This window comes from Astatotilapia calliptera, chromosome 13 (genome assembly GCF_900246225.1).
Source record: "Astatotilapia calliptera chromosome 13, fAstCal1.2, whole genome shotgun sequence".
Classification (NCBI taxonomy): Eukaryota; Metazoa; Chordata; class Actinopteri; order Cichliformes; family Cichlidae; genus Astatotilapia; species Astatotilapia calliptera.
The window spans coordinates 32928735-33072913 of NC_039314.1; the positions used below are offsets into that span (position 1 = coordinate 32928735).

Below are 144179 nucleotides of genomic sequence, written 5' to 3' on the forward strand. Positions count from 1 at the left end.
ATTCATACAACACAAAGTCATGAAGCCATAAACCATTAAATGACAGAATAGTTTCTGTTTTTCACTTCCTGCAATAATCATAAAGAGCACAAGTCTGTATAGTTAGAAAAAAAAATCTGAACAGTGTGCGCAATGAGCTAGCAGACCTTTTTCTGTAATTTCACTCATTTATTTCTTATAGTTTAAAGAGTTGTGCTGACAGATTTCCTTCTTTATCACAGCAATTTTTCTTCATCCATCCACTTCTTCTTCATTCACTTATTCGGGGCATGGGTAGCGGGGGCAGCCTAAGCAGAGAAGCCCAGATTCAAGATTCAATTCAAGATTCAAGAGCTTTATTGTCAATACAACAGTATACACAGTATACTGTTTCACCCCAAGCCTCCCATGGTGCATTTATAAGTATATTAAAGATATATCTCCAAGAGATATAAAACTGGGATTTACAAATAAATAACGTGCTAAATTTCGGTAAAATTAAGGTAAGGCAATTAAGGTACTAATCACTAACTACACAATACTAGCTGTATGATAAAGAAAGACAGGACAGAGACAATACAAAGTGGATTGTGCAGCGGTATTGAATACCAGGTTCAAGTTATTGTCAGGATTTTACAGACGAGACATGACAAAGACACGTGCAAAATGTGCAAATGTAGTATAATTTAGATGTGTGCAAACAGGCATATTAAGCAGGTGGATTGTGTAAGTTTAAGTCTTTTGATGAGTATTGTAAGGTATTTATAAGGGTGTTTGTGTTTATCAGTCCTTTTGTGGTAGTGAGATGAGAGCTTTCCCTGCTTGGGGGAAGAAGCTCTTGCAGTGTCTGGTCGTTAAGTTTTGATACTGCGAAACCGTCTGCCAGATGGAAGGAGGGAGAACAGTGCATGTGAGGGGTGGAAAGTGTCCTTCACTATGCTGTTCACACATTGGATAATGTGTTTGTGGTTGAGTTGGGAGATGGGTGGGAGAGGGCCTCCAATGATCCTCTCTGCTGTCCTCACTATCCACTGCAGAGACTTCTTTTCAGCGAGGGTGCAGATCCCGTACCAGATAGTGATGTAGCAGCAGAGGACGCTCTCAATGGTTCCCTGGTAAAATGCTGTGAGAATGCGAGGAGGGTAGGGATGGGCATGGATAAGATTTTTACAATTCCGATTCCATTTTCGATTCTGTTTAACGATTTGATTCTTTATCGATTCTCTTATCGATTCTTATTTTTAAAAAAGGAGAACACTAAGGTCGATTAGCTTAGAACTTTGTTTTATATCTTCTCTTTGAACAAGATAGAAAATTAGGAGTAACGTGGCCTTACAAACCCAACAGTGAGATCTTAAGAGATCCACAGTGATAGGTTTGTAGCTTGAACCTATTCGCTGGAACGTTGAAGACAATATAATTACACAGCAAGCAAGACACAAAGTAGGCAAAGTTCTTCTTGTTACTCATGCATGAGGGAGACCTGCCTGGAGCCAAGTGTTGTCCCACCACTTGACCTCCGTCAGACTCTCAGCCAGCCCACAGCACTCCTTTTATTGTGGTTACATGAATATGCATAGGGTCATTAACATATAACATCTTACATAGGTATACATGTGAACAAAGAATACTGTGTGTGTGTGTGTGTGGGGGGGGGGGGGGGGGGGATCAGAGTGTGACCCCATAAATGACTTCCCTAAACCTGCTGGTCTGGAAGTCCAACAGTTCATCTAAACAAAAGGCACTTAGCCTAAAACAGATACAGCCACGTTTATCCTGCCATAAAACAATAAAACAGGGTATGACCTCTTCTCATGCTCCCAGGATGTAGGTGTGCATTCCAGTGTGGAATACACACCAAGCCTTTGCAGCCTGCTAAAGATCACACATCCTATCACTACACAATTGATTATACACCTCTAAGCATATATGGTTAAATATTTCTAAGCATAAATGACAATCAACAATACAAAACCTAACACACAGCCTCTTCAATGGGGTGTCACAGGGTCCCCAGGAAAAAACATTGTAAATGTAAAATAATAAAATAAATATTCTTCTGTAGCAATAACAAAGTATAACATAAATTATTCTGTAGCAATTACACAAGAATATCCAGTAATGTCCCTGCCTACAATTAAACACATTCACTTACTGAAAACCATCTGCTGTGGCAAACGGCTGCAAGCCTTTGACCACAAACTGAGTCTCTGCTCGGTGACATTCGTCTATCCTGCCTGAAAGGAGACGCTACCGGTAGACTGCAGCGAGAACTGCCAGCATCTGAGCCAGACTCTGTCTCTCTCATCATGGTCACTAAATGCACAGTAATGGCAGGTTTGTAATAAGGCAGATCGCGCTAACATAATATGCACTGTTGTTGATTATTTACCTGCCGCATTAACGGGAGAGGACGTGCAAACGTTACCGCTGCTGCTGGGTTGAGATTCACGAGTCGAGCGGAATTAAAAACACGACATTCATTTAAGGTCATCGCGTGTTTTGTGAGCAAATGCTTTTGCATATTCGTAGTGTTTCCTCCCTTAAATGAAATATCTACTTTGCAAGTATTGCAAGTTGCCCTGTTGTCATCCGTTCTCGTAAAGTATGACCAAATTTTTGAGCGTTTGAGCCGCCGTGTTTCCTGCCAGGTAAATGACGCTCCGCAACGTGCTGACGTCATTCGGGGCGACTGGAATCGATAAGGGAATCGTTTGCAAAAATGACAAACAATCCCAAGGAATTGAAACAGTGGGAACCGGTTCTCAACAAGAACCGGGTTTCGATACCCATCCCTAGAGGAGGTAGACTGGCCTTCTTCAGTTTCCTAAGAAAGTGAAGACGTTGTTGGGCTTTCTTCATGATGGTGGTGGTGTTCAGGTTCCAGGAGAGGTCAGCTGATATGTGCACTCCCAGGAACTTCACACTGTTGACCATCTCAGCAGCAGACCCGTTGATGTGCAGTGGGGTGTGGATCATTGAGCTCTTCCTGAAGTTAGCAACCATCTCTTTAGTCTTCTGAGCATTTAGAGACAGGTTGTTATTCTGATACCAGTCCACCAGGTGTTGTACCTCCTCTCTGTATTCAGACTCATCGTTGTTGATGAGACCCACCACTGTTGTGTCATCTGCAAACTTGATAATGTGATTTGAGCTGTACTGTGCAGTACAGGCATGTGTTAGCAGGGTGAACAGCAGTGCACTAAGCACACAGCCCTGTGGCGATCCTCTTCTCAGTCTTCTGCACTAAGGGACACCCTTCGAACATGGTATTTGTTATGGACAAACTGTTTGCACAGAAATCCAACAACAAAACACTGCTCTGAAGTCTTCCAGTAGGACAATAGAGTCCCCAGGTGGAGCACTCAGGGACACCAATAAGGCTAAACCATCATTTGTCGCATAAGCACAGACAACAGTCAGGACCCGTTCCCCAACCCAAAGGCACAGGGAAGAAATCCTCTCATCCACTGGGAGAAACCCCAACATACATACCTGGTCCCTCACCAGGCAAAGAAGGACTAAGTGGGACAAATAAGTCTCACTCAATAAATTTATAATGATAATAAATTTTATTTATGAAGCACCTTTCAAATGGTAAATGGCCTGCATTTGTATAGCGCTTTTCTAGTCCCTAAGGACCCCAAAGCGCTTCACACTACATCCAGTCATCCACCCATTCACACACTGGTGATGGCAGCTACATTGTAGCCACAGCTGCCCTGGGGCGCACTGACGGAGGCGAGGCTGCTGGACACTGGCGCCACCGGGCCCTCTGACCACCACCAGTAGGCAAACACGGGGTTAGTATCTTGCCCAAGGATATTTGGCATGCAGCCAGGAGGCAGCCTGGGATCGAACCACCGACCTTCTGATTAGTGGCTGACCTGCTCTGCCACCTGAGCTACAGCCACCCGACAAGACACCCAAGGAAAATTAACAATAGAATAAAACACATAATAGAACAAAGACAAAATGAAGAACAATAGAACAAAAGCACAAGATAAAATTAACAAACATTGGGTTCACAGTGAACTTGCAGATTTGAACAGATGGGTTTTGAGTTGAGATTTAAACTGGAGGAGAGAAGCAATGTTTCTTATATGTGGGGTCAGAGAGTTCCACCGCCTGAGAGCAGAGCAGCTCTGGTGATGAGGCGGAAGGAAGGCACAGTAAGCTGGATAGAAGAAGAAGATCGAAGTGAGCGGGCAGAAAAGGTAGTGCATAACAGGTCAGAAAGGTAAGGAGGTGCGAGGTTATGAATGGCCTTGAAGGTGAGCAGAAGAAGTCTGAAAATTATCCAGAATTTCACTGTGAGCCAGTGAAGTTCCTGAAGAACAGGTGATGTGCTGGTAGGAGGGGTTCTGGTGAGAATGCGAGCAGCAGAGTTCTGAACCAGTTGAAGCTGATGGAGGGATTTTTGGGGGAGACCATGAAAGAGAGAATTACAACAGTCAAGGCAGGAGGACAAGAATGGACATAGGCTGTCTCCCAATTCAGGGTCTGCAGCCTTAAAGGCCGCATTTCAAGGCCGATTACGTCACAGCGGCGCGCCGAAGGCTGTCCCAATTCAAAGGCTGCTCGAAATGCGGCCCTGAAATGCCTCCTTCATTTCCCTGAATTTTAAGGCTGTGGCAGAGTAGACTTCGTGGTCCCATATATCCCACAATTCATAGCGCGGCAGTCGGTGTGGAGAATTCTGCCGCAGACGGCAGAAGCGGAGCGGCCGAAGAGTAAACTGTGAAAAGTAAGTACTGAATATTATGTCACTTATTTATGTGCAAATGTTTAATACCATTAAACATTACTGTTGCCCACATGTCGGCAAAGTCATGTGACATTAGTGACGTTTGTACTAACTTGGTTTTAAAGCCTTTACTTTAAAATATACGCCGTTCAATAGCTGAGCTTAATCTCACAGAGAATGATCAAAGCTCATGTAGAAACAAACAAATGAACAAAAGATTTTCTCCTTCATTTCTGTCAAACAAAGCTGTACGACACATTTCCAGCTGTTAGTATCATGGTTGCTAGGAAACCTGGGCAGCGCAACGGAGGCTTTTTTTTTAAAACTTTATTGACAAACAACAGTATCAGCGCAACGGAGGCTAGACCGTCCCATTTCACAAGCCTCGCACTTCCGGCCTTAGCGGTCTTAGAGTACACGGCCCTTGAGGATCGTTGAGGCTGCGTACTTTAAGGCTGCAGACCCTGAATTGGGAGACAGCCATAGACTGGGTGGAAAGAGAAGGACGTAACCTGTTAATGTTGTGTAGATGGAAACAGGCAGAACGGGTGAGATTACTGATGGGAGAGTTAAAGGATAGTGAACTGTCTAGGATGACACCAAGGCTCTTAACCTGAGGAGAAGGGAAAACTGTGGAGTTATCGATAGTGAGAGAGAAATGATTAGCCTTCACTAGGTTGGATTCAGTGCCAATAAGGAGGATTTCAGTTTTATCCTCATTGAGCTTAAGAAAATTAGAGCTGAACCAGGATTTTAGTTCAGATAGGCATTCTGTAGGGAAAGAAGGTGGGAGGGAGGAATCAGGCCTGATTCACCTCAGCAAAAAAGTGAAGATCAAATTTGTGGAAAATGGTACCTAGAGGGAGGATGTAAATTATGAAGAGAAGAGGGCCTAAGACTGAGGCTTGGGGTACACCAGAAGTGACCAGGAATAGATGAGAGCGGAATGATTTCAGCTGAATAAACTGGGACAAGGAGATATGATTGGAAACAGGCTAGGGGTGTGTCAGAAATGCCGAGAGAGAAAAGTCTGTTTAGAAGGATGGAGTGAGAGATGGTGTCGAAGGCTGAGCTCAGATCCAAAAGGACGAGAATGTTGAGAAGACCAGAGTCAGCTCCGAGAGGAAGATCATTAGTAACTTCACGTAAAGCAGTTTCTGTACTGTGACATGAACGAAAACCAGAAATCTCTTGTAAATGTTATTATTAAGCAGGTGTGAATGAAGTTGAGCTGCAACCGTTTTTTCAAGTGTTTTAGAAATGAAAGTTAGGTTAGAAATCAGACGGAGGTTGTTAAAGGGCTAATTTGGACTAATCAGGACTAATTTGTCATGGGAGACCATACCAGGGGCCAAAAGCCCCTTGACAACATAGCCCCTAGGATCCTTGGGACACACAAACCCCTCTGTGACTTCTTTACACCAACAGGAAGTTTCACTACACCCACGGCACCCCAGCTCCACTTGTGCCCATGTTGTTCTCTCCAGGTATCTGTCTGCTCGTCAGTGTTCTCACCCATTTGGCTGCTGTGTGCTTCATTTTACATTTTGAGTCCTTGTCTTTTCGTTTGTTTTTCTCTTCATTAGATTAACTAGATTTTCACAACTGACTTTTGTAAAGTTTCTTTATTCTTTCCCAAATTTTAAAGAAACCTCAACTCTCTGTTGTATTAATTCATTTTTTAATATCTGAAGATGTCGTCTTGTTGGATCATGCTGATGGGTTTGTGTGATTTTTCTGAAGTTTTTACAGATGCATATTTGCTTTTTCAGAGGTTATATTCATGAAATCTTTATTTAAAACTTTTTTAAATCACAAAGCAACACTCTGACTTCAGGAATGTCTTTGACTGGCTGGTGTACTTTCTGCTGACTGCATCGTTCAGTGTCCATGTGGCCGATGTGATTGGACCGTCCACCATTCTTAACACCATGAGTTTGCGTATGTTCTCCATCACCATTGTCTTCCTGTGGTTGCGACTCATGAAACACGTCAGAGGCTTCAGGTACTGAAAAGCTACAGTCTACTGCAGAACCGTATGGCTATTGCACAGATAAAGTTTAGTGTGTACTTGCAGGCTGATGGGGCCGTTCATCGTCATGTTGGGGAAGATTGTTGGGGATGTGATGCGTTTCCTGTTCCTCTACGCGGAGATCTTCATCCCGTATGCCTGCAGCTTCTGGATCATGTTCGGAGGTCTGTGTGTGGGAGTAGGTTGGTGTGTTGGTAGTTGATGACATCATGATAACAGTAAGTTAACCCTGCCCCCAGGGATGGCTTCAGTTCCCAGCATGCAGTCTGTCCTGGGCCTGCTGTACAGTCTGTATCGGATCACTCTGGTGGACGAGTACGAGTACGCTGCCATGGTGGCTGTGGATGATGTCATGGCTCCTGTGCTGTGTGGGACGTTTCTGGCAGCGTCTTCAATCCTGTGTGTTAACCTGCTGATTGCCCTGCTGACTGATACCTTCCAGAGGTCAGAGGTCACACCTGCATTTGATAAAACTTTATGTTGGGGGGCAGAAACTGGGACTGCTGCACCAACAAGCTGAAGTCAATAATCATTTCAGCTTGTTATAAACAGCCGCTGTGAGAGTAGCAGGGGCGGATCTACGGGGGTGGCATGATCCTAGAGCCACCCTAGTTTGCTTAGCAAAATGCTGTTTATTTAAAATAATAAGCTAGCATTTGGACTTTGAGCCTGGCTGCAATTAACACTCAATATAAATTCTAAAACTAAATATATTGCATAGTGTTACCTCCCCTCCTCCACACACACACACACACACACACACACACACACACACACACACACACACACCACTAAAAAGTGGTTTAGCCCATAGCACGGACTGGCTTTATTTCTTGTTGTCAGTAGCAACCGATGCTGACAATTGTCCCACACAATCATTTTGAATCAATACGTGGACATTTTCAGATTTCAGCACAGGCGGTTGGTTGTTACACTCTGGAAATGGAATGAATATGAGTGTTATTAACCCGCTGGGGTCGACACGCGCCGCACCCCCGAATCACGTGACCGATTTAAGCGGACATAGCTACGAGCTGCAGACATGCTGAGTCTCCATTTCAGCTTGTGTTCAAGACTTCAAACTATATGCCAGTTTTCCATTTTATTTTATTTTATTTATTTATTTATTTTTTTAACCTTTATTTAACCAGGAAGATCCCATTGAGAGTTAAAAAATCTTTTTCAAGGGAGACCTGGCCAAGATTGGCTGCAGCAAGTGTCTCACAGTTACAGAAATTACTAAATCAAACACATGCAGCAACAACACACATGCAATACAACTTTCTAAATACTATCTTACGTTTTGTGCGGGAAGAAATGGTGAAAACCACATTTTCTAAGGACAGTGCTTGGATCATCATGTGTGCACCACCAGCTGACAGCTGCTATGAGGTAAACATGCTGCTGTGCATTTTGGACACACATCTACACTTTGGTCTCATCTGTCTGAAGGACATTGTTCCAGAAGTCTTTGTGTTTCTTGATAATGTAACTGCTGATAGAAGCAGCAGGATGATCTGTGAGGTGTACACGTCAACACTCTCTGCTCACATTCAGACTAATGCAGCACTTCCAAGTGCAGAGGGATAATGAGCCAAAGCAACAACGCCACATTTTAGGAAGATACATTTGATTTCTCTGCTTTATGTCTCAGTAAAATCCACTAATTCCAAACATTCTGTCGCCTCATTTCATGTTAAAAATGTCACAATGCCCCAGTCATTCTTAAGAGGATTATGTACAAAAATATATTTTAAAAAATCACATCTTGACTTTATTTAAAATGAGAGAACAAGTGTGTGTGTCTATGTGTTTTAGGGTTCACAATAACTCACAGGCCAATGCTATGATGCAGCAGGCCGCTGTCATCCTGCAGGTGGAGGAATCCATGCCCCTCCTGCGTCATTTCTACGACAACCAGTACATCTCCAGCCACTGCTCGCCATTGGTCGAACCCTCTGATGATGGCATCACAACAAACTTGCATTACCATGATGAGATGGGACGAATTACAGTGCAGATCAAAGTGCGTTTCTGAAGAACAAATTCTGATCTAAAGTCATGTGCTTCAGGTTCTCATGGTATCTGTGTGTCTGCAGGAGGTTCTAGACCAGTTCTTGGTCCTGCAGCGGGAGGCGGAGACCACAGAAGGTCCACGGTTAGCAGAACTCCATCACTACTGACACACAATTCTTCTTCATTCAGCTTCTCTAATGTGGATTCTCATTCAGAGTCCAGATGGACCAGGACCAGCAGAACCAGCAGGAGACCCAGAGGAATAAGTGCCAGCAGAGCCAGGAGCTTCAAGAGGACCATGATAAACAGAATCAGAACCAGGACAACAAAGACAAATGTCGCCAAATCCTACAGAGGCAGACCCAGGAGCTTCAGGCCTTGCGAGCAGAGCTGAAGGAGCTCCAGACTCTGGTCTTGCAGCTGGTTAAAACCAAGACCAACTCTGTATAAGAGCTGTGGGTTAGACTGGGAGGAATGTCAGAACCATTGTTTCATGTTTCTGTTTCTCCAGAATCTCCTCTGGTCCAGGACTTCCTGTTTAATTGTTATTTACAAACTCTCATAAATGAAAATACCAGTAAGAAGTTTGCTAAAGGTTCAGTGTCATTCATCTTTAGCTGGTATTTTGGTAGCCATCTTGGAATGAATGTGGACTGTTATTTGAAAATAAAGTCCCCCCCCGAAAAAATAACATCACAGCTTCATTAATGGTTCAGTCCAGAGACATTAGCTGTGTCCCAATTCAGAGGCCCCATCCTCCTCAGGACCCGGCCTTCACAGTCTACGTGGGCCGGGTTCTCCGAAGACTGAGAAGGCCGGAAGTGTGAGGCTGTGAAATGTGATGGTCTAGCCTTCAGATCTGCGTCACCGCTGTCTCGGTGGAATTTAATAAACTCAGCCGTCTGCTCCTTGCTATCTAAAATATAACAGGACACTGGCGTAAACTCTCGACCATCTCACACTTCTGTTTAATCAGTTTTCTGTTTGACGTTTATTCAGCTGTGTGAAAACTAGAACTTTAATTTCAGCCAAACTGATTTACTCAGAAACAAATAAAACACTGAAAGAAGCCAAACAATAACATTTTTAAGTTATCTAAGTGACTTATATATCATGTTTAACCTGAGTAGTGAAGACTGCAGGGGATTGAAACAGGGGCGGATCTAGAGAAATTTTCTTAGGGTGGCAAAATCAAAGCCTTTTTTTTTTCAAACACATATGCAGGTGGTTACATATGGTTAAAATTATTCAAATGCAGTAAGTATACACGTTTTTCATATAAACAAAATTACATAACTTAATTATTGTCTGTAACCCACATAATTAAACACTTTAGTTACATAAAACATGTGAGTTTTGATGTTATGTACTGTATAGCCTGTATGATAAATAAATATGTAGCCCAATAAGTATCCAGAAAAGCTACACAACATCGGGCGGTTCATTTACAAACACAGGTCTAACTCCAGTTAGAAAATAATCAAAGTGTTACATGCTTAAATTACACAAAATGTCAGAAATCTGCACTGTCAAGAACAAAAATGTAAACCTAATTCTTCATGATTTGTTGGAGTCACCCTCCGAGGTCCAAAATATAACTGGTCATTTTGGACATTTGTATTTCACCTTCAAATTCTTTCATTTTATTTTTTTCCTGCCTTGCTTGGTATTGTGGAGGTATGTAATAACGACAGGAGAGGTCTCAGTGTCTCACTCCAACTTTATTAACTGACTCTCAGAACTTCACATATAGTGAGCGCCAAAATCTCCACCCCAACACTTCCCTTCAACTTGGGTGTGAGTGGAGCCACCTGGTGGTCCGCCACACATACCCCTCCCGAACACACAGTTAGGTCTCTATTCAGTCCAGGACCCTGGGTCTAAGCAAACGACCCGAACGACTGAACCTGGGAGGGAGAGAACAGGCAGAGGAAGGTCCATCCTGTGAACGAGGCTGGTGAAGGCGAGCAGGAAAGGCAGGAGGAGGCTCAAACGCCGGTGGTCCGGGGGTAGTCCTGGGGGGAAAACCAGAGTTTGTCAACCCCATCGAAGGAGGGCGGCCACGGCGAGGGGCCTGGGCCGGCACTACATTACCGTCCGGAAAAACGTGCAGGTTTAAGTCTGTCAACACACACAGTCTCCCTTCGACCCCCAAAATCCAAAACAAAATGTTTCTGGCCCGGTTCATTAACCCTGAATGGGCCGTCATACAGCGGCCGCAGCGGTGTCCTGTGGGCATCGTGCCTGACAAAAACAAACTTAGCAGTCTCTAAAGTCTTTGGAACAAAGGTGTCAGGCACGCAATGGTGCACCGGACCAGGAACCCTAAGCGAGTGCAAAAGCGGGTTGAGAGATAGCACCGATGGATCGAAGCAGGGAGGAGGATTTTCGGACAAGAATTCTCCAGGCACGCAGAGGGGCTGACCAAACACTAGCTCAGCTGGGGAAGCGCTGAGATCCTCCTTAACCGCAGAGCGCAGCCCAAGCAAAACCCACGGGAGGCGGTCAACCCAATTGCCATCCTTTAAGGAGGCGCGAAAAGCAGCCTTAAGCGACCGTGGGAACCGTTCACACATCCCATTAGCTTGCGGGTTGTATGCAGTTGTGCGGTGGACTTTAGCCCCCAGTCCATCAGCCATGGCTGACCAAAGCTCGGAAATGAACTGGAAGCCTCTGTCTGACGTAATGTCCGCGGGTGGGCCGAAACGTGAGACCCAGCTTGACAAAAACGCCTTGGCCACAACTGCTGCGGTAGCGGACGCCAGGGGGACCGCCTCCGGCCACCTGGTGGTCCGCTCAACAACAGTCAAAAGGTGCGTAAAACCTTGTGACTGCGGCAGAGGACCCACCAGATCGACATGCACATGATCGAAACGTTTGCCGGGTATGAAGAACGGCTCCAGGGGCGCCTTGGTGTGTTTATGAACCTTCGCACGCTGGCAGGGAATGCACGCCAACGCCCATTCCTTAACAGATTTGCGAAGGCCTGGCCAAACAAATTTAGAGCTGACCAGTTTAACAGAGGCCCGGACCCCTGGATGAGAGAGAGCATGTACCGAGTCAAAAACTTGACGACGCCAGGAAGCGGGAACCACTGGGCGAGGGCAGCCGGTGGAAACGTCACAGACGAGGAGGGGGCCACCGTCCTGCACGGGTCTGTCCTCTAGTATGAGGCCCGTCTGGGTGGATTTAAGCGTGAGGATGTCCGGGTCACCGCTCTGATCGGCAGCCATGGCGGAGTAGTCTATGCCGAGAAAGACGGGAGAAACCAGCGCACGGGACAAACAGTCAGCCACATGATTGGATTTACCAGCCACGTGCCGAATGTGCGTGGTAAACTCAGAAATGGCTGCCAACTGGCGCTGCTGGCGTGCACTCCATGGATCAGAAACCTTGGACATGGCAAACGTCAAGGGTTTGTGGTCCACGTATGCGGTAAAGTGACGACCCTCGAGAAAAAAACGGAAATGACGAGTCGCCAGGTGGAGCGCCAGTAGCTCCCTGTCAAAAATGCTGTAATTGCGTTCGCTGTCACGTAGCGTACGGCTGAAAAAGGCGAGCGGTTGCCAGACACCCGAGATTCGCTGTTCCAGCACCGCACCCACCGCTATGTCCGATGCATCGGTGGTCAACGCAATCGGCGCTGAGGGGGATGGGTGGGCCAGAAGGGCAGCATTAGCTAACACTGACTTAGCATCAGAAAACACTTGGATGCTTTCCGGAAACCAGTCAACGGAGTCATTAGCTTTCTTACCTTTTAACGCCCCATAAAGGGGCTTCAGCAGATGTGCCGCTCTGGGGAGAAAACGGTTGTAAAAATTCACCATCCCCAAAAATTCCTGCAGTGCCTTAACAGTCGTGGGACGCGGAAATTCCGAAACAGCTCGGACTTTGTCAGGCAACGGAACCGCGCCCTCGGCGGAAATACGGTGCCCAAGAAAATTGAGAACGGGCAACCCAAACTGGCATTTAGACGGATTAATAATCAGTCCATGCTCCGCCAAACGCTGAAAAACCTGCCGCAGATGGAACATGTGCTGCTCCTTCGAGCTGCTGGCCACCAGTATATCATCAAGATATACAAAAACAAAGGGCAGCCCGCGCAAGACCGAGTCCATCAACCACTGGAAGGTTTGGGCGGCACCTTTCAGGCCAAACGGCATGCGCAGAAACTCGAAAAGGCCGAAAGGTGTAATCACGGCGGTTTTGGGGACATCCTCCGCGCGCACGGGAACCTGGTGATATCCCCGTACCAAATCGATCTTCGAAAAAACCGAAGTCCCCGCAAGATGGGCGGAAAAATCTTGGATGTGGGGAATGGGATAATGATCGTTCTCTGTGACATTATTACGACGACGGAAATCCCCACAAGGTCGCCACCGACCATCAGATTTAGGCACCATGTGTAACGGAGAAGCCCAGGCACTGTTCGAACGCTGCACAATGCCCAGACGCTCCATGGTGGCAAATTCTTCCCGAGCGACAGCCAGTTTGGCAGGGTCGAGGCGGCACGCGCGCACGAACACCGGGGGCCCTACTGTAGTTATGTAATGCTCCACCCCGTGCTTCGTCACCGTGCTTGAGAAAGTGGGGACAGAGAGTGAGGGAAACTCAGAAAGCAAACACTGAAAAACGTCACCCGAATCTACTGAGTTAGCATGCACCACAGGCTGAGCACCCCGAGTCAAACAGGGTAATGAGGAAAATGACACAGCATCAATTAAACGTCTGTTAGCAACATCAACCAGCAGTCCGTGAGCACAAAGAAAATCAGCGCCTATTATAGGCACAGAGCTAGCAGCAACAACAAAGTTCCACTGAAAGTCACGGTCGTGAAAGCAAACAGTCACCAACCTTTCACCGAAGGTTTTGATGGGAGAGCCATTAGCCGCTGTTAGCAATGGCCCGCAGCCCTTAGCTAGCCTGTCCGAGCCAGCCGGGGGAAGAAGGCTCTTCTGTGAGCCGGAGTCCACCAGGAAACGCCTCCCCGAGCGTGAGTCCTCTAAGAAAAGCAGCCTTTCCTTGTTGCCAGCGGTCGCGGCTGCTACAGAGCGCTGACATGCCCATTTCCCTGGGTCTGGAAACTGCAAGGCGGGAGACAGCGCCGTGCCTTCGCTCCAAAACGCTGGTGATTAAAACAAAGCCCCTTTCCGCGGTGCCGCCGTGCAGCGATTCCGGCCACCGTGGACGAGTCAGAGGGCCCCTGGAGCATCGGTGAGGGGGCGGGGGAAAACGCTGGTGAGTCCTGAACAATCGCCTGGACGCCGAAAGTCCTGGTAGCCAGGAGGATGCGATCCGCCTCTTCCGCAAGGGAGCGGTAATCCTTCATGGCCAATAGCGGGGAGTTGGCAAGGCCAGCGCGCACTGGAGCCGGCAGCTGTCGGAGAAAGAGGTGGGTGAAGAGAAATCCTCCGTCATCCGCGCCCAGCAAGGACAGCATGCTCTCCATGAGCTCAAGAGCGGTGCCGTCGCCCAGGCCCGCGAGGGAAAGGAGTTTCTCGGCTCGCTCAGCATCAGAGAGGGAGTAACGCCGCAGCAGCAGCGCCTTGAGGGCGGCGTACTTGCCTTGGGCTGGGGGGTCCCGGAGGAGAGTCATCACGCGGCGGGTTGACGGCGGGTCAAGTGAGGCCACCACATGGTGGTATTTAGTATCGTCGGCTGAAACTCCACGAAGAGCAAACTGAGCACGAACGTGCACGAACCATGAAGGAGGATCGTGAAGCCAAAAATCCGGCAATTTAAGCGCCACAGCAAACGCAGCCATTGGCGGAGGTGAAAGTCCGGCGGCAGCCGATGCTTCCAGGCCGGAGCTGGCTTCGTCGTCGAGCCTTAGCATGTTCGCTACAGGGGTCACCAATGTGGAGGTATGTAATAACGACAGGAGAGGTCTCAGTGTCTCACTCCAACTTTATTAACTGACTCTCAGAACTTCACATATAGTGAGCGCCAAAATCTCCACCCCAACACTTCCCTTCAAGTGTGAGTGGAGCCACCTGGTGGTCCGGCACAGTATCATTATTTTCAGCTCAACCTCACGTGTTTGAATTTAGTTGTTTTTTCATTGACATACTGTGTTAACACAACTGATATGAAATCACACAAAGAACTTAAAATCCTAGAAGTTTGTTTTTTTTACTGCAAAAACCACAGACATGTTGACTAAATTATTTTTATAACTTAAAATGCTAAATAAATAAATAAATAAATAAATAAATAAATTGTACATTTTGAAAACTTATGCACACATTTTGTAAACACAATTTGTAAACACATTTGACCACAACTATTTAAAAATATTACTAAAACTAACACGAGAGAACAATCAGGTTTTGCAATAAGATGCCCCACAAATTATGTGTGCCAGTAAAAAAAAATAAAAATTTGTCCACCACAAGACAGGAGAACAGCACAGGGATAAACATGCAGGCCTGACAGCAGGAGGTGTATCACTCCGCTGGGTTTCTACCTGCACACTACAAAGTGCCTTTGTGAATTCATTAGTGCCCTCACTGACACACAAAACAAATCAACTGTTGCGGAGTATAGCATGGTGGAAAAGAATGGAGAGAATCCCCCACTAAACTTTTGGGTTGGCATTACTTTAGTTTTTTTGTATTAATTGCATGCTTTGGTGTTTTTGTGTGTGTTTGGTGTGAGGTGGGAGTGGAGATTCTACTCTAGTCCAGCTGCCAGTTATTTGGAGTCGAGTACAGGGAGCAGCTGATTGGGAAGGATTGAAGCCCTTCTCTATAAAGGGGAGAGGAAACGGGAAGGGGGGTTGTTGTTTTTTTAGTAGGACACTGGTGCAGCAGGGAAGCCTCTGAGACTCCAGGATGAAGTGTGCACATTTTAAGGGAATGGATTTTTAACCTGGCCTGGTTTTGCTTTTAAAATAATCCAAGGATGTTGGGGGGAGGACTCATTTTAATTAGGATTTGTGTGGCTCTGCTGGGATTAAAAACACTGGATTGGAGACTCTCTGTGCCCATGGAAAGGAAACTGGCCAAGTTTTTTTTCCTCTTTATTTATAGAGTTTTTACATGTAAGTTGACATATCAGGCCCAACAAAGCAAGTACCAACCAATACAAAGACATATCTCAATACAGATTAGCCCATTAAAATTTGGATGATAACAATAAAACAAATAAAATAAAAATAAAGAAAAAAAAAAGGAAAAAGGGAAAAAAACAAACGATGTCAAATATTAATGCCAGACTCGACCGTGAGAACTTAACATTTCCTCTGAGTCTGAATTTTATTTTCTCCATTTTTAAAAAGAACATAACATCTTCCAGCCAACATGATCGGGCTGGAGGGTGAGGAGCTTTCCAAGACAGCAAAATTCTACGGTGTGCCAGCAGTGAAGTGAAAGCGATAACATCCAGCTGCTTACAACTAAGGTTTAGGCTGGCATCTTCAGAAACACCAAAAATGGCAACTAATGGGCATGGTTTGAGCGTAACGCTCAAACCATGAGAAAGCACTTCAAAAAAAATAGTCCAGGAGTGAGCCGGTGTGTACCTGGACGCCCACCCCCAGACACAAAGAACCACCACCAACGCACCGATGTCTGAGGGAGTCCGCCACTGGCAGGGGAAAAACCAAAATAACCACCGGGTTGAGTCAAACGATGATTTCAATGATCACACGCGTGGGAGATGGACACCGTACGCAGACAGCATTAGATCTCAAAATGGTGGAGCATTGATCAAACTCTTATAGCCTCTAGTGGCCCCCACCTAATCATAAAAGCCTAAACATTCACATGCTTTCTCTCACACGGCGCCTAAGCTACGACCTTGGCTCCCTGTTTATCTGCTCCTGCTGAGATGGGGCAGAAAACTCCAGTATATTCTGTTCTCTTCTAATCAGACAAATAAGGCGATGACTTTCTGCGAACAGTATTTCTTATAACTCAGCAGTATAATGCATCATAAAACAATATCATTCATTCACAATAAATCAGCAGTCTAATGTAATGCAAATCAGTTTAACAGATGCAATAGTTACACTGTTAGACATTTTATTGTATTTTTACATTAACTTACTGGCAATAGTGTTGCCAGTAAGTTACTGTAATTACTGATCTACAGTATCTTTACTGTTGTGATGTTTTACAGTTCAACCACTTTACTGTAAACATATATTACAGTATAACAGTTTTACTGTAAACGTGGTTTACAGTTAGAAAGACTTACCGTGATTACGTTTTATAGTATCACTGTACTGCAAATGTGGTTTATGGTATAACACTGTAATTGTGTACAGTATAATTTGTTTAGACTGTAATTGTGTTTTACAGCATATAAAATAATATTAACATTCATATTCAATATAAGAACATTTACAAAAAACAATATAATTCAATAAAGTAGTCGCAGAATAGTGAATTAAACCAACATTTATTGTTGATATTTTTTTTAACAAGAAAAACATTTTTCAACTGAATAAAAACAATGTCAATAACCAAAATAAATAGAAGCGTACATGAAAACTACACAGTCCTTCACCTTTCTGTGTCTGATTTTTTTAAGGAAAACAGTTTTTCATTCCACTAAAAACAGGACAAACCCACCAGCATGAACATTAAATAAACTATTACGGACTTCCGGTTGAGCTTTGATGGAGTAGGACGCGAGTCTGGGAGCTCCCGCCGATTTCGATTAAATTGTTATTTATTCGCGCGTTTTGGCTGTATTTTCAGTCCTGTTTTGGTTTGTGGATTGTCTTGTTGAGAAGTTTTACTCGGGCCGGCGTAAAATGGCAGCAAAAAATGTTAAAACCCGCAGTACTATTCAGACACAACTGAGGCCTAGTTTGCAAACCGCGACCACACCCTCGAGTGAGCCGTCGTCTCCTGCAAAGCCCCCCACATGTCAAGCTAATCCTGATATTGAGGCTCTCAAGGTCGAGTTGCTGGCTTCGCTGAGGAAAGATATCGCCGACATCTTTAAAAAGGAACTTCAGGATACTCTGGGTGATGCTTTGTCTACCATTAAGTTCGACCTGCAGGCGGTGAAGACGCAGCTGGCGATCGATAAAGCTGCAAATGACGCTACCATGTCTGAGCTAAAAGGTACGGTGAAGGAGATGGAGCACGCACTTACTGTCTGCTCTGATGATATAGCTGAGATGAAAAACACTATCAAGGGTCTCACAGCTCATGTAGCCAAGCTGGAAAGTAAGTGTGAAGATTTGGAGTCCAGATCGCGGCGCAACAATGTTAGGATAGTGGGAGTACCGGAGGGCCCTGACACGTGCACCACTGCCGCCGTAGCTTCCTTGCTAAAAGAAGCATTTGATCTGGGGAAGGAGCCGCTTTTGGATCGTTCGCACAGGACCCTCCAACCCGCACCTAAGCCTGGCGACCGTCCACGAGCCATTGTATGCAGGTTTCATTACCACACTGACTGTGTCGACATTTTACGACGTGCTAGAGAACGCCGACAGATTAAAGTTGGAGATCGGACCATCTCAGTCTTCCCCGACTACACCGCCAGGGTGGCACGGGCTCGTGCTGCATTCAACACGGTCAGGCAGCAACTCCGTGGCATTGACGGTGTTCGGTATGGCCTGCTTCATCCAGCGCGACTCCGCATCACATATAAGGGTGTCGAGAAGGACTTTGTTTCGGCAGAGGAGGCCAGTGATTATGTCAAAACTTTGATTTCTGGGTGAGCCTCGTTAGCTCCTCAGTTTGATGCTGTAATGCTGCTAAGGGTTCACGGTCTCCTTAGGTTTAACGCCACCTGTGCATTGTTTTCTTAGGCCATTTTGCTGGTTATTGTACTGTTGGTGTGCTGGTTCCTTTTATTTTCATTGTTATTTATTGAAACTGGATCATATAATATACTCTTGAACTTCGGACCAGTCCGGCACAATCTTCTCCAAGCTTGCTGCATTGATTTGCATAGGACTGAGTTGTTTTTCGTTTCTGTTAAATTTTTATTTATTTATTTTTTTGTTTGGTTGTTTTTGTTTTAATTGTTTATCTATTTATGTATGTTGTTTTTGTTTTTTGTTTTTTTAAATTTTATGCACTTTCGGTGATTTGTTGGAAAGTTCTCCTTCTGAGGAAGTCATATTTTGTACTGTGAGATCTTTTTTTGGTTGGTTGGTTTCCTTTTTATTTTTTCCCTTTTTAAAAAAAACATGTTTACTGTTACGCGCACACTGTTATGCTGTAGAGAAGTTGGTGAGAGGTTATTTTTCCCTCTCTCGCTTTTATTTTTATTTAGACAACAATTAGTCCAGTCACTTCGGTGAATCATTTTTGCTACTTTGGGGGTACACTGCTGTCTCCTTTGTTCTGTTCTGTGGAGACTTGGGGGTGTATTTGTGTTCAGGGTTGGGTTGGGGGGGGGCTGTCCCATTTCGGCTCTTCATGGCCACTGGCATTTTGGTTTGGTCTTTTTCCTCTTCCTTTTTGTAAATGGTTAATGGAAATATAGACCCCAGCATTGCTGGGTCAGGTATGCCTCTTAGATTCATTAGTTGGAATATCAGAGGTATGGGTAACCCTGTTAAGAGATCTAAGGTTTTTACTCACTTGAAACGTCTAAATTCTGACATAGCATTTTTACAGGAGACTCATCTTCGCATTAAGGATCATTATAGGTTATATTGCCCTTGGGTAGGTCAGGTCTTTCACTCAAATTTTAATTCGAAGGCTAGAGGAGTGGCCATTCTCATTAATAAGAAAGTTCAATTCACTTTGACCAATGTTGTCGCTGATAGGAACGGTAGATACATCATTGTTGCTGGTACCCTAATGCAGAAAAAGGTTTTGTTGGTAAATGTATATGCCCCGAATTTTGATGATGCTGAATTCGCTAATAGATTGCTGAGTAACATCCCCTTTCTGAATACACATTTGCTTATCCTTGGTGGTGATCTGAATTGTGTTTTTGATCCAATTTTGGATCGATCTAGTCCTCGTAATTTGACTCAATCATCTATGTCTAAAACATTCTCAGATTTTATGAAACAGAATGATCTTGTTGATCCATGGAGATTTCGCAACCCTTCAATCAAAAAATTTTCATTCTTCTCTCAGGTCCACCAGTCTTATTCCAGGATTGATTATTTTTTCATCGACAGAACTCTTAATTCATGTGTTAATTCTTCCGACTATTCTGGTATTGTAATATCTGATCATTCTCCTCTGCTATTGGATGTTCATCTTTCTACCCATAAACGTAGCCCTCCACTTTGGAGATTTAACTCTCTCCTTCTGGCGGATAAAGAATTTTGTGAATTTATTTCAGGCTCTATTGAGGAGTTCTTGTCCTTCAATCAGGATGATTCTGTCTCATATTCTCTGCTATGGGAGACTCTTAAATGCTACCTGAGAGGTCAAGTTATTTCTTACTCTGTCCGTGCTAATAAAAAGATTAATGCCAGGCTTAAAGAACTTATAGCTGCAATTAGTAACCTTGATCAAAGTTATACACTGAACCCTTCTCCAGAATTACTGAAGCAGCGCCTTGATTTGCAAGCAGAATTTGATCTTATGTCAACCAAAGAGGCTGAGCACTTATTACTACGCAGTCGTGGCTCATATTACGAATATGGTGACAAGGCTAGTCGCTTGTTGGCACATCAGTTACGACGTCAGGCCTCCTCGCGTGTGATCCCCATTATTAAACACTCTGATGACAATATTACTACAGATCCCTTGGAAATTAATTCTACCTTTAAAACATTTTACTCTTTGTTGTACAGGTCCGAATTTCCCATGGATAAAGCTAAAATGAATGCATTTCTTCATAATCTTTCAAACCCTGTTATTGGTGCTAATGATGCGGGGCAATTGGACTCCCCATTATCTGTTGAAGAAGTATTAAAAGCTATTACAGCTATGCAGTCTAATAAAGCCCCAGGCCCGGATGGGTTTCCAATTGAATTCTATAAAACATTTATTGGTAAATTGGCACCATTGCTTTTGTCTGTGTTTAACGAATCCTTGGAAACCGGTTCATTACCACCTACTTTCACACAAGCAACCATAGCGCTCCTTCTCAAAAATGACAAGGACCCAACCTCCTGTGGTTCCTACAGGCCATTATCTCTGCTTAATGCCGATGCAAAGGTATTGGCTAAAGTAATTTCATCTCGCCTTGAGGATGTGCTTCCTCGAATTATATCTGAAGAGCAGAATGGCTTTATAAAGGGACGGCAATTGTTTTTTAATACCCGTACACTCTTTAATGTTATTTACTCAAAGCGTCTATCTGAACTTCCTGAACTTGTGATTTCTTTAGATGCTGAAAAGGCTTTCGATAGGGTGGAGTGGGAGTACTTGTTTGCAGTTTTAGAGAAATTTGGTTTTGGTGATAAATTTATTTCCTGGATTCGGCTTCTTTATTCGTCCCCTAAAGCCAGTGTTCATACTAATGATGTTTACTCTGATTATTTTGCGCTGGGTCGTGGTTGTCGTCAAGGTTGCCCTTTGTCTCCCTTACTCTTTGCCATTGCCATCGAGCCTCTGTCTATTACATTGCGATCTTCTTCTGTATTTAGGGGAATCATCCGTAATGGAATTACACATAAAGTATCATTGTATGCGGATGACTTGTTATTATATATGACTGACCCCGCATGCTCCATCCCTGCTGTTTTAAGTATTCTGGAGAACTTCAGTTCGTTTTCAGGTTATAAATTGAATTTGGGGAAAAGTGAGTGTTTTCCTGTTAATACGGCAGCACGTCAACTTCAACAGTCCGATCTACCCTTTCGTCTCAGTCCGTCTGGGTTTAAGTACTTAGGGATTAACGTGACTCGCTCTCTAGCTGGCCTTAAATCAGCAAATTTGTCTCCTCTTATATCTAGGGTCACATCTGATATTCAAAGATGGGGTAATCTCCCCCTTTCTTTAATCGGTAAGATTAACGTTGTTAAAATGAACATCTTACCAAAATTTTTATTTTTATTTCAGTCAATTCCCTTATTTTTGCCGAAACATTTTTTTGTTTCACTGGACAAGATTATTGGTTCTTTCATTTGGGGAGGGAAGCCACCTAGGGTCTCTAAAACTTTGCTGCAGCGATGCAGATTTAGTGGAGGACTTGCATTACCTAATTTTTTAGTCTATTACTGGGCCGCTCACATCCATAAACTTTGCTACTGGCTAAAATCTTCTGGTTCCTCGTGGTGTAAATTGGAGCTATCATCATGTAAGGGCTCTTCTTTACCGGCTTTGCTCTATTCCTCTTTACCCGTGAGACCCTCTCTGTACACTGATAATCAGGTGGTTCTTAACACACTCAAAATCTGGTTTCAGTTTAGACGTCACTTTAATTTTGTAATGCCGTCTTCCTCGGGTCCTCTAAGCGAAAACCATTTGTTTCCCCCTTCACTTTTGGACTCGACATTTTCAGTGTGGTGTGACAAGGGTATAAAACAGTTCAAACATTTATATGTGGATGGTGTTTTCGATAGTTTTCCCAACTTGTCTTCTCGTTACAATCTCCCTGTTACCCATTTGTTTCACTATTTTCAAATTCGAAATTTTGTTGCTAAGTGTTTCCCAATTTCCCCTCTTTACCTCCAGAACAGCAGTGGGAAACTACGTTATCATTTGTTCCTCATCACAGAGGAACCATTTCGAAACTCTATGATGCTATTCTGTCTTTTAGTAACCACTCTAATGTTAAGCTTAAGCGTACATGGGAAGAAGAACTGGGATTTCGAATACATGAGGAGTCTTGGGAACGGGCTATAACGAGGATACGATCTTCCACCTCCTGTGCTCGTCTTGGACTTATTCAATTTAAGGTCATACACAGGGTGCATTTCTCTAAGTCTAGACTTTCTGAATTGTATCCAGAAGTGGAAAATAAATGTGATAAATGCCATGGTTCTCCTTGTCACCTTAGCCACATGTTTTTTCTGTGCCCTGAGCTACAAGGTTTCTGGACAAGGTATTTTGCTATTATGTCAACTGTTCTTGGGGTAACTCTTCATCCTTGTCCTCTGATTGCTGTGTTTGGGATTCCTGCTCGCTCACTTACACTTGATTCCACACAAAGGGATATTATAGCCTTCACATCCCTATTAGCGAGACGTCTAATATTGTTGCATTGGAAGTCTGCTAAGTATCCTACTATTTCCCGGTGGCTTAAAGATGTCATGTTTTTTTTAAAACTTGAAAAAATTTAATATACGTTGAGAGGTTGCACAGCCAAATTTTTTCACAAGTGGCAACCCTTTATCTCTTATTTTGCTAGTCTAGAGGTATTGCCTGTTTAAATCTACTTTTGTTACTGTTATATTCCTCTAATATGTTTGATGGTTGTGTTGATCTGTGTGGGACTGGGGGGGGGGGGGGGGGGGGGGGGGGCGTTGTGTTTTGTTTTTTTGTTTTTTTTGTTGTTTTTTTCATATATATATATGTTAATTTACTTAGGAAAATTAAGAAAGGTTGATTGTATTTCGGTAACTGCAAGTACTGTTTTCTTTTTTCAATAAAAATATTTTCAAAAAAAAAAAAAAATAAACTATTACAATTGTAAAACAAAAATCATTTACAAAATGTAATAATTATCAGTGGGTCCCAGGAAATAGAATGTGACATGGGATTTAGATTTCCGTTACCAGGATGGTCGGGTTCAGCGTAGTCTTTATCACCACCTGTCAAAGACACATCATCAATATTCATGTTTGCTCAGGTTATTCACTTGTTCACATCTGTCTGAGATCATTCATACTGTTGTATGGATGTGTGTACAGTATGTATATAATTATCAGCTATGTAAAAGATATTATCATCTCTGTATTCTTACCTAGTTGGAAGTCCTCCATTCAAACTCAGAGAGCCGCTGGAGGAAGGTGGTGATCCAAGGGCTGATGCTTGTAACCTTCCTCTTTACGACACGACCTGTCTTGCGGCTTGTACCAAGTTTTGCAGGGCATTTTGTTCCCATGTCTGGATTGATCCTCACAAAGAACCTTTTAACGGAAAAAAGGCTGCTTTAATTTCAAAATTAAAACATACATTACAGCAATCACCTATATGTTTCTGCAACTGTAGTCAAGCTAGAGCTGGGCGATATGAGATTTCTTCATATCACGATATGTTTTTTTCATTTCAGGCGATAACGATATCTATCACGATATAAGCCAAATAACTATATTTGTAAGATTTAAATGTGCCGTTGCTCACAAGTAAAATGTGAAATAATCAGCAGCTTGTTTTTATTTAAATATTTATTTCCCATAATAAGTTCAACAGGGTAGATGTACTTAAGGAACATGAGACTTTTTCAGATAAATAAAGGCAAATATTGCAAACTACACAAAAGGCAGCCGCTAAAGCGTTTAAGTTTCAAAATAGAACAAACGAAACAGACTAAATTGTCAATTCCACTTAGAAACAAAATATTAATTCTAAAAATAAATCTTAGTTTGTTTTACAGAAGAACAGACAAAACTAACTTTTGTCAATATCAAATAAACTGAGAACTAAAAGGAAATTCTCAATCTCTCCTTGTTGTATAGCTGAGCTTTTCAAACAGTTTTAACAGTTACTTTAGTCTGACAAAAGCCGAATGATGAATTAGCGCTTCCAGTCAGAGACTGAGGCTACGTCCACACGTACACGGGTATTTTTGAAAACGGAGATTTTCCGTTTTCGTTTTAAAAAATAATCCCGTCCACACATAAAGGCAGAAATGAAGGAAAACGCTGCTATGAACATGCCAAAGCAGCAGGTGGCGCTAGATTCCTAACCGTGCAGAAATGTTGGCCAATCAGAAGTCTAGAAGCCTCGGTGGGAAAAAGTAAACAAAGCTGGGGCATAGAAGCAGAACAGAGTCGTATGTGTGGACGGACAGTAACTGTGTGTATATGTAAGCATTTAAACACTGCAGAGAGTAGAATTAACAGTAACAGTATTGTAGAAATTCATTTCACCGAAACAATAACGTGGCGCACAGTGTGACGCATGCACCAGTTTATTGTATTTCCAGACTTGCTTTCGGCACAATTTACAGTGCACGCTACTCTGTTTTTTGTCAGACTTGAAATAGCCGAAATACCTTCACACTACGGAATCTCTCCGACGCTGCGGCTGTGATTGGTTCGGCTCTGCGCTACTTAATTTGGATTGGCTGACCTTTTTTTTTTTTTTTAAGAGGACAAGAGCGGCGAGGTCTATCGCGATAGTTTAATTTCTCTATCGAGTAACAGTTATATCGCGATACATATCGTTATCGTTCTATCGCCCAGCTCTAAGTCAAGCTATCACATATATTTCATTCTTAAATGGTGTAAGCTTTAATGGTGTAAAGTATTTACCTCTGTATCATCTCCAGTGTGATGGACGCTGACTCCTGATACTCAAGGTTGAAAACGTAGTATGACGTAAAGAATACAGCAAGGGTGCTGGCAAAGTCATGCATCTGCTCAGGCTCATAAAATGCCTTGCCCTCCAAACTGATCATCCAGCGGCTTGCAGACATGAAATTATTCCCTAAAAACAGACAAGAGTCCAATAAGACAATGTGCTCACCCTTACAAATAAGGTTTCCACAAGAATGCTGGATAGCAGGCCTCACACTGTACAAAAATAGAATCCACACGGTTTGCTGCTATTTCTCTTATTATTTATTATGTAATGAAAATTATGATCAATTACAGGAAAAAACTGCCTAATGTTTTGGCATTTTGGCCTGTGCTGAAATGTTAGGCTGTTTTTTCCTGTTGGTCATTGTGTATAATAAATAATAAGAGAAACAGCAGCAAACTGTGTGTATTCTATTTTTATACAATATAAAACAGACAAACCCCTGTTAAGTAAGTTGTTGTGGGTACAAATACCACAATAATTACATAGATTTTTTACAAAAATATTACAAGAGGATTGAAACTATTTACTTACCAAGCGCTATTACCCTTGGTGTGATGGGTAAGGTCATCTCTCTCTCAACAGACATCTTGGTGGAAAAAGCCTTTAAAACACAAAAGGAACTGATTTGAATGATGATACCCAAAATCATTGAAATATTTTTCCTTTGTTTATGTTGACAGTATTGAGAGTTCATGTGTAAAATTTTAAATATAATTACATCAGCCAAGATGAAGATTGAGTCCTCTTTTTCTTGGAAGTACTTCATCAGAAGAAGGATGGCTGCTGTGGCGATCTGGTTGTGGTTCAGCTTTGCACTGTGCACTCAAGTAGCAGATGTTCAATCTCCTTGTTCCACTGAAGTCTCTGGCTTGCAATGCACCACACTGGGCGGGAAAAGACAGAGAGACAATTGTTAATTTAATGTTGTATTTATTTAACCCTTGAAAAATATATTTACATAAGTAAATAAAAGGGAAAAAAACACACAACCCATCTTTTCCAGAATAATTCAGCTAATGAGCTATTTCGACCAAGCTAACACCGATTTTAAGCCCCCCCTCCCCCCCACACACAAAAAATATATATGCTCTTAAAAATTAATAAACGAGTATGTTAGGTAGGAGAGTCCTTTGTATTACCTTATGACGTCCCGTTTGCAGTTTCCATACAGAGGTCCAACAATAACGAGGTGCAAAATCTTTTGTCCTCTCGAGCATATCGTAACGAAGAGTTAACAAAGTTGGCCTGTCTTTCCTCTCCTGTCAATCACTGGATCACAGGTCATGTCAGTCAGGATATGGAGTGGTGGTTGGTAGAGGTAGGTGGGTGGGCGGGGCCAGCATGCATTCAGTGTGTGTTTCACTAAGTTGGGTTGACTAGTTCCCAGAAGAGTTCTGTACATGTTGCATGTTCAGTAAATGAGCAATTCAGTTACTGCTCGACTGAGAAGCCTCCGCCAAATTATTACAATATTCTCCACTGAATGAAGTTCGCCTTTCTGCGTCTTTTTAAAATAACTTTATTCACTACTTGTCACGAGTACAAAATTACACAAAAACAGACAGCAGCAACAACCTAAGTGAAATCCAACAACAGAATAGTGGCAAGTAAAAAAATTAACAAAAGGAAGTGTGAATGTTGTTCAGGGTTAATCAGAGATAAGTGATGGAGATGCAGCAATGTGAATTCTGCTTTTTTTATTTGTAGTTAACCTTATAGTCTTTACATATGAATGGAAGTCAATTAAGAAAACACAGAATTTTGGGAGAGATTTGGAGAACCTTGCTTTATAAAATTTCCCTACAAGGAGGCCTTTCTGCATTCTTTTCCCTCTCCCCAGGAGCAGCTGTCACTTGAATTGATCTCTATGGCAACGCAGTGGCAAGCACACATTTGCAGCAGCTGTGCATGTGCATACAACTGCATGCAGCAGATTAGATGATCAGAATTATTGAACCTTACACACAGGCAAGTCCCCTAAAAAGTCAAAACCATAATACTTTCACTGGTATCATACTGACAAATGGCATAGGTTGGAGGAAAATCTGGAAATGGTTGGCAGTGAAAGAGTTAAAATGTAATGCACTATTGCAACCAACCACTGAAAGAGTAAAAATACACAAACAGTATGATGAACCATTCAAATCACATAATACAGTAGCACTACTGCTAATGTGTTAACGGTAGGTATAACTACTACCGCAATTTTAAAAAATACAGTAAGTAACCTTAATATACCCATAATGCAAAGCAAATTACAGTAATTAACTGTAGAAACGTTTTCAGGTAAGTTACTGGGCATTTTGTGGTATTTTACTGTGAAAAATACAGCAAAGGTTAACAGTGTATCACCTTCTTCTAATTCAGGAGAATAATGCAAACTAAAACTACATAATAATTCACAATCTTTAATTAGGGGTATAACATGGCATAAAATAATATTCTAATCTCACACTCCCCCTGATGAGCTCTTTAGAATAAAGGCGTGCGGCCTTCAGTGCTCGAAGTCACTCCAGTCTATAGATCAGCCAAACATCGCGCTGACTGTAGCTTTTAACCCTTATTAACTTGAACACAACTCTATAATGAGCAACAAACTGCAATATGTATAAAAATGATCATGGTTACACCTGCAATGAAAGATCATATGATTATCCTGACACCTGTAAATAGAAGATTAACCTGAGGTTATAACAATCACTGTAATACAAATGTTAATGTAATGTCAATAGCTTCAAGCAATGTTTAATGCAATGCTTGTTATATGATTCTGATGTAACGATAATGCTGATGCTGAAATAACAGTAAAACACCCCCTTTTCATTCATGGGAACTGTGTGGAGAGGGTATGCTCCATGAGGTTTCTGGGCGTGCAGATCTCTGATGACCTCTCCTGGACTGCAAATACTACGTCGGTGGTTAAAAAGGCCCAGCACCGTCTCCACTTTCTGAGAGTGCTCAGGAGGAACAACCTGGAGGAGAGGCTGCTGGTGACATTTTACAGAGCCACCATAGAGAGCATCCTAACGTACGGCATAACAACATGGTATGCAGGGTGCTCAGCTGCGGACAGGAAAGTACTGCAGAGGGTCATCAACACAGCCCAGAAGATCACTGGCTGCTCTCTGCCCAGCCTGGAGGTCACTGCAAACTCTCGGTACCTCAGCAGAGCTGGCAATATCATCAAGGACCACTCTCACCCCAGCAACCAACTGTTTGAACTATTACCGTCAGGCCGACGGTACAGGTCACATAAAACCAGGACAAACAGATTCAGGGATAGCTTCTTTCCCAGAGCTATCACCGTAGTAAATAAGCACAAAAACAATTGAACCTATTCCATACCGTCACTGTCATTATATTATGCTGCTATTCATACTGTCATTATATTAATGCTGCTATCCTGTATATATTGTACATACTATTGTTTGAGTACTTACGATTGTTTTTTTGTACTTTTTATATTTTACATTTATATTTATTATTGAAACTTGCACCAAGGGAGTGGCACTCCAATTTCGTTGTACTCTGTACAATGACAATAAAGGCTATTCTATTCTATTCTATTCTATCCCGTTCATAAACTTCACACATAAACGTTTATAAATGCCTCTTTTAAATTATATTTCCCCCTGTTTTTCCCTTACTGACCACAGCAGGGGAAGCTTTGTTTTGATTCAGCCATGAATCCAGCTCACCTGATTCATCACTGAGCCCCACCGTCACTGGCAACTGACAGAGTGGCGCTGCATACTCGTCCTTTAATGTCACTATTTCCAATCTGTTAATTAGAGTGCTTAAACATGAAGTAGACTACGTCCACAACAAGTCAATACAGTTGTAAATGTGGCCAATTATCAATCTATTACCAATCAATAATGAAAAATAGCTTTTATTTTATGCATGCTTTTAGTCAACCACTCACCCAGAGGATCTCCAATCCCAGAAATTTCCTTCTCCTTAATTAATGAGTCCGTCCTCCTTCCATGCCCTGGTAACTGGTCCATCCAGAGCCATATCATCTTGAAATATACATACAACAAGCCAAACCACACCTTGGTCACACCAACCCTTTTCCGCCCTGAAGATGTCCAACGCCATCTTAGTCTGGACCAAGGTTTTAATAGTTTTGCAATTTTCATTAGTTTTTATTTTTATTTAGTTTCGACTTTGGATTTTCAATTTTATGTCAGTTGTAATTAGTTTTTACCAATTGTTTGCTAGTTTAGTTTAGTTTCTATTTTCTTTTTGAAAATCCTTAGTTTCAGTTTAGTTTTGATTAGTTTCAGTTATATTTTTAGTTGTGTTTGCAAAAATTAAGTGTAACAAAATCCCAGTTTCATCATATCAGTCATGCTCTTCTGCTTATCCTTGGGTATTGAGACTAACTATTAACTTTTGCAGCACCAGGTGTTCGTAATTTTGGTTCAAGTGAATTGATAAACCTTTTGAAGGCAATTGACTCACACAGTTATGTAGATGTCCCCGTCCTGTTGTCTCGGGATGCATCACGCTGCCTTGCATGGGGTTAGCTTCTGTTTCTGGGGATGAGGGTTGAGTGGGGACAGCTCTTTAAGGAGGGGGAGTGTGCTCCCCCTTACCTTTTCAAGGTAAGCTAGGTTAGCCTTCTTGTGTGAGCTTTTCAAGTGCACTTTAAGGTTTGTGGGATTTTTTCCCTTTAGAAATGTCCCTTATAATTTGTCTCTTTCCACTACAAGACACTTGCTTTATCCAAAACACAGTCATATTCAAAGTAATCCCAAATTGGACTCTGGCGCTTTCTCCCGACTTTTCCTGACATGATTCTGCGCGTGGATGGAGCAGCAACACAGACGACTCGACTAACGTACTGGCCACCTGCTGGCATAATGAGACAGCAAGAAAAAATCCGGAAACTAAACTTCATTTTCACCCTTGACTATTGTAGGACACGCACACATCAATGAAACTAAACACATTTTTGCTATAAATTCAGTTAATTTTAGTTAGTTTTGTGAACACTCATTATAGTTTTAGTTAGTTTTCCTTTTTTTTTATTTTATTTTTATTTTCGTTAACGAAAATGTTTTTTCACTTCTAGTTTTCGTTATTTCGTTAGTTTTCGTTAACGATAATAACCTTGCTCTGCACACTGGAATAAACATAATCAACATGAGCAACATTTTACTGCGTGTTATTTCACCATCTTATCGATTCCAATGCTCCATCCTTATTTGGTTTGCGACATTATGTTTATCTAGAACTCCACTCTGTCTCTAAATGTTTGAAGAATTTTTCATGTTTGGGGTCAAATTTTGAGAATTTGACCATAAGTAAAATTTATGGTGTCATCACCCCCTTCGGGGCTTACCTTTCCCAATGTTGATGATATTCCTCCCTATTCTTTGCAAGTACCCCCTTTTGGTGGCGAGAAACTGTTGGTGTGGTCAAGTGGGTGCTGTAAAAACAAAAGCTCAGGACAGAACAGTTATCAGTCATGTACTTCATACAAAATTAGCATATATTTGATTTCATATTGATCCTCTGAGTGTAATGGTACATTTTAATTTTAATTTATCGAAGCTAAACACAATAATTTTTCTTTATTTGGTCTTGTTCTTGTGCAGCACCACCTCTCAGCACATGCCCCTGTCGGTTCTATCCTACTTTTAAATTGCTGACTATTTCAAGAAAGCACCTAAAAAACGGAGACCAGTGTTTGTTATTACATATCTCCATTTTGAATGTGACAAGCCTACCATTTCCCTGTTATTCCGAGCGAGCCCTTCCGAGATGTATCCAGTCTGCAGTCAGAGATCTTATTCTGAGTATTCACAGCAGCCAAGATCTTATCCGTGCTGACTCAATGAGCCCATTTTGAGAAACTCATGCCTCTCCCATTGTTCCAATCCCAGTGGGCAGCCTTGTGGGGGTTTGAACAGCCGGTTCCGCTTTCTTAATTCTTCGATAAGTCAGGGCCAAGCCAGCTCCGATCATCCAGAACCCTGTTACCATGGTTCCGAATAGGTAGATATCTTCAGTACTCAGGCTCACCCAACCCAAACTTCTTGTTGAGAAAGGGGTGTCAATTGCATTTAGGGACCAGTTGATCCAATCCATAATTCCTCTTTTAGGTTTTAGAGAACAGACTGTGAGAGAATGTTCCAAGGAAAAGTAATACAAAAAACATGAGACAAGACAAGGACATAAGAGGCTAAGCAGGGAAGCTAAGGGAGAGGAGGAGGAGGAGAAAAGTGCGACCGCCTTCGTCAAGAGCAAAAGCAGAAAGAAAAAAAAAAGAGGGGTCTGTTAAGAGGGGTCTGAGGAAGAGGTTAGCATAAGCCTGCAAAGGTTTTTATCTGGCTCCAAGACCATTATCAGTCCTTCCTTTCTTCTTGCCTCTTTTTTGGCCATTTTGCAAGCTTATCCCATGGCTATTAGCTAAATGTTTCTATACAAGCTAACACTTCACCGTGTTGGAATTCGGCAGGGAAAAAAAAGAAACTGAGTTCGGCCTGATTTTATGTTATAAAGATGTCCTGTACGTGCGCAAAATACAAGTGCAATGAGTCACTTCTAATAATCTGAGTCCGTTTAGATCTTTTTTTTTTTTTTTTTTTGCCTGTCCCGTTTGGCTCTTTTGCCATCAGAATTGTTGTCTAAAGGCAAAGAAAGATGCCCAACGGATTTACTTTACCAAATTGACCATCCCAGCCTTGCCGTAATGGTCTATTTGATTCACCTTTTATTGTTCATTTTATTTTCATTTACTGAATACGGGACAGACTTGACTGGGGGAAAGAAGGGGAGAAAGAAAGAGGGAAAGAGAAACAGCTGAGAAGAGGGACGGGGGAGAAGGGCAAAAGACAAAAACCAACAGAATGAGCAGAAAAAAAAAAGAAGAAAAAAAATGCATATATCAATCACCTGGGTCACCTGCTGAGAAAGTTTAGATCATTTAAAACGTTAGGTACTCATCAGAAATTCACGAGCTTACAGAGAAGTGTCCACACAGGTCGCCATCTTGGCTCCTCCAGCAACTGATATAAGATGCCATAAGCTGAACACAGCTTCAACCGTCTGTTTGTTGAAAAATAGTAACGGACTGCATTTTCTTGTTAGTAACTTTAACGGCGTTGTAACAATAGGAATAGTACTTAGTTAGATTACTCGTTACTGAAAAAAGTAACGCTGTTTGTAACGCCGTTAATTGTAATGCAGTTATTCCCATCACTGATTATTAGAGAGGCACTGGGTTTTTACATTTGTATTGATCCGTATTTGATCTGTTGATTGTCATCACAATAATCGGCCTGTCTGGATCCATTTTCATTCACTTGTGATGAAAATGGACCAAAACAGAATAACTGACACACCACACTAACGATACTATGAGGTGACGTTATAATACACTAAAACAATCATAAAATGTTGTATTATTACTGTTAACCATTCCTCGCCGTCAGTCCCTTGACCGTGGTCGGGAGACGCGAGGGGAGATGCTTCCTCCAGGGCCGAAGTTTGTCCTCCTTCGGGGTTAACTCCCTTCACTTTTGTGGAGTAGTGAGGCAGACAGAAATCAGCCGAGGCACCGGAGAGTACTGAAGAGATGAGGCTTTAATAACAGTACTGCACACTTCGAAAACACACTGCATAGCCTGTAGCCCGTTAGAATGCTGCTCCCGGCCGCCCTCTCTACCCATGACACACTCTCTCCATTTTTATTTTTAGATAAAAGTGTTAGCCATTACCGCATATAAGGTGAGGTATAGTATCAACGAGTGCACTTCAGTGACAAAGAGGTTGGCTCAACTAAGGTGTACATACATGTGCAAAATAAAGCATTTCAAGTGCTGTTAAGTAGAAAAGAAATTACACAACTGTAACTATTACATGGCGACCGGGAATAACTAACTTATCCTAGCATCTAGGAAGGCACAAATACAAATGGATAAGTGCATGTAGATAACCCCGTAGGTCCTTCAGATACTTTACTCATCTTTTTTTTTAAATGTAAACACTGGAACAATGAAAAATACAGCTCTTTTAAACCATTGTAGCTAACATTGTAGGAGGCTGAAACTATTTAAACTTGAACTGAATCTTCAGTCCTACTTGGAACTGTCCATGGTAGGTAAACCAAGCTAAGTGATCCACGCTCCATACCGGTCTGGAGCTCTGCGCCGATGAGTTGGTCGCTGAAACTGCTGGCTCGGGTGGTCTGGCTCACCCACCACACCCCCACCATTCTCATGGTCTACATGGGAAGGGGACAATGGGACAACCACAACCATAGCGGGATCAGCTGCAACTGAGACAGAAGGCTGAGAGGAGCTGGGGCCATTGCCAGTTGCAGTAGAGAACAGACTGTCCAGACCCAGATCACGGTCTGCTTGGTCATCCTCTAAAGCTGGTGGTGGGACCTCTGTAGGGGACCACTGATGAGCTTGATCAAGGACCCAGGTATTGTCCAGTGGCTCGCGGCAGCGATAATGCTTTAGCTGGTCATGGTGGACAACTTTCACTTTAGACCTTGGGTTCTTCTGGATCCGATAAACTAGGTCATCCAATTGCCCCAGGACAAAGAATGGTCCTTCATACGATGGGAGGAACTTTCTGACGTGACGTGTTCCTTTGATGAGATACCACACAGGATCTCCAGTCTTATACTGTGTGTGGCAACAGTTCTTGTCGTATTGCCTTTTTGCACGCTTGACTGACTCACCCAGGGCTTCCCTGGCAATGAGGTGGGCCAGCTCCAGCCGCTCACGCATTTGCTGCACATACTCTGGAGCTGAGGGTTGGTTGTCTGGATCAGGAGGTAGACCTGCGACAAGGTCCACTGGCTCACTCAGTTCGCGGCCAAACATCATGAAGTTCGGGGTGAAACCTGTAGCACTGTGTTTGGTCACCCTGTAGGCCATAACAGCGTACGGGATCATCAGGTCCCAGTCCCAATGGCAACGCTCTGCTGTGGAGGCCAGGATCTTCTGGAGAGTGGCATTGAAACGTTCAACCTGGCCATCTGACTGGGGTCGGAATGGCGTTGTATGAGTCTTATCTATGCCAAACAAACTGCACACCCCCTGGTACACATTAGATTCAAAATTGCGTCCCTGGTCACTGTGCAGTGCTTGAGGTATCCCGTAGCGGCACACCCACTCAGATGCAACGACCTCGGCAACGGTTGCAGCCCGTTCATCTGGGATAGGAAAGGCTTCGGTCCACTTTGTAAAGTAGTCACAAGCACATATCGGCTTCTGCGCTCCGTCTCATTCAGTGGTCCCATAATGTCCAGCGCAACGCGCTCCATTGGGGCTCCTACCCGGACAGTTCCCATCGGAGCTTGCGGTGACATGTCTGTTCTAGTGTGCATTGTCTGTTCTGAGATGTCTGTGTTGGTAGGAGTGTTTTGACATAAAATGTCTGACTTTGTAAGAGCAGTTTGGTCTAAAGTCTTTGTTTCTGGTGTAGTGGTGTTATGACTTACCCCCACTAGACACACCGCTGTAGTAGCCGGTTGTCCCTCCACCCTCACCGGACTCAGCAACAGGGAGCTGGTGTCAGAGTCCAACTCGCATTGGACTGCCTGATGACTGGTCCCCCCGAGATGCTTGGGGGGGGGTCCTGCACTCTGCATGGACAGGACTGGCGACAGGGTCTTCTGGAGAGGCTATCAGCATTGGTGTGCACTCGACCTGGACGGTGGATGATCTCAAAGTTGTACTCAGCAAGCTTCTCGAGCCATCGAGCTAATTGTCCCTCTGGCTCTTTCATTTTTGTTAGCCACCGTAGACTGCTGTGGTCTTTGCGCACTTTGAAAGGCCATCCAAGGAGGTACTGGCGAAAATGGGACGTGAAATCCACGACGGCTAGTAGTTCACATCGTGTGGTGCAGTAGTTTTGTTCAGTTCTTGATAGCTTACGACTGTCATATGCCAGCACACGTTCCACGCCCTGTTGCATCTGTGACAGCACCGCGCCGATGCCAGTGTCGCTGGCATCAGTGTCTAGTGTCATTTCTCCCTGGTCAAGTGGATAGCCAAGAACAGGGGCAGAGGTGAGTCAACACTTCAGCTTGTCAAAAGCTGCTTGGTGCTCAGCATGCCACTGAAAATGTGCATTCTTCTTGGTCAGGTTGTGCAGGGGTTCGGCTATAGAGGCAAAATCTTTCACGAACCGGCGATAATATGAGGCCAGGCCGATGAAGCGTCTGACCTCCTGGATGGACGTAGGTGTGGGCCACATCTGAACTTTTTGAACTTTGCTGGGGTCGGTAGCCACACCATGCTCGGATACCACATGGCCAAGATAAGCAACTTCGCGGCGAAAGAGGCAGCATTTGGCAGGTTTCAGTTTCAAGTTAGCTTGTTGAAGTCTATAGAATACCTGGCCAAGCCGTTGCAGCATCCCCGACACATCCTTAGCCAGCACGATGATGTCGTCCAAGTAGACCAGGCAGGTCTCCCACTGCATGCCAGCCAGGACGCGGTCCATCAGCCACTGGAACGTTGCCGGGGCATTGCATAGTCCAAATGGCATGACGTTCCACTCAAAGAGGCCTGTCCTAGTGCAGAAAGCGGCGGCCCTGCGTGCTCTAGGTGTCAGCTCAACCTGCCAGTAGCCTGATGCGAGGTCTAATGTGCTGAACCATCTGGCAGTTGAGAGTGTCCAGCGTGTCCTGGATGCGGGGCAGCCGGTAGGCGTCTGTTATAGTGTGGTCGTTGAGAGCCCTGTAGTCAATGCAGAGACGGTATGTCCCATCTTTCTTACGCACCATAACGATGGGCAAGGCCCAGCTGCTGCAGCTGCGTTGGGCAAAACCGCTCTGTAGACTGTCGTAGATCTGCTGATTAGCATTTTGCTGCTTTTCCCCTGCCATTCTTCGTGGATTTTGTTTGACTGGGGCACCAGGACGGGTTATGATGTCATGCTGCACAAGGCTGGTTCGGCCCAGGTCAGCAGGCCCTGTAGAAAACACATGTCCATAAGTGCAAAGCAAGCGTTTCAGTTGGAGCTGTTCATAGTCATTGAGGTCTGTGGAGCTCTGGGCATAGAGCTCCTGCAGGTGCAGAGGAACCACAGGAGGGCTGGTCAGAGAGTCTGCAGCTGGGGAGACCATGGAGGGTTCCACAGTCTCAGCTGGCTGGAGGAGCCCGGCAATGGATCCCGCCTTAATTGTTACTGCTTTATTGCCAAGGTTAAAAAGGCGAAGTGGGACAGCTTTAGAAGGCTGTGCGTTGACTAGGACTCTGGCGATAAGTACTTTGTGCTTCTCAACAAAACCTTTGGTGGGACTAAGCATCATGTCACCTCGAGCTGCTGCACCAGGATGCACATTGCCTTTCACCATATACTCTTGCCCCGGTTCCACCACCACAGTACTAGCTATTCTCACTGCGTGTGACTTTGTACTGGCTTCGGTTTGGTAGTCGAGCACCTCTTCACCGAACAGAATGATGCGGCGTTTGCCGAAATCAAGACGTGCTTCAGCTTGAGTGAGGAAGGGATGCCCAAGCAGCACCTCATTTCCTGCTATATCTGCCACCAGGAAATCAACATCCACCTGTCGATTGTTGATATTGACAGGTATCTGGGCTTCACCTAGCACCGGCACGTCCCCAGGTCCCACACCAAGCAAGGTCTCAACAACTGAGGGCTGTAGTGGTGGTCTCACGTCTGGGTGGATGGAGTTGTAGTAGGGCAGCAGCAGCACGCTCCTCCGGGCTCCACTGTCCAAAACAGCACATACCTCCACTTCGTAGAGGCGCATGGGGATACTCATTTCTTGGCTTTGGCACTTAAGGTGGAGCACAGTGGGTTTTGGGCTACTACTGTTCAATGTTAAGGCCTTGGTGGTTTTGTGAAGGGAAGGGCACTGCTTTTGGACATGGCCCCAACCTTGACAGTTATGGCAGCAAACCCCACTCCTTTTAAAATTTCTGTGATTGTTCGGTGTTGTCGAGGGTGTGTGTGGGACAAAACGATTCGGTGAGGGGCTAGCTGCAGGTGCATGCTCAGCAACAGTCTCATCTTTGTCTTTTTCTCTGACGACAGCAGCTCGGGGCCGGCGTTCAGCTGCGTTACGGGCTCCTTGCTGCATGGCACTGGTTACATAAGATGCAGCCCTTTTAGTGGTTTCGTGTCGGTGGGCTATTTTGTATGCACAGGCAAGTGTGGCTGGGTGCCTCTCTAGCAACTTCTGTACTATTTCTGCATCACCCAGCCCATTGGTGAAAACTTCAACAGCTATAGAGTCTTGTTCAATCTCTGCTCTATTACCATATGCAACAGCCACTTTCCCATAAATGTCATCTCTGAAAACATGCAGGGCCTCACCAGGTTTACGCACTCGCTGCCTCAGTTCTACAGCAACAGCAGCTGCATGGTCAGAAGAAGGGCCATATGCAGTTTCCAGTTCGTCCACCAGGCGGCGGTAATCCCATTTGGATGAGCGGGGATTTCTGTGGATAATGGCCCCTGCTGCTCCAACTAGGCAGAATTTAAGCTGAGTTGTCATTGGTTTTTCTGACCAATAGTTGGCTTCAGCGCAGCTCTTAAACCTGTGCAGAAATTCCTTCCACGGTGTGGTGCCGTCATATTGGCCCGGACGTAGGGTGGGGACTCTCTAGTGTCACCGTCCTCTTCACTGTCAGGTGGGGGCTGACGGGGCACACAGCGGGTCTTGCCTGGTTTCGAGCGGGGTTTATGCTGTGCAGTGGTTTCCCCATAGCTTATGGCTTCATTAAGGCTACTGGAAGGCATACATTGCATGGGTGTATTTAACATTGCGTTAAACTGAGCCAGTGTGCTGTGTACAAAACTGTCCATGTGAGCGGAGGAAAATGGGTTTGAGTCTGGATAGTGGATTTTCATTTGGGGAGTAGGAGCTGGATAATAGTTCATGCTGCTGCCCGTGTTTCCCTCACGGCCGTAGCTGCGGCATTCAGCTTCAACGAAGGGATTCGTGCGGGAAAACTGCGGCCGGGCAGGACCATCGGGCGGCGCGAATACACCCTCTCCATTAGCATGTGTGTTAGCACAACTTTCGGCACACAGGAATGGGTTCATATGTTCACATTTAGTCACAGCCCTGTCTCTGTTAGCTTCCCTAATGCTCGCGGCACCCTCGGAGACACTGGTCAGCGATATGAACGGGTTGGAGTAATTGGTCTCAAGTCCGTACTTTTCACGAGAATGGCGAGCAGCGGCCATCGCGAGTTAGCTTAGCTACGGGCTAATACACTTGTAATTACGGTCACTCGGCTTTATCGTTAGCCGCTTTAGCCTGTCGGTTTTTCTCAGTGCTCACCACTCCTTTGACAACGTGAGAGGGTCCCTTCGTGGTCGCCAGTGTTAACCATTCCTCGCCGTCAGTCCCCTGACCGTGGTCGGGAGACGCGAGGGGAGATGCTTCCTCCAGGGCCGAAGTTTGTCCTCCTTCGGGGTTAACTCCCTTCACTTTTGTGGAGTAGTGAGGCAGACAGAAATCAGCCGAGGCACCGGAGAGTACTGAAGAGATGAGGCTTTAATAACAGTACTGCACACTTCGAAAACACACTGCATAGCCTGTAGCCCGTTAGAACGCTGCTCCCGGTCGCCCTCTCTACCCATGACACACTCTCTCCATTTTTCTCTTTCGCTCCCCGCGTTTCCTTCACGCGCATGCTCACACACACATCACATACACTCCTTACTGCACCCAGTCACACACAAGACGGCAATTCCCGCAACATTACTATTGTTATTAATACATTTTGTTCTTATTAAACTGAACTCGTGCCCAGGAGCTAAACGTTTGTGTTCTTTTAATCTGCGAGTTAAAACCAGTGCAGGTGGTGGAAGACAGAAGGACTCTGGCCAAAATAACATCACTGATGGACAGAGTCTCCCACCCTATGCATGTAAATGTTGTTGAACTGCAGAGCTCCTTCAGTGACAGACTGCTGCATCCTAGATGCATGAAGGAGCGTTTCCGCAGGTCCTTCCTCCCTGCAGCTGTCAGACTGTACAATCAGAATTGCTCCCAACAAACATAGATGTTTACATCAATGCTGTAACTGCAATAATTTAATCAACCGATTCGCACTACAACCTGGTTTTCCTCTTACCTGTAGTTATTTTTATTTAATTTTATAACTGTACAGTACTCTGTTTATAGTAACCATTGTCCATGTGTAAATATGTAAGAAAAATTGTGTATGTTTCTGTTCTGTGTACTGTTTGTTTGTATATGTGTCTTTCTGGCTGCTGTTACAACCAAATTTCCCCTTGTGGGACAATTAAAGGATTATTCTATTCTATTCTACTCACATATGTATACATATACACTGTTTTTTATTTTATTCTATTTATTTGATTATTTATTTATTTTCCGCCTTCGTTGTATTGGTTTCTCTTCTTACTTTAGCACCTTTGTGGTTCAGCTACCCAATTTCGCTGTCCAAGAAACTGCACAATGACAATAAAAAGCTCTAAGTCTCTATTCTAAAAACAAACACCGGAAAAAACAACATTGGCCACGCCCCCCATTCTGGTCATTTCCAGTTCCAGGTTCTTCCTGCTCCAGCACCGAGCAGAGGGAGGAAAGATGGCGGCGACCGAGGCTGACAGAGATCCGTCCGCTTTATGCTCGGAGTTCCTGGATTTCTCCGCCAAAGACACCGCGTCGGTAAGTGGCTCCAGGAGCCTTGAGCCCCGCGGACGCTGCGCAGCGTGTCCCGGTGTGTGGCCGAGCTCCGGCCGCTGCTGTCCGCGCGGGTCAGCGATCCGTGGTTGTTTTCATGCTAATGCTAATGGTAACCCTAAAGCGCTACAACTGTGTGTTCACGCCTGTTAGTAACGCTGATTAAGCTGTTAACCCTTTAATGAGACGGTCCTGAGCGCCTGTTTAACGTCAGAATCACCTGGTTGCAGAAGGTCACCTGACCTGAGTACACACAGGTGAACTTGCCTGTGCAATTGTGAGAGAACAGCTGGAGCAGGTGAGCATCTCGGGTGTGTTTGACAGCTGATGGATAGATACATGAGGTTCAGGTAACGGGGTGGAACAGGTCCTGAGAACGATTAGACCGCTGCACAGGTACGTCTCACATTTAAGTATGTTTCTTTTTCCTACCTACAGCAGGTTGTTTACCTGACTGATCACCTGATTGATCAGGCCTTACAAAGTGTACCCTGACAAATTCTCCTGATGGAGGATCGTTACCTTTACCGCTGATTCTGAGACTCACCTTTATTTTGTCCTGCTGGCTGAACATAGTTGTGCCGCTCTATAAGAACACTACACCTGTGTGTACCTGCTGACCTCATCAACCCAGCAGGTAGTGTAATCACCAGGTGGGCTAAAACTTTGCAGAGGCTGGAGCGGAAATACAAATTTTAATCTAATGAAACACTCAGAAGATCATCAGGTTCTCTGATCGATCAGGCTGCTCACACAGCTCTCAGGACACGGACAGTTTCCAGTCTGACGCAGCAAAGTGTTTGAAATGTGCGCACCTACACACACACACACACACACACACACACACACACAGCCTCACTGCTGCTCTGTCAGCAGCAGCTGTGTTACAGTCAGTCTGAGTTTAACTCTTCATGTTGCTCTAATATTTCAGCCTTAGGCTCTGTTCACACTGCAGGCGAAGGTGCATCAAATACAGCTTTTTTGACCCTATGTGACCCATCTATCCGATCATGGTGTGACAGTGTGAACGGCACAAATCCAATATTTTCAAATCCGATCTGGGTCACTTTCGTATGTGGTACTGAATCCGATACATATCTGATGTTTTAGAAAGCGACTGCTATTTGAATGGTCATGTTGCATTAAATCCGTCTTTTAGAATAGAATAGAATAGAATAGAATTCAACTTTATTGTCATTGCACATGCACAGGTACAGGGCAACGAAATACTTGTGTCAAGCCAGCCTCCAATTCGAGACTTGCAGTCAAGCCAGCCTCCAGTTTGTTTTACGTTCCCTGTGTATTCAAAGTATTACGGGAATGGATGTGGAAACCGGATTTCAAAATAAAAGCCAACTTCGAGTGAATTAACAGATATGTTAAGAACATAATAACATATAATTTAGGCTTTTTTTTTTTTTTTTTTTTTTTACAAACTCTAATGTTAGATCTATATGACACAGCCTTGTACCCTAATTGTGCCCTGTCACTATCAAGGCCATCTTATTTTGGATTTCAAAGTAAAAGCCCTGTGAATCTTCATTTTTGAACTACTCTTTCGATGACTTAATAATGCTCTTAAAAGCAAAAGTCGTATTTCCAAATACTATTTGAACTTTATATCAACGCTTTCCAACCACAGTCTTTTTCACAGTGATACCATATCAATATCAAGTCATTCTGATTTTGCTCTCAAAAATAAAAGCCTTTTCAAATTGTCCATAATTGACCTAACTTTCAGTGATTTCAAAATGCTCTAAAAATGAAAATTCCTGTTTCCACAGGGTAATTCCACTTTAGAGCAACCGTATACAACCTCACGATGTTACCATGTCAATTTCAAGTCAGTCTGATTTTGCCTTTCAAAATAAAAGCTTTTTCAATTTGCCCATATATGACTTACTCTTGGAGCGAATTCAAAATGCTCTAAGATGGAAAATTGCTGTTTCCACAGCATAATTCCACTTTAGATCAATAGTATCCAACCCCACAGTGATACCATATCAATATCAAATCAGTCTGATGTTGCCTTCCAAAATAAGACTTTTCAAATTGCCGATATACGACCTACTCTTTTAAAGAATTCAGAACGCTCTAAAAATGAAAATTGCTCTTTCCACAGGATAATTCCACTTTAGATCAACAGTATCCAACCCGACAGTAAAACCATGTAAATTTCATGTTGGTCTGATTTCGCCTTTCAAATTAATGGCCCGTCGAATTTGTCCATATGTGATATACTCTTTCAATTATTTCAGAATGTTTTAAAAATGAAAATTGCTGTTTCCACGGGATAATTTCACTCAAGATCAACAGTGCACACTATCACGGTGATATCAAGTCAATTTGCCTTTCAAAGTAATGGTCCATTGAAATTGTCCATGTATGACCCACTCTTTCACTGACTTCAGAATCCCATTAAAAGCAAAGTTGCTGTTTCCACAAGATCATTTCACTCTACATTGACAGTGTACAACCCCACAGTTTTATCACGTCAGTATCGGAATTATAATTGTTCATTTGGTACTTTTAATAATTAAACGCGGATGCTGTTAACAGGAAAATTACTGTTTCCACTAAGTAATTGGAGTTCATGCAAACCATACACAACCTCTACAGTGGTAACATCTCAATCTCGTTTTGCATTTCAGAGTACAAGCCTTTTGACTTTGTTTATAGGAGCTTCTCTTTCCACAACTTCAGAATGGCATTAAATGGAAAGTTCCAGCTTCTATGAATTAATACCAGTTTGTGCCAACACATATCATTGTATATAATCTAACAGTGGAGTTGGTGACCATACTTTTCGGTGACATTAGAATGCTGTTAAATAGGAAAATCCCTGTTCCCATGCAATAATTTTTCCTCTAAATCAATAATATACTCCCTCAAAGTTGTACACTGTGAAAATCAAGTCTTTCTTGTTTTGGATTTAAAAATAATCGCCCTGGAAATGGTTTGCAAGTTGTTTTGTAATTTCTTTATATAGAATGACATCTTTCCACAGACTTGAAATATGAACGTACCATCAATTACAACTTACTGGCAATTTCAGCTTCCTTTTACATCTTCATGATTCGAATTCTGTCATAATCAATTGAGTCTGATTTTGCTTTTCAAAATGAAAACCCAATATGTGTTGAAACAGCAATTTTCATTTTTAAAACATTCTGAAATAATTGAAAGAGTATATCACATATGGACAAATTCGACGGGCCATTAATTTGAAAGGCGAAATCAGATCAACATGAAATTTACATGGTTTTACTGTCGGGTTGGATACTGTTGATCTGGAATGGAATTATGCTGTGGAAACAGCAATTTTCCATCTTAGAGCATTTTGAATTCACTCCAAGAGTAAGTCATATATGGGCAAATTGAAAAAGCTTTTATTTTGAAAAGCAAAATCAGACTGACTTGAAATTGACATGGTAACATCGTGAGGTTGTATACGGTTGACCTAAAGTGGAATTACCCTGTGGAAACAGGAATTTTCCATTTTAGAGCATTTTGAAATCACTGAAAGTTAGGTAAATTATGGGCATTTTCAACAGGCCTTTATTTTGGAAGGCATAATCAGAATTACTTGAAATTAATATGGTAACATCGTGAGGTTGTATACGGTTGACCTAAAGTGAAATTATCCTGTGGAAACAGCAATTTTCATTTTTAGAGCATTTTGAAATCTTTAAAATAGTAGGTCGTATCTTGGCAATTTGAAAAGTCTTTTATTTTGGAAGGCAAAATCAGAATGACTTGATATTGATATGGTATCACTGTGGGGTTGTATACTGTTGATCTAACATGGATTCATCCTGTGGAAATAGCAAAATTCTGTTTAAGACCATTTTGAAATCGTTAAAAAAGTAGGTCGTATATGCTCAATTTGAAAGGGCTTTTATTTTTGAGAGCATAATCAGAATGACTTGATATTGATATGGTATCACTGTGGGGCTGTATACTGTTGATCTAAGGTGGAATTACCCTGTGGAAACAGGAATTTTCCTTTTTAGAGCATTTTGAAATCACTGAAAGTTAGGTCAATTATGGACAATATGAAAAGGGTTTTATTTTTGAGAGCAAAATCAGAATGACTTGATATTGATATGGTATCACTGTGAAAAAGACTGTGGTTGGAAAGTGTTGATATAAAGTTCAAATAGTATTTGGAAATACGATTTTTGCTTTTAAGAGCATTATTAAGTCATTGAAAGAGTAGTTCAAAAATGAAGATTCACAGGGCTTTTACTTTGAAATCCAAAATAAGATGGCCTTGATAGTGACAGGGCACAATTAGGGTACAAGGCTGTGTCATATAGATCTAACATTAGAGTTTGTGTAAAAAAAAAAAAAAAAAGCCTAAATTATATGTTATTATGTTCTTAACATATCTGTTAATTCACTCGAAGTTGGCTTTTATTTTGAAATCCGGTTTCCACATCCATTCCCGTAATACTTTGAATACACAGGGAACGTAAAACAAACTGGAGGCTGGCTTGACTGCGAGTCTCGAATTGGAGGCTGGCTTGACACCAGTACCACAATGCAGTTTGCATCCATCCAGAAGTGCTTTAGTGATATAGATATATTACAATATATATTAGCAATAGTATAGATATGTAGGTATATTACAGAAATGGGTCTATTATGGTATGTTATAATGTACACGGTATGAAGTATGTTGTGAATATTCGTACTGTAATGTACAGGCTGTAGTGAGTACAAGCTATGTACAGGCTATGAACAGGATATAACTATGAAAAACTATACAGAATATGAAATAAATAACTTTACAGAAATCTGAGATATACAGCTATACAGAAGTGGGAACTATGCAAGTTGTAAACAGTTGTAGGGTTAAAGATTATCGAATGTACAGAATGATTATTTACACAGAGCTATACAGTAGTGCAGTTAAGATAAGTGAGGGTGTGGATAGTTTCTACAGAGGCTATATAAAGTGCTAGTGGTTGTGAGTGGTGGTTCAGTCCATGTTATTATTGTGTGTTTGAGGGTACAGTTGTCCATTGTGGGTGTGTGTGTGTATGTTCAGTCCAGTTCAGGAGTCTGACAGCTGTGGGGAAGAAGCTGTTCCGGTACCTGGTGGTCTTAGTCCGGAGGCTCCTGTAGCGCCTCCCAGAGGGCAGGAGGGTGAAGAGTCCATGTGATGGGTGACTGGGGTCTTTGATGATTTTCCCAGCCCTTTTCAGACACCGCTTCCTATAGATGTCTTTTATGGCAGGAAGTTGTGCTCCGGCGATGCGCTGGGCAGTTTTCACGACCCTCTGCAACGCCTTCCGGTCCGAGGCAGAGCAGTTCCCGTACCAGACTGTTATACAGTTGGTCAGGATGCTCTCGATGGTGCAACGATAGAAGTTCACCAGGATGTCTGAGGACAGGTGGTTCTTCCTCAGAGTCCTCAAGAAGAAGAGGCGCTGGTGAGCCTTCTTGACCAGCTTGGAGCAGTTGGTCGTCCAGGTGAGATCCTCGGAGATGTGGACTCCCAGGAACTTGAAGCTGCTCACACGCTCCACAGCCGTCCCCTTAATGTGGATGGGTGGATGTGGGTCAGCATTCCTCCTGTAGTCTACGATGAGCTCCTTGGTCTTCTCGGTGTTAAGCAGCAGGTTGTTTCTGTCGCACCACTCAGCCAGACGATCCACCTCCTCCCTGTAGGCGGCCTCATCGTTGTCACTGATGAGGCCAATCACCGTGGTGTCATCTGCAAACTTAATGATGGTGTTGGAACCATCAGCAGGTCTGCAGTCGTGGGTGAAGAGGGAGTAGAGGAAAGGGCTCATCACACAGCCTTGTGGTACACCGGTGTTCATCGTGATGGTAGATGAGCAGCGGTTATCCAGCCGGACATGTTGGGGGCGGTTGGTCAGGAAGTCCAGTAACCATTTGCAGATGAGGGAACTGATGCCCAGGTCTGTCAGTTTCCTGATGAGTTGTGAGGGGTGGATTGTATTGAACGCTGAACTGAAGTCTATAAACAGCATTCTGGCGTAGGTGTTGTTGTTGTCCAGGTGTGAGAGGACAGAGTGCAGTGCGATGGAGACTGCATCCTCTGTGCTCCTGTTCTGGCGGTATGTGAATTGGTGGGGGTCCAGGGTGGGGGGGAGACAGGATTTGAAGTGTGCTAGGACCAGCTGCTCTAAGCACTTAGTGATGATGGGGGTGAGTGCTACTGGGCGGTAGTCATTGAGGCAAGATGGGTTGGAGTTTTTGGGTATCGGGACGATGGAGGTGGATTTGAGCAGGCCGGTACCACAGCGTGGGCCAAGGACAGGTTGAATATGTCTGTGAGCACTCCTGCAAGCTCCCCAGAACACGCTCTGAGAACACGCCCGGGGATGCCATCAGGGCCTGCAGCCTTGTGGACATTGATCCTGCTCAGCACCGCTCCTACATCGGTGGGGGAGAGAGTCAGAGGTTGGTGGTCTGGCGTCGTGTCTGCTGTGGTTGTGGGGTTCCCTCGCTCAAAACGAACATAAAAGTTGTTGAGCTCGTTGAGGAAGGAGACATCAGAGGATGCGGGGGAGGGTTTGGTGGTCCTGTAGTCTGTAATGGTCTGGAGTCCTTGCCACATGCGTCGGGGGTTGGAGTTGGAGAAGTGTTCTTCTACCTTTTTTTTGTAATGGTGTTTGGCTTTTTTTGATGCCCTTCTTTAGATTAGCCCTGGCTGTGCTGTAGGCGTGTGCATCTCCTGACCTAAAGGCGGTGTTGTGGGCCTTCAGGAGGAGACGAACATCCCAGTTCATCCAAGGCTTCTGGTTGGGGTACATGGTGATCCGTTTCTGGGTGGTGACACTATCTGTGGTTTCGGAGATGTAATCCAGTACAGATGTACTGGTCCAGGTCTGTGTGGGTGAACATATTCCAGTCTGTGTTTTTAAATCTGTCCTGGAGCACTGCGTCTGTCCCCTCTGGCCACACTTTAATTGTCCTCACAGCAGGTTTCACACGTTGGATGAGTGGTGAATACCTAGGTGTGAGGAACAGGGAGAGATGGTTACGTCGCTGACACAAGACAGACGCCAATTATCAGCGCCGGAGAAGACATCGTGAACGCTTCCTGGGCATCCAGTGAAACTGTTGGGAAGACAATGTTGGAGAAACGTGAACATTTTATTTGTACTGTATATTCTGCAGATTCTGACAGAAATCTGCAGCTATCCTTTGAAGCACCGCTCCTCTAAAACAGCAATAAGGATCATTATTAGGCCAAATGTAGATAACAAAATAACTTTATAACTTAAAGCAAAATTGGGAAACGTAAAGCCCGAAACAGTCAAACAACACTGGTTGCTCTGGGTCTAAACAGAGCGCGTTGTGTGTGACGTCTTCTGTTGCGCATGCGGGCCACTTTGAGGATTCACACTAGATCGGAATTGAGCATTAAGACCTGCAGTGTGAACGTAGCCTTAGTTTCTGAAGTCAGCTGTTTTGCTGTCACTACACTTGAATCCAGGTTTGATTGGTTCAATGCTGAGAGCCCCGCCCCTTTCATATGAACACATAAAGCACTTTGAGTAGAAAAGCACTATGTAAGAACCAGTCCATTTACAATTTACCAAACTAGTCACAATCGTTGACGGCTAATTCAATAGTCGACGCGTCGTTTGAATCTTTGTAAAATCCTGAAAGACGCAGGCATAAGTAGGTTTTAAGAGTGTAATAACGAACTGAAACAGAAGATGGCAGCAATGAATCTACGAGAATGCCAGCTGCCGTTAAACCCGAAGAAGAAGAAGGAACCTCCGGTCCAAATTCAGGGGCCACATCCTTCGGAGGCCGCATTTGTAGGCTGATTACGTTACAGCGACGTGACGAAGACTGTCCAAATTCAAAGACTGCTGCAAATGCATCCTCCTTTTCCCCAGGATCCCAGGATTCATAGCGCGGCTCAGACAATTCAAGTTTCCAACAATGGCGGCCGCTGCTTAGCTTTAATAGTACACTTATTATTCTTTCTGGGTCACAAAATAAACTTTTAACTCCTGGCACATCATTTTCAGATCACCACAGTCTTTCGCTACTTAGTTAAACATGATATATAAGTCACTTAGATAACCTAAAAATGTTATTGTTTGACTTTTTTCAGTGTTTTGTTTGTGAGTAAATCGGTTTGCCTGAGATTAAAGTTATTAGATTAGATAAAATAAAACGTTATTAATCCATCGAGTGGGTTCCTCCTTTGTTTTCACACAGCTGAATAAATGTCAAACGGAAAACTGATTAAACAGTAGTGTGAGACGGCCGAGAGTTTACTCCAGTGTCCTGTTATATTTTAGATAGCAAGGAGCAGACGGCCGAGTTTATTAAACTCCACCGAGACAATCTGGAAATTTTATTAAAAGTTTAATAAACTATCATCTGCTCTTTATTGTTAGTTAGCACCTTAAACACTTCACGCTGTCAGCTAATGATAGTTATATAAGAGCAGATGCATGCTGGTTGTAATCAGCTGTACAATTTATGTCTAATGGATGCATGATCTGACCAGTCGACTATTAAAATAATCGTTTGTGGCAGCCCTAATGTCAGCGTTTACTGGTTGTTTGCTGGTTTGTAGCTCAGTGTTTACTGGTTGTTTGCTGGTTTGTAGCTCAGTGTTTACTGGTTGTTAGCTGGTTTGGAGCTCAGTGTTTACTGGTTGTTAGCTGGTTTGGAGCTCAGTGTTTACTGGTTGTTCGCTGGTTTGCAGCTCAGTGTTTACTGGTTGTTCGCTGGTTTGCAGCTCAGTGTTTACTGGTTGTTCGCTGGTTTGTACAGGCAGTGCAGAATTATTAGGCAAGTTGTATTTTTGAGGAATAATGTTATTATTGAACAACAACCATGTTCTCAATGAACCCAAAAAACTCATTAATATCAAAGCTGAATGTTTTTGGAAGTAGTTCTTAGTTTGTTTTTAGTTTTAGCTATTTTAGGGGGATATCTGTGTGTGCAGGTGACTATTACTGTGCATAATTATTAGGCAACTTAACAAAAAACAAATATATACCCATTTCAATTATTTATTTTTACCAGTGAAACCAATATAACATCTCCACATTCACAAATATACATTTCTGACATTCAAAAACAAAACAAAAACAAATCAGCCACCAATATAGCCACCTGTCTTTGCAAGGACACTCAAAAGCCTGCCATCCATGGATTCTGTCAGTGTTTTGATCTGTTCACCATCAACATTGCGTGCAGCAGCAACCACAGCCTCCCAGACACTGTTCAGAGAGGTGTACTGTTTTCCCTCCTTGTAAATCTCACATTTGATGATGGACCACAGGTTCTCAATGGGGTTCAGATCAGGTGAACAAGGAGGCCATGTCATTAGTTTTTCTTCTTTTATACCCTTTCTTGCAGCCACGCTGTGGAGTACTTGGACGCGTGTGATGGAGCATTGTCCTGCATGAAAATCATGTTTTTCTTGAAGGATGCAGACTTCTTCCTGTACCACTGCTTGAAGAAGGTGTCTTCCAGAAACTGGCAGTAGGACTGGGAGTTGAGCTTGACTCCATCCTCAACCCGAAAAGGCCCCACAAGCTCATCTTTGACGATACCAGCCCAAACCAGTACTCCACCTCCACCTTGCTGGCGTCTGAGTGGGACTGGAGCTCTCTGCCCTTTACCAATCCAGCCACGGGCCCATCCATCTGGCCCATCAAGACTCACTCTCATTTCATCAGTCCATAAAACCTTAGAAAAACCAGTCTTGAGATATTTCTTGGCCCAGTCTTGACGTTTCAGCTTGTGTGTCTTGTTCAGTGGTGGTCATCTTTCAGCCTTTCTTACCTTGGCCATGTCTCTGAGTATTGCACACCTTGTGCTCTTGGGCACTCCAGTGATGTTGCAGCTCTGAAATATGGCCAAACTGGTGGCAAGTGGCATCTTGGCAGCTGCACGCTTGACTTTTCTCAGTTCATGGGCAGTTATTTTGCGCCTTGGTTTTTCCACACGCTTCTTGCGACCCTGTTGACTATTTTGAATGAAACGCTTGATTGTTCGATGATCACGCTTCAGAAGCTTTGCAATTTTGAGACTGCTGCATCCCTCTGCAAGATATCTCACTACTTTTGACTTTTCTGAGCCTGTCAAGTCCTTCTTTTGACCCATTTTGCCAAAGGAAAGGACGTTGCCTAATAATTATGCACACCTGATATAGGGTGTTGATGTCATTAGACCACACCCCTTCTCATTACAGAGATGCACATCACCTAATATGCTTAATTGGTAGTAGGCTTTCGAGCCTATACAGCTTGGAGTAGGACAACATGCATGGAGAGGATGAAGTGGACAAAATACTCATTTGCCTAATAATTCTGCACTCCCTGTATGTCAGTGTTTACTGGTTGTTAGATGGTTTGTATGTCAGCGTTTACTGGTCCTTAGCTGGTTTGTAGCTCAGTGTCTACTGGTTGTTTGCTGCTTTGTAGGTCTGTGTCGGCCTTTTGTCTGTATGCTGTCCCCTGGTAACCAGGTCAGTGTGTTATTCTGACTGAGTGGCTGTGACAGTCTGAGCTGATTATCAGTGACCTGCAGCTCCTATTTCCTGTCAGCGAGCAGAGCCACCGATCTCCATCTGTCACTCTGTTTTTGTTACTTGTATTACATTTAAGCAACACTTCAAAAACCTTCACCATTACTCACCTGTCAGTGCACGCCACAGTGCCACAATTTGAAATTGTTGCACACAGGTGTGAATTTGTACACACCTGTGTGCTGCAGGTGTCTGTTGTGAACAATGAGCTCGAGTTTATTAAAGAATAACTGAAGCTGATGTTTTTTCGTGCTTTGTTTGCCAGAGCACTCACAGTTGTACTGTTTAACCACTGTTCATTAAAGCATGTGTGAGCCGTCACTGATCTCCACCTCTTCCTCCATCTCAGCGGTGGCTCGCAGCTGCCGACCTGCAGCAGGAAGTGTGCCGTCACCTGGCCATATACGTACCCAGAATCTTTTGCTTGGGGCTGAGCAGCAGTGACAGAGAGGAGCAGAGGGAGGAGCTCGCTTGTCAGCTCCTCCTCCTTGCACCACTGGAGTGGCTCCTTCTGGGGGAGGAGCCAGCAGGTGGCCTGGCGCTGCTGCAGGAGAACAACCAACCATCAGCGCTTTGCGGGCACGTGTTTAAGGTGGGAGAGCCCACCTACTCCTGCAGGTAGGAGACGCACGTCCACAGGTGACACATGCAACACAGGTGACTCATTTTAAGTGATGATCTGTGTGTGTGCAGGGAATGTGCGGCCGACCCGACATGTGTCCTCTGCATGAAGTGTTTCTTAGGCAGCGTTCATAAAGAGCATCGATACAGGGTAAGCGCGCGCGCGCACACACACACACACACACACACAGAGAGTTTGGTCATCATGGGTATATGGCGTCCTCTGTTATTCAGTGGACATCACAGTCTATGTGTTGGAAGACAGCGGTTAAGGTTTTTAAGAAGTTACTGATATTTACAAAGTTTTAAAAGGATAAAATAGTTAAAGAGGTTTAAAATAAAGGAGGAGGTCAGTTTAAGAGAACACGCCGAGCAATAATCCAGTAACTCAGGTGTTCTTGCTCAAGTGCTGCAGATGGAACAGAGAAGAGGAGGAAGACCATCTCGGACTTGATCATCATCAGCTGGATGTGTCTGACCTCAGATCTACAGAAAATAAACTGCTTAAATACGTGAAAGGGACACTTTAAAAGAAACAAAGGTCAGATCTCAGATGTAAAACAAAATCCTTATCCTGGATAGCTGTACTGATATTACTTGGGTAATGTGTTGGGAAAGAAAAGAAGCCACATCGTTTGATAGACAGAAAAATGACCAACCCTCCCGATATGCCCGATGGGGATTTTTCGTTTTTATGGGCCAATGTCTTTTTTTTTTTTTTTTTCTTTTTTTTCTTTTTTTTTTGTTCGTTTTTGTAACTGTATAAACAATGAAAGGGGGTGGATTGGCCAACTGGTCATGATCGACTCTGGGCTGGACTAATTACAGCCGAGGAGGTCGGCTGCGCCCTCCCTCTGAAAGCAGTCTTATTACCGAATATTACTGAGGTGAAAAGGAAGCGATTTGTCCTGGACTTCAGCTAGAATGAAACAAAGACACAAAGCTGGACTTATTCCTCCCACTCCTGTTGCTACTTCAATCATGAAACTGATCAAATTGGCTTTGGTGTTGCAAGTCCCCTCTCTCTTGTTTGTTTATTGCCCATAAAGCATAAAGATTTTGACTCAGTCTGCACTCCAGATGGGTTAATTGTTAATCGCGTTAGTCGTGATGACTGTGCATTAACGCTGACAGCACTAAAAAAAATATAAAGTCGGGATGAAAGAGGTAAATTTGGGATGAAAGAGGTAAACCTAAGGATGTAACCAAAGCGGTGTGCCACTTGTGCAGACGTAAAGTGCGAGCAGAGTACTCAAACACGACTAACTTGTATGAGCATCTCCGTGTCCACCGTCCGGCTGAGTATGCGGCTATCACCAGCTTCTGCAGCTCCATCATTTGGGCATACTCTGAGGAGGGGGCATTTGCTCTCAGATGAAAGAGGGTGCTGTTAAAACAGCGGTATTAATTTTTATTTTCCTGTAATACCCGGTGGGCCGGTCTCTAGTCAAAATGCCTGGGCTGATTTTTTTTTTTTTTTTTTTTTTTTTTTTGTCCCAGTCCAGCCCTGCCTTGCGAACGGCTGAATTCAAAGAAACCCCCAAAAATCTAAATGAAAAAATGATCCTAGGCTAGTCCATTTTGCTGAAATTTAATTGGAGCAACTAAAAATGATACTCAGTTATTTGTAGGTCTGATTCTGACTGTTTGGTTTAAGACAATCAGACCACCAGCAGATGTGCTGGTGGTCTGATTGTAGCTCTGGCAGCTCTCATCCTGTTCGTCCCTAAACAAATGAGCAGAGAACTTTTCTGGGTTTTTTGTGTGTGTGTGTGTGTGTGTGTGCGCACGCGTGCAGATGACAACGTCCGGAGGAGGTGGTTTCTGTGACTGTGGAGACTCTGAAGCCTGGAAGACCGGCCCTTACTGCCAGAAACACACACCGGGAGATGGCAACCAGGACACCGAAGAGGTCAGACTGATGTCTCTCTGTGACTCTCTATTCAATTCAATTCAATTTTATTTATATAGTGCCAAATCACAACAACAATCACCTCAAGGTGCTTTATATTGTAAGGTAGACCCTACAATAATACATTCAGAGAAAAACCCAACAATCATATGACCCCCTATGAGCAAGCACTTTGGCGACAGTGAGTCCAGCCTGGAAGTAATAAATGCATGAACTAGTTTTTCAGCATCACTCTGAGACAGGATATTTCTAACTTTAGAGATGTTGCGCAAATGGAAGAACGCAGTCTTACATATTTGTTTAATATGTGCGTTGAAGGACATGTCCTGGTCAAAAATGACTCCAAGGTTCCTCACAGTGTTACTGGAGGCCAAGGTAATGCCATCCAGAGTAAGAATCTGGTTAGATACCATATTTCTAAGATTTTCAGGGCCGAGTACAATAACCTCAGTTTGATCTGAATGAAGAAGCAGAAAGTTAGCGGCCATCCAGGTCTTTATGTCTTTAAGACATTCCTGCAGTTTAACTAATTGGTGTGTGTTATCTGGCTTCATGGACAGATAGAGCTGGGTGTCATCTGCATAGCAGTGTAAATGTATGCTATGTCTTCTAATGATGCTGCCTAAGGGAAGCATGTATAATGTAAACAGAATTGGTCCTAGCACTGAACCCTGTGGAACTCCATAATTAACCTCAGTGTGTGAAGAGGACTCTCCATTTACATGCACAAACTGGAGTCTATTAGATAGATATGATACAAACCACTGCAGCACAGTACCTGTAATACCTACAGCATGTTCTAATTGCTCTAATAGGATATTATGGTCGACAGTATCGAACGCTGCACTGAGGTCTAGCAGGACAAGCACAGAGATGAGTCCACTGTCAGAGGCCATAAGAAGATCATTTGTAACTAGGGCTGTGCGATATGACTAAAATCTCATATCCTGATATAAGACATCTATTGTCCGAAAACGATATAAATCACAAAAATGTAACATTTTCTGTAAATTCTGTGAATCTCGGGCAGCTCGTCTTGCGTGAAGTGTTTCCAGCTGCGCGTCATGTTGCTGGAGTCGAGTGTTTTATCCGATGCATGAAACGATACATTTTTAGACATAAGTTGTAACGGCCGCCGTTTTCTTTGTAAGTATTTATTACATGGCGTGCTATGGGGAAAAGCCTGTTCTAACGTTTGAGTCTAAGGTTTAATTTTAGCATCTGGCGGCTCTTTTTTTAATTCTCATCCGTAAACAATCTGCTCTTTCACGTGATTCAGTTTATTTTGAAAAGTCTCAACAAGATCTTGAGCTTTATTGTGAAAGGTTTATGTGGAACATAAACAAACGGACACGGATGCTGTTACCGTCGTTGTTGTTAACCACAACGCATAAAAACAGGCACTTGTCCGTCCGTAGTGTGGTTATATTAAATATAAGAGAAAGAGAGAACTTTAAGAAATTAATATAGTGACCATCAAAATGGTGAAAAAATATTGCCGTAAACAGTTTATTTTGCGACACCGCGAAACAAATGATAGCATAAAATGAAACGATAGATGTTTTTATATCGTCATCCGATATATATCGTTATATCGAACAGCCCTATTTGTAACCTTCACTAAAGCTGTTTCTGTGCTGTGATGAGCTCTGAAACCTGACTGAAACTCTTCAAATAAACCATTCCTCTGCAGATGATCTGTTAGCTGTTTGACAACCACTCTTTCAAGGATGTTTGATATAAAGGAAGGTTGGAGATTGGCCTATAATTAGCTAAGACTGCTGGGTCTAGAGATGCTTTTTGAGTAAAGGTTTAACTACAGCCAGCTTGAAGGCCTGTGGTACATAGCCGATCATTAGAGATAGGTTGATCATATTTAAGATCGAAGAATTAATTAATGGCAGGACTTCTTTGAGCAGTTTTGTAGGAATGGGGTCTAAAAGACACGTTGATGGTTTGGAGGAAGTAATTATTGAAGTTAACTCAGAAAGATCAATTGGAGAAAAAGAGTCTAACTTAACATCAATGGTACTAAGAGTAGCTGTAGATAATATTACATCTGTGGGATGATTATTGGTAATTTTTTCTCTAATGATAAAAATTTTATTTGTGGGGGACTTCTGGTGAGCGCTCCAAGATGGCGGATTAACTTTTTGTCCGCTCCTAATCATAAGTGAGGAAAACTCCACAAACTCGATACAATAAACGTATTCATACTGACGATGATATACAATGCGTGGAGGCAGATGTAAAAAGACACAGGTAGCTCCAAAAGTTACGGAGAGGCAAAAGACACCTTACGCGACGGCGACGGAGCTAGCATGAAGAGGAGCACGGAGCAAAGTGAGGAAAACGAGCTAACAATGGCTAAAGCAATGCAAAATTTGAGCGATAACATCCGAGAGATGAGGAAAGAAATCAAAGAAGATCTGAATAACCTAAAGGCTGAGATGAATCAGAAGCTACAAGATGCCATCGTGGATATTCTTAATCACGCCACTAGGCTAACTGAAGCAGAACAACATGTGAACGAATTTGAGACAGTGAATGTGGACCTGAGAGATGCGCTAATTCACTGTCTGGACCAGCAGAAAACTCTCCAGACCAAAGTCACGGACCTGGAAGGAAGATCGCGCCGCAACAACCTCCGTATATACGGAATTAAGGAAGGTGCTGAGGAGAATGATATGATGGCATTCATTAACAACTTCATAAAGAAAGAACTTGCCCTTTCCGAAGATGAGGAGTTGCAGATTCAGCGTGCTCACCGATCACTGGGACCAAAGCCGCAAGACATAGCGATTGCAAGGTCTATTGTGGTTAATTTCCAGAGGTATGACATAAAAGACAAAATCCTGAGAGCAGCTTGGGCTAAGAAAATTTCTTATGAGGGCAAAACTATCACTTTTACACACGACTTACCGACTGAGATTAACAACAAGCTCAAAGAATAGAAGGACATTAAGAAGATCCTCAAAGAACAAAAAATTTGTTTCCAGACACCATACCCAGCTAAAATGAGAATTCATATGAAGAAGCGGGGTTACGCTGTGGAGATGCCACGCTGCGGGGACGTCAACTGGGAACAGGTTCTCACCCGAAGCGCACACTGGGAGAAAATGGATAGCTCACACTCCGAACGTGTCCGCGGAAGGCTTCGTGGATTTCTCAGACAATAAGTATTAACTATCTTGTGTTAAGCCTCACTGGACTAAGCGGCTAAAATACGTGTTTTGGCTCTGTAAGTACTGTTTCCTAATCTTAGTTTAATATAATAGAGGAAGAGGTGTTTACCTTTCTATTACATCTTATTTAAGATTTATAAAGAAATACCTCTACCATATGCTGGCATTGTACGTATTGCTCCAGTAACATTTTTACTTTATACCATTTTTTGCGTTAGACCTGTGTCGTGTAAAACAGACTATGTTGATCAGGACCGAGAGAGATATACTTAAAATGCGCAGAGACAAGAGAAAGCTGCTGGATGCAGCGATGGAGCTCCTATATATGGTAGGATTTTTTTTCTCCAATATTGTAAGAATGGACACTATAGAATGACAGGGCACTATAAAGCCCCAGGAGTGGAAGTCAAGGTAACATATGTTCAGTTTTTGTGGTTAATCTGTTCTTATAGTTCTAACTATGTTCAGAGCGTCGACATAAGTGGTTGGAAATACCTGTATGAGTAACTGTGACTTTAGAGCAGCTTCATGGAATGTAAATGGACTTAACAACCCTGTTAAGAGGAGTAGAGTCATGTCTAAGATAAAGCGGGGAAAAATACAGATTGTGTTTCTCCAAGAAACTCATTTATCTCAAACAGAGCATGAGAAGTTAAAGAAGTTTGGATTCACAAATACATTTTACAGCTCTTTTAAAACAGGTAACAAAAGAGGAGTTGCGGTATTGATACACAACTCCCTACATTTTGAACTTACCAGACAAGTAAAGGATAATGAAGGCAGATATGTGTTAATTCAAGGTAAAATAGAGGGCAAAATGGTAACTCTTCTTTCAGTCTACCTACAACCAAATTATGATTTGAAACTTCTTAAGAAAATCCTTGAATTGATCTCCTCGGAGTCTCAGGGTGTGTTAATATGCGCAGGGGACTTTAATACAATCATGCATAAGGATGATACCTCTAATAATAAGAGGATAGTGACTTCACAGAGTAAATTGCTAAGAAAGGGCCTGGATGACTTGGGCTTATTGGATATTTGGCGAGAAATGCATCCAAAGCATAGAGATTTTACTTACTTTTCACCCCCCCATGCCATATATTCAAGAATAGATCTTTTCTTTGTCTTTAGAAATGATAGACATAGGGTAAAAAGTTGTGACATAGGCACTAGGAATATGTCAGACCATTCACCAATTTATCTAACAATTAACCTAGAGACTAGACCAAAAAAAACTGTATGGAGGCTAAATACAGGTCTACTTAACAATAAGGCTATTATAAAAGAGATAAAAGCTGAAATAAAATATTTTCTAGAAATAAATGATAATGGCCAGGTAAATCCTAACATTTTATGGGACACCTTAAAGGCAGTTGTTAGGGGCAAATTTATATCACTAAGTGCAGCTCTGAAGAAAGCTAAAGAGAATCAGCTGAATGGACTTGAAAATACACTAAAAGATTTAGAAAATACACTAAAAGATTTAGAAAACAGACACAAAAATACTCAATCTGACCAGACCTTGAAACAAATTCAGAAAATTAAAAAACAAATTCTTGATATATATCAGGAAGAAGAAGAGAAAAAATACAAATTTATGAGGCAATCATATTATGAAACTGGGCCAAGGGCAACAAAATTACTTGCTAGAAAACTTCGTAAAAGGCAAATGACGCATTCTATGTGCTCAGTCCTTGGTCCCCAAACTGGGAAATTACAAAGTGACCTGGAAGGAATTGACTTGGCATTCCAAACCTATTACAAAATGTTATACGCACAACCTGCACAAGCCAATACAGAAGATATGAAAATGTTTCTTAATTCATTAGATTTGCCATCAATTGGCGAGTGTCAAAATGAATGCCTAACCAAACAGATTCAGAAAGAAGAACTGGAAATGGCCTTAAAGAAACTAAAAAATAACAAAACACCAGGTACAGACGGCCTGCCGGCTGAGTGGTATAAAGCATTTGAGGTGGAGGTGCTTCCAGTTTTGCTAAGGTCATTGAACTGGACATTAGAGAATATGTCCACCCCCCCGCCCCCCCCCCATCATGGTTTGAGGCAATCATAACAATTATACCTAAAGACGGTAAGAATAAAATGCTGTGCAGCTCATATAGGCCGATATCAGTCCTAAACCAAGATTATAAGCTTTATGCCTCAATTATATCTAATAGGCTAAACTCGTTCATCCCAGATTTGATTGATGAAGATCAAACTGGATTTGTTGGGGGCCGGCAAATCCAAGACAACATAAGACGCTCTCTCCACATAATCAATAATGTAAGAGAAAATAATCATAAAGCGGTACTAATTAGTCTGGATGCCGAAAAGGCCTTTGATTGTGTCAGCTGGTCGTATTTGTTCTTGGTCTTAGAAAGGTTTGGTTTTGCTGAAAACTCCATTAACAGTATTAAGACATTATATTTAATGCCTACCGCGAGAATCAAGATAAATGGACGAGTCACGGACCGTGTAAAGTTGGAAAGATCTACTCGTCAAGGTTGTCCCTTGTCTCCGACTCTTTTCGCTCTTTACATTGAACCTTTAGCACAAGCAATAAGAGAAAATAATAGTGTTCATGGGGTCGTAGTTAATTCAAGAGAACATAAAATAGCACTATATGCTGATGATGTCCTCTTGTACTTGTCGAATCCAGACCAGTCCATCCGGACCCTTTTAGATTTGCTGGGAAGGTTTGGGATGTATTCTGGTTAAAAACTCAACATAGGAAAAACACAAATTTTGAGTTTTAACTATAGCCTGTTGAATGAGGTTAAATTATTATTTTTTTCTGTTGATTGGTCTCTGAAAGCAATTAGATATTTAGGAGTATGGCTGACTAAATCGTTAGTAGACTTGTATAAAAAAAAAAACTTTGAACCCGTGAGCCAAAAGATTAAAGAGGACCTCACTCAATGGTCAACACTTGTTTTTGATTTTAGCGCGAGAATGGAGGTCATTAAAATGTCAGTCCTACCCAGACTACTGTATCTGTTTATGTCTCTGCCTATCAAAATCCCCAAATCTCAGTTCCATGTCTGGGACAAACAAATATCTTGATTTATTTGGAGGGGGCGGAAACCTAGAATTAAATATAGCACATTATTATTCCATAAAGATAAAGGCGGCTTCTCCCTCCCAAGTCTCAGGGATTACTACCTTGCTGCTCAACTCAAAATAATTATACAATGGTATGTTGACACTTATGGGGCCCGATGGAAAGACATTGAGAATATGCGTGGGGTCATTCCAATACAAGCCTTGATAGGAGATCGGAAGCTGGCAAGAGCCCACCAGAAAGAACTGAACCCTTTCACATCTTTTACATTGCTTATCTGGTTTGAGATAGTGAAGGAACTAAATCTAAGGAACCACATTCAAGTACTTAAGTGGGTGGCTTATGACTCTGAGTTTAAACCAAACCAATTGGATTTACAATTTAAGAATTGGTCGCATAAAGGCATTAATGTATACTGTAAAATACTGGATAAGAATGGCCTGCAAAGTTTCCAAACATTACAAGAAAAATATGAACTAGGAAAAAGGGATTTTTTTTTCAGATACCTACAATTACGGCAGTATTTATCCTCAAAAGTGACTAAAGAAATTAATACACAACCCAATGAAATAATTAATCTGATTTCACAAACATATTATAAGGGCTGCAAGTCAGTTATCTCTAAACTCTACCAGGGCATATTGAAAAGTAGGGGAACCTCAACAGCTTACTGTATATAAAGGAAAGATGGGAGAGAGAGTTGTCCTCAGTTATAACTTCTGAGCAATGGGACAATATGTGTGAGACTGCCAGTTCAACCTCATCCTCTGCATACTGGCGAGAATTTAGTTGGAAAAATCTGGTACGATTTTTCATAACACCAAAACAACAAACACGGTGAAATTCTTCATGCTGGAGGAGCTGTGGGGAAACTGTTGCAAACCATACCCACATATTCTGGTCGTGTCGAAAAATTTTGGGAAGATGTTATATCAAAGATAGAACAGACTATAGGCTTTAAATCAAAACAACGGCCTGTCATAACATTTTATTTAGGAGACCTACCCGAAGAATTAACAAGCAATGACAAATATCTCCTGAAGATTCTTACTGCTGCAGCAAAAAAAGCAATTACTCGTAAGTGGCTCTGTACTGACCCCCCTGTTCTGGACGACTGGTTGAGCGTTGTTGAGGAGATTCATAAAATGGAAAAACGTACCTTTTTGTTAAGACTGCAGGCTAATATTTATACCACAAGATGGTACAAGTGGTTGAAATATATCCGAAATTAGAATGTTGTTTGTTTTGTTTTTTGTTTTTAAATTTAATTTATTTTTTCTTTCTCCTGTTTGTGCCTACTCTATATAAATACACACACACATATACATCTATATAAACCTCTGTATGCCTCTCCTAGGCTGCTCTTACATCTGTAGATCTGCTGTCAATTCATGAATATAAAGTCATGTTCTCACTGCCAGAATTGCTTTGTGGGAAAAAGCTGTGCTTTTCAGTCAACTGCTTGTTTTGTTATTGTTGTTTTCGGTTGTTTGTTGTTTTCCTTTTCTGTTGTAAAAATATGTAAAACCTTTATTAAAAGCTAAGTAATAAAAAAAAAAAACATTTTATTTGTGAAGAAGTTCATGAAGTCATTACTAGTTAATGTTAAAGGGATGGTTGGCTCAACAGAGCTCTGACTTTTTGTCAGACTGGCTACAGTGCTGAAGAGAAACCTGGGGTTGTTCTTATTTTCTTCAATCAGTGATGAATAGTAAGATGTTCTGGCTTTGCGGAGGGCTTTCTTATAAAGCAGCAAACTATTTCTCCAGGCTAAATGATGATCCTCTGAATTTGGGACACGCCATTTCCTCTCCAGCTTACGAGTCATCTGCTTTAGGGTACGTGTTTGAGAATTATACCACAGAGTCAGGTACTTCTGATTTGAGACCTTAGTTTTCACAGGAGCTACAGCAGGGGTGCCCAATCCCGGTCCTCGAGAGCTACCGTCCTGCAGCTTTTAGATGCATCCTTGTTCCCACACACCTGAATCAAATGAATGGCTCGTTATCAGGCCTTTGCCAAACATGATGGCATGCTGAAGAGGTAATCAAACCATTTGATTCAGCTGTGTTGGAGTAGGGATGCATCTAAAAGGGTTAGGGTTAGGGTTAACCTAACCCTAACCCTAACCCACAAGATCAGAGAGGCTAAGGACAATTACAGGAGGAAGCTGGAGTGGAAACTCCAGCAGAACAGCATGAGAGAGGTGTGGAGGGGCATGAAGACCATCACTGGATTCAGGCCAACCAACAGCAGGGGAGCTGAGGGAGGTGAGAATAGAGCCGACGAGTTGAATCTGTTTTTCAATAGATTCGACACCACAGTGTCTGCTCCCACCCCCACAACCTCACCTGTAGTCAGCCTGGAACCCAGAGCCACACCACTGTGCCAGCCTCTCTCTTCACATGTTGCCTCCTGTGAGATTCCTGACACCCCACCCATCACCTTCACTCAATAGGGCTTTGGAGTTGACGTCACGCCGCAATGCATTATGGGAGCGCAGCGCCATTTTCGGGGTCTACGAATCAACACAAACACACTGTGTTGGAACGACGACTACAAGAAAGATGCTTAAAAGCAGCTCAAAAGAGAATGAACTGTATAGAGACCGATTGCGTCCAGAGGCGAAGCAGCGGTACTTGCAGAAAAGAGCGTGCATTGGAAATGTGGACCCGTATGAAATACGGCCGTGGAGTAGAAACCCTGAAGACCAACCGCTACTGACGTAGCCTGACCTTGTCTGTGGAGTCAGCGCGTACAAGTCGTCATTCAAACAAAGGTAAGTCAGCTTGAGTACTGCGAGTGAAATGCGTTTGATTTCCCTGCAAACATTCACATTAGTGCAGCACAAATTCATTCATGAGGGGAAATTACAGTGAGAACATGTGGAGGCTGTTAGATGGATAACATAGTGAGTTCAGTGCATTGATGTGACATTGTCCTGAAGGATTGTTGTTCTTTATGGTTAAAGAAATTGCACTAATTTATTCATATTTATTATAAATAATCCTAATTATACATCTTGCTTCCATGTTTGTGTCCTGTGTCACTAAAAATACATTTTATTTTAGTTTTATACATTGATTAATGACCTGCAGAATCTCCTTATCATATTAAGTGATTCATAATTGTCACTTTATGCTTTCTCCATCTCTAAAGTGATGACATCCTTGCATTACATACTTTAGGTTCATTTTCTGCAGGCAGATTTACACTATAACCTGCAGCGTTCTATAGATGGACACATAAAGAAATGAAAAATGACATGTATGTGCTAACTTTCTAAACACTTTGTTACATTTATGATAAAGTAGATAAAACACATTTACGTCGGCCTTGGCTCATAGTTCTTGTCTTTAAATGAACTTTGTCTGTGTGTGTTTCAGGTCCTGCACTCTCAAAGACTGAATGAACCAGCATTGCAGCCATGGGTCACTGTGAGCATCACAGGGAAGGTTGAAGCCGCCCACTGCACCTGTAAGGCTGGAGTCGCGGAGACCTGCACCCACGTCACTGCTCTTCTGTTTAATGTAGAAGCAACAGTGCTGATCCATGGCACCAGGACTGTTACAGATGAACCTGCATACTGGGTTTTGCTGGGTAATGTGACCAAGATACAGCCAGAGGTTGGCCATAAGATAGACGTCTCCTCTTCAGCTGCCCAAAAAAGGCTCTTGATCAAAACATACACAGACCATCTGTAGTGACAGGTAAAAGGAGCCGTCCTCAAAACAGAAAAATCCCACCTGCTACTTTGGAGGAGTCGTCACTGCTATTGGATACTTTGCTGGAACACAGTAAAGCTGTGGGTTGTGGGAATGACCCATAATGTTTTATCTAGGGGTCTAGATTTATGCCTGTAGTGCACTGCTGTGTAAATAATTTGCATTTACTGAATATGTACTATATATGTATATGTACATTTACTGAATATGTACTGACTGAGTCCCACTGTTCAAAAGTTGAATAAAGAAACAAACTAATTTTTGCCTTTTTTTTTTTTTTTTTTTTTTTTTTATTAAAACCACCTTATAGAACATCACATCAGTTACAGTGTAGAATCCATGTCATTTATAGTTTACAAATGACAAAATGTTTACACAAAATCATGAGTGTTTACATGATATCACCCACTACTAACATTACTTTATTTACTGTATCTTTTGAAAAAATACAGCAATTTTAACAGCACAATACTTAAGAACGTTTAACAGGAGCAGGTTTCATTCTTCCCTGGTTTTATTATCACACTGTTCACCAAAACGCAGCAAACCTTCACCATCTTATCCAGGAGGGTCACCTCTTCACCCTCACATGGAAGAAGTAATCTGATTGGCATGGTGGTATGTTTGAAGCAGGTCCCTTGTGTAGCGCTGGAACCCAGTCACGATGTTTCATCCATTTCATAGGTTGGTTTGCTGCAATAATGCCAAATAATTAGCAACTCTATAAATAGAAGGTAGTTCTGCAAAATCACTCAGTAGGATGTTTGTTCTAATTTGCTATGAGCTCAGAGCGCATTGAAAATAAAACTAATAGGCTATAAAGAGTGAACATATTTAGAACTTACCGGAATGAAAATGTATGGAGCACCAACAGATATTTGGAGATGGAAGAGAACTGGATATCAGCTCGTCTCACAGCTGCTATCCAGGCTAGATGCCTTCGTTTGGTAACATCGATACACGAGCTGCCTCATGTTGCTTCCAGGTTGGGAAAGAATGAAAAGATAAACCATTTTCAACCTTATTCTCTTGCCGGTCGTGTGATCGTACATTGCAGCCGACCACACAGCAAATACGAACCATGGCTGTTGTGTGTGCCTTCGCTCCCTTTTCACTTGCGCTAGACCCCCAAAATGGCGGATCGGGCCAAAATCCTTTCCACGCCCACCCCTGTGACATCACGCTCCAAAGCCCTATACCAGGTTGAGATGCAAATGAGGAGACTTCACTCAGGCAAGTCTGCTGGACCAGACGGAGTGAGTCCCCTCGTCCTCAAGACCTGTGCCCCCCAGCTGTGTGGAGTCTTTCATAAACTGTTTATGCTGAGTCTGAGTCTGCAGAGGGTCCCGGTGATGTGGAAGACATCATGCCTCGTCCCTGTACCAAAGACGCCACGTCCCAGTGGCCCCCAGGATTACAGGCCCGTGGCACTGACCTCTCACATCATGAAGACCCTGGAAAGGCTCATCCTGGACCAGCTGCGACCCATAGTAAGACCACATCTGGATCCCCTTCAGTTCGCTTATCAGCCTCGTCTCGGAACTGAGGACGCCATCATCTACCTGCTCAATCGTGTCTACACCCATCTGGACCAGCCGGCGAGCACTGTGAGGGTCATGTTTTTTGACTTTTCTAGTGCTTTCAACGCCATCAGGCCGACCCTCCTGGGTGATAAGTTAGCAGCGATGCAGGTGGATGCTTCTCTGGTGTCCTGGATTGTTGATTACCTGACAGGAAGACCACAATATGTACGTCTCCCACAGTGAGTGTGACAAGGTAATCAGCAACACAGGGGCACCACAGGGGACTGTCCTCTCCCCCTTCCTCTTCACCCTCTACACCACAGACTTCAGCCACTGCACAGAGACCTCCATCTTCAGAAGTTTTCTGATGACTCTGCGGTGGTTGGATGCATCAGCAGGGATGATGAGACAGAGTACCGGGCTGTGGTCGACTCCTTTGTCACGTGTGTGAGCAGAATCATCTGCAGCTCAACGTGGCAAAGACCAAGGAACTGATCGTGGACTTCAGGAAGACCAGGAAACACTTGACCCCTGTTTCAATCCAGGGGGTCAGTGTGGACATTGTGGAGGACTATAAATACCTTGGAGTACACATTGACAATAAACTGGACTGGGCTAAAAACACCACAGCACTTTACAGGAAGGGCCAGAGTCGTCTCTATTTTTTGAGGCGACTGAGGTCCTTCAACATCTGCCAGAAAATGCTCAGGATTTTCTATGAGTCTGTTGTGGCCAGTGCGATATGATAAACACTCGACAAACTCTTGGCTTGTTCTCCTCGTCATCAGTGCGTGTGACGTGATATTGTCGGCATGGCAACATGTTTCATTTAGAAGAATACCACAGTGGCTCTTTGTGAAGTGCCCGCAGGTACAAACGGCTGCCTCTGTGTGATGACGGCATTGTGGACGGTATGTTAGCACCTTAACCATCTGTGGCTCTGTCCGTCGGTCTGACTTAATGTTTTTTAAATTATTGTTAAGTATAAACCTTCCTGCCGTGAACAGAATTAGAAAATCAAGCAAATTGAGCAGAGCTGATGACATGACCCCATCTGTCTGTTCCCCCCCCCCCCCGGTGCTCAGTCTGAACGTGAGTCGCTCCTTTGACCTCGATCATCTGTTCGATGTATTTAAACTTTTCTGCATGTTTCAATCCATTTGATTATTCTCAGTTTAATGTTCACGTCATTCTCCAGAGAGCAAGTGTTCAGGTGTTCAAACTTAGAGTTTTCTGAAGCGAGGATTAGCTGGTAAGCGACGCTGAGTCACCTGTGGTCAGACAGTTTGTACGGAGGGGCATTTTTCTTCCTTGTCCCTGCTTGATTATGTAGGGCCTGGACCTGTGAGACTATGCTACCTCAGGAGTGTTTATACAGACTTTCCAGTTGTTTGGCCTTCTGTCCACACAGTGAGTGGAATTTACAAAGGTCGCGGATCAAAGCTTCAGTTTTTATGTTCCCTAATTTGGGCCATTTCTGTTAATGATTCAACTTCTACCTCGCAGAGCATGGCGCTCTTTAATGCCCAATCAATGACAAATAAAACGTTCTTGTTGAACAATTTTATTCTTTCCAAAAAAAACCTGGATTTCTTATTTCTAACTGAAACCTGGCAGTGCGATGGTGAGTACTCATCCCTCATCGAGCTTTGCCCGGGCGGGTACTCCTTCATCAGCCAGCCTTGGACGTCCGGTCAAGGAGGTCATCTCACTGCAGTGTTTGGAAGCCGGTTTGACTGTCGCTCAGTAATGGTCCGACATTTTTCATCATTTGAATTACAGCTGGTTAAAATTGGAGATAAAGATCTGTGTTACTGTGCTGTAGTGTATCGTCTACCTGGTCTAAATGGTCAGTTTTAAAGGTGTTCAGTGACTTTTTATCCTCCACCTTGAAGCTGTTCAGACTGGTTACAGTCGGGGATTTTAATATACACATTGACGATGACTCTGACCTCTTTGCCAGAGGTTTCCTTAGCGTCATGGATTCTTTTCATTTTACACAGCATGTGTCTGGTCCCACTAACACCAAAGGACACACACTGGGCCTTGTTTATACTTTAGGTTTAAACAGTGATTTTTTTTGTACTGAGGACATTTTTATTTTGGACCATCGTTGTATTCTTTTTAACTTGTCTTTCCATCTGTCCCTCTCTCCTGTTCAACATGTGGTTAGCTCTCGCATCTTAAATTCCTCTACTGCTGCCAAAATTTCTGATGTTTTTTATTTAGTCTTACCTTCCTATAATTTTGATTTATTAACAAATGTTTTTAATAATCTTTGTCTTTCTATTTTAGACAATGTTTGTCCTGTTTAAACTAGACTAGCTCCGGTTTCAAAGTTGTCCCCCTGGATAAATGACAGCATTTGCTGTTTAAAGCGTTGCTGCCGTAAGGTTGAGCGTTTATGGAGGAAAACTCGTTTGCATGTCCATCTCTTTTATTTAAAGGACCTTTTAGTTTCTTTTAACTCTTCAGTTCAAGATGCGAGGGCTGCCTATTTCTCAGAGCTAGTGTCTTTACTGACTCTTTCAACAAAGAAAGACAATGTGAGGAACAATGTCTCTCCTTCTGTGTCTCTGTTGTCAGCTTCAACTCAAGCTAGGCCTGCTATTTTAGAAAGATTTTTACCTGTGTCCTTACCTGAGCTGTCAAGTTAGTTGATTCAATGAAAGCGTCCTCCTGCTCTCTTGATATTTTACCTGGATCTTTGTTTAAAAATGTCTTTCAGTTTATTGGTCCCTGTGTGCTTACAATTATCAATGCCTCACTGGTTTCTGGTCAGGTCCCTGTTTATTGTAAGAATGCTGTTATTCACCCACTGTTAAAAAAAACAACAACAACCCCAAGCTTGACACTTCTCTGCTTAGCAGTTGTAGACCAAATTTAAAACTATCATTCATCGCTAAGATTTTAGAAAAAGTTGTTTCTAAGCAGTTCACAGCTGATTTAGATAAATACAACATTCTCGATAAATTCCAATCTGACTTTCGTAGCGCTCACTCTATTGAAACTGCACTTCTTTAGAGTGTCCAGTGACATTTTGATGTCTTGCTGATGTTGGACCTGACCTGTGCCTTTGGTACCGTCACATTTTGTTACATAGGCTGAGACGCTGGATGGGTATATCGGGGTCTTGTTTGTGTGAACGATCCTTCTCTATGGCTAGCTCTAAGTTCAGGTCCTCCTCCACTTGTCTTGCCTATGGTGTGCCACAAGGTTCTGTGTTGGGACCCTTATTGTTTTTTGTTGTATATACTCTCTCTTCAGGACCTTCTTAGCACAAGGACATTTCGTATCACTGCTATGCAGATGATATTCAGTTGTATATCTCTTTTAAGCCACATGATGTTTCCAAACTACAGATCTTGCATAGGTGCATAGACTCCATGAGAGGTTGGAGGCTGATAACTTTCTTCAACTTAATGAGGAGAAAACTAAAGTCCTTGTTTGTGTTCCTGATAAATTTGTGCCCTTGGTAGTGGAAAATTTAGGCCCTCTTGCTTCATTTTCCAAACCTTCTATCAGGAGCCTTGATGTAACTTTTGACAGCTCTGACTTTGGAGGCTCATGTTAAATCTCTGGTCTGCTCCTGTTTTTACCATTTAAGAAACATTGCTAAGCTGAGTACCATTGAGTCACGCTCTGAACTGGAAATAATCATTCATGCATTTGTCTCATCTCGTTTGGACTATTGTAATTCCTTGTTCACCTGTTTATGTAATGCCTCTTTGAAATATCTGCAGGGTGCTCAGAATGCTGCAGCAAAGCTTCAGACCAAGCCTTCCAAGTAATGCCACACCCCTGCTGATATAGCTGCACTAGCTCCCCATAATATTCAGAGTCCACTTTAAGATTATGATTTTGACATTCAGGGCTCTACATGGACAAGCACCAACATACATCAGTGATGTTTTACATCCGTACATCCACAGGTCTCTGAGGTCATGTGATCAGGGCTTGCTGGTTGTCGAGCACACGAGGCTGAAAACAAAAGGCGACAGAGCTTTTGTAACTGTGGCCCCCAGACTGTGGAACTCTCTCCCTTTGAGCCTGAGATCTGTGGACTCAGTGGTCTCTTTTAAAAAACAGCTAAAAACTCTTCTTTTTAAACTTGCTTTTGGTTGATTTTTGTTTTTATGTTTTAGCTTCTGTGAAGCACTTCGTGATTTTATCTTGAAAGGTGCTGTATAAAAATTTCTTTACTTACTTATTCACTTTCAGCAGACCTGAGTGCTGATAAGTTGTCCTCTGAGAGCTCCCCGACTAAAACATTAAAAGGAGGTTCCTATTTGAGGAGGTTCCTAAGCGTCTTTTCAGAGAATATAAAAGCAGCCATGCAAATATTTCCTCCGTTCCCTGGATCCTGTAGTTTGGATTTTATTTTTATTTTTGAGTGGCAGTAATCGTGGGTTGTTTTACTCGGTGTTGGATGGAAGGAAGAAGGATCTTCACAGCTGTGGTCTAAGGAGCTTGGAAAGAAAAACCATTTGACCCTAGAACTGAACAAGCTTCTCAGATGAGAGGTGAAACGTCTTCAAGCAACTTAAACAAGTCCAGATGCCTTTTTCTTTCTTAGACTATGATGACAGGGATGACTGAGAACCTTCACAGACATACTTCACAGCTGTGGTTTGAGTGTGAGAGACTGATTAGAGGCTGGTGTGAACTGAGCTGGCTTAGGATGGTAACCCTGTCTCTCAGAGTGCTCACTCTGTGCTGTTTGTCCTTCCAGGACCCCGTAGCTCAGCTACCCACTGACATGGTCGGCCGTGCGTTCAGTGTCTTTTTCATCATCCTGAAGTATGCCGTCGACCTGCTGACCTGGGAGCACGAGGACCTGCTCCCCACAGGACTGCAGCCACCGTAGGCTCACTCTACCTTTACCTGAGACACGTGACAGTAAACGCGTCATACTGCAGCGTTCACACTGTGTGTGTGTGTGTGTGTGTATGTGTCTGCAGGGAGCGAGAGGACACCTACTACTGCATGCTGTTCAATGATGAAGTGCACACGTACGAGCAGGTGATCTACACGCTGCAGAAAGCTGTCAGCTGCAGCCAGAAGGAGGCCGTGAGCTTCGCCACTACGGTGGATCGAGATGTCAGTACACACACACAGTAACACGCTTATAGGAACTCAGAAATGTGACAAGGAGCTTCTTGTTTTTCATGTTCTGGTGATTATTCTAAGAATCTGTTTTGTGTGTGTGTGTGTGTGTGTGTGTGCGTGCGCGCGCAGGGCAGGAAGTCGGTTCGGTATGGAGACTTCCAGTTCTGTGAACAGGCCAAGTCCGTGATTGTGGTGAGTGTTTCCAAGTTTGGTAAATGACAGGAAGTCTTGAACTGATGTGGGGGGGGTGCTGACGGTGCCTGCTTCAGGGACGTTCAATGTCGCACTCATTTACATTCACTGCCTTCTGGTTTTACTCATCACAACAATTTAAGAAAACAAAGAATGTCTCACCTCCTCCTCTTCCTACATCCCCATCACCTCCTTCTCTGCTCCTCCTCCTATCCTATCCCCTCAGAGAAACACCAGCCGTCAGTCAAAGCCTCTCCGGGTTCAGGTGATGCACTCGTCTGTCGTTGCTCATCAGTGTTTTGCTCTGAAGGCTCTGAGCTGGCTGGGTCAGATCATTCAGTACTCTGGTACGTGTGGACTTCATTACCCACAATTCCTCTGTGTGTGTCTCTGCTGCTGCATGTGGTGACTGTGTACTGTGTTTTAGATGGCCTGAGGAGGATCCTGTGTCAGGTGGGATTGCAGAAAGGTCCAGAGGGAGAGAACTCCTCGCTTGTCGACCGACTGATGCTCAACGACTCCAAGATGTGGAAAGGTAACCGCACGTACCGCTGCTAGTCATATGGCGCTCGAACGGCCACGGTCGTGAAGCCAACGGATGTGAAACAGTTTGTGTTTATCTGTGAGTTGGTCCTTCAAAGACACACAGCAGAGATACAGTCCCAATTAAATGTTTAAGACCACTTGAAAAGTGGCCAAAAGTCATATTTTGCATGGTTGGATCTTCACCAGGTTCCAACTAGAGCTTTAACATGCAGAAATGTGATTGAGACAAAACATTTGAGCATGCAGTTTATTGAAAACAACACAAACTGAAACGGGCTGTTTTACGGCTGATCAAAAGTTTCGGGCCACATGCCTTTAAAAGGACAAATCTGGGCACAAATGTGGATTCACTGTCATTTCCTGTCAGGTAGTCACACTGTCATGATGTTCTGATGGCAAAGGCAAACAAATGTTCCCTTTTTGAACGGGGTCGGGTTGTTGAACTGCATAAGCATGGTCTCTCACAGCACCGTCACTGCTGAGGTGGGACGCAGTGAGACAGTTATTTGGAATTCCTGAAATGATCCTGAGGTTTATGGAACAAAAGTCAAGTGGAAGACCCAAACAAATGTCATCAGCACTGAGCCGGAGGATCCAGTTGGCTGTCCGTCGAGACACTGGATAACCCTCGACCCAAATTAAGGCCGTTCCTGGTGCCGACTGCAGCCCCATAACCATCAGACGGCCTCAAAACACGTCTTCAGAGGCCTCGTCTCCATGGACGCCACAGAACTGACCGTTTTGACCAAACATGGGACATTGAAAGGTCCTCTAGCTAATCACATGAGCCTCTTTCACACCTTGGCTCATGTGATTAGGTAGAGGATCATTAGGGGGTCCATTGTCCCCTCTCGGGGGGTTACTCCCACAGGGCTTAAATCTGGGACTCTCCACCATTTGACCCTAGAACTGAAGAAGCTTCTCGGATGAGAGGTGAAACGTCTTCAAGCAACTTCCAGAAGTCCAGACACTTTTCTTTCCAAGCTCCTTAGACGATGAGAACAAATGTAACTTTGATGGTCCTGATGGTTTGCAGTGTTACTGCCATGATAAGCAGGTCTCACCTGAGGTGTTTACTACGCCTACAGCGAGGGGGCTCCATAATGATCTGGGGTGCTTTTTCCTTCAATGGAACAACGGAGCTTCAGGAGGTGCAGGGGTGGCAAATGGCTGCTGGCCATGTCCAGATGTTGCAGAGAGCGTCCTCGTGACTGAGGGCCCTCATCTGTGTGATAAACACTGGGTTTATCAGCAGGACAACGCTACAGTCCACCTCCCCTGCAGCGGCGCTGCAGACCACACCCCGCCACACACATTAACCAGGTAAATACATATTTAAGCAGAATTTTGCAAATATCTATTTTTTTTTAGCAGCATAGAGCTTTTTTTCCCAATTACTTTTTAAAAGTCAGGTCAAGGCTCCAAAAGCCCAAAGGCGATATGAGCGGGGCGGCTCACAACAGTTTTTGTTTGCTGGATCATTTTAGTTCAGCTTTCCTTTTGTTATATTTCTTTAAGAGTTCAAAATGTGTTAATTACATGAATAAAAGGTAATTTTCTCTGTAGCACTTCATGGATTTCATAAGCAACACACCTTAGTTGCTCCGTGGATTCTTTTAAAAAGCAGTTAAAAACTTTTCTGTTCAAACAAGCCTTTTGTTGTACGTATTTTATATTCTTTACATTATTTACATTTGATCTTTTACATTGTGTATAATGTCTGTTGATTGTATTGTTTATTTTAATATTTGTGTACAGCACTTTGTGACTGCTTGTCTGTGAAAAGCGCTTAATAAATAAACTTTACTTACTTACTTTAGTTGTTCACACAAAGCATAAAGGTTAAAAAAACAAACAAACAAACAATATATACAGTGTTATCTTCATTTTAGATTTTAAAAAGTATTTGCGGCTCCCAGTGTTTTCTTTTGCGTGGAAACCGGGTCCAAGTGGCTCTTTAGGTGTTAAAGTTTGCAGACCCCTGGTATAAGTTTTGTTTTTAGTAAACTGCATGCTCAAAGCATGTTATGTCTCACTCCCGTTTCTGCATGTTGAAGCTCTACTTGGAACTTGGAAGATCCAACAATGCAAAATAGGATTTTTGGCCATTTTTCAAGTGGTCTTAAACTCTCGATTGGCGCTGAATGTGACTGACAGGCACTCTAACTAGCTGAAGTTTGGATGCATGGCAGTCTCCTTGATCTGTTTGTTCATGGTGTGCGAGTTGATGAGCTGCAAGTAAATGCGAGCAAGTTGAGGTCAGCTGATCTGTCATGTTTGCAGGAGCGAGGAACATCTATCACCAGCTACTCATGAACAGCCTCCTCATGGACCTCAAGTACAAGAAGATCTTTGCCATCCAATTTGCCAAGGTAACACACCTGTGCAGTATACCTGACACCCGCCAGCCACTTCATTAGGTACACCTTGCTGGTACTGGTTGGTTCTCCTTTTTCTTTAAGAGCTGCTTCAATTCTTCACTGCTGGTAAGCTGCTGGAAACACTCAGAGAGGCTGGTCCATGTGGACACGGCATGATGAGAACTTCTGTTCCATCTGAACACAGAGGAGCTCTGCTGCACTGAGATCTTTGACCGTGGAGGCCCTTATACAGCAAACTCACTGTCATATTTAAGACATGGTTGGTGGGAACATGACATCAGATCAGCAGTCTGAAACACCAACAACCATCCCACGCTTAAAGTCTCTTAAATCACTTTCCTTCATTAATCTGATGTTCATTTTGAACTTCAGCTCGTCTGATATCTACATGTCTGAATACACTGAGCTGAAGCCCTGTGATTGCCTGATTACATATTTGCATTAAGCTGTTGAACAGGCATACCTAATAAAGTGGCTGGTAAGTGTATATACCTGATCGGAACACCCATGACAGCTGTGGAGCTTTATATAGTCTGGGGGGGTTTATGCTAGTAGAATCTCGATGATCTGTGATTCCCTGGCAGCATCTGTTTCCTCAGTGCAACAGCCTAAAACCTCACCACATGACCTTGTTGGCTTGTTTACAGCTAAAATGAAAAACTTCATCCAGCCAGTCGTGTGTCGATTGAATTTTTAGATCCAAATAAATCAAAGTACTCAAAAAGATCCTCTGGAGTGAACTTTGTTCATTGAAACAGACTTTACTAAACAGTGTCATATAAACAACAAAACATGTAACAACAAGACATCACAAAGTAGAACAGAGCAACCCTGAGGTGTAGAGCCTTCATGCTCATGTAGCAGACAAAAACAACAGAGAAAAGGGGTTACGCTGCCAAAAATAAACCATAAATCTCATTAATTTGGGGTTTTTCTCTCTTTGGAAAGTGTGTCCTGTCAAAGAGCGCCATAACTCACATTAACCCCTCCATGAACTGCTGTCTTAGTGTGGTAGACTAGTTTGTTTGTCCTAGGGAACCCAAGGGCTATGTTCTCAGGGCCTTTTGCCTCCTAGTAGGGTTTCCCATGGCAAATTGGTCCTGTGTCAGGAACCAGGCAAAGAGATATTCAAAAGACCCTTATGAGTTTAACAACAAGGGAGTTCACCCTGCCTGGGATACGGTTACTGGGACCCCGTCCTGGAGCCAGGCCTGGGAAGTGTGTCCAATGGGAGAACGCCAGGTGGCCAGGCCTTAGCTCAAAAGGCCCGGCTGGGTGCACCCGACACCCGACGTAGGCCTGCACCAGCCCCATGGGGTGCCGTAGAGGTCTGGTGCAGTGTGTGCTAATGGCAAGAGATCCTGACCGATCGATCCCCGAGTTTGGCGTTCGGGACACGGAACATCATCCCTCTGGTGGAGAAGGAGTATGCGAGGTTGAGATGTACCGGCTAGATATAGTCAGGCTCACCTCAACACACAGCTTGGGCTCTAGAACCTGTCTCCTAGAGAGGGGCTGTACTCTGTTCCAGTCTGGAGTTGCCTTTGGTAAGAGACAGTGTGTTGATGTGGGTATCTTGGGCCCTGTATGTTGGATTTTTTCCCAGTAGACCAGACACCTTCAGGTTGGGGAGTCTTTGGGTGGGGTGCTCGAGGTGCTCCATCTGGAGACTCAACACTCATATGAGCAATTGACAGTGAGACTTAGAGGGGCGTCATTGGGAGGAACGGCCTGCCTGGTCTGATCTCAAGTGGTGTTCTGTTACTTGTCTATAACAAACACCATGTTCAAAGGGCGTCTGTAAATGCACATGGCAGCAGGGACACCCTAGGTTGATGATCGATGCTGTAATCGTATCATCGGATCTGCAGGTGTATATTCTGGATACACGGGTGAAAAGAGCTGCTGAGGTGTCAACTGATCACCTCCTGGTGGTGAGTTGGATCAGGTTGTAGGTTAGGACTGTGGACAGGCTTGCCTCACTTAAACATATAGTGAGAGTGCAATGTGAATGCCGGGCACAGTTCGTGAGCTCTTGAACTCTTACTTCCAACTGAGCCATCAGGCTGAAGAACAATCCTATTGGCCTTTGTTAGCCTGCGGGACTTCACAGACAGCTGATGGGTACCGGAAGGTAAAGCGGAACACTTATTCAGACAGTGGCTGAAGCAAAAACTTGGGTGTGGGAGGAGTTCAGTAAGGTCAATGACTTTCCTTGAAAGCGATTCTGGCAAACTGCAGCGCTCTACAGCGCTCTACCCGCACTGTAGAGCGCTGCTGACTGAGGATATAGTTGGACGATGGAAGGAATACTTCCAGGACCTCCTTAATCCCACTGATACAACTTCTGTAGAGGAAGCAGCAAATGGGGGTGGTGAGTCATCCATCACTGGAGGCGAGGTCACTGAGGCAGGTAAACGACTCCTTGATGGCAGAGCCCCTGGGGTGGATGAGGTTTGCTGTGAGTTTCTGAAGGCTCAGATGTTGTAGGGCTGTGTTGGACACGTCTCTACAGTGTTGCATGGAGATGTAGGGCAGTACCTCTGGATTGGCAGACTGGTGGTTCTCAATTTGAAGAAGGATAGGATGATATATCAGGATAAAAATTCACTGAAGTTAAAGATGCTGGTGATCACTCAGCTAGAAAATGAATCATTAAAAAGTCGACTGACAGAAAGACTTCAGTGATCAAAGCACGTATGTCCACATATTATTCACAGGAATCGGTCTTCGGACTGAAAATAACCCTCAGGTGGGAAACAAATAATTTAAAATGGGTCATGCTGAGCTGATCGCCTAAAGCTGCTGCTGATCTTGATTAAAGAACCAGTCGCTGCTGTGCATGTGCTGTGTTAAGGTCAGGTTTACAGAACTAACAGAAGTCTTGATACACTTTTCTTTTGTGAGCTGTCTTAAAAATATCAGAGTTTTAGCGACAGGTTTTTAAAGGAGTCAGTGTGTGGGTGGTGGTGGGGTGTTGGGCGGACAGCAGCGACCTCTGACCCAGAGGTGAAATGTCGTCCCTCCAGAACTACAGACGCCTACAGACAGATTTTATGGAGGACGACCACGAGCGAGTGGTGTCAGTGACGTCGCTGTCTGTCCAGCTCTTCACCGTCCCGACCATGGTGAGTACTCCTCCTGCACCTCCACACAACTCTCTCTCTCTGTGTTCCCCTCTCTCTCCCGCTGCTAGAATTACGAACGCTTGCAGAACGACTATGTGAAAGACGACCACGGCCGTGAGTTCTCCATCACTGACCTGTCAGTGCAAATGTTCACCGTACCGTCACTGGTGAGTTCAGGTGGCTGCCGCCGGAGTAGATGTCATCCCACCGGCTGAGTTGTTTAAAGTGGGTGCTTCACCCTCAGGTGGAACAGATGTCAGACATCACTGAAAAAATGTTATGATCTAAAGTCATCCCTGAAGTTTCATTGAAAGCTGATTAGTTGATAATCAATAATTATAACAGATATAATTATTATTAATATATTATGTATTAATAATAGTATTAATAATAATCAGATCAATCACCTTTAAAGTTTAGTTCTTCAGAATCCACCAAAATAAATGTCACAAGCAAAGAAACACAGATCGAAATGATAACAGGCCCAACACTGAACATGAGGAACGACACGTCTGTACGTGTGTGGGGGTGTGTGTGTGTTGGTGTGTGGGTCTCAAATGTTCTGCAGGCCCGGATGCTGATGGTGGAGGAGAACCTGATGACCACCATCATCAGGACCTTTGTGGATCACCTCCGCCACAGAGACCCGCAGGGGCGCTTCCAGTTCGACCGCTACACCGCCCAGCAGGCCTTCAAGTTCGGGAGAGTCCAGAGCCTCATTGGTGACCTCAAGTGAGCCCCAGTTAGAGGTTATGAAGAGCCAGTTAGAGGTTATGAAGAGCCAGTTAGAGGTTAAGGGCCAGTTAGAGGTTAAGGGCCAGTTAGAGGTTATGAAGAGCCAGTTAGAGGTTAGTTGGAGACTAAACAGAGACTGGTTCTTGTGCGATGACCCTACACTGTGTATGCAGGGTACCCATGAATCCTGTTCTGTAGCTTGATGAATCTTCTTTCACAAGTGTAAACGCTGTGGGTGTGTGTCGTGTTTTATGATAAAACCAGGCCTGTCAGTGTAACCAGTGCTTCTACATGCAGGTATGTCCTGATCAGCCCTCCGTCCAAGTGGAGCGATCAGCTCAGACTCAAGTTTCTAGAAGGTTTCTACGCTTTTCTGGAGCTGCTCAAGTGCATGCAGGTAACATGGAGACAGTGTGAGGTTTACCTGTACAGGTGCAGCCCGAACATCTCTGAGCCTGTCTGTCTGTGAACCCACCTCCCTGCAGGGCATGGACCCAGTGGTGAGACAGGTGGGGCAGCATATTGAGATGGAGCCTGAGTGGGAGGCGGCGTTCACGCTGCAGATGAAGCTGACAAACATCATCACGATGATCCAGGAATGGTGCTCCACTGATGTGAGACAACACACTGAACACGCTACATGTAACATTACAAATGTTACCTTTTATGTTCCTACAGTTTATTTTTTGTTTTCTGGATCAATAATCTGATCAGTTTTAAATAAATAGATTGATTGAGTGAGCCATCCAAGCCTTTTCTTTGCTCCTTTGTGTGTGTCAGGAGCGTGTGCTGATCGAGGCCTACAAGAAGTGTCTGAGCGCTCTCAGTCACTGTCATAACAGCCTTCCAGATGGTGAGCAGCCAATCAGCTTGAGCCTGGCAGGCCACAGCGTGGAAACATTCAGGTATCAGGTGTCTCAGGAAAAAGTCTCCATACACCTGCCGGTCTGCAGGCTGCTGGCAGGTAAACACACACACACATTTTAAAAGTCACACCATCTGTCTCCACGTCCTGTTTGAAGTTGTATCAATCACCTCCTCAGGTCTGCACATCCTCCTCAGCAGAACAGAGGTGGCGTCTCATTTCCCTGAGCAGCTCCCATTGGTCAGTAACAGATTATTATTGATCCCTGATTGGAAACGCCATTTTCCAACCAGTTTGATTCATTGATTGTTGATGCCACGTGTCCCTCAGGGTGAACTAAGCCCCCCCCTTCTGATCGAACTCCCCCTCCGTTGCCTGGTGCTCTGTGCCCAGGTGCATGCTGGGATGTGGAGGAGGAACGGATTCTCACTGATTAATCAGGTGAGTTCTAACCTGTTAATCTATGCTGAAGAGATCAATGCTGATTAGCTAAGTTTTTTGCTGTTTGTTGTTTCAGATTTATTATTACCACAATGTAAAGTGTCGAGTCGAGATGTTCGACAAAGACATCATCATGCTACAGGTACAACTCGCCTCTACTGACGCTCCACTTATTCTACCAGTGCTGATTCAACAGCACTAATGCCTCTGTGAAGCGTTGGTGCAGACTCTCTGCTCATGCTTGCTGCTGTTTTTGGTTGGGTGCAGGCAGGGGCGTCCATGATGGATCCAAACCACTTCCTGATGATTGTTCTGAGTCGATTTGAAGTGTTTCACGTTTTCAGCACCGCTGACATCAGGAAAAGATACAGAGAGGCCAACAAGGTCAGTCCTCTTCTGTTGTCAAGACGCCATGATTTTACTGCTAAGCTTATCCGCCCCACCCTCGACACAGATACATTTCCAAAGATTGTTATGTTAAAGCTCCTGCAGCGTCAGGTGATGCAAAGCTGCAGCAGATTAAATTCAGACACCTGCATGAACAGACAAGAAGTCAGATTTTGCAGCAGGTCGCTTTGACTTGTCTGTTTATTTGCACGTAACGAGAAATTAGAATCACATCTGCAGGTCAGACATTCACATTACGTCGTGTTTGACATTCAAATCAAATCAAATCACTTTTATTGTCACATCACATGTGCAGGTACATTGGTACAGCACATGTGAGTGAAATTCATGTGTGCGAGCTTCACAAGCAACAGAGTTGTGCAAAATACAATAATGTAAACAAGCAAAATACAAGAATGGCTACATCTGAAACTAATAAATATATGTACAATATATAATAGTATATGCATTTCTGGATGTGTATACTAAATATTTTTCTACGTGTGTGTGTGTACACATATTTTACAAATTAAATAGAGTAAACAATAAATAAAATATATAAAATATACAGAGTGAGACATGTGCAAAACAGTGGCATTACTGTACAGTATGGAGTGCATAATGTTGAAGTTCCAGTAGTGAAGCTGAGGTGTCTATGAAGTGTTCAGCAGTCTGATGGCCTGGTGGAAGAAGCTGTCTCTCAGTCTGCTGGTACGGGACCGGATGCTGCAGAACCTCCTTCCTGATGGAAGCAGTCTGAACAGTTTATGGCTGGGGTGACTGGAGTCCTTGATGATCCTCCCCGCTTTCCTCAGGCAGCGCTTCCTGTAGATGTCTTGGAGGGAGGGAAGCTCACCTCCAATTATCCGTTCAGAGCACCGCACTACTCGCTGGAGAGCTTTGCAGTTGTAGGTGGTGCTGTTGCCGTACCAGGTGGTGATGCATCCAGTGAGGATGCTCTCAATGGCACAGTGATAGAAGGTCCTGAGGATGCGGGGGCTCATGCCGAATCTTTTCAGTCTCCTGAGAAAGAAGAGGCGCTGCTGCGCCTTCTTCACTGTTTTGTTTGTGTGTACTGACCACGTAAGATCCTCAGCCAGGTGTACACCAAGGAACCGGAAGCTGCTCACTCTCTCCACAGCAGCGCTGCTGATGGTGATGGGGGTGTGTACTTCTCTGCACCTCCGGAAGTCCACTATCAACTCCTTTGTCTTTGCGACGTTGAGGGTGAGATGGTTGTCTTGACACCAGTGGGTCAGGGCGCTGACCTCCTCCCTGTAAGCCGTCTCATCACCGTTGGTGATAAGACCCACCACTGTAGTGTCGTCCGCAAACTTCACAATGATGTTGGAGCTGTTAGTGGCTGTGCAGTCGTAGGTGTAGAGTGAGTACAGGAGAGGGCTCAGTACACATCCCTGTGGAGCACCAGTGTTCAGTGTGATGGGGGATGAGGTGATGCTGCCCAGTCTGACCACCTGGCGTCTGTCAGACAGGAAGCTAAGGATCCAGCTGCAGAGGGAGCTGCTCAGTCCTAGATCCTGCAGTTTCCTGTCCAGCTTCGAGGGAACGATGGTATTGAATGCTGAGCTGTAATCTACAAACAGCATCCTCACATACGTGTCTCTCTTCTCCAGGTGTGACAGGGCAGTGTGTAGTGTCAGGGCTATGGCATCATCAGTGGACCTGTTGTGGCGGTATGCGAACTGTAGAGGGTCCAGTGAGTCGGGTAGTGCAGAGCAGATGAAGTCCCTGACCAGCTTCTCGAAGCATTTGCTTACGATGGGGGTCAGGGCTACAGGTCGCCAGTCGTTCAATGAGGAGATGGTGGAGGATTTGGGTACAGGGACGATGGTGGCCATTTTGAAGCAGGCTGGGACTACAGACAGAGAGAGGGAAAGGTTGAAGATGTGCGTGAACACTCCAGCCAGCTGAGCCGCGCATGACTTGAGGACGCGGCCGGGAATCTCGTCCGGACCTGTAGCTTTGCGTGCGTTCACCTTCCTGAAGCACTTCCGCACATCCTCCTCAGACACAGTGTGCGCACTGACGTCATCCGCGGTGCGCACACTGTCCGGTCTCATGGTGTTCGCTGTGTCGAATCTAGCGTAGAATACGTTTAGATCCTCACACAGAGAAGCCGTGGTCTGCGGTGTGCTGGTTTTCCCTCTAAAGTCTGTGATCGTGTTTAGTCCCTGCCACATACTCCGAGGGTTGTCAAACTGTTGCTCCACCCTGTCCCTGTACTCACGTTTGGCTGCTTTGATCGTCTTCCGGAGTTGGTAATGTGCGTGTTTGTAGTCCGATGTGTTCGCGGAGGCAAAGGCGGTGCTCCGTGCCGCGCGAACATCTCCGTTAATCCAGGGTTTTTGATTTGGGAAGGATTTTAAGAAGGATTCAAGTCCTCAAAAATCCATTTGCAATGTTGAATCTTTCGAGTTAAACGCTACAGGTGTATGACTGACTCCTCCCACTCTGTCCTGTGTTTCAGGACCTGGTCCAGCAGAACACTCTCATCGAAGAGATGCTTCATCTCATCATTATGGTGGTCGGTGAGTTTGTTTCCTCTGAAAATGAGTCAGAGAGGTCGCCTTGTCCAGGTGCAACATTAGCACTGCCTCTGCATGTGTGTTACAGGTGAGCGGTACGTGGCGGGCGTTGGCCAGGTGGAGCCCTACGATGAGGTCAGAAGAGAAATCATCCACCTGCTGTCCATCAGACCGATGGCTCACAGCGAGCTTGCCAAGGCTCTACCTGAGAATGTGAGACCCTAACCTGTCTGTTAATGTTTTTTTAGTTATGCTGTTACATATTTGTAAGTATTTGTGAGTTCTGCTTTTAAAAGTTTATTAACCCTCTGGGCTCGACGGACGCGTCGGCACATCCAAATCACACGACCAATTTAAGATGACTTTGCAACAAGATGCAGCCAACCCGAGTCTCCAAGTTTAAAGTCTAAGTGCGGACTTCAAACTATATACAAGTTTTTAAGTTGTGTTGATAGGACACGAAAAACCAGAGTCATGATCAAAAATATACCTGATGTTTTTTGCTGAATACTATCGGCACTCTCTGCTTGTGACCAAATAAAAGAAAGAAAAAGCACCGCTTTCCTATTGGTGGAAAAATGTACCATGTCAACCAATCACAAAATGATATGGCAACATGTGACAATTGGTTGTTTAGGAAGAAGGAGAGGTTTTAGGAGTGACAGCGGTGAGAGAGTGTTTAGACACAAGAGATTTGTGACATTCAGTGTGTTTGGAGTGTGTAGTTGATGTGTACTTTTATGTAGTTTGCAGTTTTATGCAGTTACCCTGTACTTTTGTGTAGTTCGTGTGTACTTTTGTGTAGTTGGTGTGCAGTTTTGTGTAGTCTTTTGTGTTGTCAGTGGGTAGTTTTGTGTAGTTTGTGGCTAGTTAGTGCGTACTTTTGTGTAGTGTGTGCAGTTTTAACTACACTCAACAAAAATATAAACCCAACACCTTTGTTACTGCTCCCATTCCCCATGGGATGGACGTAGAGACCTAAAATTCATTCCAGATACACAATATAACCATCCCTCCCAAACAGTGGTCACAAATCAGTCCAAATGTGTGGTAGTGGGCACATCTGCTATATTGAGATAATCCATCCCACCTCACAGGTGTGCCACATCAGGATGCTGATCTGACATCATGAGTAGTGCACAGGTGTACCTCAGACTGCCCACAACAAAAGGCCACCCTGGAATGTGCAGTTTTGTCTCACAGCAAAATGCCACAGATGCCACAAGCAATGAGGGAGCGTGCAATTGGCATGCTGACAGCAGGAATGTCAACCAGATCTGTCGCCCGTGCATTGAATGTTAATTTCTCAACCATAAGCCGTCTCCACAGGCGTTTCAGAGAATATGGCAGCACATCCAACCGGCGTCACAACCGCAGACCTCGTGTAACCACACCAGCCCAGGACCTCCACATCCAGCAGGTTCACCTCCAAGATCGTCTGAGACCAGCCACCCAGACAGCTGCTGGAACAATTGGTTTGCACAACCAAACAATTTCTGCACAAACGGTCAGAAACCGTCTCAGGGATGCTCAACTGCATGCCCGTCGTCCTCATCGGGGTCTTGACCTGACTCCAGCTCGTCACCGTAACAGACTTGTGTGGGCAAATGCTCACATTCGATGGCGTCTGGCACGTTGGAGAGGTGGTTCCCATTGTTCAGGGCAGATGGCAGCTGAGAATGTCCCCGTTCTTGCATGGCCAGCATACTCACCGGACATGTCACCCATTGAGCATGTTCGGGATGTGCTTGACCGGCGTATACGACAGCGTGTACCAGTTCCCACGAATATCCAACAACCTCGCACAGCCATTGAAGTGGAGTGGACCAACATTCCACAGGCCACAATTGACAATCTGATAGACTCCATGCGACGATGTGTTGCACTGCATGAGGCAAATGGTGGTCACACCAGATACTGACCGGTTCTGGGTCCCCAGACCCCCAATAGCGCAAAAAACTGCACATTCCAGGGTGGCCTTTTGTTGTGGGCAGTCTGAGGTACACCTGTGCACTACTCATGATGTCAGATCAGCATCCTGATGTGGCACACCTGTGAGGTGGGATGGATTATCTCAATATAGCAGATGTGCCCACTACCACACATTTGGACTGATTTGTGACCACTGTCTGGGAGGGATGGTTATATTGTGTATCTGGAATGAATTTTAGGTCTCTACGTCCATCCCATGGGGAATGGGAGCAGTAACAAAGGTGTTGCGTTTAAATTTTTGTTGAGTGTAGTTAGTGGGTAGTTTTGTGTTGTTGGTGTGCAGTTTTATGTACTTAGTGTGCAATTTTGTGTAGTTAGTCGACTGCTGAATGTCACAGTTGCTGCCAAAAAGCCACCAAAGGCAGATTACAGTGTAAACTGTGTCTCCAACACCTGCTGCTGTCTGGCCTGCAGGTATCAGGCTGTGATGTTCTCCTTTATCTTATAGTGGACACAAATTATATTTTAGAGTGGCGGAAATAATTTGTGTGGCATGATATTTGATGCAGAACAGCTGATTGTTCTGTGAATTGTTTGAAATGGTTTGAAATGGCCCGCCTTGGCTGCATTTTTAGGTAAATAGATGCAAATAACTTGTGCATAGGTTATTAAAATGTACAGTTTATATTTGCATTTCAAATTACGAAAATGATTCATTAATGTTTGTGTTAGTTACAGCAAAAAATATAACCTTTTTTTCTACTCAGATTTTATGTTTTTTACCTGACTTTAGATCAGTTGTGTTAATACAACTGTAGTAGTTTGACTGTAAATTCAGACATGTGAGGTCGTGCTGAAAAGAATGATACCAAACAAGGCAAAGTAAATGAGTAAAATCAAAGGTAACCCCAGAGCGTTAAACTCAGACACTTTGTAAGGCTCGATCATACAAGATCTGCTGAACAGGTGAACCCTGACTTACCTGAGGCTAAAATGTTTTGTTTGTTTGCTATTCAGTGTTTCTGAGCGCAGGGAATTTACTGTTTTTACTTCTGTGCGCTGAAACATTTTTAGTTTGATGTAATAACCTGAGTTTGTGTCTTCAGGGGAACAAGGAGACGGGGCTGGAGAGAGTCATCGACAGCGTGGCTTCATTCAAGTCAGTCTTCCACCTCAAATATCATCAGTCCACCTTAAATACACGTGCATCCTTACAATTTCTCTTTGTTCTCTATGTTACAATAACTGCAGTACTGAGTGTATTTGTACTAACAGGAAACCAGGTGTGACAGGTAGAGGGCTGTATGAGCTCCGCCCTGAGTGGAACAGATACTTCAACCTGTACTTCCATCACTACAGCAGAGCTGACCAGTCAAAGGTACGCTCACTGATCTGGATGCGGATCAGAGCGTTATTGATTGGTGTACGTGTTGTTGCTATGGTAACGCTGCGTCCTGTGTTTCAGGCTGAGGAAGCTCAGAGAAAGCTGAGGAGACAGAGTGGCGAGGACACAGGTAAGCACACCTGTACAAAACACCAGCAGGAAGACTGATGGATGACATGGTCACCTTGGTAACGTGTCTTTGTGTGCATAGCCCTGCCCCCTCCCCCTCCTCCCCCCCTCTGCCCTCTCTTCGGCAGCCTGGTGAACCTCCTGCAATGTGATGCGCTGCTCGCCATAGAGGGCGCCGTGCTGCAGTGGGCCGTGGAGCCCAGCGGGGGGGGCTGGACTGAGTCCATGCTGCAGAGGGTGAGTGTGTGTGTTTAGAATAGAGTAGCTCTTTATTGTCGTTGCACATGAAATAAAATGTAAATGAGGGAGCAGGAATAAATAAGCAACAGGAGGGACACACTGGAGAGGAGAGGTCTGGGAACCAGTCCAGAGACTTGGTCTGAACACAGTGTGAGTGGCCTGAGTGATGGGGGGTTAGTCAGACCATGGGCCTTTCTCAATACGCAAGTCCGTACTCGGGTTACAGACTCACGATTTGTACAACTGGAACACCAGCGTACTTGATGATGTCACAGTTTTTACTGCTGTCACCTCTTAATTTAACTGTGAGTAATATGTTATGAAGCTGAACTTTCATCTCAGCCAAACCGATTTACTCAGGAACAAATAAAACACTGAAATAAACCAAACATTAACATTTAGAAGTGATCTACGTGACTTATATATCATGTTTAACCTGAGTAGCCAAAGACCGCAGGTGGTTTGAAAACGATCTGCCGGTAGTTCGCTGTTCCTGCTGGCTCTAGTGACCCTTGACCTCCCGGTCAGCTATCGAGTTGGTGGGTACAGACGTCTCTGAAAACGTCGGAGCACTTTTGCAAGTATGTGATGTTTTGATAAACCGAGCAGATATTTGAAGCTTACACAGCTACATTCTCGCCTGAAAGTATCTAAAAATGTTATTTTAAGAGTAATATTTAAATTTAAACGTTTTTAGCCGCACTCCTCCACCATTGCCATGTTTGAGCTTTGGACGAAATGCATTCTGGGATATTTAGCTGTACCAAGTACACACAAGTCACCGCCGATGTATGCTCGATAAAATTTGCGGAGCGAGAACACATCTGGGAATTTTTCACGTTCTCGGCTTGATGTGTACTTTGAATTGGAACAGTACTTGGTCTCCGACTGATGACATATCACGAGTCCACGAGTACTGTATTGTCCCCCTGGTAGGACGCTTGACCTGTTGGTGGCATTTGTAGAGTACAGATTGCAAACTTGCCTCATTAATGTCCCCAACAATGATATGGACAGATATGCTCTCTCTGCTGTTTACTAATAGTAAGTTGGAGGTGGTTGAGCGCTGAGCTAACGTTAGCATCAGGGGGATGTAAACAATGGTAACTATGGCTACCGTTAGCTTGCAAGGTAGATCAAAGGGACATGACATGACCTCTGAGTCCGGTGAGCAGTGACTGTTTATAGTTGTGTTGTTACGACTGTAGTCCTACAGCCCCTGCCCTTACCTTTGTTGTGGTCCTGGTGGTGTAGGGTCCAGCCTGGTGACTCCACTGGGGCATCAGGGATGTTAGGATGGAGCCAGGATTCAGTTACACTCAGTAGACAACACTCCCAGACAACACGGTTGTAGTACATCTCTGATTGTAGCTCCTCCCTTTTGTTTGTGAGGGATCTGGTGTTGGTGAGGAAGCTGGGTGAAAGCGGAGATTTGCGTTGCTGTTTTCGATAGTCAGCTCTGCGTCCCGCTTTTGTTTTCTCGTGTGTTCATCAGTGTTAGATCAGGTGACCAGCTTTAATGGCTGACTGTAATCATCACTGTGATCTTCAGAAACACCTGTAGAGGCCGCCCTCTGTCCTAAATAAAATGAACATCAGATTCAAAGTGTGTGTGTGTTTGTACCTCACCTGCAGGTGCTCCACCTGGTGGGCATGGCTCTGCTGGAAGAGCAGCAGCAGCTGGAGAGCAGCAGCGGAGATGAAGATGTCACTTTCAACTACACCTGCAAGATCACACGTTAGTACACCTGTGTGTATGTGTGTGTGTTTGAGTGTTTACCTGTGTGTGTGTGTGTGTGTTTGTGTGTGTGTTTGAGTGTTTACCTGTGTGTGTGTGTGTGTGTGTGTGTGTGTGTGTGTGTGTGTGTGTGTGTGTGTGTGTGTGTTTGAGTGTTTACCTGTGTGTGTGTGTGTGTGTGTGTGTGTGTGTGTGTGTGTTTGAGTGTTTACCTGTGTGTGTGTGTGTGTGTGTGTGTGTGTGTGTGTGTGTTTAGGTCCAGGTGAAGCACCCAGTACTTCAGGAAGTGTCCTGGCTCTGCTGGAAAGTCTGCAGAACACTCCTCACCTGGAAGTCCATAAAGACATGATCACCTGGATTCTCAAGGTAACCGCTGATGTCACTGTGATGTCATTGTGAATTAACACCAGAGTGAAGGTGTGAAGCTGAATCAGTATGATCTCTGTGTGTGTGTAGATGGTGTCAAACATCAAAATGATGAGAGAGCGAACATCGTCAGCCTCCTCTTTTACCGTCAGCCTGGAAAGAGGCTCTGAGGAGGTGAGACTCAGCACCGCTTCCTCTTCCCTGGTTATCTACTGACTGATTGGCTCATTAACGTATGTGTTGATTAAGTGATGAATTGATTGGTTCCGTGCTGCAGACGATGAGGGACAAAGATAAGGCAGAGAGGAAGAGGAAAGCGGAGATGGCGAGGCTCCGCAGGGAAAAGATCATGGCTCAGATGTCAGAGATGCAGAAACACTTCATCAACGAGAACAAAGAGCTGTTCCAGCAGAGCATGGAAGAGCTGGAGGCGTCCACGTCAGCTGCCGACCACAGGTACAACTGCATATTTACACCAGTACATTCCTAATACACCTGTATACCCACTTTCATTCACATTTACTAGATGCCTTACTATCAGCTGAGCACAGGTATGACTGTACAAAGCCGTATTTATCTGTTGGAATATGAAATGCACTTAACATTAAGTGCAGGCAAGGACTGGTACACCTGTGGACTCACCTGCTGCAGAGCACACGTGTGATTGAAGAGCTTATTCAGAGAATATTAAAAGATCCTCTCCCTCCTGCTTTACAGTCCTCCCAGTGCAGAGCTCACCTGTGTGTCCCAGGTGGCTGTTGGTCCCAGGAGGGTGGGAGGGACTGAGCGCCGACAGCTGGTCACCTGTATCCTGTGTCAGGAAGAGCAAGAGGTCAGAGGTCACAGCAGAGCAATGGTGCTTGCAGCATTTGTCCAAAGGTCCACTGTTCTGTCCAAAAACCGCCACTGCAACCTGCCCAACCCAGGTGGGCAGAGCTCCAGTTTGACATCATCAGGCGAGTGACCAGTCGAAGTTCAGGTGTTAACCTGTGATCGTGTGTTTCAGAGCACCGTGACCCCCTGTTCATGCACCCCGACCTCTGTCTGGGGATTCACACCGCCAGCTGTGGACACATCATGCACGCCACCTGCTGGCAGAGGTGACTCCCCTCACTTGCACACCTTCCAGTCGGCTCTCAGGATGTTACACCTGTCCTCACTCTGTTCAGGTACTTTGAGGCGGTACAGCTGAAGGAGCAGCGGCGTCAGCAGCGTCTGAGAGGCCACACGAGCTACGATGTGGAGAACGGCGAGTTCCTCTGTCCACTCTGCGAGTGTCTGAGCAACACCGTGATCCCCATGCTACCGCACGCAGCCTCACCTGACCACAGGTACGCTCACCTGACTGCAGTGAGACACTCACACAATAAGCACACCTGTGCTGACCACAGGTACACAGGTTCCTGGCTTTTACCTGATGTTGCGTGAATGGTTTTCTCTCTCTCTCTCTCTGTTTTTTTTTTTTTTTTTCTTCTTCTTCAGTGTTGAAAATCCTAGTTTCGAGGTGTGGCTTAAGACAACCAATCAGCTGATAGCAGCTCTGCACTCTGCACACAGGACGCAGTCTGAAGGTGAGTTACCTGTAAGAAAACTGAGTCAAACTGAGCCGTGTGTGTTAATGTTAATTAATGCGTGTGTTACAGGTGCAGCAGAAGAGGCGGAGCCTGTCGTTCCTCAAGGGTTCAGAGTAGACTTCACGCCACAGTGAGTCATGTGCTGTTTGTACTGATCCTGATCAATAACCTAATGGGACATTACGTGGTGATGATGTCATTGTGATGTCACAGGAACCCATTCTCAAGCAGCATCAGTGAGATGATTACCACTTTCAGCCTGTCCACCTATAAGGTGGGACTGAAGGTGAACCCCAACGAGCAGGACCCCCGAGTCCCGGTGCTGAGCTGGTCCTCCTGCGCCTACACCATCCAAAGCATAGGTATACACACCCGAGACAGATGCACGCACAACCACCCGAGACAGGTGTACACCTGACACAGGTGTGCTCCCACCTGAGAGGTCACAGGTTGTCCTGTTATTTTGTTTTTCTGCAGAGCGCCTGCTAATGGATGAGGAGAAGCCACTTTTTGGAAGTTTACCTTGCCGACAGGTAACACTGTTTATGACAAAGAAGAGCTGTGAATGGTCAGGCAGAGGGGGTGGGGTTTAAGAAGAGTTCACCGAATATATTATAGATCAGTGTATTGATTACTGAGTTCTGTGCGTCGATTGGTCTCCGGCGGATGCTGCGGTTTCCTTGGTAACCTGATAATGTGTGTGTTGCAGGACGACTGTTTGAGTTCTCTCACCAGGTTCAGTTCAGCGTGTTGGACTGCAGCTCCTCTGAAAACTGTTCACACCCACTTCATCAGACTGTTGTCAGGTACAAACACACACAGTCTCATTTACACTCAATGCCTCAATTTACAAAAGAGACCTATTACTGACAAACACACTAAAATTTCAACAATAAAAGAAACAAAATGTAAAAGAGTCCCCAGAGACGATTTCACAGACGTATTTGTACGTCTTTTGAAGTCTGCAAGTGAAGAGAGCTTCAGATCGTTGTGCAATGAGGACAGAGCAGAAAAGGAGAAAGCCTTCTTCCCAAGCTCTGTACGAACTGATGGAACAACGAACGTAATGATGTCCTGAGTCTGCAGTCTGTGACTGTTTGTGCAACATATACTCTGATATATAAGAGGACAATAAATCAGAATAGATTTTATAGAGAAAGTGATACCTGCGTGGGGCCAATGAGGACCAGTCAACCTGAGAACAGTGGTGTGTTAAAGGTTTGCAGCCAGTTATAAATCTGAATGCCTGGCCATAGACAGCAAATCTAACAGGTGAAGAGAGCAAGCATAGGTATCCAGTAATGTCTGACATAAAATGCCATGATCAGCAGTGTCAAAGATTTCTGCTAGATCAATAAAAAGAGCTGCACTGTAGTTCTTTGTGTCCAAGGCTTCATAGACATCATTGAGAACAGTTAGAGTACTGCGCAGTTTCCTGATGAAAGGAGATAAAATACTATTTTCATCCAGATAACTTTGAAGTTGACTATTTACCAGTTTGGAACGACCACCCTCTCCAATCCAGACTCAACGACCTCCACCACACCTCTCACCCCCCTTTCCTCCTCCCTGAAACTCAGAATACACACTCAGGATGTGAGCCGACTATTCCAGAAACAGAAGCCCAGGAAAGCCCCCGGACCAGACGGCGTCTCACCGGTTGATCTGATATCCTCGTGTTGGTGTTGTTCCCAGATCATCATACTAAATGTTGTTCCAGGATCAACGTTGCAAGTGACCAATCAGAATGTTGTGATGTCATACTTTTGCGACTTCGGGAAAAACCGGCGTAAAACAAAAAACTGTACTTAAGCTGCGTGAAACCGCCTCTGTCCGCCGATCAACGGACCCTGACCCTGACCCTAACCGTAACCCTTTAATAAACAGTAAGCAGAATTGATATTGTCCTTGCAACATTGGAATTTCATAAATGCACGAATGGCTTGGTGCGCAAAGGAATAACGTCACAACAATGTGATTGGTCACTTGCAATGTTGAACCTGGAACAACATTTTCATGATGGTCTGGGAACAACACCAACACGAGGATATCAGATCATCCGCGTCTCACCCTCCTGCCTCAAAACCTGTGCTGAACAGCTGGCTCCCATCTTTACTCGCATCTTCAACAGATCCCTGGAGCTGTGTGAAGTTCCCTCCTGCTTCAAACGCTCCACCATCATCCCTGTTCCCAAGAAATCCACCATCACAGGACTGCATGACTACAGACCTGTCGCCTTGACGTCTGTGGTCATGAAATCCTTCGAACGACTGGTGTTAGCCCATCTGAAAGACATTACAGGCCACCAGCTGGACCCTCTGCAGTTTGCCTACCGGGCAAACAGGTCAGTGGATGATGCAGTGAACATGGGGCTGCATTACATCCTGCAACACCTTGACCGCCCGGGAACTTATGCCAGGGTCCTGTTTGTGGACTTTAGTTCGGCTTTTAACACCATTGTGCCTGAACTTCTTTCCTCCAAACTCTCCCAGCTCAGCGTGTCACCAGCTACCTGTCAGTGGATCACCAGCTTCCTGACAGACAGGAAGCAGCAAGTGAGGCTGGGGGAGATCACCTCTGAAACCCGGTCCCTCAGTATTGGTGCCCCTCAAGGATGTGTCCTCTCACCACTACTGTTCTACCTCTACACTAACGACTGCACCTCCAGTAACTCAGCTGTCAAACTCCTAAAGTTTGCAGATGACACCACTGTCATTGGCCTCATTCAAGATGGTGATGAGTGTGCATACCGGCAGGAAGTTGAGCGGCTGGTACTCTGGTGCAGTCAGCACAATCTGGAGCTGAACACTCTTAAGACTGTAGAGATGACAGTGGACTTCAGGAGACATCCCTCAACTCTGCTCCCCCTCACCATATCAGACAGCCCTGTGTCAACTGTGAAGACCTTCAAGTTCCTGGGTACAACCATCTCCCAGGACCTGAAGTGGGAGACCAACATCAACTCCATCCTCAAAAAGACCCAGCAGAGGATGTACTTCCTGAGACAACTGGGGAAGTACAGTCTTCCACAGGAGCTGCTGATCCAGTTCTACACTGCGGTCATTGAGTCTGTCCTGTGCTCCTCCATCACAGTCTGGTATGGAGCAGCCACTAAACAGGACAGGAGCAGACTGCAGCGGACTGTACGGGCAGCAGAAAGGATCATCGGCACGCCCCTGCCCTCCATCCAGGATCTGTACCTCTCAAGAACCAGGAAACGGTCAGGGAAAATCATCGCAGACCCCTCACACCCTGCACACAGACTTTTTGATCTGCTGCCCTCTGGCAGACGGTACAGAAGCCTGCAGACCAGGACCACCCGACACAGGAACAGTTTCGTTCCCCTCTTTCTTTCCCATCTCCCTTCTTAACAGTTGACCTGTCACACTGCTCCCACTGCCAGACTGCAGCTGCCTTATGCACATTTTGTAGTATTCATTCCACCTCATTCATTTCTGTATTTTATGTATATAAGTTAGATTCGTTATTTATAGTTGGTTTACATAGCTTTGTGTATGTGTGAATGGGTGGATGACTGGATGTGTAAAGCGCTTTGGGGTCCTTAGGGACTAGGAAAGCGCTATACAAATGCAGGCCATTTACCATTTACCATGTATGTGTAATGTGTATATATAGACGTGTGTGTGTGTGTGTGTGTGTGTGTGTGTGTGTGTGTGTGTGTGTGTGTGTGTGTGTGTGTGTGTGTGTGTGTGTGTGTGTGTGTGTGTGTGTGTGATTTACATTGCTGTGCTTGAGAGCCACCATCTACCGGAACCAGATTCCCTGTATGTGTCTGCACATATACTTGGCCAATAAACACGATTCTGATTCTGGAAATTATCCTGCAATTATTAACCATTGAGGGCGATAACATTTATTTGATATATATATACACATATATTTATACATGTGTGTGAGTGTGTGTGTATATATATGTATATCTGTTATATATAATTGTGTGTGTTTGTTTGTTTAGCTCTGGTTCCAGACACTCAGGTAGAAAATACTCCGAGTATCCTCGAGATCGACATGTTTCACCTGCTGGTGAGTTTATACACCTGTCCATCGTGGACCACTTAAAGCTCCGTTTTCGTCGGGTGGGTGCAGGTGACTCTGATTTCTCGGCATCTGCAGGTTTACTCTGTGCTGGCATACTCCTCCGTTCACTGTTTGGACCAATCAGGATGCGGTGTGGTGGACTCGAGCCACCTCCACCTCCTTCACTTGGTCACTGTGGCTCACCTGGTTCAGATCCTGCTCACCTCCACCACAGGTGTCGCTCTCTCTCACTCACACACAGTCTCTTGAGTTTTGTGAACCCGATGCTTCTGTCTCACCTGTGTGTATTACCTGTGTGTGCAGAGGAGGTATGTATGGATCAGGACAACAGTGGATCAGAGGAGGAGCTCACCTGTCAGCTGTACAGCACACTGAGGAAACACCTGGGCAGGTGAGTTTGGATTGTGAGACATATTTACCCTGTTAGTACATTCAAAATCAGTAAAGAGGACTTCATTTCATCATCAGTGTGTTACCTGAGGTGTCCTCTGGGTGGCAGCTGTATCGTTGTCTTAAAGCTGGTGTCCTGCCGTTCCTCCGAGCCGCCGCCCTCTTCTTCCACTACCTGAACTCCACAGCGCCTCCCGCTGAGCTGATGAGTAAGACGAACACCGAGCAAAGTTCCTGTAACGATTCTGTTACACTGTGTGTTCACAGAAGTGTGTGTGTTTGTTGTAGTTGCAGGTCCTGGTCAGTGGGAGGCACTGTGCAGCTACCTCAGTCTGCCCTCCAACCTGCTGCTACTTCACCACAACCAGCAAACACTGCTGAAGCCGCTCATACACAGGTAACACCTGAATGACGCATCTCATACTCCAAAGTACCTGGAAAAGCATTACCTGACACTCCTGTGTGTGTGTTCAGTTGGTGTTGTCATCCAGGTATGAGACAGACCCTGCAGGGGGGCGGAGCCATCATCAGGTTCCCCAGAGAGTCAAATCGACTCATCGAGTTGCCGGAAGATTACAGCGTGCTCATCAATCAGGCGTCCAGCTTCACGTCAGTGAACACACAGTGAGATCAGAGTGATCGATTTAAAAAGGATCAATGCTGTGAAGTTCTTTTGTGAGGTGACCTGAAACTTTGCCGGCCCATCTGAACTCACCTAAGTGTTACATGTGCAGGTGTCCGCGCTCAGGCGGGGATAAGTCTCGCGCTCCCACGCTGTGCCTGGTGTGCGGCTGCATGCTGTGCTCTCAGAGTTACTGCTGTCAGACGGAGGTGGACGGCGAGGACGTGGGCGCCTGCACCGCACACACCTTCACCTGCGGAGCTGGCCTCGGCCTATTCCTCAGGTAACGCCTGCACAAGTGAACTGACGCATGTCGCTCGGCCATGCCCTGCTAACCTGTGTGTGTCTGTGTGTGAGCAGGGTCAGAGAGAGTCAGGTGTTGTTTGTAGCAGGTAAAACAAAGGGCTGCTTCTACCCGCCCCCATACCTGGATGACTATGGAGAAACTGACCAGGGCCTCAAGTATGTACGTTTGGTTGTTCAGCCCCACCCCCTCTACCAGTTTGTTTGGCCCCACCCCTGACCACACCCTCTACCTGTTTATTTGTTTGTTACAGGCGTGGGAATCCTCTCCACCTGTGTGCCGAGCGTTACAGGAAGATCGAGCGCCTGTGGCGCCAGCACGGCATCGCTGAGGTCATAGGTCACGCCCAGGAGGCCAATCAGGCGCTGGTTGCTATCGACTGGCAGCACCTGTGATGTTTGACTCTGCGCCGCCCCTGCCCTTAGAGAGACACTGATTGGCTCTCAATTGTGTCCCGCCCCTTTCTATATAAAACCACATCCTTGAACCAATAAGCTGCCTGCTTGATGCTAAGTTGCTTTCAGGGATTTTTCACCTTTGACCCTCCACATGTCTCTCCACCAATCAGTGTGGGACAGGAACAGGAAACTCGAATTCGGTCCAGTGACGCCCTGCCTTCTGACTTCAAACACATCACCACCTTCATTTCTGATTGGCTAAGAGCATAAAGCAGCCATCTCCATGGTAGCAGATTGATGGATGGATGGTCAGTAAAGTGTCTGGTAGGGGTTGAGCTTCAGCTGAAGACTGATCAGTGAAGACATATCAGAGCACATATCAGCGATCGATCGCTTTTTACTTTAGTTTAACATTTTGCTTAGAACTGATTGGTGGCGTGCTGTGTGATGTCACTTTCTGTGTTTTACTTTTGAATGCTGAGAATTATTTAAAACATGGCGCGGTCAGGTCTTCAGCTTGATGTCTTTTGTTTTTTGGGGGTATTTTTTAATGGCTGTCAGCTGAGCGCCTCATTGATCACATGATCTGTTAATATGTGAATTCCTGTATAAACGAGGACGTGTATGATAAAAACAATAAAAACTTTAAAGTGACATCACTTCCTGTCAGTTCATTACTTCAGGGGCAGATACCCTGTTATGAGGACATAGACATTCCAGTAAGCCTGCTCTCACCTGTCAGGTGGGTCAAATCTGTGGAGGTAAAGAAGTAGCTAATCAATAAACTGAGAAAACACCTGCTGGAGGTGGAGCTTGTTCAAGTGAAGCAAAGATTGGTTGTTGTTGTTTTTTTATATTGACAACTTTTAATTGCGCTGAGCAAACATGAAAATGTGGAAATCCTATAAAAGGTAAGAATGTGTGTGTATTGCTCATATTGAGGTGTATTCATTTATAGGTGATTTACTGTATCAGAAACTTCAGTCAGAGTCAGTTGAGTCGCTTTCTTGTGGAAGGCTAGGTGACGTCAGCGACACGACAAATCGTCAGCGATTTGTCAGGAACCTGATAAGTTGATGACAGTACTTGGAGGTGAAACAATTTTTAATTTTATTCTATTTTATTAAGTTTTGTTTTTTGTTTTTTTTGCTTGTCAGTGATTGATACATCCATTCTTAAGTTGGCTCATAAAAGCTCCTTCAGCTTTGCCTAATCTGACCAATGCCGCTTGTAAGTCCTCTCAGACTCACTCAGGGCGTCTTTAGGGTTTCTTTTTTTTTTTTTTTTTTTTTTTTTTTTTTAGGTTTTCCCAGTCTTCTCATTTTTAGTAAAAACTCACTCAGAAGTTTGACAGTTTTAACTAACAGACTCCAGTTTGTGCATGTAAATGGAGAGTCCTCTTCACACACTGAGGTTAATTATGGAGTTTCACAGGGTTCAGTGCTAGGACCAATTCTGTTTACATTATACATGCTTCCCTTAGGCAGCATCATTAGAAGACATAGCATACATTTACACTGCTATGCAGATGACACCCAGCTCTATCTGTCCATGAAGCCAGATAACACACACCAATGAGTTAAACTGCAGGAATGTCTTAAAGACATAAAGACCTGGATGGCTGCTAACTTTCTGCTTCTTAATTCAGATCAAACTGAGGTTATTGTACTCGGCCCTGAAAATCTTAGAAATATGGTCTCTAAGCAGATTCTTACTCTGGATGGCATTACCTTGGCCTCCAGTAACGCTGTGAGGAACCTTGGAGTCATTTTTGACCAGGACATGTCCTTCAACGCACATATTAAACAAATATGTAAGACTGCTTTCTTCCATTTGTGCAACATCTTATCCATCACCTTAACACTAAACTGAACAGATCACACAACACTCGCGCTCTGTACCAGAAGGGCCAAACTTGGCACTAGTGGATGATGAGAGTCAAACCTTAGATACTGATCCGTATGCGTAGGTTTCCGGTACACATCAGCTTTTAGATGTCCCCCATTACTGATGGAAATCTCACAGTCTAAGAAGACTAACCTGCCACTTTTCATATCCTCCCTGGTGAATTTGATGTGTCAGTCCAACAAGTTAATGTGATCTGTGAAATGTGGTACGTCCTGAGATTTGATTTTCACCCAGGTGTCATCCACATATCTCAACCAATGGCTTGGTGGTGTTCCAGGGTAGGATAGCAAAGCCCTCTTTTCCACTACCATACCATAGGCAAGGCAAGGCAAGTTTATTTGTATAGCACAATTCAACAACAAGGTGATTCAAAGTGCTTTACAGAGACATTAGAAACAAGAACAAATAAAAAGCATGATTTAAAATTGATTAAAACAAGCAAATAAACTAACTAACTAATTAACAAACAAACAAACAAAACAGTATATAAAATCAAAACAGATAAAATCAGAACAGTAGATAAAATCAGTAGTTAAATGTAAGTTTTGAAATTTAAGCTTAAAGTGTGGATTTGGTGCTTTATTCAAATGCAGCTGAGAACAGGTGAGTCTTCAACCTGGATTTAAATAAACTGGGTGTTTCAGCTGATCTGAGGCTTTCTGGGAGTTTGTTCCAGATATAAGGAGCATAAAAGCTGAATGCAGCTTCTCCGTGTCTGGTTCTGACTCTGGGAACTGATAAAAGACCGGATCCAGATGACCTGAGGGATCTGGATGGTTCATACTGGGTCAGGAGGTCATTGATGTATTTTGGTCCTAAACCATTCAGAGCTTTATAGGCCAGCATCAGAACTTTAAAGTCTATCCTCTGACGGACAGGCAGCCAGTGTAAGGACCTCAGAGCTGGACTGATGTGGTCCACTTTTTTGGTCTTAGTGAGGACTCGAGCAGCAGAGTTCTGAATGAGCTGTAGTTGTCTGACTGATTTTTTAGGTAGACCTGTAAAGATGCTGTTACAGTAATCAAGCCTACTAAAGATGAATGCATGGACTAGTTTTTCCAGGTCCTGTTGAGACATCAGATCTTTTATCCTTGATATATTCTTGAGGTGATAGTAAGCTGACTTTGTTATTGTCTTAATGTGTTTTTCTAAGTTTAGGTCTGCATCCATCACTACACCCAAATTTCTCGCCTGGTTTGTGGTTTTTAGATGTATAGATTGAAGTTCTCTGGTGACCTGTAATCGTTTTTCTTTGGCGCCAAAGACTATTACCTCAGTTTTGTTTTTGTTTAGCTGGAGAAAATTGTGGCACAACCAGTCATTGATTTCCTCAATGCATTTACCAAGAGCCTGTACAGGGCCTCGGTCTCCTGGTGACATTGTGATATATATTTGTGTGTCATCTGCATAGCTGTGATAGTTTATTTTGTTGTTGTTTATAATCTGTGCCAGTGGGAGCATGTAGATGTTAAACAGAAGGGGTCCCAAGATGGAACCTTGGGGAACTCCACATGTGATACTTGTCTGCTCAGATGTGAAGTTACCTATTGATACAAAGTATTTCCTGTTTTCTACGTATGTTTTGAACCAGTTTAGTACAGTTCCTGAAAGACCTGTCCAGTTCTCCAGTCGTTTGAGTAATATGTTGTGGTCAACTGTATCAAATGCTGCACTGAGATCCAGTAAAACTAAGACTGACATTTTTCCACGGTCTGTATTCAGACATATGTCATTAAACACTTTGGTCAGAGCGGTTTCAGTGCTGTGGTTCTGTCTAAAACCTGACTGGAAGGCATCGTAGCAATTATTCTGTTTTAAGAAGTAATTGAGCTGTTGAGAAACTGCTTTTTCAATGATCTTACTTAAAAACGGGAGATTTGAGATCGGCCTGTAGTTGTTCATTTGTGTCTTGTCAAGATTGTCCTTTTTCAGTATAGGTTTGATTACAGCAGTTTTTAGTGATTCTGGAAACACACCTGATAATAAAGAAAAGTTGACGATCTGTAACAGGTCTGACTCTAAAGTCTTTGAGACCTTTTTGAAAAAACTTGTTGGCAGGACATCTAAACAGCAGGAGGAGGAGTTCAGTTTACCTAAGATGTCCTCCAGGTCTTTGCTGTTAATAGGTTGAAACTGTTTCATGGTGTTTAAACAGTTTTTTGGTGGACACAGTACATATCCTGGATCTGCTGTTGATGTACCAATTGCTTGTTTAATTTTTTGGATTTTTTCTGTGAAGAATTTGGCAAAGTCATTGCAGGCCATGGTCGAATGAAGTTCAGCTGCCACTGACACAGGAGGGTTTGTTAGCCTGTCAACTGTAGAAAATAAGACCCGAGCATTATGGCTGTTTTTAGTGATGATGTCAGAGAAGTAGGACCTCCTTGCATTCCTCAGTTGTAAATTGTAATTGTGAAGTTTCTCTTTATAAATGTCATAATGAACCTGGAGGTTTGTTTTTCTCCATCTGCGCTCAGCTTTCCTACACTCTCTTTTTTCATTTTTCACTAGTGTGGAGTTTCTCCATGGAGACTTTTTCCTTCCAGAGATAACCTTCACCTTAATGGGAGCAATAGTGTCCATTACATTTAACATGTTAGCATTGAAGCTATTGACGAGCTCATTGACTGACCCTCTGGGCAGGTCAGGTGTTAATGGGAAGACCTGGTTAAAAATTGCACTACTGTGTTCAGTTATACACCGTTTTGTGATCACTGTTGTTGATATATTTGTGTGGGCTGAGATTTTACTTTCAAAGAAAACACAGTAATGATCAGACAGGCCCACATCAGACACAGTAACCTTTGAAATGCTCAGGCCTTTGGAGATCAGTAGGTCAAGAGTGTGTCCTCTATTATGTGTGGCCTCTGTTACATGCTGAGTCAGCCCAAAGTTGCCCAGAGTGTTACTCAGGTCTTTAGTCCCTTTGTCCTGAGGGTTGTCCACATGAATGTTAAAATCCCCAGCAATAATTACACAGTCAAAATCAACACAGATCACAGACAGCAGTTCACTGAGGTCATTAAAAAAAGTCTGTGCAGTATGTGGGAGGCCTGTAAACATTAAGAAACACAACTTTGGATGGGGCCTTCAGCTGTAAAGCCACATATTCAAAAGACTGAAAACTTCCAGGAGATAGCTGCTTACATTGAAATGATTCATTAAATAAGACAGCAACCCCTCCTCCTCTCCTGCTCGCCCTGACCTCACTGATAAAACTGTAGTTAGGAGGGGTCGTCTCGATGAGAACAGCTCCACTGTTACTTTGGTCCAACCAAGTTTCAGTTAAAAACATAAAATCAAGGCTGTGCTCAGTGATTAAATCATTAATTAAAAATGTTTTCCCAGCTAGAGATCTAATGTTTAATAAAGCCAACTTAAGTGTTTTAGAGGTATTACTTGTCCCCTCGTGTTTGGGAGCAGTCTGTGGCACACAAGGTATGTTTACTATGTTTAAAGATCTTTTAGAGTGCAGCTCTCTGTGTTTTGACCAGGCCACATGTCTCCTGTCACCTAAAAGTACAGAAATTTTAAAACCTTCTAGTAAACAGGGTCCCAGCTTCTCCTGGGAAAAGTCATCACTGCCATAATCCTCACAGCCCGGACCCTTCACACATCACGCATCAGACTGCGGAGACAGGGCATGAAGAGGAACTAAGGGGGGCGAGGCTGGGCAATGTGACTTCGATTGCTCTGTTGAGGGTGGGGCTCGATGGCGAACCTTTGGCCGCTCTGGTGGGGGGTTTATGGGGGACAAAAAGGGATTGGGACGGGGGGTAGATCTGAGCCCAGCATTGACCCGCTCCATCATCTCCTCAGTGAATTTCAGGTGTGGGGAGGAGGGAGAAAGGGAGGGGGAGGAGGGTGATGGCCTGTCAGGGGTTTGGGGGACTGGGGAAGGTCGTGGTCCCTTGTCCTGGTCGTTGGTGTTGTTGAGAGAGTTGGAGGCAAATAGGGACCCCTCTTCTTGCCTTAGATGTCTCTCCTTTCTGAGGCTCTTCCTCAGATGCCATGGATGTCTCTCCTTTCTGAGGCTCTTCCCGGGTGGGGTCAAATGGAGCTCCTCCTCAAGGTTTCTGCTGGGCTTTGTCTGTTCTTGGAGTACTGTTTGTTCCTCTTTATGAGATAACTCCTCGTTTATCTCAGCCTTGGCACCAAGCACGGATGGATGACGTATGGAATAAAACAAGTTGGAGGTGAACAGTTTCACCCCTGACTTGTTAAAATTAAATCCATTTGCTTTGAACAGATGCCTGCGTTCCCAAAAAATATTAAAGTTGTCGATAAAGTGCACTGAGTGGTCAGCACATGCTGATATAAGCCATTTATTCAGTGTAAACAACCTGCTGAATCTCTCGTCTCCTCCTCTGACCGGCGGTACAGGTCCACTGATGAATACAGCTGCATTCAGAGAGTTTACAGTATTTAGTAATCCAGTAAAGTCCCGTTTCAGAACCTCCGACTGTTGTTTGGACACATCGTTTGACCCTGTATGCAGAACAATGTTTGTCACAGTTGGATATTCATCTGCAATTTGAAGAATTCTCTCCTTCAGGTTGTTGACCATATCGTTAGGAAAGCAGAGGACTTTAGTGTTCTTACAGCACATCCTTTGTACATCCTTTACGGCAGAGTCACCCACAATCAGAGTTTCAGGCCTAGCCTTTAGCTTTCCCTGTGGCCTTTCACTTTTCAACAGATTTTCAGACCTTATTTCGCTGCTTTTAGATGGATGGTTGTCCGATATAGATCCAGGGTCCTTTGATAGTGGAGCAAATCTGTTCTGCAGTTTCACATTCAGTTGTTTTGGAGGTTTGTTGTTAACCTTCCTATTCACGGTTGTCCAGTCCTGTTTCCTCCCGTATATAGGGGTAGAAGAGCTTCTCTGTCTCGTAGGAAGTGAAGGCCAGTCGGTTTCAGAGATTTCAGCTCGCTGTGCCCTGCCTGTGATACGTCCTCCCCCTTCCAGGAGACATGATTTATGTCTTGGTTTTGCACCAAGACAGTCTAAGGGGGGATTATCACTTGAGGATTTATAATAATGCACAGAGTCTACTTTCTTGGTCATGTTATCTGTGCTCCTTAGCTGTGTACTAGCTTGCTCATCGCCATTGTTTTGAATCAAAGGCAAGGTTGTTTCATTTCCACACAGTCCATTTACCTCCACGTTTACTTCTAAGCGATGAATTTTTGTCTCCAGTACTGCAATCTTCTGCAGGAGGCTGTGGTAGTCATCTGTGGAGAGGGAAGGCATCTTGTTGCTAGTTAGCCTAGCGGTTAGCACCTTTCCAGGCTATTGAGGCTGCTCGGTGCCCAGACGCTGTAATCAGGCTTCAGCTGTGTCTAGGCCACAGACACACGGAGCGCTGAGGACAAGGTAACCATAAAATGTTGCTGTTTCTGTTAAGAACACTCTAGTCCTAATGATCTACAAGTGTCCAGAAGTTATCGCAGGTAAGCTCACACGGAAAAAAGGGAAAAAATCAGCATAAAAATCAATAAAAATCAATATAAGAAGCAAAGCATTCAAGAGCAAAGAGATGAAGCGTCCACACACACTTAGTTTATTTCTAAAGCACTTTGGTCAGCCATGTGCTGTTTTTGAAGTGCTGCACAACAGAAATATAAGAGGGACAGTAAGAATAATAAATATGATGAATAAATAACAATAATGATAACAATAAAATAACATTATCAGTTACCCACCGAGTCAAAGGCCAGCGAGTGAAAATAAGTTTTTAATGTGGATTTAAAAACCAGCACTGATGTAGACTGCCTGATGTGAAGACGAAGATCATCCAAAGCTTCGGAGCCACAATAGAGAACACTCTGTCTCTAAGTTTCAGCTGTGCTTTCAGGACTGAGAGCATTTGAGAAAGAAGGCTTGACCTTCGACAGACGGCTGAGGTGATAGGATGAAGATTTCACCACCCCGTTTACGTGGCCATCAAAACTAAGTGCAGAGTCGATTTTTATCCCAAGATTAGTAACTGAGCTCTTCAGGTGAGGGTCAGAGCAGCAAAGTCAACATCTGGGGTACCAGAGGAACGACTGGGACCAAATAAAATTGCTTCTGTTTTATGTTCATTAAAATTTAAAAGATTTTGAGTGATCCCTGATTTATCATCACTAAGACGATCAAGCATGTCCTATGGAGGAGCTATGAGAGTGACTGAAAGCTGGCAATCATCAGCATATAGAAGAAATGCAATTGTGTTTCTGAAGATCGTACCCAGTGCAGGAGATACAATGAAAACAATAATGGCCCAAGAATAGATCCCTGCGGTACCCCCCATGGCAGAGGGACCAGAGAGGATGAGGCCTAACCCAACGTAAGACAAAAGTTCCTGAGGGATATGATTTTATCCACGAAAGTGCCAAGCCACCTCTAATGCTTCCATGACTGGAACGCAAGTGAAAAGAGATGTAACATCGTACAAAACCATGGTTTCATCTGCCTCCATAACGACATCTCTCACCTTCTCAACAAAATCCAAGGTGTTCTGGATGTGGTGTTCAGAGCTGCCTACCAACGGGATGAGGATCGAAGCCAAAAACCTTCAGAGTTATAGGATCATTGGTGATTGATCAGTGGTTGTTGATCAATGGTCATCGCAGTTTGCATTTTAATCTTGATAAACTGACCTCACAGGCCATTCTTAGTCAGTGGTGCTAGTTTTTGTCATTATGCAAATGTCCTGTTTATAAGGTTGGAAACCTGCAGTCAGCTGAGACTGAAGACGTCACCTGATGATGATGAAACGTTTCTCCAAACGTCCAGATGAACAGAATCAACTTTTGGGATTTCCTTCCCTGGATGATTGAGAGTGCATCAAGGTAAGCGACGGTAAGTGACGAGTAAGGTAAGCGACCCATGTTGTAGGTGACGTCAGACGCCGGAGAATTGGCAGAAAAAAAGCAAATGGTAGCATAGAGTTTAACAAAAGTTTTTCAAGCTTCAGTATTACCAAATATACTAATCAATTGTCATATAACTAACAACATCTGTTTTATCATCTCTAACACCCTGGAGGACAACGGGGAGAGTTTAGACGCTCTCCAAGATTACATCGACCGCTGTTTTCAAGATTTAGTAATGAAGAAGGCCCAGAGTGCATCCTCCCCGACCAAAATTGAGACGCCGTCATCGAAGAGATGTCGCCCGGCAGACTCCCCCGGTACAACATCGCCTGCCGGCAAAGACATCGCAGACATCCTGGAGTCAATCGACAAGCGATTGTCCAGTTTCGATGCGAGGCTGTCCCTGGTGGAGATTTTACACCGGGAATTTAAATCTCTGAGAGAATCCCTGGAATTCAGCCAGCAGCAGGTGGAAACGCTTGCCGCTGAAAATGCCACGCTACGGGAGTCGGTCAAATCTCTCACCAATAACGTGACCCAGCTAAACATTGAAAATAAAAAAATAAAAGAGTCCGTTATCGATCTACAAGCCCGTAGCATGAGAGATAATCTTGTGTTTTCTGGTATTCCAGAATCTGCCGGAGAGGACGCGGAGGCAACGGTGAAAAGCTTCATCAAAATCCACCTGAAGCTGCCGGAGGACACCGTAAAGAACATCGACTTCGATAGAGTACATCGCTTGGGGGGCGTGAGGTCGCGGACCGGGAGACCACGGCCTATTGTGGCCAAATTCGGTCAATTCAAACAGAAGGAACAGGTGAAGAGTCGCGGCAGAGAGCTGAAAGGAACGGACTTCAGCGTGAACGACCAGTTCCCCAAAGAGATCCTGGAACGACGCAAGGTCCTGTTCCCAGTTCGACGTAGCTTCATCCAGAAAGGCTTCCGTGCTGTCATCGCCGTGGACCGGCTCTACGTGAACGGACAGCTGTACCGCGACCCCGGCACCACACCGTGGTTATATTGACTGCACTCCAGATAAGAACCCGCTACACTCTTTTCTTATTCATTCACACTTTCCCCTTTAACATGGGTTTAACCTAGTAATATCAATATGATGTCATAGCAGATATAACACCGTCACCCTCCGTCATTGCTTTAATTGGAATGTTTCCGTTTCGTTTCTTTTCTTTAGTTGTTGCTCACAGTTCATGTGGTTTCTTTCTTTCTCTTGTGTTTCACCTCTGTGATCACCCACTTCCCCACTCACCTACAAACAACACCCTCTATTTCTCCATATTTTCACACCACGATCACGCAAACACATCCGCTCAACGGCAGCACATTCACAACAGCCTCACAGCACGCACAGACTTGCAGGACACATAAGCAAGCCACGCTTGTTCATATTAGTGAATATTCACACACATAGTCAGACTTATGGAGCCTCTCACCACACTTCTTTTTCTCTTTCTATTTACAAACAAGGGATGTTTCCACATTCTCTCCACCTGTCTAAACGGAACACCCAGCGTACATCATTAGACATACACACACAATTATGGGCATGCTGAGGTTTGTCACATGGAATGTAAATGGAGCTGGCACCAGAGGAAAGAAGTTAAAGATATTTAACCAGCTTAAAAAACTACAGGCAGATGTTGTTTTATTACAAGAAACTCACAAACCTGTCACAGGTTTAAATGAACTTAAAACACCTGAGTTTCCTAACGTGTTTGCAGCCTGTTATAATTCTAGACAACGGGGAGTAGCAATTTTAATACATAAAAATGTTAATTTTACAGTACTCGATACAGTTATAGATCCAGAGGGTAGATTTCTAATTATTAAACTATCAATATTGAACAAAAAACTATGTATTGTAAGTATATATGGTCCAATGGTGCAGGAGAACTGACAGACATATTCAACCTGTCCTTGGCCCACGCTGTGGTACCGGCCTGCTTCAACTCCACCTCCATCGTCCCGATACCCAAAAACTCCAACCCATCTTGCCTCAATGACTACCGCCCAGTAGCACTCACCCCCATCATCACTAAGTGCTTAGAGCAGCTGGTCCTAGCACACTTCAAATCCTGTCTCCCCCCCACCCTGGACCCCCACCAATTCGCATACCGCCAGAACAGGAGCACAGAGGATGCAGTCTCCATCGCACTGCACTCTGTCCTCTCACACCTGGACAACAACAACACCTACGCCAGAATGCTGTTTATAGACTTCAGTTCAGCATTCAATACAATCCACCCCTCACAACTCATCAGGAAACTGACAGACCTGGGCATCAGTTCCCTCATCTGCAAATGGTTACTGGACTTCCTGACCAACCGCCCCCAACATGTCCGGCTGGATAACCGCTGCTCATCTACCATCACAATGAACACCGGTGTACCACAAGGCTGTGTGATGAGCCCTTTCCTCTACTCCCTCTTCACCCACGGCTGCAGACCTGCTGATGGTTCCAACACCATCATTAAGTTTGCAGATGACACCACGGTGATTGGCCTCATCAGTGACAACGATGAGGCCGCCTACAGGGAGGAGGTGTATCGTCTGGCTGAGTGGTGCGACACAAACAACCTGCTGCTTAACACCGAGAAGACCAAGGAGCTCATCGTGGACTACAGGAGGAATGCTGACCCACATCCACCCATCCACATTAAGGGGACGGCTGTGGAGCGTGTGAGCAGCTTCAAGTTCCTGGGAGTCCACATCTCCGAGGATCTCACCTGGACGACCAACTGCTCCAAGCTGGTCAAGAAGGCTCACCAGCGCCTCTTCTTCTTGAGGACTCTGAGGAAGAACCACCTGTCCTCAGACATCCTGGTGAACTTCTATCGCTGCACCATCGAGAGCATCCTGACCAACTGTATAACAGTCTGGTACGGGAACTGCTCTGCCTCGGACCGGAAGGCGTTGCAGAGGGTCGTGAAAACTGCCCAGCGCATCGCCGGAGCACCACTTCCTGCCATAAAAGACATCTACAGGAAGCGGTGTCTGAAAAGGGCTGGGAAAATCATCAAAGACCCCAGTCACCCATCACATGGACTCTTCACCCTCCTGCCCTCTGGGAGGCGCTACAGGAGCCTCCGGACTAAGACCACCAGGTACCGGAACAGCTTCTTCCTCACAGCTGTCAGACTCCTGAACTCTGCCTCCTGACATCTGACCCACGTTAACTCATGGACTGAACATACACACCCCCACAATGGACAACTGTACCCTCAAACACAATAATAACATGGAGTGAACCACCACTCACAACCACTAGCACTTTATATAGCCTCTGTAGAAATTATCCACACCCTCACTTACCTTAACTGCACTACTGTATAGCCCTGTGTAAACAATCATTCTGTACATACGATAATTTTTAACCCTACAACTGTTTACAACTTGCATAGTTCCCATTTCTGTATAGCTGTATATCTCAGATTCCTGTAAAGTTATTTATTTCATATTCTGTATAGTTTTTCATATTTATATCCTGTCCATATCCTGTACATAGCTTGTACTCACTACAGCCTGTACATACTTATAGTTATAGAATATTCACAACATACTTCATACCGTGTACATTATAACATAATAGACCCATTTCTGTAATATACTTACATATCTATATTATTGCTAATATATATTGTAATATATCTATATCACTAAGCACTTCTGGATGGATGCAAACTGCATTTCGTTGCCCTGTACCTGTGCATGTGCAATGACAATAAAGTTGAATTCTATTCTATTCTATTCTAATAACTTGAATTTTCTGTATTTTTTTTTCTGTACTCCTATGCTCACTATCTTAATCACTCCTATCTCATCTTTCCTTTTTCAGATGGTGGCACCAATGTTGAGCTGAAGGACTTGCAACTGTGGATGGAAAGCTGTTCAAGTAATGTCAGTACAGTCAGTCAGGAAGTAAGGGGGGGCACAGTGAAGGAGTCTTTGTGTCGGCTGTTTTCCGCCCAGCGACCACTGATTCATATTCAAATGGAGTTCTGAATGGACACACACAATGATGTCATTCGAAAGAAAGAGAGAACTCAGTGGGAAGAACGTCATGTGACATGTTAGTCACATGACGTTCTACAGAACAGAACCATCTGTACAGCACCTCCTCAGTGGTCCAGCTGCCTCAGCCAGCTCTGATTGGATGATCTGGGGTTTTATCAGGTGGGTGGAGCCACCAAAATTGACTGAAACCTATTGGTTGGTTTCTTGATGACCTTTGACCCTGCACAAACAGTGTTACTGAGGAACAGAATGAAGCTTTTTAGGACGCCCGTCCTGATAAAGCCTCCCTCCTGTCCCAGCAGCAGGGAGAACACGTTCAAGGTTGAAGGTTGAAGGTTCTTTATTTGTCACATGCATAGTTATACAAGTATAACACACAGCCTCTCACCACACTTTTTTTTCCTCTCTCTCTCTTTCTATTTACAAACAAGGGATGTTTCCACACTCTCTCCACCTGTCTAAACGAAACACCCAGCATACATCATTAGACATACACACACAATTATGGGCATTCTGAGGCTTGTCACATGGAATATAAATGGAGCTGGCACCAGAGGAAAGAGGTTAAAGATATTTAACCAGCTTAAAAAACTACAGGCAGATGTTGTTTTATTACAAGAAACTCACAGACCTGTCACAGGTTTAAACGAACTTAAAACACCTGAGTTTCCTAACGTGTTTGCAGCCTGTTATAATTCTAGACAACGGGGAGTAGCAATTTTAATACATAAAAATGTTAATTTTACAGTACTCGATACAGTTATAGATCCAGAGGGTAGATTTCTAATTATTAAACTATCAATATTGAACAAAAAACTATGTATTGTAAGTATATATGGTCCAAATGTTGATGAACCCTCATTCTTCCACGGATTTTTTAGTGCACTCTCTGAACACCTCGAATGCACACTCATTCTTGGCGGTGACCTCAACCTTGGACTAAATGAAGACATGGATAGGCTCAACACAACAGGAACTCAGCGCAATTGGCAATCCACAAATATAATCAAACAGTATATGAGCGACTTTGGTCTTTGCGATGCATGGCGCTCCCTTCACCCCAACAGTAAGGAATATACTTTTTTCTCACATGTCCATCACTCTTACTCTCGTCTGGATTATTTTCTGGTCAGCAGCTCACTGCTGAACGACATTTCAGACACTGAGATTCATCCTATAGCTGTCAGCGATCATGCTCCTGTATCTTTAACACTAATGCACAAGAATAACACTACGCCAAGTAAAAACTGGAGATTTAATACATCATTGCTTAAAGATGAAGACTTTATTAAATATTTTAAAAAGGAATGGACTTCATATTTAGATTTTAATGACACTCCCGGAATATCTGCTTCTGTTCTATGGGAAGCAGGGAAAGCTGTGATGAGAGGTAAAATAATTTCTTTCTCATCACATAAAAAGAAAAAAGAAAACAAAAATATTCAGGAATTAGAAAAAACCATCAAATCACTAGAAGAAGCCTACGCGTGCGACCAAGATCAGGAAACATTGAACAAAATACGCAAGACAAAACTAGAATTAAATGAAACTATTAATAAAAAAACACAATTCCTTATACAAAGACTTCGCTTGCAGAATTTTGAACACAGTAACAAATCAGGTCGATTTCTAGCTAACCAGTTAAAAATAAATAAAGAAAAAACAACTATATGTGCTGCTAAAGATTTATCGGGGAACACAATATATGACCCTGGAAGAATAAACAAAATTTTTAGGGATTTCTATGAAACTTTATACTCACCACAAATAAACCCATCTAAAAATGAAATTGATCTGTTCCTTGACGGCGTAACTCTTCCAAAATTACTAGACAGTCAAGCAATGGAACTGGATTTGCCACTGACGCCAAGTGAATTCCAGGAAGCCCTGATAAGTATGCCCAATAATAAGGCTCCAGGTCCAGACGGCTTTCCTGCAGAATTCTACAAAGAATTCTGGACAATTCTGGCACCAGTATTACACGGAATGATGCAGGAAATCGAGGAAAATGGCAGACTACCACCAAATATGAATTCTGCCAACATTAGTCTCCTGCTAAAACCAGGCAAAGACCCTTTATTTCCCTCAAGCTATCGTCCAATTTCTCTTTTAAATGTAGACCTTAAAATAATCTGCAAAGCTCTCTCAAAGAGATTAGAGAAAATAACCCCCCTCTTAATTCATCCTGACCAAACTGGTTTCATAAAAGGTCGGCACTCCTCAACAAACACTCGTAGATTACTTAATTTAATAGACTACTCATACAATAAAAACATCGAAACCACAATATTATCTCTAGATGCAGAAAAAGAGTTAACTGGAAATTTTTATTTGCAACTTTCATAAACTGGATAAGAATATTATACAATTCCCCAACAGCTCGTATCAGAACAAATGACCAGACATCCTCCAGCTTCTGTCTTCTGAGGGGCACCAGACAGGGATGCCCACTCTCCCCTTCACTTTTTGCAATTTTTATCGAACCTCTAGCAGCAGCATTTAGACAGGCTACAACAATTAAGGGCATAAAATGTAAGAACATAGAACATAAAATCAGTCTCTATGCGGATGATGTGTTGCTTTTTCTGCAAAACACACAAACCAACCTCTCTGAGGTAATTACTCTACTAAACTGGTTTTCAAGAGTTTCAGATTATTCAATTAACTGGCCAAAATCCACAGTTCTCCCCATTAACTGCTCCTTCCATAATTCTTCCTCTGCCCCACTGCAATCCGGAAATATTAAATATTAAGGTATTAATGTTTCTCCTAAGCTTTCAGACTTAACTAAATTAAACCACATCCCACTTCTAAAGAAAGTAGAAGGCGATCTGACTAGATGGAAATCTTTACCCATATCACTCATGGGAAGGGTCGCCACTATAAAAATGATGATCTTGCCAAAAATAAATTACTTATTTTTGATGATCCCTAACAAACCATCACAAGATTGGTTCAGATCTCTGGATTCATATATTTCCAAATTCCTTTGGAAAGATAAACCCCCGCATATCAGCTTAAAAACGCTACAAAGAACTAGAGATGGACCGATCCGATATTACGTATCGGTATCGGTCCGATACTGACCTAAATTACTGGATCGGATATCGGAGAAAAATAAAAAATGTAATCCGATCCATTAAATATCACGAAAGCACCTCACAAAACTTGCAACACGCCGTAACTCACCTCAGAACGTTAGCACGTCGGAGCAGTATGCATCACGTGATAGAGCGGCTGTGGCATGTGGGACCTGTCGGTGGTCTGGATAGCATTTGGAGCTTCGCTAGCAACCCGGCATTTCATCTCCGACAAAGTTATCCCGAGAGAAGTAAAGCAAGTGTGTAAGTCCATCTCTGAATGTTTGTAAAGCATTCCTGCGTTAAGCTTAACAAGCGACTGCCTCTTCTCGCTGCTACTTCAATCATGAAACTGCTTAATGATCAGCTGATCGGCTTTTCTGTCGGGACTCCGTCTCTCTTCTTTGTTTTCGGCCCACTTTGCACCAGAAAGAGGAAACCAGCGGCTGAACAACAGCAGCACGTTTAAGCTTGATCAGCTGTTGTTAGAATGTATTTAATATTACTTTCTACTCGAGGATCTTTTTCTACGTAGCTGACGGCTGGTAACTGTGCAGGGGCGGATCTAGCAAAGTTTAGCCAGGGGGGCCGATAGGGCATTAACAGGGAAAAGGGGGCACAAAGACATACTTTTCTTTCTTATTCTCATTTAAAATGTCTAGCTTATTATTATCCAAATCTTACACCCAAAGTTTTAATTTGATGTAAAATGAATAGAAGTCAATTACTGTATATAGTGACTATTAAGTCTAATATACCCTAGTAAGCTATAGTACTCTTTCCTTTGGGAAGGTACCATCTGTGCAGTCTGCAATTTTGTTGAAGAAAGATGTTGAATCTATTTAATATTTCTTGAAAAATAATTGATTTCTGTGCATTTTTTTTCACACTGCATCAAATTAAGGTTGATTACGTCGATTAAGCATCATGAGGTGGAGGGTGGTTCCCTATTTTTTATTTATTTATTTTTGTTGTTGCTGGGAGTTGGAACCCTATTAGTTAGGTTGCTTAATATTTACGCTAAGTACTCTTTAAAATACCAGAATAGGGAGGATGGTGTAGGTTTAAGTTTATTAGATTGATCAGTATTGCTGAACTATGAAATAATTTTTTTTGCATACAGGTATAACAGAATAGCTTTAGTGTAGTTGTTGTTTTAAACTTGAGTATGAACTTATACAAAATGCAGCAAGATATTTAAAAAACAGTTTTGTTGATTAAAAAACACTATATCGGATTCATATCAGTATCGGCAGATATCCAAATTTATGATATCGGTATCGGTATTGGACATAAAAAAGTGGTATCGTGCCATCTCTACAAAGAACCAAGGATAGAGGAGGATTAGATCTGCCTAATTTTCACCAATACTTCTTAGCCAACAGGCTTCAGTTCATCTCAGAATGGTCAAAACATACCTTCTTAGATGAGCGCTGGCTAGATGTTGAACAGGCACTATGCAAGGATCTAGAGATTTCAGACCTACCATTTATTAGCTCAAACATCAAAAGACATGAATGCTTTAAAAGTATCAACATCAGCTTCTCTCTGACAGCATGGTGGGAGTCTCTAAAAATAACGGAGTCTTCATTAATCCCATGCAAACGTACACCTATCTGGAATAACCCTGACATATTACAAAACAATAATATGATTAATTTCCCAGAATGGAGTTGTAAAGGAATTAAATACTTAGAACATATATTAGAGGGAACAGAATTTATTCCATTTGACAGACTAGTTGCACAATATGGGATCAACAAGAAAAGATTTTTAGAATATCAACAAATTAAATCCATAGTAAAAAAGAAATTTAACCTCAGTCAAGTTGAATTACAAACACCACCAAGTGCGGCACATTTCCTTACTCTTAAATCCCCCAAATTATTATCTAAAATATACAGAACACTTTCTAAATTAGATGAATCAATATCCCTTCCTATTGCAAAGTGGGAAGCAGATTTATCAGTCAGCTTAGACCAAAACTTCTGGTCTCAGGTATGCTTAAAAACCTTTAAATTGATTAAAAATCCCAGTCTGCAATTAATACAATACAAAATACTACATAGAGTGCACTATACAGGTCATCGGATGTTCAAGATGGGCTTTACATCTTCCAACAACTGCTCACACTGTCAAGGCAATACACCAGACAATTACATTCACGCTCTTTGGTTCTGTCCACCAGTGCAGAAGTTTTGGCGCAAGATATGTGAAGACTTATCAAAGTGTCTGAAATGTAACATTCCAACTTCCCCCTTAGTGTGTTTGTTGGGCAGCTTAGATAATGTCACTTCAGAAAAGAATATAGCCCATATGATCTTCACTGCCCTATGCATAGCCAAGAAAACAGTCCTCATGAACTAGAAAAATAAAAACAATCTTAATTCTAACCAATATAGAAATTATCTATTAGATTACATTAGTCTTGATACAGCCTCTGCCACCACATCAGATCAATTGCTCTGGGCTCCTTTGATCAGCTCCATCACCTAGTGGGGGTGGGGGGGGGGGGGGGGTCATAGTTTGGTCCCGCCTTCACTGTTGTGATTGGTGTGGGGGTAGGGACAGGCTTAGGGCGTCGGGGGGTTCCCCAGAGGCATCTTCCTTGGGGGGCTCAACCCGGGGTAGCGGTCATGTCCGGGTGGGGGCTCTTTTGGCTCTCGGGTGACTGTTTCCTCGTGGCTGCGTGCAGCGGGGCTAGGGGAAGGTCTGTGCTGACGGATGTGGGTTACTGACCTGGTAGCCTGTCTGCTCCTGGGTGGGTCCGGGATGGGCGTGAGGTTCTGGGGGCGCTCCGTCTCTGGGCTGGGGCCCTGGCCGGGCCTCGGGGCCTTGGGTCCTGGTTGGTGTGTTGCCGGGGTTGTGGGCGGGTGGGTGCGTGGGGGCCCATCCCTGGCGCAGGGTGCCGCCGGTGTGTTGAGCCGCCTGGGGGGCTCTTCAACTGGTGGGGGAGATTGTCACACCTTGCAGGAGCTTTCCTCTCCTCAGGAACTCTCTGCAGGAGGGGGAGATACAGGAGAGGTGGAGGAAGATCTCAGCCTGGGCGTCTATTGTCTTATGTAGTCTGGAAGATGAATGGATGGTGGGGTGGGTGCAGTTTTCTCTGTGGTGGGGTTGGGTGGACTGTCCCGGGCTCTGTGGGGCCGGGGGGTGCTGCTGCGCTGGGCCCCGGTCTGGATGGGCCTGGGCCCCCTTTCCCTGGCGGGTCGCGGAGTATGGGAGTGCCTAATGGGGTCAGCGGGGGAGCTGGCCCCAGGGAGGGGTCACCTGCCCCTCCATTCCTTCCCTCCCCATCTCCAGCTGCCTCCCTCTTCCCGCTCCACCACAACCACCCACACATGCAGGGCCTTGGAGTAGGGGTATGTCACCAGGGTGCAGAGGAGGCTACCCCCCCCCCCGTCCCCCCCGTCCCCTTCTGGCTGCCTCTGCCTCAATTTTATCCCACAACTTAGACATTCACATCACTCACACTCTCATTACACATACATATAGGACCTTGGGGGTGGGCACGATACACGGAGTCCAAATTACCATCAGGGTGTACACCTCACCCCTGGCGTCGTTGCCCACCTCTCAATTTTGAATACACGTAGACATTGAGGGCTAGCAGGAGGGACCATGCGCTTACCTGCTGCTCTCTGGCAGGTAGCTCCAAGCCCTCCTGGGTTTTAATTGCACCTTAGAACACACATGCATCAATACTACAATGAGCGGGTGGAGGGAGGTTTGGAGTCTTCTCTCACCCCCGTTCTCTGCGGCCTGCTGGAGCGGGGGGGCTAGGAGGAGTTGGCCGTCCGACTGCGGTCTGGAGTGTGGGGCCTCCCTGCTGCTGCGGAGTCGGGGCGGTCTGCCTCTCCCCACCGCAGGGAAAAGGGTAACACCACCTGGGTCTGGGTGCAGTTCCCCCCTCCAGGGGCAAGGGTACCTAGACCCGGTTCGTAGAGTACGCTTGGGGAGTGTGATCGTGTGTACAGCGTCTCTTTATGTCTGTCTCCACGTTGGTTGAGTGTGGAGTAAGTGCATATGAGAGCATGAGGGTGGGAATGGATGTTTGTGTCTGTGTGTGCCTGTATCTATATGTCAGGTTGGGTATCAGACGCCACCTCTCTGGGGACATCTCAGGCCCTCCAAGGTTTGGAGGCCTATCTCCACCTACCACCACTTCGCCTGCCAGTGGCGGACTCCCTCAGGTGTCGGTGCGTTGGTGGTTCTTTGTGTCTGGGGGTGGGCTCACTCCTTGGCGGCCGCTTATCGGGGCCTGGAGCCTGGGGCTCGCTCGGGCCACTTCGGAGGTGGGGTGCCCCTGGCCTCTCGGCCTGGGGCTCGGTCACTCAGGCACGGCTGGCTGCTCACGGGCTCACGGGCGCGTCACTGCAACTCCCCCTGGCTTCTGCTCCGCGGCTGCTGAGTGAGCCCTCATCTGGGACTCTCCTCAGCTCTTTCTGGGACAGTGGTGCGGCTGCCCCTCTGTTGGTCTTCCTTGGTCTCTTGTGTTCTGGGGGCCTCTGGATGTCTGGAGTTTTGATCTCCTCCATACCTGCTTCATACCCTGGAGGACGGGGCTGTGGCTCCCCACACTCCCTAGCAGGTGTACACACGGGTATTCACAGACGCGGACTACAGCTTTCTTGGCTGCTGCCTCAAAGCACATTGTGCGCTGTCTATCTTGCGTGCTGCACAATATCGTTTATTATTTAGTATCTACTGATATCTACTGCTAGCTAGTTTATTGTGATGGTGCCGTTTTTTTTTATTATGTTGCTCTTTGTTGTTTGCTTTCTCTTCTGTTTTTTTTCTCCATACAGGTGACCCAGGTGTTTTTTGTTTTTTTTTTTGTTTTTTTTTTCTTTCTTCCCCCCCTTCTCACCGTCTCTTCTCCCCTTTGGTTTTCTTTCTCTCCCTCTCTTTCTTTCATTCTTTCTCCCTGTCCTATCCCCCAGTCATGTCTGTCCCGTTTGTAGCAACTGAAAATAAAATAAATTCATACCGTATTTTCACAACCATAAGGCGCACTGTGCTAAAAGGCGCAGTCTCAGTTATGTGTGCCATTACTGTATTTAACACACACATAAGGCGCACTGGATCATAGGGCGCATACAAGTACCGTATGCGTATTTAAAAATAAAGCGGGAGCAAACCTGAGTTCGGTACCTTACTCACATTTCTACTCACATGGTCGCCCCATGATCGGAAGGTCGGCGGTTCGAATCCACTTAACGGCTACCCTGAGGTACCCCTGAGCAAGGTACCGTCCCTACACACTGCTCCCCGGGCGCCTGCTTAGTCGGCTGCCCACTGCTTCACTGAGTGAATGGGTCAAATGCAGAGAAAAACAAGTAATTTCCCCATGGGGATCAATAAAGTATCCATTATTATTATTATTATTATTATTATTATTATTATTTCTATTATCGGTAATCGTCATCATCAACAACACACAAGCATACAAGTGTGCGTATTTAAAAATAAAGCAGGAGCAAAACGAAGTTTGGTACTCACATTTTTATCATCAATCAAACCCATGGAAGTCCTCATCCTCTGTGTCTGAAATGAACAGCTGCGCTAAATCTCCATCAAACATGCCAGGTTCACTTTCTTCACCGTCAGAGTCACTTTCCGTGCCGTGCGGCTCCTCGGAAATGATGCCGGCTTTTGCGAAAGCTCGAACAACAGTGCCAGCAGACATGTTAGCCCAAGCATTTACAATCCATTGGCAAATTGTGGCGTAACTCGCCCGGCGCTGCCTTCCACTCTTGGTGAAACTGGTCTCCATCGGTCATCCATCGCTCCCAGGCCGCTCGCAGCCTTACTTTGAACGGGCGGTTCACACCGATGTCCAGCGGTTGGAGTTCCTTTGTCAGGCCTCCTGAATGACAGCAAGCTCACAGTTCATTTGTTTCACTAGTTTTTTCACATCGGCTGTGAGATGGGCACGCATAGAGTCACAGATTAAGAGCGATGGTGATGCGTGGAAAAAACCACCTGGTCTCCTTACATACACCTCCCTCAGCCACTCTTTCATCATTTCCTCATCCATCCAGCCCTTTTCATTTGCCTTAATGATGATTCCTGCTGGAAACTTCTCTTTAGGCAAAGTCTTTCGCTTAAAAATCACCATAGGCGGCAGTTTCTGTCCATTAGCATGGCAGCCAAGCACAACAGTAAAAGAAGACTTTTTGTGCCCCGTTGTGCGTATCACTACCGTGCTGGTCCCCTGCTTCTCCACAGTGTGACTCACCGGGATGTCAAAAGTGAGCGGGACCTCGTCCATGTTTGTGATGTGGCTGGGCTGGATGTTTTTGTCGCCGATGTGTTTGCTGCAGTAGGAGCGGAAGATGGCCAGCTTTTCCTTATAATCCGCTGGAAGTTGCTGCGCTACCGTAGTCCTGTTCCGGATGGAAAAATGGCACCGTTTCATAAAACGAAAGCACCAAGACGGACCTCCTCGGAAATGTTCAATGTTCATCTCTTCAGCTAGTGAAACTGCTTTTAGCCGAATGGTGACCGTCGAAACGCTTCTCCCGCTCGTTCTTTGCTCGATGATCCACCGCTCGAGTCTTTCCTCCAACTCGGGCCACCTCGCCTTATGTCCGCGGAAACTCAGCTGCGTTTTCTTGACCTGCCGGAGCTCGTTTTCTAGCTTCCTCCATTTGCGAACCATTGATTCGTTAATCTTAAATTCTCTCGCGGCTGCTCGATTTCCATGTTCCTCCGCATAGCTGATGGCCTTCAGTTTAAACTGTGCTTCATAAGCGTGTCTCTTTGCCATTTTCAGGGTTGTTAAAACAACGATGTTCCACATAATGCACATACCTGTCCTTTTATACAGGTATGTGCGATTGTCCCGGTATATACGATCAACGCCCACACTTCACCCTTTAGCGTTCTCATGGTGTTCTCTACTACGTCCTCCTTACAACACACAGGGCGCACTGTGCTATAGGGTGCGCCGTACTTTTTGAAGAAAATCTAAGGCTTTTAAGTGCGCCTTATGGTCGTGAAAATACGGTAATTATAATAAAGGTCAATCAAATGGACCAATATGGCAAGGCCATGATGATCCACTTGGTAAAATAAATCCGCTTGGCATCTTTCTTGGCCTTAAGACAACAATTCTGATGGCTAAAGATCCAAACGGGACACAAAAAAAAAAAAAAAAAAGAGAGTGCATCAAGAGATTTAGCATGGTGGTTAGTCTGCCAAGTAATTCTGGGAAGACTTTTTGATTTCTTTTATTTTTATTTTTTTGGTTACAAAATTGTAGGTCGCTGACAGAAGTCTGCTATTTTTCTTTTCTGTTTTTGTATTACTACTAAAAGGTTTTCTTCAGTCACACTTGTAAATGGCTCTAAGTGGGTGTATTATGTTCCGTTATCTTTTATTTTTGTTGCTGTTATGGTATCTCCAAAAGTTGATTCTGTTCATCTGGACTACCGTTTTGTGGGAGAAACGTTTTCGTCACTCATCCAGGTGACTTCTTCAGTCTCAGCTGACTGCAGGTTTCCCCAAATCTTATAAACAGTAAAGGAAGGAACAATGGACTGGGAGGTCAGTTCCTTAATCATAATTATGCAAATTCTCATGACCAGAATTTGCATAATTTACTGTCTATAAGATTTGGGGAAACCTGCAGTCAGCTGAGACTGAAGAAGGATGACTGACGAAACGTTTCTCCCACAAAACGCTACGTCCTTTTGGAGATACCATTGCATATGTTAAGAAGCTGTGTTTTGTGAACCAAACAACAAATGAGATTAGCCCCAAACTTGTCGAGCAGCTGTGTATAAGGAATCTCTGTATATGATACATGCAGCAGCATTACACCAGCTGACTCCACTGCAAAGCTTGTTCACACTCCCTGGATCCTGTTGGTAGGTTATGACATATTTTACCCTGTGTGCTCGATCACAATGACTGGACTGTAACTGTTACCACATCTTTTCAATTTTTCACACTAAACAAAATAATAATGTACCCACCACACAAATACTGAGGGATGTGTAATGCAATTATAACACAGGCACACTCATGAAATCTCCAGTATCTCCAGTTGTGAAGAGAAAGTTGCTAGAAGGCAAAGAAACTCAAACTCAAGATATCTTTTTCATGCATACATGGACGATCCCCCCTCATCGCCCGATCCATCCTGCAGCAATGTGTGCAGGACAGATGTGACAGAGAGGAAAGACCGCCCAGGGCTTTCAGAGCTTTCTTTCTTTATACTTAAGCAAGTTTTCAAGGAGGTAGGAGTGGCATGTTCAGAATATAAAACATTTCCATAAAAGGAGAGACTGTTCGCTTGTCAGCTGAAACAGGAGATAACTTGGTATGTATAGAAATTCAGACATTCCCATAAAAGGAGAGAGAGAGAGAGAGGGAGAGCGACAGCTTGTCTGTTAAAACAGGAGGAAGTGTCGTATGTCACCGCATTCCTCTACACATATGGCTTCAATCTCTCTTCCTGTGTTGGTTCCAATTCACAAGCTCTTCTTCCTTTAAATGAAGCTACAAATAAACATAACACAAACTAAAAAATCTTATATCACCATTCCCTCCTGTTGTAGCGAATTTAAAGAATATACATCAATGTATTTCAGACACAGACCCTACATTGTGAGTGCTTTCGGTCTGGTTGTCATAAAATGTATATCATTCAAACATAATCATTCATCACATTAGTTTCATACTCATCGTCTTCTCCTTCTTCCTCGTCTGGCACAGTGACATATGCAACAAGGGATTAGGATATCATTCTTTATACCATTCCTCTTACACAGGGGATAATGCATGTAGTAAAGATACAAAACATGATAAGTATTTGTCATGATCCTGGGTCCTTTTGACCCAGCGTTTTGTGTTTTCTCTTCGCGATTTTGGTTCTGTTCTCTAATTGGTGTTTACCCTGTTCCCCCCCGTGTGTTCCTGTTTTATTGTGAAGGTCTGCGTCTTATGTGAGTGTTTTCAGTTTGCCTCCCTGGTCTCGTCATGTTAATCACTCCCAGCTGTGTCTCCCACCTGTGTGTAATCTCCCTGTGTTCTGAGTGTATTTAAGTTGTATTTTCTGTCTCAGTAATGGCTGGTTCGTCTGTGTTGTTTCCCCTCGGTCTCCCTGCGTCTTCCCGTATGTATTTCTCCGGACCTCCCTGCATCCTCGTTTCTGGTTTGTCTTATTAGTTTACCCAGTTTAGGTTTCCAGTTTCATGTTTTGTCGCCACCGTTGTTTGTACTTACCCACCTCTGTGAATAAACACTCACCTGCACCAGAGCTGCCACCTTTTGGTCCCTTTCTACAATTCCACACGGCTTGCCCCGGCAATCCGTGACAGTACGAACCAGCCACCATGGACCCAGCGGCAGTAAATCCGTCCGAGGAGCTCCGGGACGACGTCACATATAACGTGGAGATTCTCCTCGGGCTGTGGTTTGAGGACCCTCCAGAGGAGCTTCGCCGCGCCGTGGAAAATCGGCTACAACGGCTCTTTTCCGGCCTGCCATGGCTTCTAACTTCACTTCCTCCGACCGTGCAGGCTTTTCTCCGGCACACACCCCACCTTCTCTCAGCCACTCCTGCCTCGCTGCCCGACTCGCCGGATGTGATCTTGCCCGGCCCGTCGGAGCCGTCTGCGGGGAGGAGACGCCGATCGCGCCGCAAGCGCGCCACCCCACAGCCGGACGTTCGGGCTTCTAAATCGCCGGCTGTGGTGAGTGAGGACTCTTTTTCATTTTCGGACTGCATGACTGTTCATTCAGGGGCTGCGTTTTGTGTGGCGGATGTCAACGCGAGCTGCTTATCGCCTGTGCAGCTACCGGCAGCTCAGTTAGCTCCCCCGCAGCCACTCTCAGCTCGGTTAGCTCCCCCGCAGCCACTCTCAGCTCGGTTAGCTCCCCCACAGCCATTCTCAGCTCAGTTAGCTCCCCTGCAGCCAGTGCTCCTCTCAGCTCAGTCTCCAGTGCCCCCTTCAGTTCAGTCTCCAGTGCCCCCTTCAGTTCAGTCTCCAGTGCCCCCTTCAGTTCAGTCTCCAGTGCCCCCTTCAGTTCAGTCTCCAGTGTCCCCCTCAGTTCAGTCTCCAGTGCCGCCTGTAGCGCAGGCCCCAGTAGCTCCAGTGCCGCCCGTAGCGCAGGCCCCAGTAGCTCCAGTGCCGCCTGTAGCGCAGGCCCCAGTAGCTCCAGTGCCCCCGCTACCCGTAGCTCTGGCTCCAGTATCACCGGTTTCACTCATTCACTCCATGCAGGGAGAAAGTCTAATTTCACCTCAAGGTGCTTTTCATGGTTCCGCCGCCATTGGCACAGTTTGCCGCTCCAGGGCTTCCCCAGAGGCTAGGTCTCAGTCCCCGGCTGATTTTGGACCCCTGAAGTTTATGCAGCCACCTGAGAACTGCACCATGTCAGCGTTGCCTGAGCAGAGCCAGTGCTCAGTGCATCGCCAGTTGCCTTCGTGTTTGCCAGAGGACTCCATGCCTGCTGGCTTTGTGATGGCTTCTGCTGGAGGGTCCAAGGGGCCCGTCCAGCCTTCGTCTCGTGTCTCCGCTGGAGGGTCCGAGGGACCGCTCCGGCCTTTGTTTCCTGTTTCCGCTGGAGGGTCCAAGGGACCGCTCCGGCCTTTGTCTCCAGTCTCCGCTGGGGGGCCCGAGGAGCCCGTTCAGCCACCTGTCTCAGCTGGAGGGCCCGAGGAGCCCGTCCAGCCTCATGCCTCGTCCGCTGGAGGGCCCGAGGAGCCCATCCAGCCTCATGCCTCGTCCGCTGGAGGGTCCGAGGGGCCCGTTCAGCCACCTGCTGCAGCTTCATCATCATCATCCTCGCCTGCTACAGTGTCATCATCATCCTCGCCTGCTGCAGCATCATCATCATCATCAGCCTCGTCTGGTCCAGCCTCAGAGCCTTCATCCTCGTCTGGTCCAGCCTCAGAGCCTTCATCCTCGTCTGGTCCGGCTTCATCCGAGTCTTCGTCCTCGTCTGGTCCGGCCCCGGCCTGTGCTTCGCCTGGTCCGGCCCCTGCCTGTGCTTCGCCTGGTCCGGCCTCTGCCTGTGCTTCGCCTGGTCCGGATCGCCATCGCCTGAGTCACCGCCGTTGCCTTCCGCGCGGTCGGCCCCCTGAACTGCTCCGTCGTCTCCCTCGTCGCCGCCGTTGCCTTCCGCACGGCTGGCCCCCGGACCCTCTTCGCCTGAGTGGCCGCCGTTGCCTTCCGCACGGCCGGCCCCCGGACCGCCATCGCCTGAGTGGCCGCCGTTGCCTTCCGCACGGCCGGCCCCCCGAACTGTGTCCACGTCGCCGCCGTTGCCGTCCGCACGGCCGGCCCCCCGAACTGTGTCCACGTCGCCGCCGTTGCCTTCCGCACGGTCGGCCCCCCGAACTGTGTCCACGTCGCCGCCGTTGCCGTCCGCATGGTCGGCCCCCTGAACTGTTTGGACTCCTGTGCTGTCGGCCCCCTGAACTTTTCTGTTTTGGACTCCATTTTTCTTGGGCTGTGGTGTGTTTCGTTTCATTGGTTTTCTTGGGTTGGGTCTCGTGTTTTGTTTTTCTTTTTGTCTTTTGGACTTCTGGTGCTCCGGTTTTGTTTTGCTTCGAGCCCTCCTTCCTGGGCCCCCGCCGCCCGCCCTGGTCGGGTTGTTTTCTGTTTTTTCTGGCTGTTTTGTTTCTTGTTGGGCTGTCTGGAGCCAGCCTTTGAGGGGGGGGGGGGGTACTGTCATGATCCTGGGTCCTGTTGACCCAGCGTTTTGTGTTTTCTCTTCGCGATTTTGGTTCTGTTCTCTAATTGGTGTTTACCCTGTTCCCCCCCGTGTGTTCCTGTTTTATTGTGAAGGTCTGCGTCTTATGTGAGTGTTTTCAGTTTGCCTCCCTGGTCTCGTCATGTTAATCACTCCCAGCTGTGTCTCCCACCTGTGTGTAATCTCCCTGTGTTCTGAGTGTATTTAAGTTGTATTTTCTGTCTCAGTAATGGCTGGTTCGTCTGTGTTGTTTCCCCTCGGTCTCCCTGCGTCTTCCCGTATGTATTTCTCCGGACCTCCCTGCATCCTCGTTTCTGGTTTGTCTTATTAGTTTACCCAGTTTAGGTTTCCAGTTTCATGTTTTGTCACAGCAGGAAATGGACAGTGCAAAAGTTATGAGGCAAAAATTAGAATACAATAAGAATAAATACAGTACACAACTGTACAGAATAGAATAAAATAATATACTATATACAGTAGAATAAAATAAAATAAATATACAATAAGATAAAAATAGAATACAAATACAAATACTATATACAACTGAGTAAAAATACAACGATGACAGAAAGGATTATTGCACTTAGTATTATTGCATATGTATGGATGTGTGTGCTTGATCAGTTAAAGTCTTTATTATGGAGTCTGACAGCAGTGGGGAGGAAAGACCTGCGAAATCTCTCCGTCCCACACCGTGGGTGCCGCAGTCTCCCACTGAAGGAGCTGCTCAGTGCTGTCACAGTCTGCTGCATGGGGTGGGAGATGTTGTCCATCAGGGATGACAGCTTAGCCGCCGTTCTCCTGTCACTCACCACCTCCACTGGGTCCAGAGGGCATCCTAGAACAGAGCTGGCCCTTCGGATCACCCTGTTCAGTCTCTTCCTGTCCCCAGCAGAGATGCTGCCGCCCCAGCAGACCACGCCATAAAAGATAGCAGAAGCCACAACAGAGTCATAGAATTTCTTCAGGAGTGGGCCCTCCACTCCAAACGACCTGAGTCTCCGCAGCAGGTACAGCCTGCTCTGCCCTTTCCTGTAGAGGGCGTCTGAGTTATGAGTCCAGTCCAGTCTATTGTTCAGATGAACACCAAGGTACCTGTAGCTGTCCACAGCCTCAATGTCCATACCTTGGATGTTCAGTGGTTGCAGTGGAGAATGCTTGTGCCTGCGGAAGTCTACCACCAGTTCCTTGGTTTTACTGGCGTTGATCTGGAGGTAGTTCAGCTGGCACCAGTCCACAAAGTCTTGGGTCAGACCTCTGTACTCCTTGTCGTCCCCATCAGTGATGAGGCCGACTATTGCAGAGTCATCAGAGAACTTCTGCAGGAAGCACTGGGTGGAATTGTGGGAGAAGTCTGCAGTGTAGATGGTGAAGTGGAACGGAGCCAGAACCGTTCCCTGTGGGGCCCCCGTACTGCAGACGACCCTGTCCGACACACAGCCCTGAGTCCTCACATACTGTGGTCGGTCGGTGAGGTAGTCCAGGATCCAGGTAGTGAGGTGATGGTCCACTCCAGAGTTCACCAGCTTGTCCTTTAGAACCGAGGGAAGAATAGTGTTGAAGGCACTGGAGAAATCAAAGAACATGATTCTCACAGTGCTTCCAGCGGTCTCCAGGTGAGCGAGGGAACGATGTAGGAGGTGAATGACGGCATCATCCGCTCCAATGCCAGGCTGGTAGGCAAACTGAAGTGGGTCCAGTGATGAGCTTATTAGGCGCCGAATATGTTTTTAAACTTTGAATTGCTCACAGTTCTAAAACTGGGCATTTGTAAATCATATGCCTAATCACTATGTGTCACTGATCCACAAGTATGGTCACAAATTTGTTTCCAAACCAACAAAATAAAATAATCAAACAAAACAGAAAACATACATGAGTCAGGACACAAAAAGAAAAATGCTGCTACTGAAACAGAGCAGAAGTGTGACGGAAAACTGAGCTCACAGACAGCTGCATGTGTTGGCTTTTATGCAGCTTCTGCTCTAAAAACAAATAAATAAAAAGAAAAGAAAATGTGTAACATGCTCATCAACTTAACGGTGTCCACATATTTAATTCAGCTTCTCAATCCGGTAGCTTTAGCTATTATCTACAGGGTTTGGCTTATTAGTTGTTATTATAGATGTGCTCTATATCTCAGTAATATTTTATCTAGGTTAAATGACAGGTTTTCAAGCAGGTCAAGTGCCTCTATGCACCTAATTGGTTTAGATATTTCCTTTATTTTCTTCATCTCATATGTCATTATACTGAGTTTGAGCAAACCTTAAGTTTGATGCAGACTACTTCATATCAATCATCCACCTCACATCATAACTGACTAGGATACTTCTTATTATTATCATCATCTTTTTCTTTCTATATAATAACAATAGTATATTACAATATTTTATTAGTGTATATCACTATACTACTACTGAGCCAATTTAATAGTTAGGATCATCTTACTCAGCAAACAGATAATTTAGAATTCATCCAATCTGTACAAATTTGCTTTTTCTCTGAACAGGTTTGTGCCTACTTTTAGACTGGTCTTCTGTTTGTCTCATCTCAGATCCAACCTTCAGTCACATTCATTCTCTCTGTTGCATGGCGAACCAAGTAGTTTATTATTATATATTTTATATTTTATTTTGTATCCATCAAGGGCTTCGGGTGATCTGCAGTTTCACCCTTTCCCAAGCTGGAGACATTTACCTTTTCACACACTTTCCTTGGCTGAACAATGACACAGCCTTAATGTACCTTATGCATCTCTCTATTTTATTTAAAAGATTTTCGTGTGAATTATTTCCTTTTATTTATTATATACATTCTGGGCATGAACGTCATGCCAGCTATGTTTCATTGTTAATATCAGTTTACAGGTTGTTATCCTTCCTATTATTAGTTTCAATACGTTAAAAATAAGTTCTAATGTAATTTTGTCTTTGTTTATTTTATTTTTGTACTTCTTATATTTATATCTATTTGTTGGGGTCTGTTTCCAACCTTTTTAAACTACTTTAAACTACTTTGATCTCTAGTTTTTACTTAATAAGGGTTTTGTCAGTCACTGCACTGTAGTGTGACCTGATGCTGATTTTACTATTAATATATCTTCTGAGAATTGTACTTCCTGTGGTTTTTTTGTTCGAAACGGTTTTACATACCCCTGTATCACGTAACATCTGCACTGGTTTGCCTTTGACATATACTGTCAGTGTAGGTTTGCCTCTTACTTCAGACACTAATTGATAGACATTAAATACTTCTGCGTCACTTTTGTCATTTTCATTTGACTTTTCCTCATTTAGTCATTCATTTGAATATTGCCGTTTGTCCGTTTTATGTCTGCAATCTCTGGCGAAATGCCCTTCCTTGCCACAATTCCAGCACGTATTATCTCTTTCTTCACTTCTTTCGCGTAAGTCTGTCTGTCCTACATATCTCTGGCCCTTTCCTCTAAATCCTCCTCTTCCTCTGCCTTTCCTCTCCTCTGTCCCTGTCTGTTACCTTCTAAATCCTCCTGAAAATGCAATAAACTCTGTTTCTGGATCTAATGTGAAAGTACCTGTGCTTGCAGTTTTTTTCATATATTACACGGAGAGCGTGCTCGGCATGTTGCAATGCGTCGGCTAGTGGTCATTCATTGTGACCTAGTGTTTGCCAACATGGGATTTCACTGCAGGTAGCAGGCCATTCAGGAATGCATTTTTTAGCTGCTGTTGGTAAGGACCGTCAGGACCTTCATTATAATCCATTCCTGAATGTTGCCTAAAAACCGGACGCAGGCGATCTAAAAAATCGGACGCTGTTTCATTTTCTTTTTGTTTCACTTCACCAATTTTGCCTCTTTTTGTGACCACGGCCGGAACACGAATATATTTGGGTTATTATCACGTTGTGCCTCTCCACCTTCTTTACCTTCCCCTGTAGGTTGGCCGTATCTGGGGTTTGGTACTGCTATCATGGGAAAAATGCCGGGAGGACCAGATAGATTGACATCACCTCCCATATCTCGTTCGTAGCGATCTTTTCCTATTTTTTCCTGTGGATTTTCACCTAGTGCCATTTTATCTAACATGTTTTGTGCCTCTGCATAAGGACCAGGTTGAAATCTAAACGGATCACATGATAGTTTAAGGGGGGGTCGCAGCAGCGGGAGTGTGGGTTGGCCGTGCAGCAGCGGAAGTGGGGGTTGGCTTCACAGCAGCAGGAGTGGGGGTTGGCCACCTCTGCCTTTTTCATTTTTCTTTTCTTGTTTCTTTTTTTTTTTTTTCCTCACATCGTCTATCTGCCTCTCGCTTCCATACTTGGAAATATTTAATTCTTACGTGCGTTTTCCTTTTTTCTTTAAATCTTTTGTTTCTCCTACTTGTTTCAGTAATGCTCCTTTAAGTTGTGATAGTGCAGATGGGCTACATTGTCCTTCCCAGGTGGAACATTTGGTCTTTTAAGGATTTCTCCATCTTTGCACACTAATTTGTCCGGCGCCTGGACATTTTTTCCTCTAACCATTGTTCGTCAACGGTAAACTTAGTGGGCTGATTACCCATTAAAACAGAACTGCAGAGGCTTCTTGTGTGCGAGCCCCACAAGCAACAGAGATGTGCAAACACAACAACACAAACGAGCAAAATACAAGAATGGCCAACCTGAAACTAATAAATATATGTACAATATATAATAGTGTATGCATTTCTGGATGTGTATACTAAATATTTTCCTACATGTGTGTGTGTGTGTGTGTGTGTGTGTGTGTGTGTGTACACATTTTTACAAATTAAATAGTAAAAAAAGAAAAAAAAAATAATAATAATAATAAAATATATAAAATATACAGAGTTTATTAGACTTAGGAGTGGTTACTGACTACGCCCTTCTACTCCACTCTATTTGGTGGAGCGGTGTCAGTTTTATGAGGCGGAACTCAACTGTTCTCTTTTGTCACCAGTACTTCAGCTACTGACAGGAAATAAAATGACAATAACAATGAGAGTGATTCAGCAGCGTATTGTGCTGTTCAAATCAATTCACTCTCAACACACAGAAAACACAAACATTTACACAGAAATTTACACAGTCGCGCAGACCTTTTCAGCAGGTCAGTCCTAAAAATTCCCAATTTAAAATCCTTTCGGCGGATTGGTCCATAAGCTTTTATTTTGAAAATCCGTGCAGTGGATTAGACTAATTACATCCTTTCGGATAAGACCTAGGTTCGTTTTACGCGAGTGTAAGTGAGTGGTTTCTTTACCTTCCCAAGATTCTCTGGCTATGTTGAAAGTCAGCCACTGGATCCCAGCGTCGTGGACCACTTAATGACACTGGCCAGAACCCGAATTTCACGTCTCTGGACTTTCACTCCGAAGAGGCTGTCGACAGACTTCAGTGCAAGATCTCCACGATGCCAGAATACAGCGGCCGATGCTTCCTATCCGGCTCTGAGGACCAAGAAAATGTGAAGAGAAAGTTGCTAGAAGGCAAAGAAACTCAAACTCAAGATATCTTTTTCATGCATACATGGACAATCCCCCCTCATCGCCCGATCCATCCTGCAGCAATGTGTGCAGGACAGATGTGACAGAGAGGAAAGACCGCCCAGGGCTTTCAGAGCTTTCTTTCTTTATACTTAAGCAAGTTTTCAAGGAAGTAGGAGTGGCATGTTCAGAATATAAAACATTTCCATAAAAGGAGAGACTGTTCGCTTGTCAGCTGAAACAGGAGATAACTTGGTATGTATAGAAATTCAGACATTCCCATAAAAGGAGAGAGAGAGAGAGAGAGAGAGAGAGAGAGCGACAGCTTGTCTGTTAAAACAGGAGGAAGTGTCGTATGTCACCGCATTCCTCTACACATATGGCTTCAATCTCTCTTCCTGTGTTGGTTCCAATTCACAAGCTCTTCTTCCTTTAAATGAAGCTACAAATAAACATAACACAAACTAAAAAATCTTATATCACCAGTCATGAAGCAATTTTAGTTTACTATCATCATCAGGGAATTGTGCAGCGTTTAAAGCGATCATTGTAGCTGTGATATTCTGGATTAGGCTCTTGAAAAGATCAGGACAGAAGGACGTGGATAGGTGCCTTTATTGAACAGCAGGACATCACACACTAACTTGTTGTTTCTTAGCGGTGCAGAAACTACCCTTTTTTGTTGTTATATATTGGTCAACCAAGAACTAGCCCTGTAACAGGCACTTCTGTATTTTACCACTTGGGGGCAACAATTCACTCTATTACATTCCTCCCCTTTTAGATTTGTAATTGAAATAAGCAACCCTTTAAAGAATGTATTTCACTGCCCCCACCATAAAGAAATATTCTGTGGCCCTTACGAACAATGAATAAATGTAGCCATTACTTCCATTATTAACTCTTCACTTCTAAAATAACTGGCAGTAAATAACTAAAACATAACTCTACATTTTCAAAGATTCAGTCTCTTTGGGGGAACTCTGCGTCTCTCTGGGTATCTGCGTTCCACAGATGGGCTTTGGGTGGTTTCTAGGGTGGATACTGGTGGTTCATCGGTTGTCTGTTTAGGTGGTTCAGGAGGTAAGGGGTGTGATGTTAAAATCCCAGGTGGACTTGGTGGTATCTCTGGAACAACGCTGTCCATAATCACTTCTGGCCGTCCCTCTGAAACCGGTGAAAATATAACTGGGGGTTTCTCCACAGTCTGTCTCCATGGTAACAGGTGGTCCACATGTATTGTGCGTGTTCTCTGTCCCTCTTGTATCAGGTAAGTAACACTTCCCATTTTCTTCAGAACTGTTCCCTGAGTCCATTTTGTTTCCCCCCCCCCCCCCCCTGAAGTTTCGGATACGCACAGCGTCTCCCTCCGAAAAAACACGAACAGGTTGGGTTTTGTAATCATGGTGTCGCTTCTGCTCAGACTGTTTCTGTTCAATGTGTCTGCTTAGTTCAGGTTTCAGCAGGCTGAAGCGAGTCCGGATCTGATGTTTCAGGAACAACTCTGCTGGTGTACGACCCGTCACAGTGTGCGGTGTACTGCGATACATGATAAGGAAGTTTGCCAAACGATGACTGAGTGGCAATGTGGCCTTACCATCTGCTTCCAGCACATTTTTCATCAGGGATCGTTTCAGGATTTGTACTGACCTCTCTGCTGCCCCCGTTTGATGCAGGATGATAGGCAGGAACAGCTGTGTGTCCGATCCCATTTAACTCCACGGTGTGCTCCAGACCTTGCTGAGGATTGGATCCTTCATGGTTGCTCTCTCAATGTCTTTAGCTACTATTGGTAGCTCTTCCACATGTGAGAAATAGAAGATACTTCCCTCCTCGGCAATGTTTTCTGGCGTATTCCGAGGTAGACGTGACAATGCATCTGCATTAGCATGTTCAGCTGATCTTCTATATTCAATGTCATAGTTGTATGCCATTAGGATAAGAGCCCAGCGTTGCATTCTTAGTGCAGCGAGTGTTGGGACAGCTGACTTTGGCCCTAGTATAGCCAGCAGTGGCTTATGATCTGTGGAGGGTGAATTTCCTTCCATACAGATATTTATGGAATTTCTTTACTCCAAAACTTATGGCAAGGGTTAGGGTTTTCTATCTGGGCATACTTTTGCTCAGCTTCAGTTAATGTTCTTGATGCAAAAGCCACAGGCCTTTCCTCTCCATTTTCCATGACATGAGAGATGACTGCGCCCAATCCATAAGGTGATGCATTGCAGGCTAACTTCAATGGCAGATTTGTGCTGTAGTGCACCAACACTTTGTTCTGCAGCAGTAGACTTTTTGCATCCCTGAATGCTTTTGCACATTCCATGGTCCAAATCCATTTACGGTAGCATCTTTTCTCAACAGGTTATGCAAAGGCTGAAGAATGGTGGATGGATTTTCCAAAAATCGACTGTAGTAATTTAGAAGACCAAGAAAGGACTTCAGTTCAGTGACGTTTGTTGGTTCTGGTGCATTTGCTATGGCTGCTACCTTTTCCTCTAAAGGATGCAGACCATCCCTGTCAATACGATGTCCCAGGTACTCCACACTGCTCTGAAGAAAGTGGCACTTGGAAAGCTTCACTCTGACACCATGCTTCTCCAGACGTGTGAGTACTTCCTCCAACCTCTTCAAATGACCCCTTTCAGATGAAGCAGTGATGAGGATGTCATCCAAAAAGCAGGTGACATGCTCCATCCCCTGAAGGATTTGATCCATCACAGACTGGAAAAGAGCCGGAGCACTGGAAACACCATAGCTGAGGCGATTGTACTTATAGAGACCTTTGTGTGTGTTTAAGCATATTTGCACTGCAGAAGACATAATGTGGATTGCACAACACTGGACATTATATTCTTCATTTCCAGTTAATACTTGTACAACTGCTGTTATTGTGTATATATTTATTTATATTTCTTCATACATTCTTATATAGTTCTATATTGTGTATTTTGTTGTACAGTTATTTTATTTTCAACTTTAATTTATATATTTTATCTTATTCTTTCCCAGTTAAATTTACCCTTCATTCTAATTTGTGTTGTACAGTTATTTCCTTTTTAACCTTAATTTATATTTTATTCCTTCCTAGTAAAATTTACCCTTTTTAATTTTTCATATTTATTTCCTATCTTATTCATAGCCTTTTCCTTTTTTTGTTTTCTTTAGGTCACGAGCAGTTGTCCAAGCATTTCACTACATATCATACTGTGTATGACTGTGTACGTGACAAATAAAATTTGAATTTGAAATTTGATGCCCAGATACTTCTCTGATTCTTCATCTAACTGTAGCTGCTGATAGGCATGAGAAAGGTCAAGTTTACTGAAGGATGTTCCTCCAGCTAAAGTAGCAAACAAATCTTCAGTATTTGGAAGTGGATATCTTTCCTCTTCAACACACTGGTTGACACTGACTTTGTAGTCACCACATATCCTAATTGTTTTGTCTGCTTTTGGCACAGTAACAATAGGGGATGCCCACTCACTTTTCTCAACCTTTGAAATAACCTTCACCTTTTCCAATCTGTCCAGCTCCTTTTCCACAGCTTCTTTTAGTGCATAAGGAACTGGGCGAGCTTTACAGAAAATTGGTGTGGTGTTTGGTTTAGTGTGGATTCTAGCTTTAAATCTCTTTATGCTGCCTTGGTCATCCGAAAACACTGCCTGATGGCGCTGAATCACTTCTAGTACTCCTGGCTTTGCTTCTTTCTGCACCAGTACCTTGTGTACTGTGAAAATCTGTTTCCAGTTCAGCTGTAGTTTCTTTAACCAGTTTCGTCCAATCAGAGCTGGTCTGTCTCCCTGAACAACGATCAGTGGTAGGGTGATGTTTTGAGTCCCATACTGTACTGGTAACATAATATATCCACGCACAGCAATGTGTTGGCCTGAGAAGGACTTGAGCTTTAGCCCACTGGCTGGTTTTATAGGGAAATGAGTGAGATGCATCTGATAATGCTTGTCTGATACTACCGACACTGCTGATCCTGTATCCAGCAGCATGGTGGTGTTCTTGCTCCCAAGCGCAACATCCACTGTGTATCCCTTCTCACTGGAGGTGATGGAGTACATTGAATAAACTCCAAAAAGTTCAGCTTCATCATTCCTACTTGAGCATTCATCCTCAGTTTCCAAATACTGAGTTTGCTGACTGAATTTTTTATTCCTGCAAGCACGTGCAGTGTGTCCTATTTTTGCACAAACATGACACTTTTCACTCTTAAATTTGCACTCACGTGCTGAATGCTTTCCACCACAACGATAACATGGTTGCTTCATTCCTGTGTCTTTTTTAGGTCCCTTCCAGTTCTTTGGCTTGTTATTGCCCTCTTGCCTGTTCTGTCCTTTCCATCCTTTGTTGGAAAAAATTTGGAGCATTTGTCAAGGCATTTACGTGGTGAGGGTCCTGGCGTCCTGAGAACTCCATCGTATTTTTCGAAGCGAGTTCCATGGATACGGCAATCTCACATGCACGTGGAAATGTAAGATCTTTTTCCGATAGTAGCTTGCGCTGCACAGCATCAGAACGCAGCCCACTAACAAAACGATCCCTCAGGGCCTCATCCAAATATTGTCCAAAATCACATGTGGCTGACAACTGCCTCAGAGCGACAACATAGTCAGAAACTGCCTCCCCTTCTTTCTGGTTACGTTTCTGAAAACGAAAACGCTCAGCTATCACCACTGGAGTCGGCTTATAATGCGCACTTAACGCTCCAGTCAGTGCTGCATATCCCATGGTACTCGGTACCCTCGGAGACACAAGATTCTTTAGCAGCCTGTATGTATCTGCTCCGATCACAGAGAGAAACGTGCACACTTTCTTCTCATCGGAAACATCATTTGCCAACATCCATTGCTCCAACCGCTCCAAATATGACTCAAAATCTTCCTTCGATTCATTATACTCTTCAACACGACCCACATGCATCGCCATGTTAGCTCACCAAAAGCTGTTTCGCTGCAGCCGTGAAGAAAACGTCTTTGTTTGTATTTTTTTTTTACATGTGAACACAGCCCTTCTACAGCCTCTGTCACGCTGTGGAAATCTTTAGAATCCTCGTCACCAGTTGTGATATTCTGGATTAGGCTCTTAAAAAGATCAGGACAGAAGGACGTGGATAGGTGCCTTTATTGAACAGCAGGACATCACACACTAACTTGTTGTTTCTTAGCGGTGCAGAAACTACCCTTTTTTGTTGTTATATATTGGTCAACCAAGAACTAGCCCTGTAACAGGCACTTCTGTATTTTACCACTGGGGGGGCAACAATTCACTCTATTACAGTAGCGGTCACTCAGAGAGGCAGCTGTGCTGTGTTTGATGGTTTCTCTTTACAATACTTTGCAAATGCATCCTCAGCCTTCAGCATTCACTTCTGCAGGTATGAGAGCATCGTGGACATCACACGAAGGTGTGGAGTCTAGATAAACAGTCTGACTGGTAAGCCTTGATAGTTTAAAAACTAGTAAAATCACTGCCTGACTTCAGATCGGGAAGTGCTCTGTTGTATTCGGTCTCTGCTTTGGGATCTCTACAAAACACCAGGACTGTGAGATGGCCTAACTCTCTGTGTACCTGCACAGTAAGCTCCCCTGGGTCTCTGGGTTTTCAAGTTCTCTCAAATGTAACCTGCTCAGTGCATGTGCACAGCATCTTTTACCACGGAGATACAAGTTTTCTCACTAAACAGAGTTCAGGCTCCTGCTCACAGGAGGTTTGTTGGACTGCTTACTGAGACTACCCTGCCCTGAGGTGAGGCAGGTGAACTCTGCTCAGTGAAGCTTGTGACAGTGAGGAGGAAGCAGCTGCTTAACATCAAACCAATTAGGAGTTAGAGGAGGGATTAGAGGCAGCAGCTGATCTGCTGATAATGAGCTCAGGAGGCTTTAGGATGACGAGCTGCCGCACGCTCGCATTCACACCTCCATACATCCTGCAGGAAATACTCACTTGGTCTGTGTGAATATTGTGCAGTGTTTGATGGTGGACTCCTCTGCTCCCTCAGTAACATGGACTGTCCCCCCTTGCAGCTCAGCATTATGGGCCTGAAACCAGTAGATGTTGTTTTTTCACGAGTAAAGCTCTGAATCTGAGTCTGAACTGCAGCTGCTTCTTATTGAATCCTGACCCTCAGTGTCTGTTTGAATTCTCAGAGTTGCTAAAATGCCTTTCATGCCGGTGAAGTTCAACCTGCAGAAGCGGGTCAAGCTGGCTCAGGGTCTATGGATGCTCTACTGGTTTTCAGTCATCGCAGGGATCCTCATCTTCAGCCTCGGCATCTTCTTCAAGATTGAGCTGCGGAAGAGAAGTGAGATGATGGACAACAATGAGAGCCACCTGGTGCCCAACTTGCTGATCCTGGTGGGATTGCTGGCTTGCGGCCTTAATGCCTTTGGAGGGAAGGTGTGCCATGACTCTCTGGATCCCATCAAGTTCTCCAAATGGAAGCCGATGTTGAAGACATATTTGCTGCTGTGCTGCGGCTTCAACGTGTTGCTGGTACTCGTGTCGCTGCTCTGCTTCCTTATGCAGTTCTCCGTATACCTGACACTGGCCGAGGGCCTGAGTTACGCCATCCGGTTTTACAAGGACACGGACACTCCAGGGCGCTGCTTCATGAAGAGGACGCTGGACATGACGCAGATCGAGTTCCACTGCTGCGGGAACAACAATTTCAGGGATTGGTTTGAGGTTCAGTGGATCAGCAACCGCTACCTGGACATGAGCAACGATGTGGTCAAAGAGTGAGTATCTGAGCGGGGTGGCCGGTCACGTGGAGCCATTATTGAAAAGTTATCGATGTTGTTGGATAATGTATCTGCTGTTTAAGAATTTACACACAGAGCTGGCACCTGATTCTATTAGATGAATCCATAATTATTCTATAGAAATTGTCCATCTGAATATTCCTCTATATTTTAATCAAACTCATCAATTTTTAACAAAGCAGCAGCCTCGGGAAAAGTGTCTCTGGGATCACGACACAAGTCTGATCAGCAGCTCCTCGTTGAACTGAGCACCTCAGATATTTCTAAATTAAATTTCTCAGGTTTTATTCATTAGTTTCTCAGATGAATTAAACATTGGGCTCAGCAGAGGATCAGAGAGGTCTTAAGGAGGTAAAAGTCAACGTTTAGGAGCTTCATGCGGGGCGTCTCCTCTGAGACTCTAATCTGTCACTTGATCCTTAAACACAGCAAAGCGGACATTAAAGAAACAGCTTCTGATCAGAAATGAACACGTCTGATTGGCTGCAGCTCTGAAATAGTGGCAAACCTGTAACTATTTTGTTTTCTGTTCTAATGTGTTTAAAAGAGATTTTTTTTTTCTCTAATATAATTGATCCAACTTAAAGCCATACCCACAGCTTGTACCAATTAACAAGTTAAATAACATACTGCATCTGACAAAGTGAAAACTTTACATGTCGCTGTTCTTCATATTTGAACGAAGCAGTCTTATTCTCCATCAGTGTCTCTGCTGAGTTGAATTGTGGGATATAAATTATATTGTATGCTCTTGCCATAAGGTTTCCGATTGACTAAAACGTCTAATGGACTATTTTGTACTCTACTCTACTTTTCTCACTTTGAGTCTAAAACTGCAACGTTTAATGATGATTTTTATCAGATAATTTGATCACATCTGGTAGTACCATCCATAGACAAATTTACCAATATTTTTAACATATTGGTTAAATTTGACATCACCCTCCAAGATAATCTAACAAGTTTAAACGTGACAGGAAAAGGGAGAGTTTATTTTCTTCTTAATGACCTTCCTCCAAAAGGGCAAACCAGTTTTCAGATTTGGAGAGCAGATAAATCATCCAGAGGTGCAGACTGTAGTGAGTTTCACTGTTGTCATGAAACATTTGCGTGGCTTTACTTCCACTTAAATTGAGCGGAAGGCTGCCATAAGAGACATTTCCTCTGCAGCATTCAGTGCCTGGTCCTCAACAGTTTTCCATCACAGTGAATAATCTTATTAAAGCAGAGTGCAGCTGTATGCTGACGGTCCTCTCAGTTATGGCTCTGATGTTCTGCTCAGTTATGATTCTTTTGAAATTCTTACTTTCCATGCAAACAGCCTTGCCTTGCAAACATAACTGTTATGGAGGCCTTCCTCCACAGTGGCCAGTGAGTGTTTCACCTCCACATGGTTCTTGCTCATAGGGTTGCCCTCTCTGAAAGTTCAGGAACTCAGGAAAATTGGTCGACTTCTTGCCGTATTTTATTGATCTTTGGTTTAGTCTCTGTAGTAACGTATAGTTCCTATTAGCTTACTTTTGTCTTGAGTCACCTGTGCTGCAACCGTTCATTCATTTCAGCATAGATTTAACTAACCCATTTCCAGAGCAATGGGGGGGTCGTCGCTAATCTCTCCTCAGTCCCCAGGCTGGCTTTGTTTGACCTCTGACCTGTGTTTGGCCTGCAGTCGAGTCCTCAGTAACGTGGAGGGGAAGTATCTGATGGACAGCGTCCCATTCAGCTGCTGTAACCCCGGGTCCCCCCGGCCCTGCATCCAGCACCACCTGACCAATAACTCTGCTCATTACGACTATGACCACCGCACAGAGGAGCTCAACATCTGGACCCGGGGCTGCCTTGAGGCCCTCTTCTCCTATTACAGCAGCCTGATGAGCAGCATTGGTGTTTTTGTCCTCTTTGCCATCATCCTGGAGGTAAGACCCCACCCACATTCCACTGCAGCCAATCAGCCAAACAGACATCTCTTTGATTCAGATGTTCAGCTTAGAAAATCTGAAGCTGCAACATAACGACTAAAATTGAATGGAAACAGCTAGCCTGGTCCTGTGACATACTCCATCTGCAAATGTCTGAGAAGCTGTGATGGCGCGTGAGACCCAGAAATAAAAAGCGTTGCTCTACAGTTTATTAGCAGTTTCCAGCTGCTCTTCTGCTCATCTAACATATCAAATCTAGTCTGACAAATTATTTCAATAAGCAGCCAATGAAAGGCTGAAACCTAACCTAAGCATATCTTCTGTTGTTTTAATGTCAAACTTGTCAGTGCATCTCAGATTTGTTAGTTTCACTTTATTTACCTTCTGCTCTAATGAAAGCTTCACATTGTACAGGAGAAACCGGGCATGTGGCTGTTCTAAAGCCGGGTGCTTTGTTTGAAAAAGCAATGGAAAAAAAATCAGTGAATGTGTGTTTGGTGCTGTTTTTAACTCATTTGTTCAAAGTGAACAGGCTTAAGTCTTTGACTTTCTCTCTCGGGTGAATCCAGGCTCCAAGTTCTCTTCCTAATCTTGTGATTTAGAACGAGATCATTGCAGCAGCACCCCTGCAGTAAATTCAGCAGAGTGAGCAGGTTAACAGAATAACTGATTGGTGTGGGATTAGCATTAGTACTGATGTTCCTGAGCGGCTGCTGTATCACGACACGGCACACACCATTTAAAAAGGCCGTTTTTGTTTAAATTCTCTGTGCGACTCCAACTGCATCATGAAAACGCACACATTCTCTGCATGACTGTTTCTGTTGTGGCTGTGACTGTGTGATTTCTGTTGTGCTCATACGTGACTCAGGACCTGAGGTGGATCATCTGGTGAAATGTCACATTAAGTGGTGGTCAGGCTCACTGAGGATAAGGAGCTATTTCTGGGGGGTTAATCTGTCCACAGAAACAGCAGGTTGCATTCTGGGAAAATAAGGATGAGGGACACTTCCTGAGAGGGAGAAGTGAGTTGGAATCTGGGTCAAAACAACATGTTTGACCTGAAAGGCTTAAGTTAAAAAAACAACATCCTGAACTCAGTTTTTCCTCACTCCTCAGTTTAAAGGGCGAGCCTCGGGGTTCAGTACCAGGCTCTCTGTAGTTTGCAATTCGGTCTATGATCTTAATAAAGCAGAGTGTGACTGTATGCTCATGATATTGCCATTTGCCACTCGGAGGCTCTCACGCTGTTCTCTGAACAAAGCAAACAATAATGTGTAATTGTCGTTAGGGTGCTGCTAAAGAAAATAAAAGGGCCCAAAATTGTACTGAAGCCTTCTAACAGAAAATTTCACATTTCTTTTGACAGAGTCGGTTAAATGAGCACAAAACAAAACTACTAATACCAACTAAAAATGACCACAAACAACATTCCTGTCACCACAATGTTCTCTGGGGGGACTGTAGGGATTTAAAACTCGGTCAGAACCAGAGATTCACCTTAAAATGATGAGGTCATAAAATATTACATGTACTTGGCTGGATGGGTTTTTCCTGGATTTGCCATAAATGTGAGCTGTGTGTGTCTATGTCAGTCTGTGGACATGGCAGGGCTGAAGTACTTGAGCACAGCGCTTGAGACGATGGCAGAGCCGGAGAACCCCGAGTGTGAGAGTGAGGGCTGGCTGCTCGAGAAGGGCGTCAAGGAGACGTTCAGCGATCTGCTCACCAAATTGAAGACCTTTGGGAGGACCAACCAGGTGGAAGGCGGAGATGCTCCAGAGGCCAACACCTGATAGCCAAACCCACCACAGAGGACTGATGTCTCCCCTTCTCTTCACCCCCCTCAAATGCCATCTCTCCCCCCATAAGAGGGAGAAAAGAACTGTATATAAGCCACACATGCACATTAATGTGAACATTTGAAGTTCCTGTGAATGTCGATATTTTCTGTAAATATGTTAAACAGAGTTTATTTTTAAAAAAGAGGAACGTGCTCCTGTAATTAAAACATCATCACCCCTTTCAGAGTAGCAGTTCCTGTCAGGCGGTGGTTAGACCATCAGACAGCATCGGGTCCCAGTGAGTCTATTCCCACCAATGTGTCTGAGTGTTGCAGTTCCGTGTTTGTCCAGCAGGGAGCACACAGCCAAGACAGCACGGATCCATCGACGTCATCATTAGTGTAAAAAGATCAACCTAGTTATTATTTCTTACATCCAGATGTTTGAATGTGTGTCATTTCTGCTGGCTTTCTCCAGCAATCACTGGAGACTTTAACATGAGAGAACAAACCACTAAGCAGCACACAACGTACCAGTGCTGCCATCTGTGAGAGCAGGCAGCAATGACAGAGGTTCATACACAGCAGCATGACTCCTGTATAAAACTCCTGTCAGTACAGAGGCTCAGATGGTGTTCACACAGCTGTACTTATTGCCTGTATACGAAACATGCACATGCAGGTGTATATACAGGTGTAAAGTTAATGTAACTGATGTAGGACTAACAGAAACGGCACATCTTACATTATTATAAAGGCCGGTGTGCACAGGTGTATACAGAGCTAAGCACATAAACTACAGGTATAAAAATGATCATTTGTCAGTTTGATGTGGTCGTTATTTTTCTTTTCTTTTTTTTTAAATGTCAACATCTTATCAAGTCTTTGTTGATAAATGGCTACCGAATGCTTCACCTTAACACAAGTTAAGTGTGTTTCTGCTTGGGTCTGTTCATTATGCACTGAGCAGGTGAGTTAACAGCACTGACTGTCTCTGCAGTTTAAAAAATTTAATACCCCTCACTGACGAAATGCTCCTAGTGTGATTTCAAACCGCACAACGAATGGAGCAAAGCTGTGTCCAACACATGCCATCACAGATGGGTTATTCCTGCAGGTGTGGGTGACATGTCCAGAAAGAACACCCGGCAGACTGAATTCAGGTTGAAAAATGGGCTGTGGCAATCGTGTGATTGGTTATGAGGCGTTTCCTTTATTGCTTTCTTTCTCTGTAAGGTCTGAAACCTGTGATTATTTAAGGGACAGGAAAGAGAGAGAGAAATCTGCTCTCAGATTTGTAGTTAAAGCCAAGTCCACTGCATAGAGCATCATATGTTTCTGTTTCTTTGGAGAGAGTGATGTCTTCAGTCAGTTGTTGTGGGTTGGTTGGAGCTTCTAGTTCTGTGTATGATAAAACCTATAAAGAGATTGTGACTGAAACCAAGCTGTCTGACTCATCTTTTATCAAACACAGCTTTGGAACACGTAACATAAAAATATATTTATATATTATTAGATATCTATAACTACTGTGAGAAAACCTTCAGCTTTGGTCTTTATTGTGCTGTCTTAGGTGTTCAGGTGTGAAATACTTTAGTGTTTTACAGCTTATATTAAATTCACATTACATTTTTGTAAGTACATCTTTAGCAGTATGTCTGTGAAGGTTCTCAGTCATCCAGGTCATCGTAGTCTAAGGAGCTTGGAAAGAAAAGCGTCTGGACTTCTTTAAGTTGCTTGAAGACGTTTCACCTCTCATCCGAGAAGCTTCTTCTGTTCAACTGAAGAAGCTTTTCTTTCCAAGCTATCTTTAGCAGTACATTTTACAGGGGTTTTTTTTGGTGTTTTTCTTGCAGTATTTATTGTGCTTTATTAAAAAAAAGTGTCATTTAAAGTTCCTTGGGATGTTATTACAGTGTTTTGTTTTACTTTTTTGGTCTTATCACTAGTACCATCGCTTTTATTGTGATATTTTTACAGTTTTCTTTTATAGTTTTTTGGGGGGAGTTTCTTGCAGTATTTTTCCAGTGTTATACATCATTGTGTGACATGTGCAGTTCATTACCTCACCTGAGCAGATAAATGGTTAATCAGCTCACAGGGAGATTAACTCTGTTTATATCAGCTAAAGGTCAAAGACAGTGACCGTGACGCAGAGAGGAACCTGGGGGGTCCAGAGATGGAGCCAAGTCCAAGTCCTTTAAAGGACACTGTAGACATCGTGAAGCAATACGAACACAAACCTACCCCGCACTAGCTGACTGCAGACAGTGTAAATGGACTGGACTCTGCCTCGAATCTTCCGCCTTTTTAAAATGTACATTGGTCAGTGCATGGTGTAACCAAAACCTGAAAACCTGCACACCAGTACCTTTGCCACAGACTGGTTGTAACTAATGTTTATCGTGTTGGACCAGTATTACCAGCTACTGAAGAACAGGAGGGTCAGCTGACGGTCGAGAACTGGGGAAGATGAGGATCCACTCAGAGGTTAGAGATTAAAGCAAAGCTGAGGAAGCGATTTAAACTTTGATCCTTTTAATGCAGCACGCAATGCTTTAACCCAGTGGGAGGTTAACGAGAATACAGGTGATGCTAACTCTGTTCCAAAGTACAGTGCCTCAGTCTGAGCATGATTAGAGAAACAGAAAAAAATGGAGACTTCGTACAAAAGTGTAAAAATGAACATTAATGAGAGACAATAAAGGAGTTCAACATGAATGAAATATTCTAAAGTGGAGAGAACGGATTCAGAACCAGGTCTGATGTGAAGACCTGATGATTAGTTTTGGTTAAGACAGAAGTTTCTGTTTTACACATTTGTGGCGGGGCGTGGTCAGTGGCGCGGCTGCAGCGAGGTGAACACACCTGAACGACATCTGCAATCACGCCTCACCTGCATAAAAGGAAGAACTGGGTCCCGTCTGAGGGTTGTTGTTGGTGTTGTTGGTGATGTGCTCGGCTATGAGCTGAAAAGCTGCAGCTGTGTGTGTAAAGAACAGCAACCAGAAATAAAAGATGAGATGATGATGAGATAGCCTTTATTTGTCAGTTGCAGGTCTTTTGCCCACAACCGAGCTGACAGACCTTGCCGACCGTACATACAATACAAACATCACATTGGGGAGACAGGTCAGGCTAGGTAGCAAGGAAAAAAACATCAAAATGTGTAACACAAAAGGATAATACAGGAATGCACAGATATCAACACATCATAGCACAATAAACACAGACAGCAACATGGGAAAGAGTTCCAGTGTGTACATCTGATCTGGGACCGCTGCAATCTTTCAACTGCGCCTCCAACTGACCCGATGTCCACATCAGAGGGGAGGTAAGCGTTGGAGGTGGCGTTGGATCCGGGGTAGGGAGGGTGATACGTCGGTGAGTGCTTATCAGTATCAGTATGTGTGTGCGTGTCCATAGTTCAGCTGAGACAGTGTCCTTCGCCCTGCCAGGCTAAGTAAACAGTCTTCCAGCCAACCCTGGCGGCCTTGTAGGGAATGGGAACCCATATGGAAAAGAAATTGTAAAAACTTATATGTGATTACTCATGAAAGTGGCCACTTTCTCATTACTTTCATACATTGTTTTAGTAAGTATCCAAAACATACAAGTTTCATCATATAATTTTTCAAGGGATCTTATATCTGTTTTCACTCTTATATGCTTTTCATACAAGTTTCACACAAGACAGATACAAACTTTATAAGATTTATATATATCTTTTCCATATGGAAAGGAACAGACTCAACACAGTCGTTATCAGGGAGTTTTTGTTCAGCTCCAGCCTTGAGCCCACAGCTGCCGCCGAAGGGGTAACCGCATTATGATGGTGATTTTTCTTTTGCAACAACTCATGAGAATTTCAAGCTGTTCTTTAACACTCCGACACTGGTCTCTCAATCTCCCGTTGGATAGCCGCGAGTTTCTCCATGATGTTATTAACCTTCAGTTCCGTGGTGTTGTCATTCTTTTGCTCAAAAGGCAGATTCTGAGACCTCACAACCGCAGTCAGCTGTTCCAAGATGTAATCCAACTTCCGCGCAGAGGTCTTATTCTGAGCATTCACTGCAGCTGTAAGCGCCTCCAAGCGCTTAACCATGCTGCACTCAGTGAGCCCTTTCTGAGAAGTCGCGCCTCGTCCCATCGTTCCAATCCCAGTGGGCAGCCTTGGGGGGGTTTGAAGAGCCGGTTCCGCTTTCTTAATTCTCCAATAAGCCAGGGCCAAGCCAGCTCCGATCAGCAAGAACCCTGTTATCATGGTTCCGAATAGGTAGATATCTTCAGCGTCCTCGATCCACAGTCCCGCCAGGCACACGATCCTCCAGTTCTGCCACCCGTCCATCGTGTACCCGGCAGGGAAAGTCCCTCCAGGGCACTCGGGCTCTCCCAAGCCCAGACTTCTCGTTGAGAAAAGGGTGTCAATAGCATTCAGAGACCAGTTGATGAAATCCATAATTCTCTTTAGGTTTTAGAAACAGACTGTGAGAGAGTGTTCCAGGGAAAGTAATACAAAAAACACGAGACTAGACAAGGACATAAGAACTAAGCAGGGAAGATAAGGGAGAGGAGAAAAAGTGCGTCCGCCTCCTCCGAGAGCCAAAGCAGAAAATAAAAGTGTATGCTGGAAAGCATGGAGACGTGGTCAGGTCTGCTGTGGATTTCTTCCAACGTTATATGTTGGATTCATGAGGTTTGGGGCATGGCAACCCAGTACCGGGCAAGCCAGGGAAGGTGCTGGCCCAAAGTGTAGCCAAGCTCGTGACCACCTCCACCCTGACCACCACCTCTTCAACATCCTGGCTTCTGGAGAAAGCTTCAGATCCATCAGGTGCAAAACCAACAGACTAAAGAACAGCTTCTTCCCGTGGGCTGTCAGAACTCTTTTTTTTTTCTTTTTTTTTGCCTGTCCCATTTGGTTCTTTAGCCGTCAGAATTGTTGTCTGAAGACCAACAAGGAGACCCAATGGATTTACCACCGGGAGTGAGCTGGTACATACCTGAGCGCCCAGCCCCGGACACCAAGAACCACCAATGCACCGACCCCTGAGGGCATCAGTCACCGGCAGGGAGTGTGGTGAGGGGAGATAGGCCTTGGAGGGCCTAGAAGTTCCCAGAGAGGTGGAGTCTAAGACCCGACCTGACATATAGACACAGACAAACAGGCACACACAGACACAAACATGCATTCCCACCCTCATGCACACATATACAAACACTCAGCACTCACCCAACGTAAGGATTGACATAAATGGACATATACACACAATCACACTCCCCAAACATACTCTATACCCCAGGTCCAGAACCCAGACCCAAGAGATGTTACCCTTCCTCCCGGGGTGGAGGCAAGCAGACCGTCCCAGGCTCCGCAGCAGCAGGGAGGCCAATCGGACAGCCAACATCTCCTCCCAGCCACCCCGCCCCGATGGCTAGCAGAGAACGGGGGTGTGTGTGAAGACCCCATACCTCCCTCCTCCCGCTCATGTGTAGTGTTGCTGCGTGTTGTTCTAAAGTGCATTTAAAACAAGGGAGAGCATGGTGCTGCTGCCAGAGAGCAGCAGGTGTTAGCACGGCCCCTCCCGAGAACCCTCAATGTCTACATGGATTTAAAATTGAGAGGTGGGCACCGGTGCCAGAGGTAGGTTTGAGTACACAGACCGTCCACTGGACGCCGTTAACGTGCCCACCCTCAAGGCCCTACATATATATGTGTGTTATGAGAGTGTAAGTAATGTGGATGTCTAAGTTGTGAGATAAAATTGAGGCACAGGTGGCCAGAAGGGGACAGAGGGGGGGGGGGAATGTCTCCCCTGCACCCTGGTGACACACCCGCACCCCAAGGCCCTACCTGTGTGGGTGAGTGTGGTGGAGCGGGAAGAGGGAGGTAGCCAGGGATGGGGAGGAAAACGAGGGAGGATGCCCCTCCCTAGGGCCAGCTCCCCCGCTGACCCCAGTAGGCACCCTCGTCCTCTGGTGCCCACCAAGGCAAGGGAGCCCAGGTCCATCCACACCGGGGCCTACAGTAGCAGCACTGCAGAGCCCCACAGGACCCGGGGCAGCCCACCCTACCCCACCGCAGAGGAAACTGTACCCACCCCAACATTCAATCATCTCAGAACTCTTAATGCAAGAGTGTGAGCAGACCTCTCCCATACAGTCATACAGCCACTCTGTCGCTGCTATTTATTATGCTCCAATTTTTTTTTCTCCTATGCAATATTTCAGCAGATGTGCAGATGATCCATGTCCTTAATGACCTTCCACCCTTATTTATTATTTATTATATTTTATTACGATGCCCTTGTAATGCTTGTTTTTCTTTTTCTTTTTTTGTATATTGTTTTCTTTACTTTCAGACCTTTGTGATCTTGCTGCCTAACTTCACAGTGCAAGCAACTGTATAATGATAATAAAAGTTCTAGGTTCTTTATGCATTTTAAGTTAATTTTATGTTTTTAAGCTACAATAAATAAGCAACTTCATGTTTAAAAAATCAGATTGTAATGTTTAGATTGTTGGTTTTAAAACAAACATTGGTGGAAACAATGTTCAATCTATTTACAGTTGACGATATTTTAAGTTACACGCCACACTCGGTAGAGGGCAGCATGTTTTCCTTTCTCAGTGGGTGGTAGAGATTTGGAGATGGATGCAGCAAAGTTTTCCAGCTGTGGGTAAAGAGTGTGAGTGTCATTGCTCCCTTCACGTTAATGCAGCCATTGAGGTATGCAATTAGCATTTTATGTGTTGCTAGAAAAATAAGATGTTTTTTTGTGACAGAGCTGTTTATATGTTAGTCACAGAATGTGTCAACATTTT

The 144179-nt window shown here is 44.3% G+C and overlaps 3 protein-coding genes across 8 annotated transcripts in view; all 3 read left to right on the top strand.

The window, feature by feature from the left end:
• The window catches only part of LOC113035475 (transient receptor potential cation channel subfamily V member 5), a 21092-nt gene extending 11435 nt beyond the window's left edge, over positions 1-9657 (top strand). For 2 of the 3 annotated variants that reach the window (XM_026191065.1, XM_026191064.1), the window contains exons 14-19: positions 6564-6731; positions 6804-6922; positions 6998-7202; positions 8577-8784; positions 8858-8916; positions 8990-9657. In XM_026191065.1, coding sequence (XP_026046850.1) covers positions 6564-6731; positions 6804-6922; positions 6998-7202; positions 8577-8784; positions 8858-8916; positions 8990-9224 — 994 coding nt within the window. In that variant the 3' untranslated portion in view covers positions 9225-9657. The remainder of the gene's footprint in view (positions 1-6563; positions 6732-6803; positions 6923-6997; positions 7203-8576; positions 8785-8857; positions 8917-8989) is intronic. The other variant, XM_026191066.1, reaches the window with a different exon arrangement.
• A 29982-nt stretch (positions 9658-39639) lies between these two features.
• ubr2 (ubiquitin protein ligase E3 component n-recognin 2) lies at positions 39640-94481 on the top strand. 4 transcript variants are annotated; one of them, XM_026189257.1, is made up of 46 exons: positions 39640-39773; positions 50681-50949; positions 51025-51103; positions 52751-52864; positions 69094-69224; positions 69323-69461; positions 69600-69662; positions 69889-70009; positions 70090-70197; positions 72492-72580; positions 75619-75717; positions 76286-76449; positions 76750-76849; positions 76938-77066; positions 77233-77416; positions 77496-77557; positions 77648-77758; positions 77835-77900; positions 78026-78142; positions 80634-80694; positions 80780-80904; positions 83730-83782; positions 83899-84001; positions 84089-84137; positions 84219-84373; positions 86012-86114; positions 86371-86480; positions 86571-86654; positions 86758-86936; positions 87198-87406; positions 87487-87580; positions 87650-87811; positions 87963-88051; positions 88124-88184; positions 88268-88416; positions 88532-88587; positions 88764-88860; positions 92031-92098; positions 92189-92327; positions 92417-92504; positions 92582-92712; positions 92792-92900; positions 92978-93127; positions 93238-93408; positions 93486-93587; positions 93683-94481. In XM_026189257.1, exons 1-46 carry the CDS (start codon positions 39693-39695, stop codon positions 93822-93824), a joined length of 5265 nt encoding a protein of 1754 aa, XP_026045042.1. In that variant the 5' UTR covers positions 39640-39692; the 3' UTR covers positions 93825-94481. The 4 variants fall into 4 exon arrangements, with proteins under 4 accessions (XP_026045042.1, XP_026045044.1, XP_026045043.1 ...); XM_026189259.1 differs by having other exon boundaries at positions 92978-93112; XM_026189258.1 differs by lacking the exon at positions 75619-75717 and adding an exon at positions 75786-75884.
• Positions 94482-132745: 38264 nt separating this feature from the next.
• prph2b (peripherin 2b (retinal degeneration, slow)) lies at positions 132746-138794 on the top strand. The gene is made up of 3 exons (XM_026190995.1): positions 132746-133628; positions 135322-135568; positions 137167-138794. The coding sequence occupies exons 1-3, from the start codon at positions 133048-133050 to the stop codon at positions 137365-137367; spliced, it is 1029 nt and encodes a 342-aa protein (XP_026046780.1). The 5' UTR covers positions 132746-133047; the 3' UTR covers positions 137368-138794.
• Positions 138795-144179: the final 5385 nt, after the last annotated feature.

Coding starts and splice junctions, on each gene's coding strand:
- ubr2 (XM_026189257.1), top strand. CDS start 39,693: ATGGCGGCGACCGAGGCTGACAGAGATCCGTCCGCTTTATGCTCGGAG. Junction 84,002..84,088: donor GCAGAGCTGACCAGTCAAAG/GTACGCTCACTG, acceptor CCTGTGTTTCAG/GCTGAGGAAGCTCAGAGAAA. Junction 86,115..86,370: donor CTACACCTGCAAGATCACAC/GTTAGTACACCT, acceptor GTGTGTGTTTAG/GTCCAGGTGAAGCACCCAGT.
- prph2b (XM_026190995.1), top strand. CDS start 133,048: ATGCCTTTCATGCCGGTGAAGTTCAACCTGCAGAAGCGGGTCAAGCTG. Junction 133,629..135,321: donor AGCAACGATGTGGTCAAAGA/GTGAGTATCTGA, acceptor TTTGGCCTGCAG/TCGAGTCCTCAGTAACGTGG. Junction 135,569..137,166: donor TCTTTGCCATCATCCTGGAG/GTAAGACCCCAC, acceptor TGTCTATGTCAG/TCTGTGGACATGGCAGGGCT.